This window comes from Giraffa tippelskirchi, chromosome 13 (assembly GCF_054371585.1).
Source record: "Giraffa tippelskirchi isolate mGirTip1 chromosome 13, T2T-mGirTip1v1.2.pri, whole genome shotgun sequence".
NCBI lineage: Eukaryota > Metazoa > Chordata > Mammalia > Artiodactyla > Giraffidae > Giraffa > Giraffa tippelskirchi.
Genome location: NC_137287.1, coordinates 96,487,426 through 96,625,894, shown reverse-complemented (window position 1 = coordinate 96,625,894; position 138,469 = coordinate 96,487,426). Strand labels below are relative to the sequence as shown.

Genomic DNA, 138,469 nt, shown 5'->3' with positions numbered 1-138,469 from the left:
GCATAACTATGTGCTTCTAATGAATAAAAAGTGGTGGGAGGGGTGACTGTGATTTCTAAGATGATGTTACCCATCATTGTTTGCCTCAGGGACTAGCTGCCCCGTGGCCACTGTGACTCAAGACAGCCTTTCACCTGCTCCATTGTCTCCCACCTGTGAGATGTGAGGATGGTTTTCCCAGGACAGCTGACACCTTGGGGTCCCCAGAGGGTCCAGTAGACATGCCCAGCTCATGACTGTGTCAGGGTCCACGTGACCCTCCCACAACTCTGCGACTTGGCTCCTAGTGATGCAGAGGCTGTGGGTCCATCTAGGCAGCTCTGTGCTGTTTCTGACGACCCACGGGCTGACCTGCAAAGAGGACAATGGTGCTGTGAGCACCCCAGGGGATGTGTGCACACAGTCAGCCAGGGGGCCTGGAACAGCCACCATGGGCCCTTCCCTGCCCTCCTGATCCTCTGGGAGAATAAAGCCATGGAGGAGCCCTGGACAGCCCACGAAGGAGAGGTAGTGCCGTGAGGGGTGGTGAGGTTCTTGTATCCTCCAGGGTGGGCTTGGTCATGGTTTCTGCAGCTGCCGTGGAAGTGCCCACAGACCTGGGCTGAACAGTAGAAACTTGCTCTTATGCAGTCTCGGGGCCAGAGGTCCTAAGTCAGGTTCGGGCAGGGCCACAGCCTCCGGAGACTCCAGGGAGCGTCACCCTTGCCTGGGCCCACTCTGGCGGGAGCTGTCCCTCTGTGGCTCTTGTCACCCAGCTCCCTCCACCTTCTCTCATGTGGACACACATAACAGCACTCAGAACCCACCCAGATGAGTCAGGCAGCTGCCTCTTCTCTGGATCCTTAATCATGCCTATTGGCGCGCCAACCAAAATTTCTGAAATGGAGACCTGATTGAAATGCTAGTGCTTACTTGGGGTTTATTAGGACTGCAGCCAGGGAGAAACAGATTCAAGAAGCACCTGAATTGTGTTCTGTCAGACCTCAGCATGGGAGGAGCTCATAAATGCAGAACCTGCAAGGTTACAGTCAGTTATGCAGAGAGGGGGAGACAACCAACCCAGACCTGTCACCATGCCCGTAAATGGGCAGTATCTGATGGAAGTACATGTGTGTGCATGCATGTACACACATGTGAGCGTGTGTGTAAATGTGAACTTGCATCTGGATACATGTATGCATGTGTGCAAATGTGAACATGTGTCTGGATACATGTGTGCATGCTTGTGTGTGAGCATGTGTGCACAAATCTGCACGTGTGTGTAGTGTCTTAGGCATTGCCCGGGTGGGGGCAGGCTTCTTTGTATTCCTCCTTCCCCAGCAGGGCAGGCTTTGCAGGAGGCAACCTGATCTGAACGGTGTGCCAGGAGCCCAGTACTGTAATTATGTAATTACCATCCTGTAATTCTTAATCACTTTGGAGCCAGGGCCCCGTAGTTTCATTTTGCACTGGGACTGCTATTCTGTAGTTCATCTGGCCCCCAGGAAACCCACCACAGTCTTAGGAGGCAGGGCTGCCAGAGGGTCTGCAGCCACGTGAGTGACCTGGTCAGTGGGTTTCGGGGAGGCTCAGGGCTAAGCATGCAGGGGCCATGGACAGTGGTCAGAACAGCAAATACCAACACAGGACACCTGCTGCAATCTGAATTCAGATCATCAGGAAACGTGTCTTCAGTATTAAGTACAAACCAAGTAGTTACTTCGGGCAGAGGTTTACTAAAATGATTTCGTGCTCTTTACCTGGGAAGCCAGCTGTGTGTCCAGCCGGGAGGATGTGGACCCCACCGGTCTCCAGGAGGCATCTGTCAGTGGGCACCTCCCAGCCCCAGCTCCTGGGCAGCTTTGCTTCTGTGTGGGGCGGGCAGGCGGGAGTGGCAACAGAGGCGTCTCGGGAGAGTGGTGGGGACAGTGCCACCCTGGAATCTTGGCTGCATTTAATATGTGTAATGGGGAGGAAGCGGGCCAAGGCCTGAGATTAGCACCCATCACAGAGCCAGGGCAGCGGCCGTCCATCTGGACGCACTCAGGTGGGACCAGTCTGCGGCTCAGCCCACAGGCCTCGCCCACCAATGTCTGCTGGTCTTCATCTAATGAGTGATTCCGGATTAAAATGGGGCCAGCAACAGGGCACTGATTTATATTAAATCTCCATAAAATGAAAATTGCAGAGACCTACTCAGGGTCATTCGTTATGCAAGGAAATTTAATCACAGTCCCATCTGAATGTCCCCGTGCCACCCGATTGATAATGGAGCTGCCATGCGGGGATTAGGAATGCCTCCTGTTTGCCAGGACAGCTTCCCCTGATGTCTGTGCCTTGGACCCCCACAACCACCCCCCAGGACAAGGCAGGGTGTGTTGAGGCAGTCAGGTCACCCCAGCAACAGTGATTCCCCCTGACCACAGCCCATGACACTCACTTTGCTCACTAGAATCTTCTCCATATCTCTATCAAAAAAGTACAACAGGAGGAAAAACTGAGAAAAAATTCGAGCAAAAAACCCCGGGCCACATTCCCACTTTGTGGAGACAGTGGTTGTGAGACATGGCCCCTCACCTCCCCCAACTGGTTCATCTCCCCACTGTCACATCATCACACCTCCCAGGCAGGGCCCTGCCCTCTATGCAAGCTTTTCCTGTTCCCTCAGGAGAGTCCGAGGCTTCTGGCAGCTCTTCTGTGGTCCCCAGGAAGGGGCCGGGCATCTCCAGGTTAACGCTAACTGACAAGCAGCTTAGCGGCAGCCCTGGGCACTGGACTCATGGAAAAATGATATCATGAGGCACCTGCCCGCCTGGTTCTCCTGGGGCCCCTCCCTGACCACTGCTGTCAGCCCCGTTTACTCAGACGCGCTGGTCCGGCCCCTCACAAGGACATGTGTGGACACCAGGCAGCTCAGGGGCCAGACGTGACCACTCTCCCTCGCCTTTCCTGGGCCTGGACCACCTCACTGCCCCCACCTTGTCAGGGAAGCCATGCCCAGGTGTCCCTGGAGAGGATGTGTCTTTGGAAGGAAGAGTAAATGCAGGAGACAGAGGACTCCAGAGGGTGATCGGCATGGATGGAGTGGTGGATGCTGGACCTCCTCTATGGGGCGCCCCAGATGGCTGGCAAACTCATCTTCAGAAAAAGCCCCATAAAGAGCAAAGTGGGGTGCTTGCGTCCCCCCAGAGCCTCTTCCACAACATGGTGGCTCACGCAGGGTGGTTTCTGCAACAATCAGGGTGGCCCCTGACTTTCAGAGACCAGCGCCCACGGTGGAGCAGTAGGAGACACCACTACCCAGCCCCCAAATCTCTAACACCATTGAGATCACCACCCACATAGCAGACGGTAACCTCTGCAAGCTTCAGACCCCGTGGGCCGAGTGACAGAGGCCAGGCCCCAAACCCCACACCCTACGAGTCCATTAAGGAGATATTCCTGAGAAAGTCACTGCAGAGCCACATAGCAGGCCCATGGTTTCAGGTCAGGCAAGCACAAGAGGGCTTTTGGGGTGATGGCTAGAGTCTGTATCTTGCTCTGCTGTGTCTCAGGCTGTATGCATTTACCCACATTCAAGGAACTGCATCTAAGGGGTGCATTTTACTGCGTGCAAATTGCACCTCAATAATCCTGACTTGTAATAGCAAATCCTGGTAATAGCAAACACCCTATTCCAACAACACAAGAGAAGACTCTACACGTGGACATCACCAGATGGTCAACACCGAAATCAGATTGATTATATTCTTTGCAGCCAAAGATGGAGAAGCTCTATACAGTAAGCAAAAACAAGACCGGGAGCAGACTGTGGCTTGGATCATGAACTGCTTATTGCCAAATTCAGACTTAAATTGAAGCAAGTAGGGAAAACCACTAGTCCATTCAGGTATGACCTAGATCAAATCCCTTATGAGTATACAGTGGAAGTGACAAATAGATTTAAGGGACTAGACCTGATAGACAGAGTGCCTGATGAACTATGGACAGAGGTTCATGACATTGTACAGGAGACAGGGATCAAGAAAATCCCCATGGAAAAGAAATGCAAAAAAGCAAAATGGCTGTCTGAGGAGGCCTTACAGATAGCTGGGAAGAGAAGAGAAGCGAAAAGCAAAGGAGAAAAGGAAAGATATTCCCATCTGAATGCAGAGCTCCAAAGAATAGCAAGGAGAGATAAGAAAGCCTTCCTCAGCGATCAGTGCAAAGAAATAGAGGAAAACAACAGATTGGGAAAGACTAGAGATCTCTTCAAGAAAATTAGAGATACCAAAGGAACATTTCATGCAAAGATAGGCTCGATAAAGGACAGAAATGGTATGGACCTAACAGAAGCAGAAGATATTAAGAAGAGGTGGCAAGAACACACAGAAGAACTGTACAAAAAAGATCTTCATGACCCAGATAATCACGATGGTGTGATCACTCACCTAGAGCCAGACATCCTGGAATGTGAAGTCAAGTGGGCCTTAGAAAGCATCACTACGAACAAAGCTAGTGGAGGTGATGGAATTCCAGTTGAGCTATTTCAAATCCTCAAAGGTGATGCTGTGAAAGTGCTGCACTCGATATGCCAGCAAATTTGGAAAACTCAGCAGTGGCCACAGGACTGGAAGAGGTCAGTCTTCGCTCCAATCCCAAAGAAAGGCAATGCCAAAGAATGCTCAAACTACGGCACAATTACATTCATCTCACATGCTTAGTAAAGTAATGCTCAAAATTCTCCAAGCCAGGCTTCAGCAATACGTGAACCGTGAACTTCCAAATGTTCAAGCTGGTTTTAGAAAAGGCAGAGGAACCAGAGATCAAATTGCCAATATCCGCTGGATCATCGAAAAAGCAAGAGAGTTCCAGAAAAACATCTATTTCTGCTTTATTGACTATGCCAAAGCTTTTGACTGTGTCACAATAAACTGTGGAAAATTCTGAAAGAGATGGGCATACCAGACCATCTGACCTGTCTCTTGAGAAACCTGTATGCAGATCAGGAAGCAACAGTTAGAACTGGACATGGAACAGCAGACTGGTTCCAAATAGGAAAAGGAGTCCGTCAAGGCTGTATATTGTCACCCTGCTTATTTAACTTATATGCAGAGTACATCATGAGAAACGCTGGGCTGGAAGAAACACAAGCTGGAATCAAGATTGCCGGGAGAAATATCAATAACCTCAGATATGCGGATGACACCACCCTTATGGCAGAAAGTGAAGAAGAACTAAAGAGCCTCTTGATGAAGGTGAAAGAGGAGAGTGAAAAAGTTGGCTTAAAGCTCAACGTTCAGAAAACTAAGATCATGGCATCTGGTCCCATCACTTCATGGGAAATAGATGGGGAAACAGTGGCAACAGTGTCAGACTTTACTTTTTTGGGCTCCAAAATCACTGCTGATGGTGATTGCAGCCATGAAATTAAAAGACGCTTACTCCTTGGAAGGAAGGTTATGGCCAACCTAGATAGCATATTTAAAAGCAGAGACATTACTTTGCCAACAAAAGTCCGTCTAGTCAAGGCTATGGTTTTTCCAGTGGTCATGTATGGATGTGAGAGTTGGACGGTGAAGAAAGCTGAGTGCCGCAGAATTGATGCTTTTGAGCTGTGGTGTTGGAAAAGACTCTTGAGAGTCCCTTGGACTGCAAGGAGATCCAATCAATCCATCCTAAAAGAGATCAATCCTGGGTGTTCATTGGAAAGACTGATGTTGAAGCTGAAACTCCAATACTTTGGCCACCTCATGCGAAGGGTTGACTCATTGGAAAAGACCCTAATGCTGGGTAGGATTGGGGGCAGGAGGAGAAGGGGACGACAGAGGATGAGATGGTTGGATGGATGGCATAACCGACTCGATGGACATGGGTTTGGGTGGACTCCGGGAGTTGGTGATGGACAGAGAGGCCTGGCGTGCTGCAATTCATGGGGTCGCAAGGAGTCGGACACGACTGAGCGACTGAACTGAACTGAATCCTGACTTGAAAAAATCGAATTGTAGGTGATAACAGAGCTCTCTGGAAATAGACTGGCGGGGAGGCCGTGGCTGCATGACCTTGTGAATGTTCTTGGTGCCAACAAATCATACACTCAAAAAGGGGTTAAACAGTGTTTTCTGTAAGTATGTTTTACCACAATAAAAAGATACAGCAAAGGACTTCACTGGTGGTCCAGAGGTTAAGAATCCGCCTGCCAGTGCAGGGGACGTGGGTTCCATCCCTGGTCCAGGAAGATTCCACACATCTTGGGGTGAAAAAGACTGCGCCCCCAACTACTGAGCCCAAAAACTCTGGAGCCCGTACTTCACGAGGAAAAGCAGTCCCCACTCCTGGCAGCTAGAGAAAGCCCTCGCACAGCAACAAAGACCCAGTGCAGCCAAAAAAAGATACAGGAAGCAGTAACCCCTTGAAGAATGAAGGGACCACCTCTCTGGAGCAGTGGTGCCCATTGCCCTTTCATCTTTTCCTGCAGGCTCTGCAGGGGGCCTAAGGGGGGCAGGGGTGGGATCTTCAGCAAAGGGTCACCGAGTCTGTGATCCCAGACACTGGCGGTGACCTCTCCTGGCCGGGAGCACAGTTGGTGCTGACGAAGCCTTGAGGAGGTAGGAGGAGGGGAAGCTGCTTCTCAGGACCCCCACTCGGTCCTCCTGCAGCTCAGAGCCCATCGTGGCATCACAGGGTCCCTGGACAGAGGGGAAAATGGGTGCTGGGCTCTGCATCCTGGCCTGGGCGCTGGGCGGATGCTCACTGGGTCTCAATCGTGTCTGTTCATTTGTGGTTATTTTGGAAACACCGTTCCTTCCCAGACGCGGTGGGTGGAGGAGCAGTTGAAAGCCAAGGGCCTTGTTTCAAAAACGTCTTTAGCAGGTCTGCGGCTGTAATGAGCCGGCTTAATGAAGTCAGTATCCTTGAAAGTTCATCCGCATCCCTCATCCGTCAGCATGGCCACTTCCCAACACGACATTAATTAGCCGCGGCGTTCCCTGCAGTGCAGAGAGAGGTGAGAACGACAGGTGTGGGGACCCATGGCCCCTCAAAAGCACTGTTTAACCAGCGTGTTAAACAGAAAACAAGAGCAAACCTGCCAACAACGTGCTGATCAGTAGGTGCTAACCCCTGCCCAACATTTCTGCAGCTCCGGCAGCGGCCAAGGCCTCTTTCTTCTCAGCCAGCTCCCCTCTGCCTCTGTTGAAATCGGGCTGGGCTACAGGTTAAGTGGGGAGGGTCAGGTGCTGGGGCCGGCCAGGCTGGGGGACCCAGGACATGACCGCAACTCAGGGAACACTGCCCTCACCCCCGTCTCTGCAGAGTCCCTTCAGACGGTGGTCACATTCAGCCATCCAGGCTCCCTCACAGTGAGGATGTCTCCTGAGGCCCAGGGGAAACCTCCCCTCTTGGGTCCTGCCCGCTGACCTACAGAGCTGTCTCACCCACCTTCCACAACAGCCCCCTCCCACCCCTGAAGGGCACCATGTGGCCTTGGCAGAGAGGAAACCGTCCACAGAGTGACTCGCCTGTACATGCACTCATAGATGCGAGCTTGTTCACAGGCACGTGAGTTCAGGTGACGCTCAGGCAGAGAGCATGGTTGCCCTAGGCTGTGTCCACCTGGCTTCAGGCTGGGCTGAAAGGGGATGGTCAGCTGTTCTCCTGGAACAGGTGTTCCCTTTCCAGACCAGCCAGGCCTTCCCAAAGCAGAGGCAACCAGCACTGCACTGGGGGCAGTGAGCAGGGTCACGAGACCCTAAACCTGCAATATTTGAAGGAGCGTGTGTGTTAGGGGAGGAGGGCTTGCCAAAGGGAAGGGAGGGTTATAGTCTCTTCTCCCCAGAAGTAGCTGCAGCAGAGAGAAGGACAGGGAGAGACAGAGAAAGAGAGAGAAAGAGAGAGAGAAAGGGAGGAGATGGGCCAGGCTGTGTGTGCAGGGGGACTGGGGGCAGCTTCTGTTCCCTGGAAGCAGCCCTGGGATATTTGAGGACGGCGCTTTCATCCCATCTGGCAGCCCCAGGTCCCTGAGTTTGGGTGGGGGGAGCTCATGGAAAGCTCTGGAACATCACTGCTGACGCTGAACTCATGAAGAGTAGTGTTTTCATGTCCAGGAAGCAGGTTACAGACTTCACATTAATTTTGGAAACCCAGACTCCTGCATGTAAAATAAATACCTTCCCATGAGTCTGTGATGCCTCAAAGGAAGCCCTGCCGTCTTAGACCCTCAGTGATTCGAGGGTGGCTGAGGGCTGGGCAGCTGTGTTGCTCAGGGAGGCACTGGAAGGACAAAGGGTCTTAATTCCCAGAGGCTTGAGACCCAGCTCCTCCCACCTACAATCTGGGCACCACGGGCCAGAGAGCAACTTACGGACAGTGGGGTTTCTGTGTCCCTGTTACCAAGCTCCATGGACGTGACCACTCCTGAGTGGTGAGCTGGCCCCTATCAAGCTTTTGATCAGCATCCAGGCTGCTCTACACAAACCATCCTGGGACCTGGAGTGACTTTGGCGGGGGGGACCTGGATTCTCGCCTGCTCAGTGATGACTCGGGGCCATGTCACGTGAGCCTGTCTCTAGACCCCCGGCAGGTGCAGGCTGGGCCCAACCCAGACCTGTCACCCCACATGCACGAGGCACTGAGACCGGCCGCTCATTCCCAGGGATCTTGTAACTTGGGTGCCGTCTGTGGTCAAAGGCAGGGATGCAGGCTGGTGCCCTGAGCCAGTGGCTACGGAGTGACAAAGGCGACAAAACGCATCCTGGCAGATGCCTCGAGGCCGTCCGAGAGCCCCGCAGGTCCCGATGGCATCTCGGGACTGGAGGCCAGGTTCCCAGGCTGGCCTTGGCCTCATTAGGGCAGCGAGAGCTGTCCACATAGAACTGGGGAGTCTGCGCTGCCGTCAGGCCGAATCAGGGCCCCCAGGAGAGCAACTGACTGTGGATTCATCACTTTAGACAAAATGGAGCTTGGAGGCGAAGCCAGGCCGCTCGGAAGGCTGGGCTGCTTCCAACATGCAGGCAAGCTTCTCCTGCAAGAACCTCCCTCACTCCCGCCCCCGGCGGCAGCACAGCACCATGTGGGGCTAGCACCCCAGGAGGCCTTGTGGGTCGTCAGGGACAAGGCCACATGGGTCTCTGTGATGCATTCAGGGGGCTGTGCCCCCAGGAACTGCGGACCCAAACGCGGGGGCCATAGAGCATCTTCCCTTTGTGTGCCTACCGGGCACAAGCCGGGAGTCCTGCAGAGCTGAGACAGCGAAACATCCTCATTTACAAACTCGACCCCCTCATGTTAACCTCCAGAACAACTCTGGCTGCCTTCCCACTCAGAGCCACACTGAAAAAACAGATTTTTTACCATGATATGAACGCATATGCTCGGGCACTTCGGGCTGGGAAGAAAATGGCACAAGTCACTTTTAAAAACGGGGTAAACACCAGATCAAAGGTTACTTTGCTAATTATTTCAGCTGTCTTGCATTTATGGTAACGTGGGTTTTGCTCCTTTGGGGTTAAATATGTATTAACTCTCTGATTTTATGGAACAGACTTGGGGAGTTGGAACATCGAGTTACAAGCCCAAAGAGGCAATTGAGGGAGGAATTATTTAATCCATCATAAATCCCTCTATCCCATCCCTTTAAATGGGATGCCCAAAGGGATTAAAGACTAAAAACATATCCCAGGCAAATTCACATGATAAAATTGCTGTAATCACTCTCTGCTGGATTAAGCAGGGCCCGGAGCCTCTGCGGAGCAGGGTCCGTGCAGGCGCCGAGGGAGAGGCAGGCTGGCTGGGCCACGCGGAGTGATGGTTGGCTCACTTCCCCATCAATTCAGGAAAACATGTATCTGTCCTTTGTGAGGCAGAACTTCTTTTAATGCTCCCAAACTGCAAAGAGACAGACAGGCGTATTTGGCAAAGCAAGCATCTGCAGTGGGACGCTCCTCAGCTTACTCGTAAGGGAAAACGAGGTCCCCGAGGTTTCCATGACCTCTGCAGATGTGAAAAGGAAACCTCATCTTTGGGATGAAATCAGCAAAACGAAACAATGGAAGCCATGCGTGTGGTACTTGGGGGTCCATCCCTGAGCTCGTGGGGGCTGGATGGCTTCTGTGTGTTCCATGCTCCTGGTCTCTGGGGGCAGAGCCAGGAGTAGGTAGAGTTCTGCCCATGGAGTCTGGGCACCCTTACCTGTTACTGGAAACTGGGACGCTGTTTTAGGTACATGAATTTCCTATCAAGGAAAGAACGATCTTTGGGCATAGAGTGTGCTGGGCACCATCAGAACTGAAAGTGCTAGGACCACACGTGTCATGTCAGTCAGTAAATGAAAATGAGGTGCAGGACTGTGACCAAGTAATTTGCCTCTTCTGACCCCTGCCAGAGTCCCCATGGAGCCACTGGCTTGAGAAGCCTGCTGCAAGCTGCCCGGATCCAGGCTTCTCGGGCTCATAACCTCAGTGAGAAGGAGTCTTGGTCCAAGAGTGACTCACGCAGCAGCCTGTGCGGTCAAGCCCTTCATCAGCGGGGTCAGCAGAGGAAGAGGCTCCACTGAATCAAGACAACCCCTTGGCCAGAGCGGGGAGGACCCCAGGGGCATTCCACAGGCTCCCCAGGAGTCAGTGTGGTTGGCCTGCGTGAGACTGATGTAGGGCAGAAACCAACACAACATTGTAAAGCAATTATTTTTCAATTAAAAATAAAAATTAAAAAAATGCACTTTGAATGCTTTGCACTTTTATCATCTCGAGCTGCTATCTCCACTGAGACGTGGCCACTTGAAATGGGCTGTTCCGAACTGACATGGGCTCTGAATGCAAGACACACTGGATTCTGAAGACTCAGTACAAAAAAGAAAAAATATAAAATATTTCCCTAGTAATTTATATTTTCCTAATAGTTAAAAAATACTGATTACATGTTGAAATGATAATAGTTGGGATATGTTGGAATAAATAAGTCATTAAAGCTAATTTCATCTACTTCTATTTTCTTTACGTACCCAACAGAAAACGTAAGATTCCACACATGGCCAGCACTATCTGTGTTGGACAGCCCCAGTTTTAAACGGCTTGCCTTAATATCTTGCTCCTCCAAGAATCAACCCTGAATATTCACTAGAAGAACTGATGCTGATGCTGAAGCTCCAATACTTTGGCCACTTGATGTGAAGAGTCGACTCACTGGAAAAGACTGATTTCCCATTGATGTTGGGAAAGATTGAGGGTAAGAAGAGAAGGGGGCGGCAAAGGAAGAGATGGCTTGATGGCATCATTGACTCGATTGACATGCGTTTGAGCAAATTCCAGGAGATAGTGAAGGACAGGGAAGCCTGGCATACTGCAGTCCATGGGGTTTCAAAGACTTGGACATGGCTGAGTGACTGAACAACAACCTTTGCAAATAAGCTGTGTCAAACCTGAGCTACAGGCAAAGCTCTTTCCCACTGAATTCCTCCCCCGCCTCCATCCCCACCTGTCCCCCTGTTAGAGAGGCGAGAGGCAAGCTCTGAGTTAGGCGCAGGGTGATGAGTTTTCTCAAGTTCATTCACGGCAACTGCAGGAAAATGAGTCTTCAGGGAAGACACCAGAACCCCCATCAGAAGCTCCCAGAGTTTCGGGCTCACAGACAGGCAGGCACCTCTGGCTGGTTATATTGGGGGCACACAGGCCATGGAGGGGTCAGACCTTTCCTGCTGGGAATGTTCTTCCAATGTCTAGGTTGTCTTATAATGAGGAGTTTTGTTGTGTAAACTTGGGAGAAGCCAAACAAACATTCATTTTGACATTTCAGATTGCGTGATTAGTGGCTGCTGTTGAGAAACCCACCTAATTTCACTTTAAAATACTCCTTCACTCAACCCAAGGGCATGGCTACCATTTTGGGAGGACATGGACAAACAGGTTTGCAGCTTTCAAAAATATTTAAATTTAACTTTTACTTAAACAAAGTTATTGGAAGAATTTACTTTAATGGTTCTTTTTAAAATTTGTTATTTTTCACCTAGAGGGGCAGAGAAATCTTTTTCTTCACCTTTTTCTTATTGTGTGTGTGTGTTAGTTACTCAGCTGTGTCTGACTCTTTGCGATCCCATGGACTGTGTAGCCTGCCAGTCTCCTCTGTCCATGGAATTCTCCAGGCAAGAACACTGGAATGGGTTGCCATTTCCTACTCCCGGGGATCCTCCCAACCCAGGAATTGAACCCGGGTGTTCTACATCGGCAGACGGATTCTTCACCATCTGAACCAGCAGGGAAGCTCTTTTTCTTATTATTTGGTGTATTTGCTGAGTGGCTGCTTACAGATCAGTTGTCTATGTCTCTAAGACTGTGTCTTAGACTGATTTAGAAGCATGTGGCCCAAACTGATATAAATCTCAGAACACTGAAATTATGAGTTCTGTCACAAATGAACACTATTTAATTTGACATTAAAATTTCATCATATTATTTTTTTAAATTAGTTGAAATCAAATACTTTATTCTGAATATAAATGATGTGCTAAACATGTCTGACTTTAGAATAAGAAGCTCTGTTTCAGATTATAAATAAGTAATTTATAAAGATTCAGAGTCACTTTGAAATGACCCTAGAAGTTAATGACACTCGGTACGCAGTTATCTAAAAGGCATTAGAAACACACTTTCCAACACTCAGCTTTTAGAATGTGCAAAACTGATAAACTAGTCTGTTATGGCAGGAAAGATAATAAGAAATAAATATGGAAATTAGCAAAAACCAGTATTAAACATATGTCTTTATGAATAAGACTTAATCACACACTTCATTTTGCAAATACAAAAGGGCCTTTTGAAATGTATTAATTAAAGTTAACCACTGTAGACAGGCCGCTTTGTAGGGCCGCGGTCCTCTCCCTATTAGCATAGCATTAAGGACAGCAGAGGAAATTGGGTTAATAAAGCCGGGTATTGTGGCAGAGCCGCTCCAGCGCAAACCAGCGAGCACAGCTCTGTCCCTCTGGGAGGCCCAGGCTGTGCGCGGCGCGTGGACACCGGCTGGTGGCAGAGTTCTGAGTTGAGAACTGCCTTTAAAAGAGATCCCATCACCGTGCGCATCGGCCAGGGCGTGTCCCCAGCAGCATATACTCACCGTGGCCGGTCACCTCTCCCAGAATTGTGCGGGGTCGGTGGAGAGGGGCCTTGGCCTGTCACCAGGGCTAAACTAGGCCCTCCTCTAATACCCCAAGAGCCCTCCTCCATGCAGCCGCCTTTAAGCAGAGGGCACATCTCGGTCTCCATACAGCTTCACCAGAGCCGCGCCAGGGCAGTGGTGGCTGGAGAGTCTAGGGGCTGCTTAGGGACAATGGGAAACAGCCGGCGTCAACGTCCGCTCACCCAGAGGTCAGCATCTCCAGGCAGGCTAGAAAAGAAACGTAACAGACGGGAAAGGCGAAAAGCTACCAACCAGGGTCTTCTTGCGTCGGCGGTCCAGCTCCCTTGCAACCACAGTTGCGGGGCCGGGTTGGGGCGCATCCTGCAGTTCCGCTCCTGCGGCGCGGAGGAGGGGGTCATGGAGCCTGCAGAGGCGGAACACGCCCACCCGGAGCGCGGCCTTGAGGTTGGCAAGACGGCCGAAGGAGGCCAAACACGCGCCCCGAGAGGGCCGGGACCCGGCAAGGTGGGCTACCCTCCGTCCCTGCGCGCTGCGAGCCCCCAGGTGACTCTGGGGAGGACCACCCGCACGGGGATCGCGCCAATCCCTGTTCCCTCTGCGACCCCGGGCTTCTTTTTGAGGCTGAGCGGTGGCGCCCAGACAAACACGGTTGGTCAGCCCCGTCCTGTCTCCAGGGTCGATGGCTGGCGGCGTCCGGAGAGTGCCCAGGGGAGCTGCGGGCTCTAGGACCTGGATTCCAGCACCCCGTTGTCCGGTTCAGTCCCATTCCCGGCTGGGCTTTGCTCTTCTGTTCCGCCGGCCCAGCTGCTCAGCGCACAAGGGCTGGAAGCGAGGTGCGGCCGTCTTCTCCCCGTGAGCTGAGTCCAGTGGGGGAGGGTGGCAGTCATGGGGGCAAGGTAAAATGAAGGACGCGTGCGGAAGGAGGGGCGGCCCAGAGCCCTTAGGGCTTCTCGTTACAGTGTTTGCAAAGCGCCGAGGGCGTCCCGGAGAAGGCGGCGCACTTGTCTGGACAGGGCAGCGCGGCGCTGGCAGAGAAGGGGTACACTGTAGCCTGGCCGAAGGGCGTCAAGGGCGCGGCGGCTACCGGCGCGGCCAAGCCCTGGCTGTGGTTGAGGTAGGCCACGAGGCGCCGCATCTCGTCCAGGGCCTGCGCCTGCATGAGGATGTAGTTCTTGGCGAGCAGCAGCGTGGCGATCTTGGAGAGCTTGCGCACCGACGGGCTGTGCGCGTAGGGGATCACCGCGCGCAGGCCGTCCAGAGCATCGTTCAGGTCGTGCATCCGCCGGCGCTCCCGGGCGTTGATGCTCAGCCGCAGCGACCGCTGCTCTCGGGGCCGCCGCCGCCCGGCCGCCGCGCCCCCCGGCCCGCGCCGCCGCCTCCGCCGCTCGAAGGCGTCGTCCTCGTCCCCGCTCTGCTCGCCGCTGCTCTCGGCCGCCGCGCCCGGGGCTCCGGGCGCGGACGCCGCGGGGAGGTCACCTCCCGTGCCCGGCATGCCGTAGCCGCGGGCCGCCTCGGGCCCCCGGGCCGCCCCGTAGGCGAGGCCCGCTGCCGCGTAGCCGTGGCTCAGCTCCAGGTACGCGTCCCCCGACAGCGACTTGAGCTCTGCCATGGCCGCGCCTCTCGGCCCGAGGGCCCGCCAGGCGGGCAGGTGCTCCTACAGCCCAGGCCGTGCCGCCCCAGGGTCCGCGCGCGCTCTGGCCGCCGGCGCCGCCTCGGTGCCGCTCCCGGCTCGCGCGTCCGTCCGGCAGTCGGTCAGTCCCCGAGCCTCCCAATGCCTCGGCCCCGCCTCCTGGTCGTCTCCCCCTCCCCCTCCTCTCCCGTCTCTTTCTCTCCTACCGCCCACCACCCGCACCCCCCACCTCTCGCCGCCGCGCTCAGGGCTGGGCTGGGGAGCGCTTTACCTCCCGCTCGCGCCGCCGCTCCCCCTTTAAGGTGCGGAGGCGCCCGCTGGGACTTCTCAGCCGTCCAATCAGAGGGGACCTGGTGACCGCCTGTTTCCGGAGCCCGGCCGCTTCGGCGGCGCAGACCGACGGCCAAGGGTCGGGGAGCCGCCGGGATGAGGGAGCCGGGGGTCTGGTTGGAGACAGTGGTGGACACGGTGGGGCCTAGGAGCGCTGTTTCCGCGTCTCCGCGTCTCAGCGCTGCCTCCTACCGCCCCGGGGGGTGCAGCCGCTGTACGCTCCTGTCTCTCATGGGCACCCGCCTCAGTCCGGCTCCTTCTCGTCTTCTGTGCCATTTACAGGAGCCACGTCCGGCGTCGCGCAGGCAGGGTTCAGAGTAGGGAGCACGCAGAACACCGCGGAGCCCGACCAGCCGAGTCCGGATCAGGTGCCGGGTGCACGCCTGGGGCACTCCTCCCCGGTGGGCGTCCTAGTAGTACCGCACAGCCAGGTAACCCCAGGGGCAAACGGGGCGCTCCCGGTGCCCCTTCCAGGGCCTGCTGACTCTCCAGGACTTCGGTGCTGGATCGGAGTGTTCGAGGAGACAGGCGCAAACACGTGGATCATCTGTCTTGGGAACGTCAGAGACTGGCGCTCTGGGCCCCCGGATGAGGGGAGCGGAACCTGGGGCTGATCCTTAGAACAGGTCTCACCTACCTTCGTGTCCGGCTGGGAACGGAGAACAGGAGGGTCTGGGGGAGGCCTTTTCCGAGGAGCCCCTGCACTGCCTCCTGGGCCGAGGTCTGGAGAACGAGCGGGGGAGGCCCAGCAGCTGGGGTGGGGAAGCACCCTGAGGGGCAGGGGGCATCCGGGCTGTTGGAAGGGGCATATTGGAAGGGCAGCAGAGGGCAGGGATGGGGGTAGGGGCAGAGACCTGCGTGGCTGGTCCTGGTGGGGAGTTTGGTCTTTGCTGGGAGGACAGAGGCCACCCAGAAGGAGCTCAGGGGAACGCTTTCTGCAGACCGAGGCACTGCAGCCCTCAGGGGATTTGGGGCGCTTCCTCCTGGGCGTTCTCCCAGCCAGGCAGAGCTGTTCAGGGTGAAAGGGGTTGTAAGCAGAGGTGGGTCAGCTCCACTGATGCCCCTGGGCCCATGTGAGTGGTGGGGTCTGATGGGAGCTGAGGGCCTCCTGACTCTGGGCCTCAGGGCTGGGGGTGGGGTTGAGGGAGAGGGTATGCTCAGTGGACAAACTGAGGGTAGGGGCGTTTGAACCAACCAAAGGGTGTCTGGCAGGCACTTGTGGGATCGTGGGAATGTCATCAGAATATGTAGTCATTGAAACCACAGGCACCCAGGAGATCGACTTTCAAAACAGGGGCTGGAGCAGAGCTCCTGCTGTGGCTGCAGGTCAGCATCGCTGGGAGGTTCAGTTAAATCCAACGTCAGCCCGCCCCCCACCCCCCACGGGATCTGACAGAGGCAGTAGAAGCAGTCTCCTTGGCTGAGAGTCCCGAATATGCCTGGATAGGCGTGGTTTTTGGGCAGACGCTGCCACCTGCTGGTCACCTGGGAAATTGCACTCCACCTGCGGGCCCTGCTGTTTAATGGGCGTTCTCAGGCCCTCCGGTCCCCATTAGCCTCACTTCTGGCACAGCCCGGCACAGTGAGGCACCCTTGACATTTTGGCAAGTCTCCCCTCTCTGATTTTGGAGGTGGCGGCTCCAGAGGCCAGTGCTTCACTAGAATTGGGTAAAACACAAGGCGCCCAGGCACACCTGCTACCCCAAACCTGGCCGCTGCCCCAGACCTGGCCGGCTTCTTCAGAAGCCATGCCAGCCTTGGGGAAGAAGCTGCCTTCCAGGGTGGACACAAGAATCCCGTCTGCTCCACCACCTGCTCAGAGGGTTTTCCTTGTTCCTTATGTCACTTCTGATGTCTCAGCAGTTTCTTTCCAAATGTCACTGATGGGCAGTTGCTTGTTTACACTAAGAGGCTCCGTGGCCAATCCTGGAACATGGCTGAAAGAGGCCCAAAGAACATTGATTTCAAACCTCTTCATGGTTTTATTGGTTTTGTGTTGCATGCCCACACTTGCTTTTGGGTTGTGATTTTTTTTTTTTTTCTGGGCTATTTCCTAAGTGCAGAAGGCTAAATGCGGTCACGGCTCTTTGCTGTTTGGTGTGGGTGGTTCCTCTAGGGTGAGGTCCCCATGGGCAGGCTGAGGGCAGCGGGTTGGGACAGCCAGGAAGTGTCAGGCCCTGCCAAGCACGGAAGAAGTTAGCAGCCGCTTTGGGGCAGCACTGGTCCTGCATTTGGGGCGAGACTCTGCCCCCATTGTTTCCAGGGCTCTCTGGTGATGGAGGGCCTGGGCCGAGGTTCACTTTAGGGGTGTGTGTTCCCTGTACCTCTCACCAAGTACCTCTGGATAATGCTTGGTAACTGCCCTTCAAGCCCCCTGAGTAGAGTGGCAGAGTCTCCAGGTGGCAGCTCTGGCCTCTGACCGTCCACCGTCTCCATGTCCCCACGGGAGGAAGGCAAAGAAAGATACTCCCAGTCCTCTTAGCAGAACCTGTTTGTTAAGGTTGTTAGAAGCCCCACAGAAGCACCACCTCCTCCATGCAGACAGGACTTGACAGCTTATAAAGCCCTCCCTCTCTCCCTCCACTCCACTAGTGTGCACCATGCCGGACGAGTCCAGAGTGATGAGAAGAATTTTTTGAAAAAAACCTTTATCGAGATATAATTCAAGTACTAACTACACAGTTTACCCATTCAAAGTGTATAAGTCAAGGTTTTTAGATTATTCACCGTGTCACGTGTCCATCACAACAATCTGTTCCAGGGAACGTTCGTCACCCCCAAAAGACCCACATATGTTAGACCTGCATCCCTCCCATTCCTCCTTTCGCAAAGCCCATGGCAACCGGCATCTGCCTTCTGTCTCCATGGATTTGCCTACTCTGGATGTTTCACGTAAATGGACTCACGCACTGTGTGGCTTTTTGTGACTGGCTTCTCTCACTGAGTGTGTTTCCAAGTTTATCCACGTTGCAGGAGAGGAGATGTTAATGCCGTATGAGCTGCTGGTTTGTGGCCTCTGGGTGAGGTATGTAGGAGACAGCCCCCTGGTTCTGACCATCTCCCGAATGTTGCTCACGACTGCCACATCACATCCCACCCACTGGACCTTTGGGTCCCCCACGGAGGTGGTCCCTGCTGTGTGTTTCGGTGGCATGCATGGAATGCATCAGCATCAATATGTCTCCCCAAATGACTCCTTGGTTGGTGGCAAAACTGTTGCCCCTGAGTAATAACGAGAGAACTCCTGAGTCCACAGGAAACTCGAGGCAGCGGGGCCTCCCAGGGTTCTGGCTCTGGTGGCTTCAGCTCTGATTTCCTTGCATCTTCTCTGCCTCTCCTTTTCCATCAGCACAGATTCCTGGCTGACCTCATCTCCTTCCAGTTAAGATTCCCGGTAGCTCCCGGTCACCTGTGGGATAGAGTCCCTGCTCCTTGGGGCGTTCCAGGTCTTTACACCTGCCTGGCCCCACTCCAGAGCCATGTCCCAGGTTGCCCTCAGCACCGGCCAGATTGGCTGCACTGCCACCAGTGATGTGCATGTTTCTGGTTTCTGTGCCTTGGCTTTGGCTCTCTGCCCACCTGGCACACCGTGCCCATCCCACTGGGTTGAATGCACCTCCTCCTCCAGGAAGCACTCCTGACATCCTCCCCCAGCCAGACAAGATGTCCACCCACTGTGGCTCATTAAGAGTGACAAGCTTGGCCAAAAGGCTTGTAACATTAGATCAAGACTTGTCATTTCCCTCTGAGATCACTGCCTGCTTCCCCAGGTTTAGGCCCAGAGCCTTTAAATTCCTCTGTAACAGTGTTAGAAGATTTCCTCATAGAAAAGCTAGTCTAAATAAATCTTGGGTGAAATACCCAGATTTATAAATACATTTGGGGTTTTCCTTTCTTGTTGATTTCTAATTCTATTACATTGTGGTCAATGAACATGGCTCATATATATGATGGGGGTTTTATTGGACATAGTTGAAATTTTATATATATATATATGTCTTCAATCAAGTGTGCTGTGTTGTTCAAATCCTTTATATTCTTATTTGAGTGTGTATTTGTCTGATAGATGCTGAAAGAGGTGTGATAACGTCTTTTACCATATTATTGAATATATCAGACAAAAATTGACAGATGGTGAGAAAAAGTCGACAACAGCCCATTAAGCTCTTATATTGGGTATGTTAAGATTCATCTAAAAATTTGTTCCCTAGGGACATGAATGTGGTTACTTATTTTCTTTGTTGAAACTTGGTTTAGACTCAGCATTATGGGCATTTAAAATTTTTATACACTTTTTTTAAAGAACAGTTTTAAAATTTACAGACAAATGGATGGGAAAGTACAGAGTTTCCACACACCCCGTTTCCCCACCCCACCCTTATTATTAACATCCTGCACTGGTGTGCTACTTTTGTTACAACCAATGCACCAATATTGACACATTATTTTTAAAAAATATTTACTTATTTGGCTGCACTGGATCTTTGTTGCCGCACATGGGCTTCCTCTAGTTGCACCAAGTGGGGGCTGTTCTCTAGTTACGGTGCCCAGGCTTCTCATTGTGGTGACTCTCTTGATGCGGAGCACAGACTCTAGGGCACAAAGGCTCAGTAGCTGCTGCACTTGGGCTCCAGAGCGTGGAATCAGTAGTTGCAGTGCAGAGGCTTAGTTTCTTCACGGCATATGGGATCAAACCCATGTCCCCTGAATTGGTAGATGGATTCTTAACTACTGGACCACTAGCGAAGCCCTTGATACATTATTATTATCTATAGTTTAGGTTCACACTTTGTGTTGTACATTCCATGGGTTTTTACAAAGGTAAAATGACATGTACCTTTGTAAAAACAAAAAAAGGTACATTTTTTTTTTTTACAAAGGTATAATGACATGTATTGGAGAAGGGAATGGCAATCCACTCCGGTGTTCTTGCCTGGAGAATCCCATGGACAGAGGAGCCTGGCAGGCCACAGTCCATAGGGTTGCAAAGAGTCGGACGTGACTGAGCAACTAACACACTAATGACATGTACACTGATGAAGGAAATGGCAACCTACTCCAGTAGGAGAATCCTGTGGGTTAGGGTTAGGAGAGAGGGGCCTGGCAGGCTATACTTCATGGGGTCACAAAGAGTCAGACACGACTTAGTGACTGAACAACAAAGAATGAGATGTGTCTGCCACACAGAGTAGTTTCACGGCCTTAAAAGTCCCCTGTGTGCCACCTATCTGTCCCTCCTTCCCTCTCCCCCAGCCTCTAGGACTATCTCATCTGCTCAACTTGTGTAAACCGTTTTGAGGGGAGATGTGGTGTTCTTTGTAAATTAATTTGATCAAATGTATTGATCATATTGTTTAAAATGTCCAAATACTTACAAATATCTGTCTGTTTCTTCTGTTAGTTGTTGGCAATTGTGAATAAAGTTGCTATAAACACCCATGTGCTTTATGACTGATACCACAGAAACACAAGAGTATCATGAGAGATGACCATGAACGAGACACCATAAGTTGGACAAACCTGAAGAAATGGGGAATTCCAAGGAACAGACAGCCTACTGAGACTGAATCATGAAAAACGGGAAATCTCAGCAGACAATCAGCAGTAAGGAGATTGAATCAATGACTAAAAACTTCCCAACGAAGAGGAGACCAGGACCACGGTCTCACGGGTGAATTCTACCAAACATTTCGAGAGGAATGAACAGCAGTTCTCAAAATCTCCCAGAAACTTAAAGAGGAGGGAACATTTCCAAATTTATTTTTCCGGGCCAGCGTTGCCCTGATACCAAAGCCAAGGACAGGAGAAAAGAGCCTTACAGACCAGCATCCATGATGAAAAATAAGAGGCCGAGTTTCCTGCTGGGATTGGTCCTCTGACCAGGGTCCAGAGGAGAGGGGCCACTTAGGGGCAGTTCTCCTTCTGGCCTCCAGGGGGCAGCAAGCCCCTGGGTTTGTGTGGCCAGTGGCCCATCCCAGGGGAGGTTTGAGGGCAGCAGGAGCCTGGTGTCCGAGTGTGGCCTTGGCTGCCCTTGGGCCAGACCCCTTGGACCCTCTGGAGTAACTGGGATGCAGCCAGGAGGGCAGTCAGTGTTGGACTCTACACAAGAGTCCAGAGGGGGATGGGTGCCTGCAGGGGATGGGTGACTCCAGGGGTGGTGGGTGGGGGCACGCTGTCCGCACCTCTGGTCCCGTTTCTGCCGCCTCCCCTAGTCCTGCTCTGGGCGCAGCAGCCCTGCCCTCCTGAAGCCTTGGGTCAGGGTGAGCTCCAGAGGGGGCTGCAGACACTGGCAGAGGTCTTTACCTGGGAGGTGGGAGTGTGGTGGCAGGGGGCAGGGGGGTGATTGTGCGATGACTGCCTGGGGCCAGAAGGGAGCAGGTCCGGCTGCAAGGAGGGGCCAAGGGAGCATCGGGACAGATGGACAGTGCTCAGGGTTCAGACACTGAGGCCAAGCTGCTGTTCCCTTTACAGCCCACCCTGGGCCCCCGATTGCCTTCTCATCTGTGAGACGGGTACGAGGCCCAGGCATGGCCGCTGTGTGCTCAGATGCGTCCGGTGACAGTCCTGTGTGAACCGCCCACCCCGTGTGCTCTGGCAGGTCAGGCCTTTCTGGATGACCGCAGCATGGATCTGCCATCCGGAATGGCCTTGCTCTTTCATGGGCCTCCTGAATAGGAGGCTGGCAACTTCCCTGTCTGCAAAATGGGGCGGCGAGGCCAAGATTTCTTGGAGAGACCGTGGGGTCAGTCTCCCACCCTGGGTTATGCCTCTCCTTGGCCCCTAAGCCTGGACACATCACCTGGGACTTCGGTCTGAGCCCTGACGCCATGACACGTGTCCAGGAGCAGAGACTGGACACAGGCTGGTGGTCGTGACGGTCCCGGGGCGTCTGCACCTTGGTTGCACATGCTCTTGGGTCCTGTCCTAGCATTGGAGGGACTGCCGCTGAGACCTCGGTCCTGGGAGATGTCGCCCCACTTTCTGCCTAATTAGAGGGAGGGGCAGCAGGAAGGAAATGAGAGTCATGTGCCCCCGAGGCAGCCGGAACCTTCCAACGTGTGTCAACAGCAGACCGCCGGCTATCATGGGTACCGACCAGGAGGAGATGCGGCCGGATGTGGCGTCCACGGGCTTGGCTCCAGGAGGCTCAGTGCGGTGGCGCCACCTGGTGGGGATGGGAGACAGTTGCAGCCGACCCAGCCCTACGTTCTGAAATTGGGCAAATGTGAGCGACTTAAAAACAGGTGGGAGCTCAGAATTATCTCACATTTTCCATATAAGGTCAGAATCTAGAACAATGTGACAATTAGACAGTGAAGCATAAAGATGCTAACTGGCGAAAAATGCCAGCACACTGCACACACAGAGCATCCCCCACAAGATGGAAATGGCTCTGGGTCCGTTGCTGTGGGATCGCTTGCTGGTCCTCGGAACCCACCCTGGGACCTGGGCTGTGGCACCTGGCTCTGCATTGAGCAGAGGTCGTGTGACCTTGCGCTCACCTCCTTCTCCTTTTAGCAGAGGGAGAGGGTTGGGTGGCTGGTTCACTGCGTGGAGATGGATGGAGTTAATTTGATGCCCTTGAATCTGGCTTACTGTCAGTAAAGGGCACTGGCCTGGCTGGGGTGGGGACGGGGAAACCACAGTCAGCTGGTGTCCAGCGACCGGCACAGGCGGCCACCCTCAGGGGCTCCACTGGCCAGGTTGTCCAACATGCTGGCGATTAAGGTGCGGTGTTACCAACTGCAGGACTCCCGTTTGTCTCCTCTCTCTTCTGTGCCGGGTCCTCTGATGGAGGGGTGGAGTGGGGTTGGGCACCTCGCCCTCCCTCTAGAACTGAGCGGCATCCGCCAGTTCCCACAGTGTGGGAATGGGTGGTGGAGTCCACTGGGTCCCTCCCTTGCTTTTTCCCAAAACAGGCCGTACTCCCCGCCCCGCCCTGAGCAGCTCCCGGGAGCCGGCATGCCCTCCTTTCAGAAATGACTTCTGCATTTTTAAGACTCTCAGGATAAACGGGGAACCTGGTCCATGGAAGCAACTGCCCTACTTATAGCAGGCGGCGCCACAGACAGGATTCTACCCTCCCTGGGGCGGGGGGATCCAGACGCTTCAGACTCCCCAGCACTTTTCTGTCTTCTCCTGAGGTTCAAGCTCACAGACGCTTGAATGCCCCACCCCTCTGGCTGGACAGCCAGGCCACAAGGTGCATCTGATGCTCCATGCCACTGGACATGGCGCCCCTGAGGGCAGAGTTGGCAGCTCCTTTTGCATGGCTCCCCCCTCCTTCCTGGCTCCTCTGGACAGGAACTGCCGGGGATGGGGGTTCGTGGCTCTCCGCAGACACCCCGCCTGGGTTCCACTGGATGGTTCCCTCTGTATGGTCCTCACCCTCCAGTGAGAGTGGACAGTTTTCTCTCTGTCCATGCAGGGAGCAGGTCTTAGGCTGTTTGAGCACACAGGCGCAAAAGGGAAAATAAATGTTTCATGTTCTGGACTAGAGAGGGGAGGAAATAAATAGCTATGTCCTCAGTTAAGTTGGAGAAAGAAATGGCAACCCACTCCAGTATTCTTGCCTGGAGAATCCCATGGACGGAGGAGCCTAGCAGGCTACAGTCCATGGGGTCGCAAAGAGTCGGACGCATCTGAGCGACTTCACTTTCTTTTCTTTCTTTTTCTCAGTTAAGTGCAGGCTCCCCACCAAAGGGGTGGCGGGTCTCACCTCCAGGTTTCTTGCTTTCCTCATCCTTTTAGGACAAAATTGCAAACTGCCAGCTACAGCTACAGCTGGGGACAGAGAACCAGGTCTCCTGAGCTCTGGGGGGGGGCAGTTTGTGGCAGGTGGAGGGGGTGCTGGGCTGGAGGCTGGGTCTGGGAGGACATCAAGTGCCACCCTGGGATCCCTGATGCCCTGTGCCTGCTGGGGTCTGGAAGCTGAGAAACTTTCACCAACGTTTAATGCTCGGTGGTGGGGTCACCCACCAGCAGTTCCCTGAGCAGGTGACACCAGCCTTTGGAGCATGCAGGGCATGTGGACTCCTCAGCCTGGCTGAGCCTCCAGCCTCAGGCCACACAACCGCTGGCTGACTGGTCATATGATCATATCTAAGAGGAAGAATCTTCTGGAAGGTTGAGGCAGAGCCACTGCTCCCTGTCAAGTTACTAAGGGCATGTGTTTGTCTGGCAGTCACCTGGCACCTGCCCTGTCCCGCGTCTCCAGGGTCACAGTGCCCAGAGGTCAGCAGGAATTCTACGGCCAGCGGCACGTTGGCAGCATGACCGGTGCTGGGAAGAAGGCCGGCAGCTGGGCAGGTGGGGCCTGACTGGTGAGGAGGCCATGGGCCCCACTGTTCATCAGGGGGCTCCGTGATGGGCAGCCGTGATGGGCGGGGTCTGGCCGACACTCCGTGTCAGGCAGGAGGAAAACGTCCTTTCAGGAACCTGGTTCTGCAGCCGGCCCAGCAGAGGCGGCACCTGGGGGCCTTCAGCCTTGGCCTCGAGTCACCTTCTCCTTGCACTGTCGCCTCCTATGGTATCTGTGGGCACAGCTTCACCCACATTTAGTGAATAATGATACTGCCCCCCGTCCCCCTCACTGATGACTCCAGAGGCGGAAGTGTCCTGGAAGGTCACAGCTCACTGAGCAGGCCCCCAGGATGCCGGCCTTGTCACCTGCAGTGGACCGGGCATGGGTGCGGCTCCTGGGGGCTCAGGGCCTCGTGGAGGTGGGCCCATCCCGGGAGGACCACGTTATGGTTTGCTCGGGATGTGTGTAACAGGTCAGGTTCAAGGAGCATGCCTTCAGCCCCCTTGGGTACTGTCCACACTCAGACCGGCTGCAGGCTCTCGCTCCCTGAAACGTGGGCTGACAGACGCACTATTGCAACAAGGGAGCCGGTGTAAAAACCACGGCTTCTCCTGGAGCCTGGGGCTTGGTCATGAATACTGTCTCAGGTCCATGGGCACTGCGCTGGCCTGGAGTCCAACCCCTGGAAACATGAGGGAATAGGAGAAGACTCAGAGCTGACATCTAACCCTGACGGGGATTCACCTGGAAAGAAATGAGGCCATAGACGTGTCAATACTCCATAAATACTGCTCTTTTGAACGTCTCAGAACTAAAGGTGCCACATTAACCTAGAAACTAAAGTCCCCTCAAATAGCTACACTTTCCGGAACACAACTGCCTCCCTGTCCGTAAAGGGGCACCTTCTCGGGGACGCTGGGAGGAAGGCAGGAATGGGGCTCAGGTCTGGGGACAGCAGAGTGGCCATGGATTCACCTCATCTCAAACCCAAACTGCTCTTTGATTATGCTCCCACCCCAAGCCTCCCCAGGGAAACAAGTGCTTGGTTTGCTGCATGGATGGCTCTGTAGGCCTGTGTCTAAACTAAACCCGAAGCCGTAGTGCCCTCCGGCAGCGATGCTTCCAGAAGAGAGGGGGACGCCTCAAGGCAGAGGTCACGCCAGGGTCTGCTCCTTCCATACCGAACACCCAGAGGCTACCAGGCCCTGGCCTGAGAGGCGCGCCCTGGTACCCGTCGGGAAGGCGGAGGCCGGCCTGGCATCAGGACCAACAACCGGTGCCGGCTCCGCCTCTATGCATGCTGCTCCCTGAGGCAGTTCCTGCCACGGTGAAACTGGGCGTCAGAGGGCCAGACGATTTGTTTGCTAGCTTGTCATCTTACAACTAATTATTTAATTACCCTAATTTAAAGTTTTACCAAATTTACTTCAAAACAAAAATCTGTGATTGCAACGTCAAAAAGTAATAATATAATTAGCTTATTTAGGGGTAACATATTAACTCCACTGATTGCAAGGCGTGATCCTGGAGGGAACCTGTGCTTGGGATGTGCGGGTGATGACAGGGGCCCCAGGACCCGGCAACAGGCAGGTGGCCCCCCCAACCCAGGAACAAGATGCAGGCTGGGGTTTCTCCCAACTGTGAGCTCTCAGAATGTCAGGGTTCGATTCCGATCTCATTTGCAACCTTAATTCCCTACCTGCCTCCGTTTTTTGTCTCCATCTGCCTGAGAAGGAGCTCCCTTCCCTTTTCCACACCACAGGCCCCTGAGGACTAGTCTGGCTTGGACAGAGGTCCAGGAGTAGGCCTCTCATCCAGGAGTGTCCTGGCTGGGCTGTGGGGGGCTCATCTGCCAGGGTCCTGCCCTCCTGATCGTGGGAAGCTATGGGAAGCTGCAGGAAGCCCTCTCACCCTCCAGAGCAGTGGCCTCGGTGGGCATGAGCCTCGTGGCCTCAGGAAGTTTGTGCCCAAGATCTGGAGTGCCCTGGCAGGTGATGAAACCCTCATTGAACTGGAGCCCCAGTTTCTCAGATGCTGGGGGGCTTTGCAGACAGCTCCCTCATCCAGGCTGGGGAAGGGGCTCATGAGGGCCGTCATCTGGGCAGCCTCAGCAGCCACTGTGTGTCTTTCCAGCAGCTGCTCTAGGCCTGGAGCATCTTCAAGGCTGCCAGGCCCCTGGGCGGGGAGTCACCATCACCACCACCACCCCTGTCCCATGTGCAGGACATGGGGCCTGGTCCTCGCAGATGTCCCGCTTCACCCTCTGCTGTGTCTCCAGTGTTTGAAGGCCCATGGATACACCACAGGGCCTGGGAGCACATTTTTGACACAGAGAGTTCACCAGCAAGTGACCGAACCAGCCGGACCCCACCAGAAGACAGGCCTGGGCCGGAACACTGGGGAGCCATGTGGAAAGGGGGCCGGGGGGGGCCATGGAAGTATGAGGCTGCCAATGCCCATGGATGCAGGGCAGAACCCTTGGGGGGCCGTGGGCTTCTGGGTCCCCAGGCCTCTGGAGAGGCACAGCCAACAGCAGACACAAAAGGAAGGGCGGAAGCAGACACCCACTTCCACTTCCTCCTCCGGTTGGGCCCTCTTGGCTAAACCTACCCAGAAGCCAGAGTGCAGGCACTGTAATGTCCATGGAGACTAGCCCCCATGCCCTCGAACCCTGGTACCTGACCCCCCGGGCCCCCGACCTCCCGGGTGCTGCTGTGGCCCCTATTCCAGGCTCATCGGGGCAGTGTGTCCCTCTGCACAGACTCTCCCTGTGCCCCGGACCCTGAGATGTGAGGGGGCCAGAAAACTCAGGGGAGTCTCTCTTGAGGGGTGGAACTGACCCCCCACACCCCCATGGACTCCAGGGGTGCCTGCCCGGGGAGGCTCTGCTTCTGCTGTCACATGCTGCCTTTTAACACTTTGGTGATGCTTGAGACTGGGCCTAATTAATTAGAGGTTCTGAAAATAGTCAGGGTTTCCTGCGGGTGTCCCCTTACACGGTCGTGGATGATGCGAAGGCCAGGTGGGCTGGGAGCCAAGGCCGTGAAGAGACAGTCGTGTCCCCCGAGAGCTGGGAAAATTAGGGCATTTGGTGCCAGACTGGCCGCCTAATTAGATTCCCACCAGCTCCAGCGAGGGGGGAGGGGACCCGCTGCTGCCATCCTGGGAGAGGCTCAGGTGCCCTCTGACCTCCAGGGCGCCCGTCTGCCTGTTGTCCACCTGCCCATGTCCCCTGTGCCCAGACACGGCTGTGCTGGTCGTGCTGGATGCAGGCCCAAGGGCCCCTCTCCTGTCTGGCGCTCTGCCGTGTTCATTACTGCCCACACAGCCTCAGCGGCCACAGACAAGCCTGGCGCTCAGCAGGCTTGAGGCAGGAAGACAGAAGTGGGGGCCAAGGGTTCCCTGAGGGTGTGTGCTATGCGCTAAGCGCCCCCCACCAGCCCCTCTGCCTGCACTCGGCCGGCTGGCTGTGCTCTGCAGCCCAAAACCAGGCTCCAGGCCATCTCCTGAGACCCTTCCCAGTGAAACAAAGGGAGATCTACTTTGTAAAAAACTGATTATCATAGATAAATGTATCTAATTAGTCTCATTTGCTGACACAGCCTTTAATTGTGAGCTGAATAATTAGACATATTTGCATATGCAAATAAGCAGTTATACCAGTGTCAGTCTTTAACATGATTCCTCCAGAGACAAATAATTCTATTTCTGGAGAGAATATGATGCATTAATTCACACAGACAGACAACTTTATTTAGAACCAGTGACTCTCCTATTTGTTTACATGAAGTAATAACTGGAGAACCAGGAGACATCCCATGGTGAAGAAACATCTGGGGGATGCTGATGCTGGGGGTGGTTCCTGAGCCTCCCCTTGGGCGGTGTCCCCAGTAAGGGCTCCCTTGGTGCCCCCCTCCCTCTGAGCACAGCTGCTCACCCCCTGCTAGGTGAGGAGTGTAGGATGGTTGGGGGTGCCCCAAGGTTGCAATCTGGCCCAGGGTATTCTGGAGGGGGTCCCTCCCCAGGGCTGTGAGCTGCATGCTAATGGGGCTGCTGGCAGTAGGCCCGAGGTCTCGACTTCAAACAGCCCTGCCATTTACCCCCATCTAAGCCACAGAAGCTTCCACCCTCCTTGAGGGGTTGGCTTGTGCACAGAGGCCTCAGTAGAGCTGGGGGTCCCCGCTCCATGTCAGGCCTCCCTGGCTTCTGCTTTTGGCTGAGCCCCCCAGCTCAGCAAGGGGGATCCAGGTGACTGTCCCAGGTGACCACCCTCAGGAGCCCTCCAGGTCCATCAGGAGTGGCGTGTCTCTGCAGACCCTTCAGGGCACTGGCCAGTGAGGAGGAAGGGATAGTCCCACTTACAGCATTCCAAGCAGAGCCAGGCCCATCCTCATGCCCTCTCCCCATCTCCAGTCCCTGGGCTGAGCGGTCACATGGGCTTCCTGGGAGAGGCTGAGCGCATGGAATTTGGCTCGAGCAAAGGAGGATGACTTCCTCACTTTCCAGAAGGTCCGCGCAGCAGCCCCTCCCCCACCCTCCTGTTGCCACGGCAACCAGCTCGTTGACGCTGACTGGAGCTGACACCGTCCCAATTTGCAGTGGTCCCCTCCCTCTCCCTCTCCAGGCGGGGATGCAGCGGGCCTGTGTGGCCAGCAGAGGGCAGTAGCAGGCCAGCCACTTGGTGGGGCAGGGGTGGGGGTCTAGGGTGGAGGAGTAGGCTGGGGGGAACCAGGCAGGACATAGACCCTGCTTTTTGCGGTCTTGTCTTCTCGAAAGTGAAGGCCTCGCACCACTAGCAGCAGGTCCACAGGACGTGTCCACGTGGCATGTCCATCTCTACCCCTTATGGCCCTCAACCCTGCTGGTGACTGGTCTTCGGTGGAGCTGGAAGAATGGATGTCAGGACCACTCCCAGCCCAACACCTGGGGTGCTGCACTGCCCAGAGCGCTGGGGGAACCCAGATGGTCATGGCCCTGCAAGGGGCAGAGGAGCTAGGGCCGCAGCGTGGTCTGGGAGGAAGGTCCTGCAAGGCTTTGCAAAGCTCTTGTAAACCCTGCTGAGGCGCTGGGCTAGGGGAGATGGGTTAACTGTCCTTCTTCCTATGGGGGCTGTGGCTCAGAGACCCCCCTCCAGCCCTTTCCTGGGGATCTGGTGGACCAGGGGGAGACCCATGTGTATATAGCTTCAGAAAGAGGAGTTCTGCCAGAGGAGAAAACAGTCTGCAACCCCAAGGAGGTGGCCGCTGCCCAACACCTGCTGTGTGCTCTGCTCGAGAGGTGTGCGTACGTGTGTGTGCAAGTTCTCCCATGTATGGATGCATACATGTGCACTTGTGAGTGTTCTGCATTGTGTATACACACACATGAGTGCCTGTGGTTTCTCTGTACAGGTGTGTGTATCTGTGAGTGTATACATGTGTTCACAAGTTATCACATTCTCCATGAGTGGTTGTACATGTGGGACTGCGCACACCTGTGGTCTGTGTATACCTGCATGTGCATGCTTGCAGATGTATGTGTGTGTGTGTGTGTGTGTGTATCTGTGAGTGTACACATGTTCATGTTATCACACTCTGCATGAGAGGTTGCACGTATGGGAGTGTGTACACCTGTGGTCATGAGTGCCTGCAGGTGCATGTGTGTATGGGTGTGACCTGGGGCCTGTCATCCCCCCACAGTGCTCCTGGTCACGTCCTTGGCATTGCCCTGAGTGTGGAGGTCGATGGGGTCCCTGGTTGTTTGATCGCAGATGCCTCCATGTTCCTCCTCCTTGGGGCCACCACACAGGTGACCCTCCTCCCGGGCAACGGGCCCTACAGGCTGGACCCTCCAGCGATGTCGGGCCCATCAGAGGTGGAGGCACGAGGCTGCCTCACCACCTGCCCCTGGTTCTGCTCCTCTTCCTGTTAAAGGGGACACGCATGAGCCTCTTCTGTGTTGCTGGGGTCAGGGGGACCCACTGGGCACCGCATTGTGGTCGTTGTGGCTGCACACTGGGCAGGAAGCTTCTGGAAGCAAAAGAGGGTGGGGCTGGCTTTGAGGGCAGCGCCTGCCTCACCTCAGGGGAGACCAGCACCTTCCAGGGAATGCTTGCTCTTGGCTGCTGTGTTGGCTTAAACCCACGCGGCTTCCCCAAGGACGGACAGGAATCCCCAGCAGCCTGAATATTCCTACTAAGAAAAATGCTCACGTTGTATCTTCCGTGTGGATCTCCTGCCACCGAGGGGCTGACAATACCACCTGTGTGTGCTTGTCTTGTCAAAACTTGCTCACCCTCAGCTCCTGTTTTGATTTTGCTAATGGCGATTATGAGAAACGGTTTTAAATACTCACATTCGCGCAGTTTCCCCGAATGTGGGGCTGCCTCGTGGTGAAGTCGGAGGCATTTCCCCACCAGGTTCCATCTGGTAAGAACTTCCGGGTCAGGTTTGGTTTAAAGACACGGACCCCACAGCCTCTCCTCTCTACTCCAGGGTCTGTGGCATCACCTAGTCAAGCTGGACCACAGGTCCAACAGTCAACAGGGGAGGAGCAAGTACCTTGAGCCTTAGGACATCCCTTCAGAAAGAACGTTTCGAGGGCGGGTGGTGCAGCTATTTCAGTGGAAAATTAACCTGCAAGAGAGACAGAGTCTGAATCAGCCCCCACAGGTGAAGGGCCTGTGGAAGGAGGAACGGCCCCTCGCTTGCTCCAGGCTCAATGAGGCCATGGGGCTGGCGAAGGAGGCAGCTTGGGAGCCTGAGCCAGGTTTCAGTTCATCTCTGACAGAGGAGGCCCCTTCCTGCAGTTTGGAGGTGTGTCCACCCACGGCCGCCTGTTTGCTGCTCGTCAGGGTGCTGCCCCGCCGCCCACGCGTGCATGCTGCTCAGCCCAGGGAGCTGACCCTGCTCCGGCCCAGCTCCAGCCCCCAAGAGCCGTGGGTGTCTCCAGGGAGCCATCTGATTGTCTCCTTGGTCCAGGATCGGCTGAGGCTGGCATCGGTTCGAAGCGAAGACAGGAAAATGAGAATCTTTGTATCTTCTGCCAAGGCGTTAATTCTTCCCCAAACTGTCAGAGCAGAAATAATTTTAGAAGCTATTGTTCATCACAAGCTTCTGTTTTTCACGGTTAAAAACAAGCTCTAAACAGTCGTCAGAGGATGCAAAATTAACAGCCAACCAGGAGGACAGCCGGGGAATGGACAGAAATAGAGACCTCGGGAGGAAGCAAGTGCAGGGTACCAACGGCGGCCCCTACCACCCTCTCCTCCCCGTGCCCCCGACCCCAGCAGCTGTTCCAATCACAACCATGCAGCCTTGGTGTTCAGTCTGGGGCCTGGTGGACAGGGACTCCTGCAAAGCACTGGGCTGCTGGGCTGCGGGCTGGGCTGCCCTTGTCCTGAGCACCCGCAAAGTTGGACACAGGGTCCCGCTTGACTGCTGGCCAGGCCTGGCTGCTTCCTACTCCTGTCCTCCACATCCGAGGGCTTCTCTTTCTGATTGGGTGTTGTCCAGGCTGCAGGCGTGCCATGCGACTCTGGGATTAAGGTAGGGTGGTGCCCCCAGACTTCAGGCTCCATCACAGGCCGTGACAGGGGTCGAGGTTATCACCATCTGCCTTGTCAGGGAAGCCACCTGCAGGTGGACACACGGCGCCAGCAGCCTTCTCCTCATCCTTGCGATGGATGCCAGAGGTGGGTCGCTTTCCTCAAAAAGTCCCTCGCTTACCTTCCTGACTGGGTAATACATTTTGGGGGAATCTCAAGAGATTACAGTGGCTTTGCTACCACATGCTGGGCTGGGGAGAAGTCTCCCTGGGAGGCAAAGCGCTGTAACTGGCACGAGGATCGGCCAACCCACAGGGCTGCCCCTAGGAACTTGGCCACGAGCGGCTCCTGAACGTGGCCTGCCTTGGACCTCAGACCTCAGGGTGCTGATGGGCAGGTCTACACTGGGCAGGATGACCACCATCTCGCTGGCTTTCTGCTGCTGGTGGGTGTTTGGTTCTCCAGAGAAGGGGCTCCAGTCCGGACCCTCTTGAGGCCCGAGACCCCCCTCGCCGGGGCTGTAAGACTCTCCCAGCCTTTAGGGGGCCATGTTGGGAACAGGCCTCCTGGGGACCATGTGTGGTGAGGCACACAGGCCACGGAACACTGGGGGACACATGGGGGCAGCTGCCTCCCTGGGTCTGCTCTGTCATCTCAGGTAGAAACTTGCCGGCTCAGCATTCAGGCCGTTTTCAGTTAAATTTTTTCTCAGGTTGGATAACGTGAAACGCTGTATTTTAAGTGTCGGATCAGGGGTGGAATCATAACACCTGTCATGCTCTGAACCCCTCTCCTGGGTTATGTGCTGTTTCTCCTGCTCGCTCATCTGGCAGAGCCTGAGCTGGGCCTCCCTCTCTCTGGTTCTGGAGCACAAGGACCCTGTACACTCTTTAGGGGACTGACAGCTTTGACCTGGTGGTGCTGAGACTTTGTGGGCAAAGTGTGGTCACAAAGTTTAGAATGTAAGGTTTCCAGGGTTTGTTTAAGACATAAGTAAATAGTAGTTTGGTTTTGCTGCCCGGAAGGCCCTGTAAAAGGGAGTCGAGGAGTCCTATGTTCTGAGGCTCATCCCTGGGGGCGGGGCCATCGAGAGGTTATGGAAACTGACCTTGAATAAGCAGGCCTGTTCTCCACCGGCCCTGACCCCCACCCGCCTGTCAGACATGCTGTGAACAAGTGGCCGCTTCCAGGAGCACGGGCCCAGTCAGAGCCCAAGGCCATCTCTCTGCTCAGGTCTCATCAAACCAGGACTCCCATCTGAAGGAGTCACCATGAGGGACAGGGTCTCCCTCCTTTCAGAACTTGGAAATTCTCACCAGCTCTCCCTCCTCTGCAGCACCCTGCCCCCACCTCCCTCCGATGCTAAGGAGGAGCAGGGGCGGGGGAACCCACAGCAGCCAGGACAGATGCAGACTCAGCTCCCAGGATCTGGGCCCCAGGCCTCGCCGGCTGAAACCATCTGTTTTCCTGGAGCCCAGAGACAGCTAGGCCTCCTAGGCGGGCAGCACAGGAAGGAAGGCATTCTTCCTTCCATGAATACGTACACGGAATAGCTGGCCAGGGCATGGCAGAAGCACTGTATCCTTAACCCTATCCACCCCAAAAGGGTCAGCACACCCTCTCTCTCCTGGGGAACTTAAGGGACTTTTCCAGGGAAAGGGGAGTTTTTAGAGGTGAGGAAGCGGGGGCCACCATCCTGGGGTAGGGAGAGGTGGGACCCTGAAGAGCCGGTGCTCATGCTGCTGAGAGTAGACCAAGGGAGGGAAGGAGAGCCAAGCGCGTGTCAGAGCCCCATGGAGGACAGCCAGCTCAAGGGAGGACAAGGTTGTTGGCAGAGCGATGGCAGTTGCCCTGCCTTACTTCTGTTGGAGAGGCCTGGGCCCTGTGCCCACCAGTCCCTGGGGCACCGGCGTGTCTGGCCTGCTGTCCGCAGTGCTGGGACCTGACCAAGTCTGTGTGCTGGGCCTGGTGTCACTCTCCAAGGTGCTGAAGACACGCATTCCAGCCTCCAAGAGCTTCAAGTGGCTCTGACAAACACAGCCCACTGGGCCTCACTTTCACACATCGTGAGTTATGGTTCTGCCTGTGCATCTTGGGAGCAGAAGTATTTTTGTTAAACTTGGTCAGACATTGATCCTTCATGCCACAGTCCTGATCCAATCCCTCCTTCCCTTCCTCTCCCCCTCCTCTTTTCCTCCCTCCCCACAGCAATTCCCCCAAAGGAAAGAGAGGGACACCCTTCCTCTGCTTGGTTCCCTGGGAAGATGACTTGGAAATGTCCAGGTTTCTCTCAACCTTGAGAGTTCTGTTTAGGCAGGTGGGCAGAGAAGATGTGCCCCAGCACCACTCGGTATAAAGCAGGCCTGTTTGTTGGGCCTGACCCTGAATTTATGCCAAGATTTGGGGGTCCAGGAGGCAGAGCCACCCCTTCATCCCCTACCGTCTTAGTGTCACAGAATGTTCAGATGAATAACCAGGTATACATTCTCCAAAACCTACTCAAGGCCATCTGCATTGCCTGGAACCTCTCCCCCCAGGAAGCAAAAACCCTAGCCCATGTTAGTTAGAGTGGTTTTGTGATCCGGCATTCAGGGCTCCATCTGACGAGCATGTGCTCAATACCTTCACAGCCTTCCTCCCTGTCCTCATCACTGAGAGGGGGAAGACGCCAGGTGGGAAGGTGGGCTACAGGCTGCCTGGTCTGAGCATGGGCTGGGGGATGAAACCAACCCAAAGTGTCATACAGCTGGATGCAGGGGCTGACAGCCAGAGGAGGAGACAGGAAGGAGGGGCCAGCCCAGAGTGGCCAGCACGGGTGTGGGCCTGGACTTTTCCCATCTGAGGGGGTGCTGGCTCTGCCACTGAGGGTGCGACCCTGGAGGATTGGGAAGACGGCATGGCTTGTTTCTGCACAAGCCATGTCATTCATTTCATACCATTCATTTCTCAGTTTCCCCATCTGTAAAATGGCCATGTTGTCAGGGACCTGTTGCTGCAAGCTGGCCCCCGGGCCAGAGCTCCTGGCCCACCTCACTGGGCAGTATGATCAGGGGCCCAGCGATGCCTGGGGCTGGAAAGAGGCCCTGAGTCCCCGACTGCCACCCCTGCCTCCTCCAGCAGCGACTAGTGACACAGCCCTCCCTTTTCTGCAGTCCAGCCCTCGATTCCCACCACAGGAATCTCAGCCAGTGTCATCTCCAGGTCTCCCTTAACCCCTCCCCTTGAACAGCTCAAGTGTGTGGGAGGGGAGCTGGAGCTCCCTTCTTGGAGGAGGGGCAACATTCCATCAGAAAAGCAGAGGTGCTGACTGATTCCCCATGCCTCTGTGTGTGTGTGTTGGAGGCAGGGGTTGGGGGCTCACACGGTGGCTGGAGGGACCTGTGGTGGGGTGGGGAGCTAATGAGGCCCGCAGTAAATATGAGGTTGGTTTAGGGAAACAGTGTGTTTCCTGGTCACCCCGACTGCTCAGTGCTGGGGGGTGCAAAGGCTGGTTTTGTCCTGTCCCCTCTCCCTGTCAGTGGAGAGGGGCATGGGCACCTCCACACCCACAGAGAGAGGTGGTGGAGGGGGCCCTGCCCAGGAGGGCTGTGATGGGGCGGAGACCCCCACCCTGGGCTGGGCCTGAGGGTCACAGAGAAAGGGCAACCTGGCCCACCGAGATGCCTGACCCTTCCCACCAGCTGATAAACCAGAGGAATTAATTCCGGTGCCGCGATTCCTCTGAAAAACGTCAAAACATGTAAATATCAAGCTCTTTTCCTTCAGCCACTAAAACAAATGGAAAAAAACATTTATTAGCATAGAGATGAGTTTAATCAAATCAGCCGGAGAACAAATTAGCCACAGGAAACGTAATGAACTGGGAATTAATTAGCAGCATAATGATGACAACGCTGCCTGCTGATCACCTCACGGCCACAGGCACTTCCCCAGCCCCATGAGGCTCCTGGCAGCTGATCTTGTCCTTTGCAAGAGGCTCCGAGCAGGGACCACCAGACAGTCCCTCAGCCCCCTAGGAGGCGGGAGGAGAGGCTATGCCTCGGGTGGGGGCAGGGGCAGGCCTACAGGGTCTAGGGGGCGGGGGCTACTCTCCCCAGCTGCTCAGGGAAGACCTAGGGGCCCAGGGATGGGGCCAGGGAGCCTCGGACAGCAGTGACAAGGGTACTCAGGAAGGCCTCCCAGGGTTAGCTCCAAGACAGCCCTCCTAGAGTGTACTGGGAAGGTCTGGCCCTGGAGGGACCTCAGTGGAGAGGCCCCGGCAGCTCCGAGTCCCCGCTAAGTGTGGTCTTGGTGGTATGCAGCCCCCACCTGAACTGCTCCCCTCTGCATCCCATTGCCCCGAAATTCTAAGAGACTGTGGACAGTGAAAACCCTGCCAGGGATGCACGGTCCAGCTGGAACCAGATTGGTTTGTCGAAGATGACCCCCGCCTTCTACTGTCCAATTTCCCACAAAAATCTACTCAGATCAGCTTGAAGCTGTTCTCCCTTCTCTTTGCAAAAGCACATGTGATGAATCCCTTTCATCCGGTCAGGGCTGGGGCACCTCTTCCATTCCCGCCTCCCCCGCCCGCCAGGCACCTTCCTGGGGGCCCCTGAGCTTCCTGGTCTTGGGAGCAGCACAGGGAGGGGGGCCCGAGGTGGCTGCTGGAGGGGCCAGCCAGTTGGCGGTGGGAGGTCAGACTGGCTCTCTTGTTGGTGAGTCCAGGGCCTCTGTGGGCACAAAGAATCTGGGGTCTGTGGTCAGGCCACGCAGGTCTCCTCCCCGCCCCACCCTCTCCCTCTCTATCCCCAGGCAGAACTTCCCCTGCTGCCCCTGCTCTCAGCTGGCAAAGACCCTGTAGCTGGTCAGCAAAGGGAGCCAGGCCGGTGCCCAGGTTCCCACAGACCCCCGCCCGAGAGGGGAGGAGCGCCCACCCGGTCCTGCCAGGGCTCTGCAGGCCCCTGGGGTTCACTTCCGCATTGCGACAGAGCCAGAGCAGAGCTGGCGGATCCTCCAGCGAGAGACGCCCGTTTCTCCCGAGCCAGGAATTTTACACTCCGAGGATGAGAAGCCCTCTCCGAGCCTAGCCTGCAACACTCTCTTCTGATTTTATGTGAGCTTCTCTAATAAATCGTTTAAAATATACACTAATTGTGTTTACTGTGTTCTTTTGTTATCACTGTGTCATTACGGGCATGGCTCTCCCTGGGGTCTCAGGGCCTTTCCCAGCCTCATGCTGTGTTCTGTCTGTCTCTTTGGCTTTGTGTGTCTGTGTGTCCCTGTGAATGTGTGTGTCTGTCTGTGCATGTGTGTGCGTGTATCTGCATGTACCCGGTTTTGTGTCTGCATGTGTTTGTATATGTTTGCTGCAACTGCACAGAACAGCACCTGCCTTTGCAAAATAAGAAGAGACACCACAGCAGCCTGTGTGTCCACTCGGGCACTCGTGGGGACAGGACCGCCGTGGTCACTGAGCTTGGTCCCCCTAGAAACAAAGGGGGGTGACCTGGCGATGGTTCAGCCTGTGGTTTATCTTGAGTTGGCTGTACACAGGTCGGTGCTTCTCCTGCTGGGTTTCAGACCTTTTGGAGCCCAGTCTGCTCAGCTGGGGGTGCTCCAAGGGAATGAGCATCCATCATCGCCTTTCGCTTGAAAGGAGTGGGGGTGGGGTGTGTTGTGAGGAGACCAAACCTCCAGGTGAGCCGAGGAGGAGGACCCTGAGAGCTGCCTGCCCCATCAGGATGCTTGCTGGTGGGAGCAGCCAGGCCTTGTGTCCCCTCCCCGCCAGGGCACAGACTTCCTCTGCTCACAACTGTGGACTCCTCACAGGGGATTTTATTCCAGCCCTTCTTCTCGTTTAGACCAGACCTGGGCTGCTGCATCCACCTCACGGGAGGAGCCCTGGGGGTCAGGCCGCCCCTCCAAGGAGACAGGGAAACAGTCAGTCCCAGCCCTGGATCTTGGGTCACATTCCCCAGCTTAGAGCAGCTCCCCCAGAGAGCACTGTTTCTTTTCATTTATGGGTGAGGGGTCCAGGGGGCGGAGGCGGGTGAGTGCAATGCAGACAGAGGGGAAGAGTCAAAGCTTGTGGATTTCAGTGACGAACAGGAGAACTGGGGGTGGAGGGGTGTCCAGGGTGGCTACACCCCCACAGTCCTCATCAGAGAGTGGCTGCACTGGCCTTCCAGTCAACTCAAACTGGGGCCAGGGCCTGGGCGTGTTGGGGTGAGTGGCCATCGGCTCATTATCAGGGCTGCGTCTACAGGAGACGTGGGGGTGTACGCAGGTGTGTGCATCTCACAGAGCCTGTCCTAAGGCTCACGCACGGCAAGGGGTAGGCACTTTCTAGCGAGACCCTGTGGGAAAGGGCTGCCTTCAATCAGACCTTCTCTTCCTCGTGTGGGGGCGGGCAGCGGCCGCTTTTCCCTGTTTGCACTGGTTGCTTATGGAGAAGGGGACCCGAGGCTGGGGAGGCATTTATTTCCGGGGCCGTGTCATCGCCCAGGTGAGCTGTGCGCCCCACACCCCAGGTAGACGGGCCTGTCTGCTGCATCCACAGTTGCCCAGGGATGGGCATGCGGTGCTGATTCTTAAAAAAGGAAAATGCCTCAAGTTGCAAAGTCCGAGCCCTTGGGGCCTCAACTCTGGAGTCAGATACACTTTGCAAAGAAGCACTGGTGGGTCAGTGGTTGAGAATCCACTTGCCAATGCCGGGGACACGGGTTTTACCCCTGATTTGGGAAGATCCCACATGCCTTGGGGCAACTAAGCCCATGTGCCACAACTACTGAGCCCAAGACCTGCAACTACTGAAGCCCATGCATGTGGAGCCGGTGTTCCGCAACAAGAGAAGCTACCATAGTGAGAAGCCGGCCCACCGCAACTAGAGAATAGCCCCCCTCACTGCCGTTGGAGAAAGCCTGTGCAAAGCAACGAAGACCCAGCACAGCCAAGATAAATTAAAAAATAAAACAAGATGCACCTGGGCCCTCCAGGGTGGACCCTGTTGGAGCCTCCTGTCCTGGGGATCAGCAGCTGTGGCACGACCTTGGCAGTTGGGTCAGCTTCCAGCTGAGCACACCTGCAGCCCCAACACAGGTGGGGAGCGCTCACTCCTCCCAGGCAGGGCTGACACAGTGAAGCTCAGGACCCCCAGAGCATGCCCCATCTGGGCCTCAGGTTCCGCACCTCATGATGGGGTGGTCCCAGCCCCTCACTCACAGCTGGAGAAGCTCCAAGCAGGGTACTGTGGTCCCCATTCCTGCAGTGAAGTGCGTTTCCTGGGTCCTGGAAAGCCCTAGGTCCTGGGCTCCAGATGTGAGTCTAACAGGTAGGGAGACAGGAGGCTGGTGCCTGGAGAGGCCAGGGGTGGCTGTCAGTTGGGCATCCCAAGAGTGGTCCTCAAGGATGGGCCACAGGCCTCAGCCGGTCTGTAAACAGCAGCAAATTCCGTACAAGTCATTGATTAGCGAGTATCGTGTAATTGCAGGGTAATCACATGGTTATTTTCGCTTTGCAAATTAAAGTGTTACTATGAGATGGGACAGTTATGCAGGGTAATTATACACCGATTCACACGCTAATGAGGGGAACAATGATCAGGTAATCCATAGGCTGCATGGCTACTGTACACACGTGGAGTTGTTGTCACCATGTAATTGTGCACTGACCGGAGGAGCGGCCGAGCACACAGGTGTTCTCACATCACACCCGGTCCCTGCCTCCCTGCGCACAGCTGACCCCACGAGTGACACCGGTGACTCGGGGAGGTGCTCCAGACATCTCCACTGTGTACTTGGCTGGGCAGGGCCAGTTTTGCAGGAAAATCATTCTCTCCTGAACCCCCTGGGGCTAGGGCAGCACTGGCTGCCCTCCAGAGGAGACAGGCAGGAACTGGGCAAGAAGCCACACCCCCGACTCACGTGGTGCACTCCAGGCTGCTCCTCTCCAAGGGGTCACCTAATGGTGACCCAGCAGATGACCTGTCTGGGTGTAGTTTGCCCCATCCTGGAGAGGCGGGGGCCCCAGCATGCCACTGTTCACTGTCCAGTGTCGGTCCTTCTGCCCTGACATCCCCTCCCCCATGTGCAGTGGTCAGATGGAGGCTGCTACCCCTGAGAGAGAGCACCCTGAGTTCCCATGTTGAAGCCCTAAGGTGATGTGTGGGGAGGGGCCTTTGGGAGGCCATGAGGTCTTGAGGGTGCAGCCCCCATGAAGGGATAAGTGCCCCTATAGGAAGAGGCTCAGGGCCCCAATCTCTCTCTGCTGGGTGAAGGCTCAGCGAGATCTGCCATCGTGAACCTGAATTCAGTCATACTGGCATTCTGACCTCTGACCTCTGGCCCCCCCAGAGCAGGGAGACCTCCCCTCTACCCTCATCTGCCGCATTTTTGTTACTGCAGGCCGAGCTGGCTGAGATAGACTTGAGGAGCTGACCCCAGGGGTCCCGGGGCCATGTTCTGCTTAGGAGGGGAGCTGGGGTCTCCCAGACAAATGTGTGGCCTTCCTTGTTCTCTCTGGTCTGACGACCCCACACAGTAGGTGCTCCATGGGGCCTATTACTGACCGACAGCCCCAAAGCAGCTGAGAGCGTTCTTACCCTAGGGCCTGGGTTCGTGAGGCCTATTTCAGTCCCCAGGACCCAGCACCCAGCCCCTTGGTGGAATCCTCTCCCTCCAGCCCCTCTGCCAAGATGGTCCTCCCAGGGCCCGGGCACCACTGGGGAAACATTCCATCATCCCCAGGGAGGTCCATGCCGGCCCCCAGGGATCTCCCCTCCCTCAGCATCCAGTGTTTTTGTCCCTGTGCTGTTTGTGGCCTGTTCTCATCCCTCCTCACTGACGTGGGATCCGAAGACCATCTGGCTGGGCTCATGTCACCCCTCAGGGGGCTCTTGGTTCTGCCCCTGAAACCTGGGCCTGCTCATGACTTTGATGCAAGGACACCAAAGCCGTGGCTGTGGAGTCACTTGGGGAAGTGGTTCCTCATGAATCCTTGTGGGAGGGCTCAGCGGTCCCTCTTCCCCCATACTCCCATCAGGAGCCCAGTGCAGGGCACCCTCTCAGCTGCCCCGGGGGCCCTGCCTCCCCCTGCAGCCCCCTCACCTGCGGGCCCTTCTCCCTCTGCACCTTGGCCCCACCTGGAGAGCCAGGCAGGTGCAGAGATGACCCCGACGCCACCCGCATCACCCTCCCTCCTGGGCCATCAGCAAGGAGACCGTTGGTTGATTAAACTCCAAGCAGGGAGAGGGGGCGGACCCAGGTCACTTGGCGCCGCAGCCACTCAAAGACCCGAGTCAGAGCTGCACCCGGTAATTTAGTCATAGTGAAAAGGGCAAGAAGAAAAGGTCAATATTGTTCTAAATTAGACCAATCTCTTCCTTTCTGTCGGGGACACTGGCTAGCGGCAATTTAGCAGTGAGAAGAAAAGGTTAGGTGTGCGGGCCCTGGGGTGACAGGGGCGGATGACAGGAGCGGGAGGGTCTGGGGACACACTCGTGCAGGCTGTCCACTGCGGCCTCTGGTACAGGCTGGCCCACTGGAGGTGTTGCAAACCTCACACTGGCAGGAGGGCTGGGGCGCATCTCCAGGGCTGGTGCTGGGCTGGGAGGACTGGGAGCTGGGAGCTGGGGGTGGTGGTCAGGCTCTAGGGTCACACACAAGGCCACTGGTCCTGGTTCCTAGCACCACAGGCTGCCTCCTCTCTGTCTGCGCATCCTCACCTCCAGCCGCTCCTCACTCTGTACCTTCTTTATTCCTCAGTTTTCCCCTCTTCTCTGTCTCTTCATTTTATGTTGAAATGCCCACCCTGAGAACAGGTTTCTTCCAGGGAGGGGAAGCCGGCAGTCCCCAAGTGGGGTAAGTCCTGGCGGGGAAGGCAGCTCCCTTAGGCCCCAGGGACACTTGCCCTCCTGCCAAGGGGGTTCAGCAGGGGTCAGGGTCTCCTTGGAAGCACAGGTGGCTCCCAGGCACCAGCTGTGTCCTTTCCAGGGGAATCCTGTCTGGTGCTTCCTCTTCACAGTTTTTGCACTGTTTAGCGTGAATTCTAGGTCATTGTAGTGTTTGTCAAAATCCCCTCAGTTGTTCCTATAGTGGGAACATAGCCCCTCAAAAGTACGTCCTCCTGGAAATGGTGAGAGGGATGCTGTTTGGTAAAAAGGGTCTTGAGATGAGATCACCCTGGATGAACCCAAGGACAGTGTCCTGAATAGAAATGGGCAGAGCGATGGCCAAGTGAAGATGGGGACAGAGAGAGAGAGGCAGAGAGAGAGAGACAAAGAGGAGGAGAGAGGGAGAGACAGAGACAGACAGAGAACAGACAAGCAGAGAGAGACTCAGGACAGATGAGCCCAGAGGGTGTTCTCGCAGTCATATCCTTGCAGGCTCCCTCCCTGGACCTGGTTGGTCACAGCTTCAACTGTGGTCAGAGGACCAGACCACTGGTCAACATGCAGAGATGGCTTCCAGAACATTCGAGACCGACCTAGCTCCTGGGCTCCTGCAGGACACCGTGATCCAAAGGTCCTGGTTCTTGCCTTTCTGACCCACAGATGGAGCCAGAACCGAGGTACCCTCATCTCCACCCTCCTTCATCCCGGAGGAGCAGCAGGCTCCTCTGCAGAGAGGGGTGGGAGTGTAAATGCAGGAAGCAAACCAGATTTTCCCTTCTATCTGCTGACAGGCCAGGCAGTGAGCAGAGCTGGGGGCAGGAGCGTGATCCCACCTTTGCAAACATTCAACCCAATGGCCTCAACCTCAGCACAGACCCCACCTTCTCCCTAACAACGGGGACACTTCAAAGGATGAAAAAACAAAAAGGAAACTCAACATGAATTTTAAAGAACATGAAAAAACAAAACAGGGCCCTCTCATTGTCCATCATGTTGTTATTCAATCAGGCATGCAGTTTAAAAATAGCTTTGTCTTTTACCAAAAAAGAATTAAAGGTAATTTAAACCTGGCACAGGAGAGAGAATTTAGGAAGACACAGTTCCTGAGAAAGGCTCCTGACATGTTACATCCTGGAGCCACGCGGCCGAGCAGGTTCTCAAGACCGTTTGCGAACAGAGGTGTTGGATGCACCAAGGGGAATGGATGCTTCCTTGGAAAACCTGTGGGAAAGTGGGTGGCAATCCCAATGGTCCGCTTGTGGTTGTCAGGATGCCCTTCCGGTGTGGACACACAGAGCCCTGCAGGCACTCTGTGGGATGTTCCAGAGCACCCATGTCCTCGCTGCCAGGCCCGGTGGTTCTCCGTCTTCAGATGGTTCTCGGTCCAGGAGGAGCCCTGGGAACAGAAGCACCTGATGACAGCCGTCTCCTCACAGTCACACTGAGGTTTCTTTCCAGAAACAAATCCTTGCTCAGTGCAGTAACAGCAGACTGTGTCCTCAGTTTTCTACTCTACTTTGAAGCGAGCAGGTCGTTATCTGATCGTCTGGTTCCCACCAAGTAGTAACAGGGTGGGAGGCCACGGGGAGCTCACAGGAGTGACAAAGACACCCTTGTAAATCAGGCCCAGGGTCCAGGATGAGCTGAGGGGCCTGGTGACCACAGGCTGCAGGTGGGATGTAGAAACTACCCCTGTGGTACAGAGCACCATCTGGGGTCCAACCTTGGAGGCGTTAAATCGATGCAGACGCTGGAGGCAGCGACCTGCAAGGAAGGATGAGTGGGGGCCTGGATTGTCCTGCAGTCATGCTTCAAAGCTCGTCCCTGCCCCCTCCCTCCAGTGCTGACCTGCCTGGGGGTCCCCCTTTACCACTTGCGGGTCAGGGGCAAAGCAGATTCAGAGCCAGGCATCTGGGGGAACGATCCCCCCATCATACACATGAGTGTCTGAGCAGAGGGATGGCAGGACCTGGTGCATCTGCTTTTCAGAACCCAGGCTGTCGTTATGCCTCACAGGCACTGTCCACACCGTGCTGGCCCCGAGGGAAGCTGGAGTTTACACCACTTCCCACTTCTCCAGCAGTCACAGCCCCGGGATCTACCCAGGAGAAGCAACAACATGTCCACAGAGAAACTGGTACGTGTGTATTCATAGCAGCCTACTCACCAAAACGGAGATGGACACAACACAGATGTCCACCAGTGGATGAAGGATAAGCAAAATGTGGTCCTTCCACGAAGTGGAACATGATTCAACCTGTGAAAGGATGAATCTCTGACATAGCCTTCCAAACCCGAGGCTGATTTAAGGAAGCTAGATGCACACTATAGGACCTCATTGATGGGCAACATCCAGGTTTGAGAGAGACAGAGCAGGGTGGAGGCATCCTGAGTGGACGAGGACGTTGGGACTGGATCCTGAGAGCGTTTGAGCTGAACAGGTGAGGCCTGGACCAGCCAGCTGGGCCAGCTTCTTACTTCCTCAAAAATTCAGGGAAGCATGTACAGCCCAGGAGTCCCAGTGACACATCAGCCTCTCAGGTGGGCGTGTGTTTATTCCTCTCCACACCCCCATGCACGTTTTCCTATTGCTTTTCTTCCTCCTTGGCAAACATCAGGAATTTTTCAAGTCACCAAAGATCTGGAGAAACTGTTTGAGCTCAGGGGGCTAATTAAAGAGTGAGGGGACATCTCTGGGTCTCCACGGGCCAGGCCCAGGGGTCTCCTCAGTCTTCTCTGTTCAGACACCCGAGGTCAGACCCCTGCCTCACCTGGCTGTGGTGGAAACAGTCCACAGGACCCCCACAATGGTAGGTTATGACACAAGTGGGCGGGGTCCTGTGGTTGGAGGCAGATCTTAGGATGGAGACCCTCTCTGGCTCAGCTTAGGTGAGATATCTCTTCCTGGCCAATCACTTACGGCCATAGCAGATGTGGCCATGGGGTTGACCTTAAAGGGGGAGATGAACGCGGGGTTGATCTTGAAGGCAGAGGTACCATCTGCACATGGAGCATCCAGACACAGTCTCGTCTGCCTCTCAGCTGGATGTGAGTATGAGTGAGGCCTGGGGACATTGGGGAAGGCTTCATGGACGGCGCCTTATCAAGGGCTTGCTGGCAGGCTGGCCTGAGGACAGGACCACGGGCCCCACCCTGAGACCAGGTTGAGACTCCCAGGGAGAGCTCAAGGCTGTGGGTCTGAGAGACAGAGTAGACAATTTCTCTCACACAGTCACAGCAACACATGCCCCAGTGTGTGTGTGTGTGAGTGTGCGTGTGTGTCAAAGTCTGCACGTGTCAGTGTTATGTGGGCACACACACACGTGTCGCGGTGACAGTGGCCGACGTCCTCTCGGTTTGGGGTTGCAGGCTGGGGGAGGGGCTCCGACAGCACATCTTTGTGGGAGCCCAGCTCACACACAGCCGTCCTCCAGACGCGCCTGCGCCAGCCAGGCTCCGTCCCGCCCTCTCTCTTCTGTAGTGTCTCCCCTGCAACCGACAATTAATGTTCCAAAGAACACGAAATGGAGGAGAAATTACAGCATTTCATCAGCTGAAATTATAGGTGTAGACACATGTCAGCAGTGGAAACCGTTTCTATCAAAATTAAAGTATTTAGAGATTTTCCTTAAATTTCAGATTATGCAAATCCCGTTTCCCACTCTGCTGCTGGATCACCCAGAAGCGCCACACGTACAGTTGTGACTGTGGTCTCTCCCACCCTGTGGCTGCTCCCCGGCTGCCCAGCTCACAACGGGCCCAGAGTCCAGGCTGGGGAACTGGGCGAGGCCATCCATGAGGGACCCTGGGGGCTCAGAGGCCAGCAGAAGCGCACAAACAGGCCAGGCAGACACAGACATTCACTTTAGCCGCCATCCCTGCTACGTGCTTATCAACCACTCAGCGGCCATCAGCCGGGGAGATGGTCACTGGGGCACGCAGCTAGCCACCTCCCTGCACTTGGGCTGGGTCAGGCCCAGGGCAGCTATGAGCAGAGCCCAGATGGGCCCAGGTTCTTGATAACAGCCAGGGAGTCCTAAAGCTGGGCTTCTCCAACCCAATGCGCCCGGGAGCCTCCTGGACCCCGTGTTAGGGTGTAAATTCTGACACTGAAAGTCCAATTCCACATCTCTAAGCAGTTCCCAGCTGATGTGGCGGAGCTCTGAGGAGTGGCCCTGCCTGGGGGCCCTGAGACTGAACTAGCCCTGGAGACCACATGAACCAGGCCTGGGACCTCAGCTGGCTGCCCCCTTGGAGGGGGAGGCCAGGCGACCTCAGGTCTGAGTCCCGCGGTCAGGTCTCGCCTGCCTGGGAGCCAGGCTGTGTGGTCGGCTGCTGGTCATTAGCTCCAGGAGGCTCACGTGGTCCCAGAGCTGTGTCCCCACTGTCACTTAATTTCAATGTAATTGATGTCGCATTGGGTCCCCAGGTCCCCTGTGAAATGCCTAATGAATTCACGGTGATTAATGGTATTCCGACCTCAGGATGGTGGCCAATCAGAGTGGCCGCTCCTGACAAGGTTAAGCGGGCTAGGGACACCGTAGACCCAGATGGGAGCGAGGGCCCCTCTGCACCCCCTACCCACAGACTGTGTAATTAAGCTGCTCTGCAGGGTGGGGAGTGGGGGAGTGGGTGTCTAGTAAGTCAAGTTAGTGGGAGGAGGGGAGGAAGATGGGGGTGTCTGCAGCGCTGGGGGCTTTGCAGGCAGGGCTGGGGGCCTGGCAGGGAGGAGGGGAGAGCTGCCTGCCCCCTCCTGCTCCTGAGTCAGGGCTCTGAGCACCTTGCTGCTGTTGATGCCCCAAACCCCCTAAAGGAGAGACTCCCGGCTCTGGGGCCAAGGGCAGTGGCCTTTCATTTATGATTTCAAAGACCACCCCCAGGGGTCAGACACCAGTGTGGCCACTGAACCCATATCCATCGCACTCTGCTGAGGCGATGGGAGACGCCTCTTGGGGTTCCATCCTCCTCTTTGTTAGACCCTACTTCTCCGTGGATGGGGAGAGTGGGCAGAGGGTCAGCAGTCACAATCTGATGCCTGATGGAAACTTCTCCCTCTGGGGGGGGAGGGTGCCTAGAAGGGAGGGGACCAAGGGGGCCTCCAGCAAAACCGTTTCCCAAAAGACCACCCCCTCGTCCCCCCATGGGGATGTGGAAACCGAGCCACCCTGCCAGGTGACCCGGCACTGCCCACGACTTTCTGAGTAGCCGGGGAGGCTCCCCCTAGAACCTGCGGGTGTCCTGCTCAGACGGAGCTCAAACTCCTGCACCATGGGGACGGAAGGGCCCAGGGCCATGGCCAGTTCTGCTGGCCAGAGTCACCCTCACTCACTGTGGGACCAAAACTCGGGAGATGGATGGTGTCCACCTCGTGCTTAACCCTGAATGTGGGGCCTCTGGCCCAGACACCCCCGGGTCTGCGTAACTCATGGTTCAATATCATGATGTTTCTCTCCTATTTTTAGTATCTCTCTCCCACTCCCTTTTTTGCTATCTGATAAGTTTTGGAGGAACCAGTTCTGGGATGGACTGGTGTCTGCTGCTTCTTGCTCAGCAAAGTCTGTCCTTATTCCGTGCCTTCTCAAGTTGAACATTCAACTCATTTGCATACAGTCCTTTATGTCTTCTCATAAATGAACTTAGGTCTCAAAATTTACCTGATCGATGGCCAATTTGGCTGCACCTATGAACAAAGTCATAGGAACTTTATGGTTTTAATGTTCTAATTCTCCTCTAGGATTTCCTCCTAAACACAGGTGATTCAGAACAACCAACATGAAGATTTAGATTTTAGAACAACGCTTGCTAGTTCCAAATCTATATAATACACAGAATCAGGCTAACGAAACCCTAGCACAGTGGATTAGGCTGTGGGCACGTAAGAGGAGCTTCTCAAGTGCCTGGAAGCAGGTTCTCTCAGTGGTTGAAGGGAACCTTTCTTGTCTGGTTTACCTCTGAGAGAGGGCACATGGGCTACCTTCCCTCTGTGGCCACCAAGTCACCACAAACTTGGTAAGAGCTAGGTTAATGAAATTTCACAACAGAGAGATGACCTCAGGGACCCAAGGGGCTGGCGTGAGCTCTGTAAATACATCTCCATGGAATGTTGCACCCACTCATCTCCCAGAGATGCACTCAACCAAGAAGCAACCATGGAACCAGCATTTTTGAAGGTTTGGGGCCTTCCTGCAGGCACATGGGTGGGTTGGGGGGAGGGCAGACTTTTGCATTCCAGAGGCTATAGGCAAGTGAGCCATCACCGACTAAAGTCCTCCAAAGATGTCCCTGTAGCCCCAGGCCCAGAGTCGGGGAGGTCACGCCCCCTCCAGCTGGTGCCTCCTGGACTCAAGTCTTTGCCACAACCTGTGGCCTAATCAGGAGCCTCCCTTGGGCAGTGATTGTCCACTTTGGTGGGTCATGGTCTCAGGCCACACACCCTCCCCAGGACAGGTCTTTGGGGACCCTCCCAGCCCTTTCCCCATATAACATGAGACTCATAATTCTACCCCTAGCCCCATGGCTGAAGAAAGACCCACAGAAGCCTCGGATATAAACATGTTTTATAAACTTCAGAACAATGATCTCAGGAGAGATATCGTGGCCCAAGTTTTCAATCCCACGGAGCCCGAGATTCTAGAAAGAACTGCTTTGGGCTCAGACACACCTGGGGAGCCAGGTGGATATCAGCATTCCTGAGGCCTATTCCATCTCTGACCTCAAGTCCTGATCCTGGGCCTCCGCTGTCATGCCCTGGAGCCCAGCCCCACTCACCTGAGCTGGGCCTGCACATGGCAATGGTCAAGGAGGTGCCTGGGTGCTTGGCCTCCCCTGCAGTGGCTCCTCTCCTGGCCCCTCAGGGCACAGGCAGTCCCTCCTCTCCCGGGAGATTGGTCCTGCCCTGGTGTCCCGGCAGCAACAGCCGTGCAGGTCCAGGCCAGTTGGGGGTGGGGAGAGGACAAGGGGTGGGGGCGGCACAAGGGCTGTGGGGTCAGCAGACTGGACCCAGGGCAGCCCAAGGCCATGGGGAGCTCTGTGCGGGAGAGGACAGGCCGGTTGGGGGTTCCCAGTGCAATGAAGATACAGAGCTGGAGGCAGAGGGGTGGGGCCAGAGGGGAGAAGCCGGAGGGCAGGGCTGTGGGCTTTTGTGGCACAGGTAACAATTGTTCAGCCCCTAGAGTTTACTAGCACCCCAGGCACTAACACCAGGCACTGGTCCTCAGCCCCCTGGAGGTGGCTGGGTGTCCCATTCCCCAGACAGGGGACTGAGGCTGGAGGTCGGGTAAGGTGTCCAGTGCCAGCCTGCTGCAACCCTGGCCCCTACTCCAGCTCCTGTCCGGCTCTGCCCTTCCCTTGGGGTCTTGCTGGTGAGAAGGAGACCTGGCCTCTCTGAAGTGGCCCTTCCCAGGTAAGCCAGGCTCAAAATGGGGCTGAGAGTCCCCAGGCCAGGTGCTCTCCGAGGCCAGGTGAGTCCAGCAAGGCCAGAATCAGTCATAGCATCAGTGGCCTTTGACACACCTGCCTACACCACCCTGAGCAGATCCGACTGGCCAGGAATTTACAAGTTTCCATCATATGGGGGCAGGGTGGTGGTGCTGGAGGTGTCACAAACTGTCAGAATAACTGTCCCAGGTCTCTGGCCCCCTCTGCACAAAAACAGGCTGTACTACTCTTTGTATTGTTTGACCCAAGATATCCTTGACCTCAGCAAGCCTGTCACCCATCTATCAAAAATCCTTTAAAAAAGTAATTAGCTGTGACCCTTTTATTGTTCAGTTGCTCAGTCGTATCTGACTCTTTGCGACCCCATGGACTGCAGCACACCAGGCTTCCCTGTCCTTCACCAACTCCCGGAGCTTGCTCAAACTCACGTCCATTGAGTCAGTGATGCCATCCAACCATATCATCCTCTATTGTCCCCTTCTCCTCCTGCCTTCAATCTTTCCCAGCATCAGGATCTTTTCTAATGGGTCAGCTCTTCACATCAGGTAGTCAAAGTATTGGAGCTTCAGCTTCAGCATCAGTCCTTCCAATGAATATTCAGGGTTGATTTCCTTTAGGATTGACTGGTTTGATCTTGCTGTCCAAAGGACTCTCAAGAGTCTTCTCCAGCACCACAGTTCAAAAGTATCAGTTCTTCAGCTCAGCCTTCTTCATGGTCTAGATCTCACATCTGTACATGACCATTGGAAAAACCATAGCTTTGACTAGTTGGACCTTTGTTGGCAAAGTAATGTCTCTGCTTTTTAATACACTGTCAAGGTTTGTCATAGCTTTCCTTCCAAGGAGCAAGCATCTTTTAATTTCATGGCCTGCAGTCACCATCTGCAGTGATTTTGGAGCCCAAGAATATAAAGTCTCTCACTTTCTCTTGTTTCTCCATCTGTTTGCCATGAAATGATGGCACCAGTAACCCTAAAACTGCTCTAAAAAATAGCCTTTAAAATAAGTGATGGAGAGAGATGTAGATTTAAGAATTTTCAGGTAATTAGTGAACTGGCAATTTCTAGGTAAATTTCCACATCTCTTTCCAATGGAATTTTTTTTTCTCTTTCTCTCTTCTTAGCAGTTAAAGCAAGATGTCATGATCACCCTTGAGATATTTTTGTTTAGGGTGGCCAGGACTCTCATACTGGACAAATGAGACTTTGGAACATAAAATTGCTCCTGAACAAAAGTCAAACAAATAAGGCATTAGCACTCAGAAGGCATCAAGTATGTCTTTATGAAGCAGAATGGGAAGAAAATGCAGCAGGTAGCACTAAGCCCACAAGTCCATTTGCTGCCAGAAACTCTGTCATCACAAGAGCATCAGTGGGAGTTGAAACAGAGCTGGGGTCTTGGGCCCTTGTATTCTGCTCCTGGCAGGAAGCCAGACATGTCACTGCCCAGAATTGATGCCTGGGACCTGCCTCTCTTGTTTGGGGCCCCCAGAGACAGATGTATACACACAAGTGCACAGACATATGCACACACATAAGGGAGGGCACTCTTAGGGAATCTTGCCGGGGTAGGGCAGTGGAGAGGGATGCAGTGGTGTTCTGGATGCAAGTGTACCCAGAGGTGGGTGTACCCGGAGGCTGGGGGCCCCAGCGTGCACACTCTGACTCCCCCTGTCATTGCGAGGAGGCTGCTCCCTGCCTCCTCACTACCTCGGTGGCTCAGGAGAAAGGCCGGTGGCTCAGAAGAAAGGCTGGGGTAGAGAGAAAGAGAGAAGGCAGGTGGGAATAAACTGGAGCGTGTGAGGGGGCAGCCCAGGAGAGGGGCGGAGCCGACTGCATCTGCTCCACTGAGATTCAAACCAGCTGTGACATTTCCCTATATTTGCAGTTTGGGGAGCATGCTTATGTATACTGAAGTAGACACTAAGAGAATAAACGGGACCTGTTTCTCCTTCAGTAAGTGTGAGCTGAGCTCCCAAGGGCATTAACTCAGTGGCCAGAGGCAGACCCAGGTTCATGCCTGTGGGGCACTCTGATGTGTGACCTTTATCCTATCACATCGGGGTGTCATCAAGGGGGCCTGAGGCACTGGCTCTGACTGTCCCCCAGGGGCAGTGCTGACAGCCTGGGTGAGAAGCAAACAATCACAGATTGACCAAGCAAGACTCTCCAGCAGATGTCTAAGAGTTAAGGGTGAAGCTTTCAGCCACAACACAGGTAGGAGGTCTCACTCAGCATCTTGGCAGAGTCAGGTGGACAGAGCCCCTCCCCTCACATGCATGCACATTCATGTGTGCTCACACGGAAGACACACACCACATGCCCATGTGCGTGCACACATACAGGCACATGTACATATACACTCCAGAGACACACAGGAAACTGATCTGGTCCCAACTCTGTCCAAAGGCATTGGGCCCTCCCAGGACTCAGCTTCCTCATCTGTGAAATGGGGGTAATGGTTCCCACCCAGCTGCATCTCAAAATGCAGAGAAAATCGAAGGAGATGACAAACAGGAAGATTGGTTTGAGGGCGAGAGCTCCTTCTGGGTAGAAGGACATGTCACCAGGAGAAGGTTGCTAATATTTTCCCCTGGCCTGTGAGCTGAGGACAGCTGAGTGTGACCCAGACCTTGACGGACTCTAGGCAGGTGCAGGAAGGGGTGGGCAGGAGTGAACTGACCCTTGGTTTGGGAACATAGGAGCAGAAGGCAGGCACCCGAAGTGCCCTCCTCAGGACAAGGTAGTTGAGGAGGCACCAGAGGTGATGGCTTAGATGCAGAGCTCACAGGCAGCTACCCAGTGACTGGCCATGCTGAAAATTACAGAAGGGTGGGAGGACATGGGATACCCTTCACCCCACTCTTTCTCTCCCTAATGTCTCTAATCGGTACCTGAAGAGGTAGCTCGCTGAAGCTGTGGGCCCTCTCCCAGGGAGGTCTACTCTGCCATCGCCTGTGCATGGGAGCCCTCCAGCTTGCATTCCAGGCCAGGTGCCCCATCCCACTAGGCTGTGGGTTCCATGAGCATGCGTCAAGCCTGAATTTCTTCTCACCTGAACCCTCATGTGGCCCAGAGCCAGGAACAAACACGACAGCACCTGACCTTTGGCCTTGTAGCCACTCGCCTCTTGTTTCATTAAATACAGTGAACTACCAGTGCACACATATTCCAGTTGTGCTCACGCTCAGTTGCTCAGCTGTGTCCAGCTCTTTTTGACCCCATGGGCTGCAGCCCTGCAGGATCCTCTATCAGATTATCTAGGCAAGAATGCTGGAGTGGGTTACCATTTCCTCCACCAGGGTATCTCCCCGACCCAGGGATCAAACCTGCGACTCCTGCATCTCCTTCTTTACCACTGTGCCACCTGTGAAGCCCCATATATTCCAATGGGATACAGTAATTCACAAATTCCTTGGGGTTTGTTGCAATTAAATCTGCCCTCCAGGTGAACACACCTGTGAGGAGCCACATGTCTATGCAGGTAGCAGCCACAGAGCTGAGTACTTGCAGGGTTCCATCCTAGAGATACCATGGTCGGGGACAGACGGACAGCCAAGGGTCTGGAGGGTGGAGGGCAGGGTCAAGAGGCACCATCCAGAACCTTGGACAGCGCCTGCCTCTCAGCCCCCGTACCAGAGTACTGTTCCCCTGAGACCCCAGGATCACAAGGGCTGATGCACAAAGCCATGCTGGATGAAGCTTTTCCAGGACAAGAGGGCCCGCTTTACCTCTCTCAGCATCCCTGACTCAGAACAGGAGGCCGGTCCCAGTTCGCTCACCCCCATCTCCCTAGTTGTGTGATTTGGGGTGTCGGGGGTGGACCTCACAACACCTTGGGGCCTCTGTCCCACCAATGGGATGACGTTTCCTCTTCCTGGAAGGGGGGGCATTAGTCCAAACTGAGGCATCATCGAGGGACTTTGGGTGTCACCTGCTCTGGGTTCCTGGTTCACCTTCCAGCATCTTCTCTACTCCTGCTCCCCCTCTGCCCCGAGTCCACCCTTCTGTCTCTCTAAAAACACTCTCAGTGAACCAAGACCCCACACAGGCCTGCAAAGCCGCTCCACGATGGAGTCTGTAATTGCTGAGAATTAATTCACTAATTGCCACAAACCTGCATCCCTTTTGTTTCATATCAGTTAGCAGAGTAATTTAAAAAGCAGGCTCCTCAGTGCTCCTCCCTGCAGACTCTGTTGTGGAACTGACGAGGTGAAGCCACCCTTCCGGCCCCCTCATGGCCCTGCCCTCAGGGTGCCTTCTGCAAATCATGTCCTCCGGCAGGAGGCCCCTGAGGTCAGGAGGCTCTGAGGGCAGTGCCAGCCCTAGGGGGTCCCATCAGAGCCTTGGCAGGCACGCCCCCCACCAGCTCCTGGACTTTGGTGGGTTGGCCAGCCTGGCTGAGTGGCCATTCAAGAGCCCTTGGGGGCTCTCCTCTGCCCACCCCACCATTTTCTTCCACTAGATGGGCAGCTTTGTGTGTTTTTCAGAAGCTTCAGTAGCAAAAACTGTGCACATACATGTTCACATGCCTGCATGCATGTGCACATGCTCTCTCCGGGCATTCCACATACTTGCACACAGGTGGAGGCCCACGCACATGCAAGCACATGCCTGTGTTCACACAAAGCCCCAGAGAGGCTGCTGAGCTGGGAAACGGGGTGGTGGTAGGGGTGTCTATTGTTTGGGACGAGGTGGCTGAGACATGTCTGAGGCGGGTGATCCTGAAGTGGCAACAGTGCTAGGGTTCTTCTGCAGGAAAGGATGCAGGTGATCAGTGTGTGTTTGTTACGTGAGACGAGACTTGGGGGCAGCTGGGATAGGATGTTCTGGCTCCTCTGTTTGGCCCTCATGGGAACCGCACTCATCAACACCCTGCCTGGAGGGAGAGCCCCCTGTGGGTGCCCCCCATGCTGGCTGCCAACAATCTGCGGCCTGAACAGCGCTCCCCCACCCAGACCCCGGGGCAGAACCAAATCCTTCAGCAGATGCCTTCCACCCACATCTTCTGTGGAGAATCAAGCATGTGGGGATGTCACCCAGAGCTGGGTGTTCCCATGGTGATGTTTGTTAGAGTTTACCTGGACCACAACCCTCGATCTGACACTAGTTATGGGGCTGCTCTGTGCACCTGTGGAAACCAGGAGGGGCATTTATACAGGGCACGGGGTGTGCATACCTGTGTGTGTGTATATGAAAGAGTGTGCATCTGTGCTCACAGGCATTTACACACAGGAGCATGTGTGTGTATCTGTGCTCACAGGCATGTGTATCTGTGCTCACAGGTGTGTACACACAGGCACATGTGTGTGTATCCATGTTCAGGTGTGTGTCTGCTCACAGGCATGTACACACAGGTGCACATGTGTGTGCGTCATAGACATGTTTGAAGGTTTTGGGACAGGGAGACCTTGCTCCGTCAAGGCCCAGATCTATAGTCCAGATGATTCTGTTCCTAGTCGGCTCACTTACTGTTGCAACTCTAAAGAGACACCATCCCAGGTGATGCACTCACAGATCTGGGGTCCAGAATCCAAAATCAGGGTGTGGCAGGGCCATGCTCCCTCTGGGTGCTCCATGAAAAGGTCCCTCCTGCCTCTTCTAGTTCCCAGGGGCTCCAGGCATCTGGGCTTGTGGCTGCCTCCCTCTCGTCTCTAACTTTGTCCTCACATGGACTTCTGTGGTTCCCTCTGCCCTCCTCTCCTTATAACAGGTGGATTTATGACCCAGCCCAACGCAGGATGGTCTCATCTCAAAATCCTGAATTAATTACTTATACAAACACCTTGTCTCCCAGCGAGGTCACTGTCCGAGGCTCTGGATGGACGTGAACTTGTGGGAACACTGGTCACTGGATGCTGAGGTCCTTGGCTGGCCTCACCCCCAGGCTGAGAGGAGACCCCACCTCCAACCAGGGGCCTCCTCCCTTCCAGACAGGCTGCCCTGTTCTAGTTCAACTGAAATTTTAGAAAAACAAGAGATACCTCCAAGCAGAACTTACCCCAATACTGCAGGAACGTCCTCACACAACCATCCTGCTGTTTCTCTGAAATTCCTATCTGACCAGAGGCTCTAGACTCGGCTGCAACCTCATTCACAGCAGATGCAGCATCTTCGCCCAGAAACATGAGATGAAATCAGCTCTCTGTTCTGGCAGCTCCCACTCCCTGCCTCCTCCACCCCCACTGCCCCACCTCCCGGGCATTTTTGGGCCCCTAATTCCACATTTATTGTCACAGCACGAACACTGGGATTTGGACATGCACAGCTCGGCTGTGAGCTCTGTGTGGGATGAATCACGGTTCCCTGGTCGGGCAGAAGACCAACCTCTCCTGGGGGACCTACATCCCTCTCAGCCTTAAGGGAGGTGTAGACTCACAGGCTCAGCAATGACTGCTGGAACCCACAAGCCTGGCACAGGATCGGGGTGAGATTTGTCAGATGGACTCAGCCAGGACACCCCATGTGTGGACAGACAGCTGGACAGACCTCAGACACTCTTTGAGGCCCCCTGGCCATATGCCCCCTGCCTGGGTGGGTTGAGGATTCTGTCTGCAACCCCAGCCACCCACTCTTGGCTGCTGGGCCTCATCTTCAGGGATAGGAAGGACAGGAACTCAACTGCAGGCGGGCCCACCCCAGCATCAGGGTCCTCTCCAGCACCCCTCTGTCCCTGTCCTACAGCTCTGTCCTTGCCTGCCATATCCCCTGGGTTTAGGGTGCTCCCAGCAGTCTGAGGGTGTACTTATCATCCCCATCCCCTCCTGACATGTGGCAGGTGGCCCAGATCAGAAGCTTTGTGTGCCCAGCTCCTGGCCCCCACATCAACATGGCCATTTACTAAGTAAAGAAGCATGCCTGCTCTAGGCATGCAAACCTCCTCTCCCAGCTCAAGACTCTGCCCAGCAACTCCCACTGCTGGCCGCATGCCCCTGCTCCAGCACCATCCACTCTCCATGGCACCACTGTCCCCTTGTAGGCCTTGAGAACAGGACAGTCTCGGGAGGAAGGACGGCCACCAGGGCCCTGGCCCCACACTGCACAGTCCTCCTGCCAGACATACAGGGCAGAGTCCCCAGCTCCCCCACCTCCTGGACTGAGGCCAGGAGCCCCAGAAGGAAGAACCTTGAGGCGAGGGCATCTTGCTCTTGGGGGTCAGTGTGTGCCAACTGCTAAGAGAAGAGGGGGATGTGGGGGTCATTGCCTGGAAGGACTGTGGACAGCAGGTGGCACTGCCCCCTACCTCCACCCCCCCCACACCCCAGGCAGGGCCAGCCTCATTCCCAAGAGGTGAAAAATGGCCTTTCTTCCCCCAGAGTGGGGCCTGGATGAATGACCCCATGCACCAGTGACCTGGGGTGGTGGGTGCCGACACACAGGCCTCATCTCCACAGTATTCACAAATCCTCAAGTCCATATTACCATAGCATCACCTGCATATTCGTGTGTCCTCATCTCCATATTCACAACCCCTCTTCTCCATGGTCATGTCTCCTCATCTCCGTATTCACGATCTCATCTCCATACTCACAAGCCCTCATCTCTATACTCATGTCTCACCTCCATAATCGTACATAATTACCATATTCATTACCGCATTTCCATTTTCGAGAGTCTTATTTCCATATTCGCGACTCTGTTTCCATGTCCATGGATGCCCATCTGCATATTCACAAGTCCTCAGCTCCATACTTGTGAATCCCCATTTTTTCACAACACTCATCTCCATATTCTCATGTCCTCATCTCTCAGCTCAGAGCCAGATCAGCCCCATCCCTGCCTGCAGAGTCGCTGTGGGGTCCAGGCTACTCGCTGGGGGTCTGGGTCACACAACCAAAGGCAGAGGCTGGGCTGGGGTGGGGAGAGGAGGCAAGACCCTGCTTGGGTCTGGGTTGGGAGATCCAGGAGGCCCTCCTGGAAGGGGAGGCCCACACAGCACCGAGGGGTGAGGCTGGGGAGGGTGCTCAGACAGTCCAGAAATGCCTGACTGCATCTGTTTCATTGCTCCTGAAATTACACAATGCAAACCGAGAGAAAAGAGAGCTGCTGGCTGGAGGCTGAGGGGCCTCGGCAGAGCTGCAGGGGCCTCACGGGGAGGCAACTCAGGGCGAGCCCCTGGACCACTAGGCTTAGGTGACAGAGGACAGGGCACCTCTGAGCTGTGCTTTACAAAGGGCCCTGAGACCTGGACAGCAGCGGCCGGGGGGTTCTTGCAGGAAGAGCAGGCGAGCTGAGCCCCACAGGGACCCCGTCCTTCCTGGGTGGAGCCTGGGCTTTTTGTTCAAAAGCTGAGCTGAGGAAGGGAAGGGGGTGTTGGAGGCCATGGGGTTAACAGGCCAGTGGTTCCCTCGTGCCTCCACATCTACAGACAGGATGCCGGACCCCGGGAAGCAGCTCCCTCACTCCACAAAGTCACGGAAATGGAGTCTCTCTCAGTACTCTGTCTGCATTTACAGACATTGCCCCAGGATAAGAGATGCAATTCTCTGAAATGAAGAAATTCAATCATTACCCTCTTCACCCAGGCCTCTCTGTGGTGGAAAGTTAGTTTTGTCTTTAATGAAGATGAGCTCGTGTCTCTAATGAGAATGCTGTGAGGGTGTAATTGAAAAGAGGAAGAAGGAGCCCATCATGGGAGTCTGGGGGAGGAGTTGATGTTTGCCTTTTAAATGTGCATAAAAAAGAGGCGGGGCACCAACACTACTGGGACAGGACTGACTTCCCAGGGCCCCAGGAGCCCGAATGCCCACTCCTGCCGGTCTCCCCCAGGAGGTACGGATCTCTGGGCCTGTGGTCAACCCTTGGGTGGGATTAGATGACCCTTCTGGAAAGAAGACACTTTGTGGATCCTTGGTGCCACCCCAGGCGGGAGCATCAGCAGACACTTCTCCCTAATCCCGGACAGGTGAGGTAGGACTTCATCCCAGACAGGTGAGGTAGACTCTTCACCCAACCAGGGACCCTCAGCCAGTGGCCATGGGGCCGGAGGACCTCAGACAGCAGAGAGAAAAAGGCAAAGAGTTTCTGCCTAAACATACAAACAAAACAGGGTGGGGTGGGGGGAGGCCACCAAGAGGGAACCTGCCCTCGGGCTTCCATCCCAGGGGCTGTGGTCCTCACAGGAGTGAGCAGACCTTGGGTGTGGCTGGCCAGATTCATGCTGACCAACTGGTCACCCAGCCTCATTTTGCTGGCAAAGAAAGGCACAGGAACAAGGGAGTATTATGCAGGTCTGAGAAGAAAGGAACTATCGAGCCAAGAAAAGACATGGAGGAAATGACATGCATATTACTAGTGAAGGATGCTAACCTAACAAGGCTATAGACTGTGATTCCAACCACATGACATCTTGTAAGACAGAAAACTATGGCCGAGGACCCCTGCCTCGACCCCACACCGCCCGGCTCCTGACGGCCCCACAAAGTGCGTGGGGTGTCTGCTGTCCTTGGTCAGTTGGAGAAGGATCCTTTCTCTTTCAGGTTTGCTGCGAGGCTTTTTAAATATCGTAAGAGCACGTTTTATTTCATCAAATCTCTCTGGCGTCTGTGGAAGGAAGGAGACGGCCCTGATGCTGTGCCGTGATGAGTCTCTAGGGCAGGTTTCATTCAAAGTCTTCACCAATGACCTGCTGTCCTGACTGCACCTCAGGCCCCAGGAGGTGGACGCCATGCCCAGGGGACTGGCCTTGTCTGTCGGGGCTGCCACACCTGAGGCCTGACACTGTGTCCCGAATCCCAGGAGATGGGTGGACAGAGGAGATTACACTCTTAAACCAGAGCCGAGGTCAAGCCCAGACACCATCACAGCCACTCAAGGCCATTTTCCTCCCTGAGTGACCATGTGGTCAGCAGGGCAGGGCCCACGGAGGAGGGAAGCCCCAGCCTGGTACCCAGTCTGGGTGAGATGCCCTCTCCCCCGTCCCTGGGTTCCCCTCCTCCGCCGGGCCCACCGCAGCCTCTTTCATTGTCTGAGTTAGACTCTCAGGTGGGGGTGGTGATTAGTGTCCCACCCATGACATCATAATAGGCTGCTGTCCTTGGAAACAAAGGCTTTCGAGCTGGCGGGAGACACGTCGTATTTATGTCGTCACACCGAGACAGCCGCGGAGGGGGGAGGGGAACAAACATCTGTACGTTGGGGAATAATAGAGGCCCCAATACTGTGCTAGGCTGAAATTACCCTCCTCCTGCACAGAAAGGGTTTTTTTGTGTGCATGCAGGTGGGTTCATAAAAACCCATTGAAATGCAAAGTGAAGAACCCCTCCCGCTCCTGCCCGGAGAGAGGGGGCTCCTCTTCCAGTACTCTGAGGAGGCTGCGTTTCCCTTGATGCTCTTGGATAAAATAGGGTGGGTGTCAACCCCCAGAGATGCGGCCATCCACGTCACAAAAACACCAGGTGTGCAGGAACCACAGTCTACCCAGAGGCTCAGGGTCACTTCCGCCTGGTACAGAGCTGAGTGGGACAGCAGCGTCGCAGCCCAACCAGCCCACAGTCCCTGGTCCCTGAGATGAGGGGACTCTGGGGATGTGGCTTCCAGGGGCTGCAGCATCATAGCTGACCCCAGGCTCACTAGCTCCCTCATGTCCCCCTGGAGGACATTCCTCACACACTGGACAGCACAGAGGCTGGAGCTGAAGCTTTGAAGTCAGAGGAGCCTAGTCAGGATCCTGGTGATCTGTCTAGCCAGGCGCCTGGACACCTGTAATCCCCTCTGAGCTGGTCCTCTTCCTCCGTGGAGGGGGTAGGACACCTGTGAGCCCCTCTGAGCAGAGCCCTCTCCTCCCTGGAGGGGGACAGCAACCCTGGTTGGCCAAGGGGCATTAAGGTGATGTTAGGAAAGCTCACAGTCCTGAGAAAGCGTAGACGTGCGCTCACCAGACTCTGACCCTGAAGCTCATGGGACCAGTGCCCGGCAAGGCTGTAGCTTGGCTGCCTCTCACAGTGGCCAACGGGGGAGGCAGCTTGGATCTGGAGCCCAAATGAGCTCTCCCAGCTCATGACCCTACCATGCAAAAGTCACAGGGCTCCCCATAGTGCCAGTCTCTTCATGGTCCAGTGAGGCTGGGTCGGTAGCACCATCTCCATCCTGAATATGAGGAAGCTGGACTGACCTTGGGAGTCTGAAAACTCACTGAAAGGACACACTTCCTCCCAGGAAGGGCAGCCACAATACAGCTTTTGGATCTGAGGATTCATGGACACCGGGGGGGTGACCTAGGACTCTGTATGTGCATTTGACCTCAGGCTAAGTCTGGGGTAGGGGGAGATGAGGTTCAGAGGGATCTCCCGGGGTCCCCATGAGACTCCCCAGACAGAAGCCTCGCCGGGCCTGGTGTGCACTTGGACTCACAGAGGACTTGGCCATGCTGACCGCATGCTCCCTCTGCTGGGCCAGTGAGAAGGTGAGGACCGGGCAGGGGCTTTGGGGTAAGAAACTCCTGAAAATGCAACCCTCAGCTCACACCAGGGTCCTGGGAAGCAGCCCCCAGCCTACAGGCAGGAGGGGCCTCAGGGAGAAGCTGGAGGGTCCCCCCCACTTCCTCCCCCCAGGCCTGAGGTCATCACCACCTCAAGCTGGAGGCCAAGGACCCACTAGGCTGATGGAAAACCTAACCGGGACTTGAAAACATGAATCCAAGAGGCACAACTCAATCAGGTTAACAGACAGTGAATTAAAATGCCGCTGAATAGATCTCTCAGAAAAATCATTTTCTGAGTTCAAGATCAGCGGCTCTGAACCAGCCTGACTGATGTTGAACTTGCTGATTTGGGATTTGAGGGGAAGTTTAGTTCCTTCCTGACTGCCTGTGTCGCGTCCAGAGCAACTTCCCCGAGGTGGGGGCCCTAGAGTCCTGAGGTCCTTCTCGAGTCCTAGTCATCTGCCCCACCCAGACTAGAGCATGAGCTGAAGGTGAAGTGGGGCTCTGTGGGCCGGGCTGGGGAGGGGTAGGGAGGCATCAAAGGCACCCACCAGCAGAACTACACTGGGAACACCAACAACACCAAGTGCTGAAGAGGCTGGGACCCTGGCCCACTGCTGAGGTGAGGGTGGAAAATGAGCAGCCGCCCTGGGGAACCTCGCAGTCATCGTACACTTACAGCCCAGCCATCGGCCTCCTCGGCTTATCCCAGAGGGATGGAGACCTGCCCACGCTTACCTGGACACACCTTGATCGCAACAGCCAAACCAAGAAAAGCCAAAATCTATTGCAACAGGTGAAAGGCTAAACAGACATACAAACCAAACACAGCCAGACCAGGACTAGGCTCGGGTGCAGGAAGGACCACCAACGAGGCGGTGCGTGGATGGTCGCCCAGCCCACCTCGAGGGAAGGAAGCAGGGCCCAGGTCACACACAATACGTTTCCGTTTGTTGGACATTCTTAAAATGACAAACTACAGAGAACAGGCTCTCGGCTGCAGGGTGAGTGATGCTGTGAGTGGCTGACAGTAAAGGACCACAGGAGGGAGACATGATGGCACAGACTTACGTCTGGGTGTCCTGGGATCCACATGTATGCTGGACACCAGGGACTGGCCACATGCTTTGGGAGAGCCAGTGCCGGCCGTGATGTCAAACTGTATTGTGTGACGTGTACACGTTACCAATGAGGATTCTCAAGGAAGGACGCCTCTGCACCATCTGTGCAACTTCCTGTGAATCTATAATTATTTCAAAATACAAAGGGATTGTTTAATGACCACAGGCATTGCTTTCTTCCAGGCGAGCTGGATTCCGGGTTTGTTCCAGTGTCGTGAAAGGCACGTGCTACCAGTCACTGGAGTTCGAAGAGGTCTGGCCGCGGCTAGTCCATGACCCTTGCATCTCATAAAAGGCCTGATTGTTGTAACAGCGATTTTTAAATGTTTGCCCAGCAGGACAGCAACCAACTGCAATAGTCTTGGGGAGACAGGCAGGTGGGGGGATGACGTGGTGCCAGCAGCTGGGGTTTCTACGTGTCCTCTTCACAAAACCACACAACTGAACCCAAATATACTAACATGGGCGGGCGCTTGGTGAGTGAAGCTGGGATCTCATGCTGAGCTCCCATCGGAAGATGAGCTGGTGAGTGCTGGCAGAGATGTGGCTCAAGTGTTGAGTTAACTCATGGCCACGCTGGAGCCGTTATCTCTGCTGTCAGGGTGCCTCTGTGTGCGAGGACACAAGTCCTGGGAACTGTATAGCATCCTGTAAAATCTCTGTGTTAGTCCCTTGGCTGCAGCATTGCCGTCTTGCCAGAGCAGCTGCTGGGATACTGGCGAGCCGTCACGCTGACACGTGGATGGAAGCAGGGCCCCACGTTCCTGCAAACTCGCGGGTTTCACTGCAAAGACTCCTCGGTGTGTCTCCACGAGGCTGTAGTTCACTTACCTGGCACGTGCACAGCACAGGGCCATCCAGGACCAGGGCTTTGGCCATGGGCTAGAAGCAGAGTCCCCTCAAGGCTTGTCAGGTGTGCATCTGTCCAGGTGCCCCACCCTCAGCTGTGCAGCCCCCTCTGGCAAAACTTCCCCAAAACCCACCAGTCCCCATCACTCAGATCCCCCACAGCTCCTTCCCTCAATCGTTCACTTCAGTACTTTCCCAGCACCTGCCATGCACTTGGCAGATCCCCCCTGCTGCTCCCACTGAGCCCTGGTGTCCCCCAACCCTGCACCAGGAAGCCTGAGCCTGGCAAAGCAGCGTGACCCAGCCAGGCTCACCTGGAAAAGTCACCTGAGCTGGGGCAGGTGAGGCTGGAGTCTGATACATGAGCGGGTTCTATTGTCTGTCTTCTGTTTCACTTATTTCTATTCTTATTATTATTTTCTTCCTTCTACTTTTCAATCTGAAATTATATTCAGGTTTAATTTGTGATTTTCCTCTACTTTTAAGTGAAAACTTAAAATAACTAATTTCAGACATTTAGACCTTTCTGCTTTTCTCCTGGAGCCCACAAGTTCTGAAAGCAGCATTATTACATCATTCCCTGTCCCCATGGGAGATTGAGAAATTTAATGCTTAATTTCCAAATGTTGAAGGTTTTTCTGAATATCATGTGAAGTGAAAGTCACTCAGGTGTGTCTGACTCTTTGCAACCACATGGACTATACAGTCCATGAAATTCTCCAGGCCAGAATACTGGAGTGGGTAGTCTTTCCCTTCTCCAGGGTTTATTCCCAAACCAGGGATTGAACCCAGGTCTTCCACATTGCAGGCGGATTCTTTACCAGCTGAGCCACAAGGGAAGCCCAAGAATACTGGAGTGGGTAGCCTATCCCTTCTCCAGGGGATCTTCCCGACCCAGGGATTGAACTCATGTCTCCTGCGTCTCCTGCATGGCAGGCAGATTCTTTACCACTGAGCCATTGGGGAAGCCCTGAATATCATGTAGCTCTCTAATTTAATCCTACTGTTATAATAGATACACTGTTAAAGATTTCGATCCTTTAAAATGTAGTGGGAATGACTTGAAGGTCCAGAGGAGGGTCTGTCCAGGTGAATGCTCCAAGTACTTGAAAAACAAGTGAATACTGGGGCAGTTTGGCACTGCGTCCTAGTCCTGCCAACTAGGGCAGGTGGGCCGGTAGAATTGTTCAAATCTCACCCACCATTACCAGATTTTTGTCTAGTTGTCCTAAGACTCAGAGAAGGGTATTAAAATCTCCAGTGATGACCGTGGGTTTGTCCATTTCTCCTGTCAGTTATGCTGATTTTGTGTCACATATTTGAAGTTGTTGTCGGGTCCCACATGTGTGTGATTTGTGTCCTCCTGGTAGAAGCAGTGTCCTGAGACCACTATGAGAAACCAGGGACCCACTGAGACAGTCAAGGAGACGCTATGCCTGCACGGCCTCGTCTAAGCCTCTCAGATGAGGCTGTGCAGTAGCTGTTGGACTAGCAGGGTGGCAGGTTGGGTCACGGCTTCAGGGTCACATGGCTGGTGAGATGTGAGAGGCAAGGTGCCCCTGGCCACCAGACCTCAGAGCCCACCCTCCTGAGCCACTGTGGGAGTGGCCAGCCCCTCCTGCCTCCCTTTGGCCGCTGCTTCAGTTTCAAGTTCCAACCTGCGGCCACATCCCAGGGCGTTTCCAGAACCCACAGCCCAGCACCGAGGCCTCAGCATCAGCCTCACCTTCCCTGGCCTCCGTGTGCAGGGATTTGCTGTAATCGCACAAATATTCTGTTTGGCAGAAAGCAGGTCTGCACGATCCCCAGCAGCTGATGAGAATATTGAATTCATGTGTGTTCCTGGGAGCTCTCCGGGGACTTGCGAATTGCTGGGAATGACTCACTTTCTATCTCAGCCCCTCGACGTCGTGTGAAGCCAGCAAGGACTGAGGGGAGATAGCATCACAGATCCACCCACAGAGTTTTGGTTCTGGGCAGACTCTCAGTCAGGTCCTGGCCAGGCTCAGGCACTGTGGTCAGCTCTGTGTGGTCAACTCAGATGTGTCCATCTAGGTGGCCCAGCGTCCACCAGGAAGCCTCAAGACCCCCCTCGGCCAGAACATCCTTCCAGACAGGTGTGAAACAAATAACCTCAAGTGGAAACGTGGACCCAGAGAACCTACTATTTCAGAGCCAGGTGTTTCTGTAATAAGAAGATGAGCTGTGAGAGGCTCCCCAAGGGAGGCGGAGGGGGGCACAAGTGGGTACAGATGCCCGGGTGGGGAGGCAGGGCTCCCCTTGTCATGGGCTGAATCACATCCCCGTAGGTTCTGCTCACATCCTGGATTCCAGTCCCTGCGAGCGAGATCTTGTATGGAACTAGGGACTTCGCAGGTGTAAAAAGATGAGGCCACAGTGGAGGCAGTGGCCCTAAATCCAGTGACTACTGTTCTCATGGGGAGGGGGTTCCAGAGACACACACAGGGAAACTCCACAGAGGCAGAGATGGGAGGGAGGCAGCCTCAAGCCCAGCAATGTCTGGGCCCCAGAAGCTGGAAAAGGCAAGAAGGACCCTCTCCCAGAGCCTCCGGGGGAGCCTGGCTACGTGGGGCCAGTGTGGTCGGTGGGGCCTGGCCTTGGCTTACAGGGGCCTGGGGACTTTCAGAGTCTTTCCGGCTGGTTGGGGTCTGCCTCTGTGGTGAGCACCGCAAGACCCACCCCCCTCCCCATGGGCCCAGGCCACAGACCAGCCCTCATGTGGACGCAGCTCTGGGGCCCCCTCCACCCCGGGAAGGGTGTTGACCATCACTGGGGTCCCCACAAAGACTGTGCCCTGACTCTCGACGTGCTGTGCAGGACCAAGAGTTAACAAGGCCACACGCAGAGAAGTAGCTCAGGGGCACCGCTGCCTGGAGAAGGCCCCCGCGCTCCCAGCAGGAGGAACACGCAGAAGCCCAGTAGCTGGGCCTCCAGGCCCCGGAGAACGCAGCTCCTCGGAGGGTCTTGGGCAAGCCCGGTTTTCATCCATGTGGGGGAGGCACGCTGGCACCTCGAACACACTCGCCTGCAGTCGGGACACACAGCGCATCAGCCCGGGCAGCTCAACCTGAGGACGCTTTAAGAGGAGCATTTATTTTTAGAGTGTGCTTTTAACTTGATCACAGCAACGCAGGTAAATTGCAATAAAAATAGTGCAATCCCAACAGCAAAGAGCCACTCGGGGAAGCATCCTTTTGTTTAAAATAAAGTGCAAAATGATTTTTGCAATAACGTTAGCTTCAAAGGTCAGTGAGCCCAGCTGCGGGGTACCCCCAGTGTGAGATGATGATGCCAACCCCAGCTCCTTGGCCCACGAGCTGCCAGGGCTTTGCCTTGGGGCCCCCTGTCCAGGCAGGTACCCGGGGCAGAGGCCAGGGCTCTCCAGGCCTCCTCCCAGGAGATCCAGATGGTGCCCATCCGGAGCCTCCCCCAGTCCCTCTGGTCCATGCTGGGACTGTCGGTGTCATCACAGTTAATAGGGATTAACAAGCAAGGCTGTCTGTGTGACCTGGATGTGCTTGGGGATAGGACTGCAGCCAGACCAGAGCGTGCCGCACAGAGGGGACAAAGGCACAGAGAGGCTAAGGAACTTGCCTGTGGTCACACAGCAAACATGCGGGGAGAGGACCTGGCTCCAGGGTGGGTGGCTGCCCCCTCACTGTCAACATGAGGGAAGGCACAAGGGTCCTCCCCCCATTGTCCTCTCTGTGGGGCCTGAGCCACCTGGAGCTCAGGCCCTGGGGCAGCTTGTCTGGGTTGCCCTTCATGGGGCTGAAGGGAGCATACCCCGCGGCACGGGGCTCCTGTGTGCCCATGTCTCCTCCATCACCTGGCAGAAGATGTGCTGTGGGTGGGGCTGGCACACAGCCAGGCCAGCGAATCTACCCCCACCTCCCCCAAGGCTGACGTCACCCATACCTGGGGCCTCATCCCACTCCCAAACCCTTCGCTTGTGTGGCCCCCTCAGCTGCCAGCCCCCAGGACACAGCCCCTCCTTGGGAAGCCTTTGTTTTACCGTCGCATCCAGGGCTTCTCTGGGAGGCCCTGACCCAGGGAAGTGGGGTTTGGAGCAACTCTTTCCTCCTCGGAGCAGGGGAGGGGGCTAAGGTGGACCCCAGTTCCCTGAGCTGCCCTATCTGGGAGCTGACCGAGGCTCGTCTTTGGGGAGGAGACTCCTGTTTTCTGGTGGACGAGAGTGAGGGGCAGGCACACTGGCTGTGTGACCATGGGCAAGCTCCTCATCCTCTCTGTGCCTTGGTCTCCTCCTGGAGCTTGAAGACAAGCACGTGTGGCTTCAAGAACAAGATCATGGGTGCTGCTGGCCTGGCTGGAGTCAGGTCTGCCCCACAGACGCCCAGCCCCTCGAGGCCTTGCTGAGCTGGTGCTCGCTGCAGGCGCTGCTTCCCGGATTGAATGCAGTCGAGACAGTGATCCCATTTGCTAGTGGATGGAACTCTGTCTCGTTTTTATTAACAAAGGGCAGCAGTGTGTTTATTATCCATTCGTCCTCTGTCCTGCTGGGACGTGCATCACAAACTGACTGTGGTAAACCATGAGCCAAGATGCCACACGTGCTGGGGTCTCCCGCCTTGACGCCCCTGGCAGAGGCAAGGCCACTGCGAGGTCAAGAGCCAGTGACGACTAAACTCCAAACACTTTGCCTTTCATTACAGTAAACTAACAAAGATCCCTGAGATGCTCTCATTTTAATAGAATGCAGTGTTATAATTGGTGTCCTACTTCAAGCAATGTAATTTCCCGTGACCTGTTTTCCAAATTAACAGAGTAATAAAGGTGTGCGCTGTGGGGGCAGGGTTGGCGTGTGGACTCTGCAAAGGTGCTGGGCCTGAGGCCCCATTTAAAGGGGCGTCTCTTCTTCATGTGTTTGCACACAGAGGTGATGAATTAGGTAAATTTCTCTCCTGTCCCTTCCAAGGAGCCCTGGATTTTAAATCCAAGTCTAATAAAAGAAAATGAACAAGGAATCGTGAAGCTCCATAAAATTACCACCAAAAGCCACAACTCTGGACAAAGCTGTCTGAAATCCTTCTCCTGGCTGGACGGTGCGGCTGGCTACAGGCCAGGAGCTGGTCACCCTCCTAGGACTCTCTGGTACCTGAGGGGAGTGCTGCTCTTCCAGAGAGACCCTCCCTCCACGGGACATGTCCCCTTGGTGCCCTGGACCACCAAGGATGGGGGAAGGAAGGCGGGGGAGGACAAGGAGAGCAGGAGGAAGTGGCGGGGGGGATGGGCGGAGGGGGGTGGCTAGAGCACCACCTGTCCTCCTGTCTGCCCCTTGGTTGGTTGGCCTGAACCTGTCTGTGCTGTGGGCTGCCCACGAGGGAACAACCTGGCTGGACAGGAGCCTTTAGGGGTGCTGGTGGGGGCAGGAAGCATCAGGACTCAGTTTCCCCTTCTATAAAGTAGAGGGTTGGGGGTGAGCAGGACTACTGCCTGAAGGCTGTAGGGAGGATCCAGGGAAACAGCAAAAAAGTGCCCCTTCTCCCCCTCCCTCTTCACCCCCTCTCCCATCTCTCTCCTTCTATTTTCTGGAGACCACCATCCCTAAGCCTCTACCTCTCCCCCCAGAACTTCTGGGCCAAACCCTGCCCCCTCATCAATACCTCCCTCCCCACCCCCAGCTCTCAGCCCCCCGCCCAGTTCCCTGTGGTGACCAGCAGCTCTACTTAGAGGAAAATCAGGGCTCAGCAGCTCCCAGCTGGCTGTTCCCAGCCCCCCGTCTCCCCGACCTTGTGTTCCACTATCTAAAGGGATGTCCTGGTTAATCCCACCCTGAGCTGGATTAATTTCCAAAGATAAGCCTCAGATTCAGTTCTCTCACTGCACTGCTGGCGGTGGCAGTCAGGCTGGTGCGGCCCTGGGGGAGCAGGAGGTATTAAGTGAAGACCAGCTCCCCGGGGATGGCCAGGGCTGCTGGCCGTCCACCCCCTCACCTGCTGGCCACCAGCTGCTGGCAGGAGCGTCCTGGCACCAGACTGCTCATGGTGGGCGGCACGGGCCCCCTTGGAACCCAGAGCGATGAGATCCAGCCTCCGGGCAGCTTTTCCCTGGTCCTCTCTGGGGCATTCAGAGCTCCTGGCCCCTTGGGGGCTCTGGAAGGACCCTTGACCACTCTCAGTATGAGAGTCACTCATGGTACTGCTCAGGGGGTCTGGGCTCTGACCGCTGGTTAGAAACTAGACAGCTGAGGCCACATGCTGGCCGCTGGACAACTTTCCCCTAGGCTGAGCACAGGCCTGGAGACACCCTGGCTATGACCTTGTGGTACAAGGGCTGGGGTGAGCAGACATCCACCCTACCCTGCTGACTTCTGCCCTCACCAGTGACATTCCAGGTGGCGGGGGGCAGCTTACCAAGACGTTAATTTCTTCAGGGATACTGCTCCCCCAAATGGGCAAGAGCAGTGCTGGGCGGAGGAGCTGCTGGACTTGTCCCTAGGGCTGGTGGGCAGATTCCGGGCCCCCGCCAGGGGGCCAGATGCCAGAGGGTGCAGGGCGTGGCTGCGGGAGGCCACCCCCTCCCAGAGCCATGAGGAGATGCTCTCCTGGCAGAGCTTTGGCTACAAGTGTGGAACCACCTCCTCTCTGCATGGGGCGGGGTGGGGCGACTGGAGGAGGAGGTGCCTCTCCCTGAAGAAGCAGAAGGAAGGAAGAGATCAGTGTCCTGGTGTCCTGTGTCCCTCCCAGGGGCATGTGGGACCACTGCTCCCAAAGGGGGCACCTCTCAGCCTGCACGCAGACCCATCATACCCGCCAGGGGAGAACACAGCGTTAGCTACGAACAGCCAGCTGTGGGGCCACTGGCAGCTCTGGCTCCCCTAGCCCAGCATGCCCCCATTCCCACACTTGTGGGAGGACACACCTGTCACTGACCAGCGCCCCCCATCAGGGTGTCCTGCCCACAAGCTCCTCTGCACTGCAGCTTCCCAACACACCTTATTTCCATGGTGACGCTCCTCGGTCTGTGCCGCCTCTCTCCCTCTGTTTGTGTATCCCAGGGTGCAGCCTGGAGGCCCGGCAGGAAGAGTGTGTGAAGTGACCGCCAGCTGCACACCGGCCGCGCAGGGACACCTGACTACCAGGCAGAGGTTCCCCCCTGGGCACCGCAAGCCACGTGGTCCCGGGGTCCCCGCTTCCTCCTTTGGAGAACCAGACAGGCCAGTGCCACGGCTGGTGCTCTGAAGTCCGTCTGACCCCACTGAAGTGTGACCAGCCACTGGCCACCCTCCGCACTCCCGAGGGGCCCTGCAGCTACAGAGTGAGGAAGGGTGTGTCAGACCCTCTCAGGCCCCTCACTCTCTCCTTAACCTCCAAACACCACAGAGGGTCTCCCCTGTGGGGCACACAATTCTCTATACACCGCTTCTGGGGCAAGGGGTCCTCGTGCAGACTCCAGCCATCCCAGGCCCTTCCTCCCTGCCTTTCTCACACTCCTTCTCTGGGATGCTCTGCCCCTCACCTCTCCAAGTCTCCTGGACTGTCCGGGACACACACCCACCCTCACACTCAGGTGCACCCAGGACCGTGGGCCCCTGTGCTGCTCCGACTACCCACCCAGGCCCTCCCAGAGACCCAACCCCAAGCCCTGGAGAAGGTCCTGAGGGCTGCCTTTCAAGGGCTTTTCAGTAGAGCCCACCTCCCTTCTCTCCAGCCCTCCTTACTCCCTGGGGCGAACCCCTCCCTCAACACCAGGAACCTGGGCTGACAGCGCCCCAGCTGATGGAAAACCATGCACCCTGCTCCTTCCAGGACCTGCTGAAATACCCTCATCTGCCACCATCAAGATGAGACCACAGCCCCTGCCAGCAGGATGGGGTTCTCAGGACAGCCAGGGAGGAGCAGAGGGAGGGTTCCCAGGGTCTGGGCACGCAGCAGGAACTGACCCGGGGCTTCTCCATGGCGATCACACCGCTACCTGGTTCTCAGTCGGCGGTGCAAATGAGTCTGCCTCGTGGCTCACAAAGTGTGTCTGTATCAGCTAGGACCATGACCTCTGGGTGCACCTCACTCGCACACACGAGCATGCACACTCACACACACACACTGTTCAGAGGAGGTGAGGTGTCAGAAATGTTCTCCCTTTGCACACGCAGGAAGTTTGCCGCTTGGTGATGCTGAGTAGATGTCAGTGGTTGACTTTGGGTCCAAAGCCTCTGGTTTCTTGATCCCGATGAGCCGCTGACATCAAAGAATTAAGTTCTCTGATGTCCCCAAATAAAGGAAACTTAACAAATCTCCAGAATGTTGGTTTCAATTTCTCACCCACCTCCTCCCACGAGTAAAATGGTGGCCTTACCCCAAGTCGTTTTGGAAATTAGAACCAGACTCCCACCCACACCCTCTGTGGACAGTGGGCCCGTCGAGTTCCCGTGGGCTGCCTGCTCTGGGGGGTGGTGACCGTTGCTTCCACTCCCTGCTTCTTGCACACTCGCTCACAGATACTTGCACACCTATGTGCGCACACCCAGCACAGACATTCGCACCATTAGCCTAGGGTTTATCGGCAGGGGCTTGATGGGAAAAGAAAAGAAGGGGGGACCCGCCAGATAACCAGCCAGGGGTTGCCATGGCATCTCCTAGACTGCCGCCGGGCCAATCGGGGCCAAGCGCGGGCTGGCGTTTGGCAGGCAGCGGAAGAGGCGTGTGTGACCTGCACCGCACACACGCACTCACGCACGCGCACACGCAGGCGCACAGGCTGAACGCAGAGCTCCGGCTCAAGAAGAGAGCGCACCTCATGAATATTCATCAGGCTGATGGAGGCAAAGCCAATCAACCACTTGGCAGCTCGATTTTTCCTGGACCCACTCTTCTCTTTGATCGCTGGCCGTCTGGGGGCAGGCTCCGAGGCTCTCCACACAGCCTGGAGGCGGGGGTCCACAGGATTAGACCCCTTTGCTCTTGCCAGACCTAGCCCTGGCAGAGGGCGTCCCCGCGGTCCTTCAGTCGGCCATCTGGTCCCCTCGCAGGATGCCAGTTCCCACCCAGGGCCCAAGCACAGTGCAGTGGACTTTTTGAAGGAGGCGTCCAACTGTCCACTCCCTCTCTTACTCCAATATCCCTGACTGGGGCAGAGACACAGCAGTGATCCCAGCCTTGGCCAGCCTCTCCAGTGTCACCCCAGCCACTTCCCAGAGCCCCAGCTTCTGTCTCAGCCAAGATCCCCGCAAAGCAGAGCCTGAGGCAAGGGTTATATACCCTAAGGGCAAGGACCACAATCGCTACAAAGGAGCTCTGTGGGGTGGGGCCTGGGGGTGGGGGGTGACTGCGGACCTCTGAGTGTGTGCCCAGGCATCCCAGCTGGATGTCCAGAGGGTGAGACTCCTCTGGAAAGTCTTGAGCAGCCTTCAGAGGAGGGTGGGTTGTGTGCCTGCTTCCCTCCCATTCCTCCCACTGTGGTCCAGGTCCACCCCTCAAGAGCCCACCCCCTGCCTCCCTGTACACTCTTTGGGGCCACTGGGGAAGTCAGGCCCTCCCGCTCTGAGTCTGGGCAAGCAGTCTCTTGATCTCATCAAGTGCATGGTGCTCTGAGTCCTGCCCACTGCCCCATGGGCTCTGAGCACTGGGTTGACCCACCACCAGCCTGCACACTCTGCTTCTCCCCATCCTGTCCAACCCCCAACCCAGGCCAGGGCGGAGGTGGGTTCCCGGCATGAAGGTGAGCAGGAACCCATCCACACTGGCTAAAGGGCAGCTCAAGGAAGCAGGTGGCATCCAGAGGAGCCAGGTGGAGGGGAGGCCACATCCTAGCCTGCCTGCCACCGAGATGGAGGAAAAGGTCTCTGGGCACTCAGGACCAACCACACCCGGGAGAGGATGCCTGGGCATATGGGTCTGTATTCTGACCTCCCTGACCAGCCATAGGCCCCGGGGATCACTTCAGTTCTCTCAGCAAGAGAAACTCACAGACCCTGCCAGTGTGGTCAGATGAGCCTTCCTGTGCCCGGTTCAGAGAAGAGAAAACAGGCATGGCCTCCATGAATGCTCTACCTGAGCCCTACCTGGGCTCTAACTGAGCCCCTACCTGAGCCCTCCCTGGGCCCCAACCTGAGCCCTACCTGAGCTGGGTACTCTGTTTGTCCCTCCCCCATTTGCTGTCCTGTTGCAGCCAGGAGGCTGACCACTTTTCTGTTCCTTGGCTATCAAGCTTCCAGCTGGATCCAGGTAGGAAGAGAGGCAAGAGCTGTGGTGGCCCCCACCCCTCCCTGCCTGTCTGCTTCCTCCACCTTGGCCCCTCCCCTGGCAGCTGCCCACTCTCTGCTCTCCTCTGACCCTCAGGCCAGGGCCGGTTGCAGCTTGTGCATCTCTGAGTCCCCCGGAGATCGACCTCTTGCATCTGGTGCCATAGGGCCCAATGCCAGCCCCCAAGTGAGGAGGTTCACATGGTCTGTCTTCGAGGAGTAAACTGAGGGGACGAGGAAGGTGCTAGCAGGTAAACATAACACAAACCCACCTCCTACATTTGAGGTCAAGGGGGCTACTCAGAGTGGGCACCAGTCCTGCAGTTCTGGGGGGCAACTGGGCACTTGGGTCTCACCCTGGAGGGGAGCACTGGATGTAAACTGCTAAGCTGGTGAGAGCTGAGAGGATGGGGTCCTAGTTGAGGGTGGCAGGGGGTGGGGGATTACACTACAGAGGAGAGTGGACAGGCTCGGTGACAGACTAGGGCAGGGTGAGAGGGCTGGGTGTGTGGAGACCTGTTCTGGCCAGCACTGCGGGGCAGACGCCCCAGGCTGGGGTGGGGGTGGGGGACAGGAGTCCTGAGGCTCAGCCGGGCTGTGGGGTGAGGGTGCCAGACAGCCATGAAGAGAGTCCTGGAGGGCCCCATATCCCCCTCCTCGTCTTGTAGACGAGTCCAGCAGGGACCTCCCCAAGGCCCAGGGGAAGGTAGCAGCCCAGAACTCTCCTGAAGCCTGCAGGTACAGTCACTGTTGGACTGAGGTGGTGCACAGGTTACAGTCCAAGGAGTTTTCCAGGTGTTTGGAAAGCTGCCCCTCACCAACAGTCCCCTGAGTTCCTGCCACCCAGAGTATCAGGGGTGATGCCAGAGGTTTAGATGAGCTGGAAAGCTGCCTCTCAAAAGCCCAGGGCAGGATCTGGAGGTCTCCACACTTCATGGTTGGCTGTGAGTATGCTTCTGCCCCTTTCAAACAAAGGGTGGGCCGATGACCAGAGGATCATTTCAAAAGAGACTGGACGCCGTCCATGGGTAGAGACACTCTGGTCGTCTGGGCAGCACCCTGGACAGCTCCCTGCCCACTGCCCAGCCACAGGCACTTTCTGGGGGTCCTGTCCCCTCCTGCCCTGAGGTCCATCAGGATCTCCATGGCAGAACCAGGTCAAGTTGGCATCCTTGGGGAGGGCTTGACAAGGAGAGAAAGCCACCACCCCCTTCACCCCTGAGGCCATGCATGGGGGTGCCGAGGGTGGCAAACCCCTTACCTCCAGAGGCTCCTGTCCTGAGGCTGCCAGACCTCTGATGGGCCGCATTCTGGGACTCCCTGTAGGCCCAATTTTGGTCACCTGCTTTCTCCTTGTTCCTCACCCAGTCCTGGTGGAAACTAGGTGCTCTTAGAACACCTGGGGCCTTCAGAACGGGAGGAAACAGGGTTCTGAACAAGCTCCCCAGGACCATCTTATTTCAGATGTGTGTGCTGTCATTAACACGTTATTTTTACACAAATAAAACGGCTGCCATGTCCTTGTCCTCCAGTTTAGAACTCCACCATTAGTGGGAAACCACTACCCCTTGTCTCAAATAAACATTCACCCTGAAATGCACACAAACAGACCCCTGGACTCCACACCAGCCCATGGGTGGCTGAAGGCTCTGAGTAACATGATGACAGATGACTAGCCTCCCCTCCCCCACCTGCACCCCAGGATACTCCCACCAAATCAAGCCCAGGCCCCTAGTATGGGCCCCCAGCCCTCAAGTCTGAGCAGCCCCTGTCCACCTGGCCCTGCATTCCCACCACCATGCTCCTGCCCCTCTCCTGGGGCACATAGCATTGGCCCAGCATCTGTCCCCTGCCGCTGACCACTGTAACACACCCATCTACATCCCCTGGACTCTTGTATCCTCCCCCCCAACCCCAGGGATAAACGCTGGCTGGACAGGAGGGTCTTTTTTCCTGGGGACCATAACTTGTCCTCCCCTCCCCCTTCATCCCTCTGCCACCCTCTCCCCTCCCAAGGCCTGGTGGGAAGTTCCACCTGTTTCCCCCAGCAGGGGACACTCCCTGTGACACATCCTGGGGGGTGGGGTCAGACCTGAAGAGGGCAGCAGGAAAGTGCTCCTGTCCCTGAGAAGAGGCAAGTCTGAGAGGCTGGAAAGAGGTGTGGGTCAGGGAGGAAAAGGAGCCAGATGCTCAGAGGTGGAGGGAGGTGGGGGAAGAGAGGCAGGGGTGGGAGGCAGGACAGAGGAAGCAGAGAAGGAGGGAGAAACGGGAGGGGGGCAGTGCAGAGAGAGATGGAGACACACAGATCTAAGAGACCCAGAAACCAAAGGGAAAGAGTTCGCCTGGAGGCAGAAGAACTGGGACTAGAGACACAGCCGAAGGGATGGGGGAGGCAGAGACCTGGGGCTGAGGAAGGAGTGCCCAGCAGGAGACCACTCTGGTCCCTCCTCCCCCTGCCATGTCGAAGGCTGCCAGAGGCCCAGATCTGAGCCAAGCCATCACAGTCTTTTGGAATCTAGGCCTGGGCCAGCTCCAGCTGGGATGCTGCTGGGGTGGACTCCTTGCTGGGACCTCTGGGAGCTGAGGGAGAAGGGGGCACACTGGGGGCCCCTGGGGCAGAACTGCCTCCTCACCTCTGAGACGGGAAGGGGACCTTGGTGGGGGCAGGCCTGCCCCTCTCCCAGGCTGTGGATGGAGGCGGTGGGGACAGGCAGAGCCCGCACCAGTGTAGACTTGAGACAACCTGGGCCCTGGGCTGGGCTGGGCTCACCCCACAGTCACCCTGCCTGGCTGAGGAGACAAACAGCCAAGTGGGGCAGGGGTCTGATGGAGGGAGACCTCAGGGCCAAGGAAATCAGTCCCTGCTCCCAGCTCTCCAAGGAGGCCCAGGTTCTAAATGGGCATCCTAGTCCAGGGGGTCTGCACCCATGGGGCCCTGCATGGGGTCTGCACCCATCTTGCACTCATGGGGTCCTGCATGCCCCGGTAGGCTGGGCCCCTGCAGCCAGGCAGAAGGGGCTCAGGGCTGGTGAAGGGGCTCTGCAGGCCCTGGAGGAACCCCAGGGAGACTAGTCCCCAGGCTGCTCCTGCCCCAACTTCATCTGTACTTCCCAGAGGGCAGCAGAGGCAGCAAGCCCTCACCCTCACCTTCCCAGGGGCACTTTGCTGACACTAGACCCCTAGGTGGGGTGAGTGGGGGACAGCCTGGGACCCCTCCCCACAACACGCCTTCTGGGACCTGGGCTGGGCCTGGGGACAATGGGGGCTGCTCCACTTCCAGGATGCAGCTAGCTGGAGGGGGGCGGCCAACCCAGGGCAAGGGAGGGTGGCTGGGTGACCAAGGAGGCACCTACAACCTCAGGGAGGTCAGGCAGGGGTGCCAGGGGAACAAAAGGCCCCTTCCTCCCACTGGCCAGGCTTCGGCCAGCACTCCTCACACCACGCCCTGGCTGGGACCCTGCACTGGCCTCTGCCGTGCCTGACTGTCTAGGTGCGCCACTCACCTGGCCTCCTGGCCACCACCCTCGGCGTGCACAGCCTGATGACCCAGCAGGAGAGGTGCACCTCTGGGCCTGCTGGGTGCTCCTCCACCGGTCCCTCCTTGCGGAGCTGGACCAGCTGGAGCCGGGAGGAGGGAGAAGGGGCGGGAGCCCAGGAGAGGGGCTGCAGTCTCATTTCCATGCTGGCCCCCGAGCCCAGCCCACTGTGCGCTTGCCGGCTAACAATCGCAGTCTTTGTGGTGGCCTTGCTCCCGCCCTAGCCCTCCGCCCTCCGCACTCAGGCGTGGCGGGCGACCGGCCCCCCACCCACTTCAAAGGGCGAAGGGAGGAACCCCTCCCATCGGGCCCCATCCAGACCTAAGCCTAGGGACGGGAATAGAGACCTAGCCTCTACGCTGTGGGGGGCTCGCGCTGCACCTGCTCTCGGCACACCCCGCAGTCATACAGGGAGAAGCCACTGGTCGGTGCCCTGGGAGCATGTAGGGGGCGGAAGAGGCCCCAGAAGTGTCCTGACTGGGGGATGGGGTCCCTCTCGGGGGTGGGACCCCTCCCTTCCCCCAGGGCATCAGGCACCTGCTCCGCGTGGAGGGAAGGGAGGAATGAGCAGGAACCAGGAGCTTCCCTGGGGATGTTGGGGGGGACCCGGGCCTCGCTGCAGGGGTAGGTCTGTATGGGGGCCTCTGAGGTCTCTGGACCACCCAAGCCAGAGCTTGGAAGCAGTGGACCATGTCCAAGACATGGTCCAGAGCAGGGCTGGACCATGAGCAGGGCTTGGCCTTGGCGCCCTGGAGCCCTGGGCCTGCAAACTGTCGCCCTTCTTCAGGCTGAGGCTCTCAGCCTCCCCCTCCCAGGCTACATCTGCCCTGCAGGCCCCTGCCGCTGGCCTCCAGCCTCTCCCCACTCCCTTCAGGTCTCCAGGCCCCGTTCCCCTTCCTCTCCCACCTTGGAGCTAGGGCAGGGTCAAGGGTCGAGGGGCCAAGAGCCAGCGGTTCTCATCGGTGCCTCGGCCCCTCCCCTTTCTAGAGGAATGACAGGCTTCGCACCCAGGAGGGGCGGGCGGTGTGACGAGGAAGCCGGAGCGGAAAGGGCGGGGGTTCCTCCCTGGTTTCTGTGAATTTGTTTAATCCCACGCTATTCGCAGCCTTTCACGGTGGCGGAGGGGAGGGGACGGGAGGAGGAAGGGGGTCTCGGCTGCATCCCTCCCTCCCTCCTCCCTGCCCCCGCCCTGCGAAGCCACCTGACCCACCTCCGAGTTGCCGGCCCAGGCTCTCAGGGCCTTTGTGCGCAAGGAGGCAGTAGCCCGGAATCCGCAGCACTGAGCAATCGGCCAGGCACCTCCTCGCGCCCTCCGCTGGGAGCCAGGCGCCCCTGCCCGATCCGTGGAGCTGGCAAATAAACGAATCCACAAACACAAATTCTCTGTGTGCTGGGCGGAAGCGGCGGCGTGGGCAGCGGTGCAGAGATGGTTCGGGTATGGCTGGGCTGGGGCGCGGTGAGGCCGGGTGGCACCTGAGGAGCCGAAAGGAGCACACACCCCAGCGGGGGTCTAGCAGCCGTGAGTTGACTTCTACAGAACCTTCGGAGGCTTCAGGGCCACCAAGAAGGTCCCCACCAGGCTGGCGCAGTAGGACGGGCAGGGCAGGAAGTCTTTTCTCATCCAGCACCCACCCGGTGCCCAAGGCGACCCTTCCTCCTGTGGGCCCTGGCTGGGGGCCACGGGTCCCTGGGAATGGAAGAAGGGGTGAGCCTCAGGCTCTGTGGGTGGGTGCTTGGGATCCCAAGAGCAAATGCTGTAGGCTGTTTTGGGGTTGCACAGAAAGCTGGTCTGATCCCAGACATGGGGCACACACCTTACCTGCCTGGGGAGAGATCTGAGGGGAGTCAGAGTGGAGGTGCTCAGCCAGAGAAGAGAGCAGGCCTGAGAGGGCTGGTGATCCTCCCCTGGCTCTGGGTGGAGCCAGTCTGGTACAAAGGGGGATCTGAAGGAAGATTCAGAATCTGTAAACCTGAGGAGCCCTCCCCCATAGAATGCAGACAAGCTGCAGGGAGTTGAAAGCCAGAACCGACAAGGACCCATCCAGGAAGTCAAAGGAGGAGGGCAGGAGTACACCCCGACCCTTCTAGGGAGAAGACGGGAGTGGGGTGAAAAAAGTCCAGAGGCGAGGCCAGGCAAGATGAGACTGGGGTTCGGGGTTCTGTTTCAACACCATGGACAGCGGTCCCCGCTGCCTGTGGGGATCCGCCTCAGATGCGTTAGAGGCTGCAGTCGACGCAGTCTCTGCTGGCTGCCCTGTGTCCCCCACTCTCCACCCCCGCCAGCAAGCATCAGGCCTGGGCTGGCTGTGGCTGAGAACCCAGCAGGCTTGGGATTTTACTGGATGTTGGGCTGAGGGAGGCAGTTTGCCCCCCATGCAAGGGAGAAGGGCAACTCCCAACCCTAGCAAAGGGCAAGGAACTGCAGCTAGGAAGGGCCCTAGGGGAGAGCCATTCTGGTGGATTGAGGACCCGCATGCGGGGGTGGAGCACACAGCCACCCTGAGTGCCAGCCCTGGTCGCTTTTGCTGCCCTGGGGCTCCTGCAGTGCTGGAGAGGGCCAACAGGGAGGGACAGGACCTCATGTCCAAGGTGGGAGAGTCAGCAGGCTCTGCTCTGAGGCAGATGGCATAGGGGTTATGTGGGCCTGAAGGGAAAGAGAGGGGACAGAGGCCTGCTGGCCAGGCCTGGGCCTGAGGTTCCCTCACCGTCTGCACTGGAACAAAGGCCAGTGGGGGAGGCCTGAGGAGGTCTGGCTTCGGGGAGCCACTGGTTCTTGGCCTGAGAGGTTCGAATGAGGCTCAGCCCTCAGAACTCCAAGGACAGGGTGAGAGTGAGGCCTTGGGGTGTCACCCGTGATTCGGCGGCCCGTGGGCCCCGAATAAGAACACCCCACCCCAGTCAGGACACACCGAGGAGAGTGGTCTTTGATGGGGTGTCTGTCTCCCTCCTCCAGATAACTACCCAGTGGGCCGCTCCAAGCGCTGGGCTCCCGAGCCTTCCCTTCCTCTGGGGGCTGCAGGCTCTGCGGGTAGTGACGATGCTGAGCAGGACGGTGTGCGCCTTATGGGGGGAGAAACTGGAAGCGCGAACCTGCGGCGCAGGCTGTGCGGTGGTGCGTCTGTGTGTGAGACCAGGCTGTGTGCGGCCGAGGCGTGGTTTGTGGGTGTCAACGTGCACTCAGACGGGCTGCGGCCGCGGGGCTGCAGGAGGAGCGTTCGCGTGGGTGCGGGAGGGGCACGGGAGGGTCCGGGTGTGTGTGGATGAGAGAGACGCGTTCCCGTGGGCAGACGTGCGGCCGCCGGGCGCCGGGGACGATCGAGGGCGTTCGAGGGCCGCGTCCGTGTGAACGGAAGAGCGCGCAGAGCGCGACGCGGCGAGTGTGCGCGGGAGGCACAGGGCGCGCAGTGCGTGTATGCGCGTGTGCGCGGCGCGCGTGCCCCGCAGTTCTCAAGGACACCTCGGGGAGGCGGCGACGGAGCCGGTGTCCGGGTGACGTCACCGCGCGCCCCAGTGATAATCGCCCGGTGCCCGAGCCGAGCGCGGATACGCGCGGGGGCAGCTGCTGCGGCGGCGGGCGGGGGACAGTCGCTCCTGGGCCGGCCCGGGTGAGCAGGAGCTGGGCGCTCGCTGCTCTGAGCCCGTTGACGGTCGGCTCCCAGCGGGCCCGCGGAGCTCGGGGACTTCCTCGGCTCCTTTTGCTGCCTCCCCGCGCTCTCCGAACCGGGCAGCGGCGTCCGGGGCCCGCGAGGCTCGCGGGGCCCGAGGAGGAGGCGGAGGCGGCGGCGGCCGAGGAGCGACAGGAGGCGGCTGCAGCTCCCGCCTCGGACGGGTAACTGCGCTCGGGGCCGGGCCGGGACAAGTCCCTCGAGCTGCTTCTCCGCGTCTTCCCGGCTTTCTCTCCACCAACGGCTCGAGCGTCTCGCGGGTACCGGCGCGTGGGGAGGGTGAGCTCGCTGGGCTGTAAAAAGAGACTGGCTTTCCTTTCTGAGCATCGAGATTCTTTCTTTTAGCCGCTTTCGTAGCGCGCTCGCTGGTCGTGACGGGGAGGGGGCTCTGCGGGGGAGGTCGCTGCGGAGAAGCTCGCGCCGCTTTGCCGGGCGGGCACCGCACCCCTCGGCGGCCCGCGCCAGGCGGCCAGGCGCGCACTCGCTAGCTCAACCCGTCGCCTCCAGCGCCTCCTTGCCGCGATTCCGCGGGGTGCCAGGTTCCGGGGACGCCCGAAGGGCTTGCTTGGGCCCCCTCCCTGCTGCGGAAGGGGAAGAAGAGTGGGCTCTTCGGAGTTGGGGGCGGATCCAGACTGGAGTCCGAGGAGGCACAGTCGGCGTAGCGCAGCGCCCCCGCCCCGCGAGCCCCGCCGCGAAGACGCCGGAGCGTTCGCGCCCTTCGGGCGAGGACCGGTCGCGAACTGGAGCCGCTGCCCCGACCCGGGCCGGGCCGCGCCGCTCGCCGCCCGCTGCAGCCCTGAGGGCCCCTCTGCGTGTTCACAGCGGACCTTGATTTAATGTCTATACAATTAAGGCACGCGGTGAATGCCAAGAGAGGCGCCTCCGCCGCTCCTTTCTCATGGAAATGGCCCGCGAGCCGGGCCGGCGCGGTGCCCCTCCCGCGGGAGGAAGGCGAGCCCGGCCCCCGGCGGCCCCTCGCGCCGCGGACAAATCCAGCGAACAATGCGCCCTCCCAGAGGGCGGCCCAGCTGCCGGGCCGGGGACCTAGCCGCGGGACACAAAGGGACCCGCACGCCGCGGGCTTTGCGGGGAGGGTGGGGGCGGTCGAGGGGGAAGCCTGCGGCCCGGACGAGGCTGCGGCCACGTGTACCCACAGAACAGAGCGTCCAGAGGGCAGCGAGGGCCGGGAAACAAAGGGAGGGTCCACGGGGGGCGGCAGAGTCGGGGGTGGGCGCTGGCGGTGGCGGCGGTGGGGGACTGAGAACGGTGGGGAGTCGGTGGCCGCGCGGGCTGGGTTTGGGGAGGTCAGGGCCACCCCGCGGGCAAGTCGGAGCGCTGTCCGCGGTGCTGGCGGCGGGTGGCCCCGCGGGACAGGAGCGCCACGGGCGCGGGGCCAATAGTGTCCCGAGGGCCACTCGCCCCAACCGCGGCGCGCTGGGCAGTTGCCATGGTTACGATGGAAGGGGTGGGATAGGGCCTGAGGTCACTGCAAAGTCTGTCCTGCCTCAGTCCACTGGGCCACAGGGTGGGGGTGGCCCTCTCTGAGCTCCTGGAACGGCCTCCGCGCCTCAAGGACATGGGTCAAAATGAGAAGGGAGGGCGGTTTACACCCAGGGCCAGCCAGGGTCGAAAGGAGGGAGGTGGATGTGCCTGACCGCATGGCGCCCCAAACCTCTGGACTGTGCGGGATTGAGGCACATGAGGCTCCGCAGCCCCGGGGAGAACCAGACCCCTCCCCCACCATCTGCAGCCGCAGTGACACCCACTCAGGTTTGCTGCAGGCATTTTTTTTCTGTCTTCGGAGCCAGCGCCACCTGCTGGCACCCTGGCCTGCGCGTGTCCTGGGCTCTTTCTGTGCTCCTCTCAACGCCAGGCGCCCCCATCCTGACAGCATCTTGGGTCACCCCTGGGGCAGATCGTCCTCTCCGGCCAGGCCTGTGTGCCCTGTTTCCCCTCCCGCAAGCCCCCAACCCTGGCTCTATGGCTGCATTCTTTCCTCTTAACCGGGTCAGGATGCCCCCCTCCAGCCAGGCTCTAAGCCTGCTCAGGAGCCTTGGTCTCCCTCATTTCTCCCAGCCCCCAGACCCCAGGCCGGGAGCAGAAAATCGGCACACAAGGAACAATTTGGGTTTCCAGCTGTGGGCCCTCCATGATGAAACCGCCCCCCCTGCCTCCCTGCAACTGCAGGACAAGGGTATATACCTCCCCTCCCCTGCAGCTCAGTCCTCCAGCCCAGCCCTGAGACATGGGAGCATGAGCCAGGGGCCTCCGTCTGCCCCACAGCACCACATCAGGGTCACTACAGAGCCCCAGGACAGGGTCCTCTGATCTCCTGCCCCCTGGAGGACAGGAAAGGCCAAGAGAGCCGCAGCCCGACAGTGGCGCAGCACGCCTGATCCCTTCTTCCTTCCTCTGTGAGGGGTGCAGACAGCACCCCCAGGGGCACCTCTGGTCGAGGGGGAAGGAGGAGCCCATCAGGGGCCTCAGGGTCACTCTGGGCAGCCCTAGGTCTCGGTGTCCCCGCTAGGTGTGGGAGGAGGTGGGGGCCTTGTCCTGTCTGAGCTTTCTCTGGTGGCTGTATCAGGAGACAGCTTGCACCTTCTTCCTGAGGGAGTGGCCCCCACGTCCCTGGCTGACTGGAGCAAGAATCCGCTGCGCTTTGTGCTTGTTTACCTCCCTTCCTGGGGCCATGGCTCCTGACCAGAATGGACCTTCCAAGTGGTTTGCCAGGTGTGGGGGACACCTCAGCATGTTCCCCAGGCTGGCCAGGATCCAGTGGGAGGCCTCAGGAAGAAGCTTGGGGCTCTGCCCCTCAGAACCCTCCCCCAAAGGAGGCCTGAGGTCACAGTCCACCTAAGCTCCAGTCCCACCCAGCAGGTCCATGGTGCTGGGGGTTCTCAGGACCTCCGCTGGGCTGGTGGTGCCGGGCTGGGCTACTGCTGCGTGACAGCCGCAGTGCAGGGAGGGCCACATGCTGCAGGACAGAGCTGGGCCTGCGCCCTGCACCCCACAGAGCCCTGCGGGTCTGTGTTCAGCCTCCCTGCTCACACACCCGCACATGGACCCCTGATCCCACTCCTGGGGAAGAACTGGACCCCCGAGCTCCTGGCCAGAGCCTGGCCCACAGGACACTCCCTGCAGAGGTCCAAGGAGTCACCCTGGGGACCACAAGCTTGTGTGAGTGCTCAAAACATGCCTGCACTGGGGCTGGTACCAGACTGGGTCCAGGCCAGGACACTCCAGCAGATGGCCAGGGACCCCCCCCACCCCACGATGGGCCTGCCCAAGGGTCCAGCCCTGTGGAAAGTACTTTTCTGCTTTGAATGAAACCTAATAAATGCCAAGGCTGATGCCGCCTGCCCACAGCAGCTTCCAGACACCCCTGGAGCCCCCCGCCCCCTGGCACTCCAGCACAGCCCAGTCTGATGCGAGGCCAGACAGCAGTCAGCCCAGGCCAGACAGTCACCTCCTACATGCTCCCGTTCTCTCTGCCCTGTTCTTATCCCCCCTCCAGGGCAGGGTGCCCTCAGGTCCAGGTACCCAGCAATCCTCTGACCGGGGCAGAGATCAGGAACCCAGCTCTCCAATCGGTCTTCCTGGTCACCTCCTGGCCTGGCAGGGACCCTGAGACTACACCTTGTTGGCAGCCCAGCCTTCACCTCTGGGCTTCCAGTAGCCGGGTGGGGTGCAGAGCAAAGAGTGACAGTCGAGAAGCAGGAGTGGTGCAGGGCTGTTCCCTGGGCTTGCCAGCAGGGAGAGGGGAGGGGGTGGGGCCTGCCGCTATGTGGGGCCCCCATTCCAGAGGGACTGAGACGTGGTGGGGTCTTCTCGTGCACACACACTGCCACTGCGTCCCCTCCACACCCCCATGGGGCTGCAAAGCAAAGATCACGGAATCGGGACCCCCACACTCAGGCAGGCCCTGCACTCGGCACGTCCCTCCTCAGCTTCACATCCCTGTTCTCCTTGGCACAAAGAGAACAAGACCAGTGCATCTCCTGGGATGGACGAGAGAGGGGGCCCTGGGGAAACCAAGGCTCGGCTGACCCCCTGGCTGAGCTGGGGACATGTTATTTTTGGGGGAGCATGGCCATACATTCCCTGTCCCACCGACATTCCTGCAGCTGTCCCCACCTCCACAGAGGGACTCGCCTGGCTCCCTGGTGGACATCAGCAGCCTAGACAAGAATGGACACAGAGAACAGCACATATCTGCCCTCCCCAGGTCCACTCCCCGCCCCAGCTGGCGGGCTGGTGTCTCAACACTCACCACCAGGGAGCTTGAGCCAGAAGTGACTGGGGCAAGGCCCACTGTGCTGGAGGACAGGGGCCAGAAGTGACCGGGGCAAGGCCCCCTGAGAAGCCGCTCTGAAGACACTCTTGTGGGGATGACGACAGCTGAGCCCCAGAGCCAGGAGGAGATGAAAACACACAGCCTCCCTGAACGATAACAGGGTTCCAGGCCCCGCCTTGGGTCCTCACCCTTGTCCAGCAGGTCCTTTCAGGCTGCCCCCAATTGCCCATGGGCTGCCTGACTCCCCACCCCAGGGTTATCACCTGGTGTGGGACACCACTCTGGCCTTGGAGCCCAGCCTCGCCAGGAACCCCAGGTACTCAGGGAGGGCACTTGGGCTGTCCTGGGGTTGGACCACCCTGGACCCTCCTGCTGAGCGCCGCAAGCTGGGACCAAGACCTGTGTGAGATCTGCCCCGAGGAGGACCAGCTCTGTGAGCAGTGTGCACCCCACAGGAATGCTGACCAACAAGACCAGGCTTGGGACACTCCCAGCCCCAGGCTGTGCCCTGTCACAGCTCAGAAAGCACAGAGGGCCAGCTCTCCTCAGTGACTATTTTCTCTGCAGGTCAGGACAGGCCGCTCCACAAAACACACACACACTGGGTCTGCGCCTTGCAGATGCTGGGACTTACCACATGAGGGCGCCTTTGGGATGCTGCAGGATTCTGCTGCAGCGTGTGAGAGCGGAAGGGCGCACCTAGATGCTTTCCTTTCTTCATTCAACAAACATTTCCGAGTCCGTTGTGGGGGACCAGGCCACAAGTGCCGCCAAGGTCTGGGATGGGACCCTGGTGGGTAGAGAGGGAACCCAACAGGAGCTGAGTCTGGAACAGAAAGCAGGAGCCTCTTGATAACAGCAGGCAGGAAGGCGGCCCCTCAGTCATCAGCCACGACCAGTCTCAGGCCTCACCGAATTCTTTCACGTCTCTGCGCCTTGATTTCCTCATCTGTGGCTGGAGGGTGAGCTCAGACACGTCCACTCAGTAAATCATCACCATCACCATAATGATCACCACCACCGTCATCTCCACCATCATCACCATCAATATCAGCAATGGCAGCACCATCATCACCATCAGGGCCCTCACAGGGATGAGGTCATTCAAACACCCTCTGGCTTGTCCTGTTTCCCATCCTTTGAAGCAGCAGGGGTGGATGAGTGGAATGAAGATGCAGACCCATGGGAAATGTGGCCACCCAGAGGTCACCCATGGCCACTCATAGCACTTGAAAGACCCACGTGCTTCTAGGAGACATGCTGAGGACACAGGAGAGGCGGTGACAGGGTGAGTCGAAGAGCTAAGAGTTGAGTGGTGCTGTGTGGGGCTCTCAGAGACAGGTCGCTGGGTGTGACAGTCGGGTCCCTGACCCCACACGGGACAGCTCTCACCAGGCCATGGAGGCTGCCGCCATCACTGCCCAGGTAGCCCCAGGCTCAGATGACCCTTGGACAGTCTCCAGTGTCCTTTCCCCACCATCCTTCAAAATGTCAGGAAAAACCCCGGTCCTGACACCCAGATTGCATCTTCCCAACCACGTCACACCCAGAGAAGTACAGACCCCACTGTGGGCACAAGGCCTGCCTCCTGGTTTAGAACGCACAGGGGCTATCCCTCTCAGAGCTTGCCTGTCCAAAGGTCACAGATGATGTCCCAGAGCCCACAGAAGGCCCATTCCCAGGTAAGCCCCACTTCCCCTCACGCAGACCACCTGCCCAGATGGAGGGTCAGGCAGGATTCCTGACAAGGCACCCTTGCCCATTTTGAACCACTGTCACCTTTACAACTAGCCATCGGTGTGGCTAGGGCCTATGTGCTTGTGCAGGGGTGTGGATTTGTATATGTTCACATCTGTGTGTGTGTGTTTGTAATGGGTTATACGTGTGCCCACAATCGGGCACATGTGTTTGCTCATGCACATAGCCATGTCTGTATGCATGTGCACATGTATGCACACAGGTGTGTGTATGTACAGAAAAAGGAAGGCAGCTTGAGGGTCGGAAAGAAGCAGGGCCTTGTGGACTCCCAGGTGCTCTAAACAGAAAACCCTTCCACCCTCCCCACCCCCTAGATGGCCCTCAGGTCTCAGCTCTGTCCCGGCCACCCCAGGGGCAGGTGTTCCAGGGCACAGGTGCTGTTTGCAGTCATTTTCTTACTCCCTCCAGCTCCTGAAGCTAAGCTGGCCGACCCTAGGGTCCCTCACTGGCAGCCAGAGAGGCCAGATCAGGACCTGTCCAGGGCTGCCGGGGTCTGTCTACCTTCCTCTCCAGCCAGGCTCTGCCCTCCAGGCCATGCCCTTCCACAGTCTGGCAGAAAAGCTGTGGCTGGAGGTGAGAGCAAAGCCAGCTCTAGGCCACCCCTTCCTGGGACCCCCAGCCTTGGGCAGGGGGAGGGGTTGGATCGGCCCAGCCCTGAGCTTTGCTGCCCCCAGCTTCCCAACCAACTTCCCAACTTCCTGGGCGGGGACTGTCCCAGGAAGACCGGCTGGAGCCGTGTGTTTCCTGGCAGCACCTGCATTTACACCCCACCCCCCACCAGCACGCCCCCAACCCCACCTCTGTTCAGCTGGGACCTGGAACACTAGGAAGTCCCCCTGTGGCTGGCTCCCTGGCTCTCCCTGTCCACCCTACCTGCATTCTGCCATCTGCTTGCCGTCCAGATGTGCTCTGTGACCCCTGGGGGCCACAGGGGCAGGGACTGTGTCAACAAGCCCTGTCCTTTTGAAGGAGGCCAGTGACCAGAGCTCCAGAGGCTGGCTGAATTCCAGGTTCCAGTGACTGCAGGGCTTGGGGGACAGTGGGAGGCCCTGGGGACCTGCATGAAGGGACATGTCCACTCCACAGGGTGACACCATTCAGGTGTATGCACCAGGCATCCACTTGGACAGGAAGGAGCCCGGACGTCACTGGGGGAGGTGACCAGGGCAAAGGGTGCCATTCAGCAAAAATGGGCGAGCCACAGGCCCCGGCCCCTCCCTGGAAACTGTCTTCTGGTGGGACTGAGCCAGGGCTCAGGCATGAAGCACGGGGCCTCATTTACCAGGGCCACGTCGGAACCTTCGTTGCAGCTGTCTTCACAGTGGGTGTGGGCGGGGAGAGGCTGCCCAGCCTGCTAACCATGGTGGGGCACTGAGGGCAGTCATCACTCAGGACCCCTTGGATGATAGGCCTCCTGCAGAGCTGGCAGCCAGTCTCACATGAACAAGGGGACACTGTAGTTCATCCTCCAGTGGGATGGGCCCTGCTGAGCACCTGCTGGCCCACCCTGGACCCTTGTCCCTCCCTCTGCCAGTGGGGGGCCCTCCCTCCGCAGGACCCTGGGACAGCAATTCCCAGAGGAGGCCACTGTGGGGCCAGCCACCTGGGGAAGTCTGTAAGATGAGCTGGAGGGGTAGGAGTGGGGGTGGTGGGGTGGGAGGTCATCATCCACAGCAATGGGGGGGAGGGGAGACCTGGCCAGGAAGCACCCTCACCTCCCCCAAGATGCTGCCAAGGACACTGTTGACAACCAAACTGGGCCCAGCTCTATCCACTCACTGACGCCTGATGTGCTGCAGCCCAACACACGAGGGCATCTGCTGAGAGCTCCACACAGACCTCCCATGGGGGGAGCACACAGACACAAACTGTGCACACATGCAACACACATATACAGCAATACCTACCTGTACATACACATGCATGCGTCTACTGCACATATCTACACACAGATACATGCATCACACACCTACACACATATACAACACAGTCTACCTGTACACACACAGCCCACACATACAACACATACCTACAAACACACATATACACCATAAACACACACACAACCCTACATGTGCGTGTATACATGCTGAGTCTCTTCAACTCTTTGCAACCCCATGGACTGTAGTCCTCCAGGCTCCTCTGTCCATGGGGATTCTCCAGGCAAGAATACTGGAGAGGATTGCCATGCCCTCCTCCACGGGATATTCTCCAACCCAGGGATCGAACCCCCATCTCCTGCATTGCAGGTGAGTTTTTATGCCTGAGCCACCGGGCAAGCCCAACCCTACATGTACATATGACATATACACACAACACATACCCACACACACACATATACAATACATACCTATGTACATACACACAACCTTCCACACATATATACAGCACACATGCACACACACAACACACACATACAAGACAGGCACACCTGTCTACAACACACGTGTATGACACATCCGTGCAAACGCAGCAAGCAAATGACCAAGGAAGTGGGGCAAAACAGTACCGACAAGCAAATCTGGGTAAAAGACGTCCTCTGTTCTCTTCTCTCAGATTCTCTGTAAACTTGACATTATTTCCAAACTAAAAGTTGGAGATTATTTCCAAATTAAAAGTTTGAGAGCAAAGAATGTGGCTTCCTCTCCAGCCTTGCACTGGTCCCAGCCCCGCACTGGTCCCAGGTGCCTTTCGAAGCAGCCTTCTCAACCGGAAACCAGGGCTCCTCTCACAGCACCTGCTACCTCCCCATCTCCAGGTGCCTAAGCCCTGTCCCGAGGGCTGGCAGTTTCCCTGAAATAGCAAAGGGGAGTGAGGCCCTCCCCTGCCCCGTGGAGCAGCTCTGCCCATGGACCCAGATGTCTGGGAGCTCATCAAGCCCATTCTCCTGACTGCTCTACCTCTACTGAGAAATAGCACTTACTCCCCTTCAGTCTCTCCCACCAAGCCAGGGGTGGGGCTGGCCACATCTGCCCTGGCGATGGCCTAGGCCACCACTAACCCAACCCAGGCAAACCGTCCCAAGACAGAGGAACAGCCGAGGGTGTCCTCCTCCCTGGTGGAGGTGGCAGCAGAGCTGACATGTGGGGAGGGGCATTGCCTGGGCTGGACACCGCCTCTGGCCACTTGCCCACAGCACTGTACCTTGGGTCCGCAGCCTGGCAGGCCCCTGTCTGGGAGGGCCCCCCTTCTCCCCTCCACGTACAGTTCAGTTCAGTCGCTCAGTCATGTCTGACTCTGCAACCCCATGAATCGCAGCACGCCAGGCCTCCCTGTCCATCACCAACTCCTGGAGTTTACCTCCACCTACACAAGTCCCTAATTTCCGAGCCAGTTAAGCAGGGCTGAGGTGACATGGCCCAGTGCTCACAGCAGGGGCCACCCACCAGCCCCTCATCTCCCTTCCCCTCCCAGACCCCCAAGGGCACGCAGCCTGGTCACATGAGAAACCATCACCCAGACTGCCAGCCTGCAAGAGCCCTGAGTGGTCAATGCTGGAGGCCCAGCCGTCCTGCTCCTGCACCCTCCCAGCTCCAAACCCGCTGGGATCCTTACCCACATCACCACAGGGATAGCTGGTCGGGCTCCTGGTTGCTCCGAGTTGCCCTCAGGAAGACTCCCACCAGAGGTGGGTCTGAGGCTGACACTGCGTCCAGGTAGCACTAACCCTGCATCTGCTGCCTGGTGAAGAGGGATCCCCTCCACCTTCCTTCCCCACTCCCTCCTCTAGGGGCCTTTCCAAAAATAAGAACACTGTCCACCAGTGATGGCTCAGCTGGAAAATGTTCCCCACGGGATCCATCCAGTCGCTGGAGTGAAGACGAGTGGGACAGCTGCTCCAATTCCTTTACAACATGGTGGTTTCGGGAAAAAAAGTTGATCGTGCAAATCTCAAGTGACTCCAGGATACGGGAGGAACCAGCATGTGTGTGTGTGTGTGTGTGTGTGTGTGTGTGTGTGTAGGGGGAGGAACCAGCGTGTGTATGTGTGGGAGGACTCCAGGATACAGGAGGAACCAGCGTGTGTGTGTGTGTAGGGGGAGGAACCAGTGTATGTATGTGTGGGAGGACTCAAGGATATGGGAGGAACCAGCATATGTGTGTGTGTGTGTGTGTGTGTGTGTGTGTAGGGGGAGGAACCAGCGTGTGTATGTGTGGGAGGACTCCAGGATACGGGAGGAACCAGCGTGTGTGTGTGTGTGTGTGTGTGTGTGTGTGTAGGGGGAGGAACCAGCGTGTGTATGTGTGGGAGGGCAATTTGCACACAGGGCCCAGGAGCCCAAGGGGCTCTGCTGGCTGCTGGCGTGACACGAGGACCCACGCATGGCCCTTGGCTCTGGATCTCATCTCAGTTGAGCTCTTGCTTCAGCTGAACTCTCGCCTCCCCGTCCTGGAGATCTTGGACGGCAAGGGGCCAGAGGGGCAGGACCCTGCAGAGGGAGAAGCCATCGGCAGGCTGAGCGCTCTGTGGACCAGCCTGAGGACAGGGTCTGCAGTCAGACCCTCCAAGGAAACCTCTGGAGCCGGAGGGACTGCATGGAGCACACCGGGCAGATGAAACCCGTCATGGAACTCCCGCATGGTGGGCTTCTGGGTGGACAGAGGGAGGACAAGGCAGGCTGACGAGCTGGGTGTGAGGGGACAGCTGACAAGCAGCAACCCTTTGAAAGCAGCATGGGACATGGTGACCATGCGCATCCCTGCAACCCCTCCCACACCTGCATGTATTGCCCTCCTCAGCACATTCAGTCCCAAGTGTCTGCAAAGCCAGCAGGGTTGGGGGGGACACCCTCAGAGCCAGTCAGCAGCCGATCCTGCCCTGGCCTCTGCCACTGACTGGTAGGAGCAGGTGGACCACCCTGGCACAGTGTGGCCATTGGCACATCGCTCACCGACCATGTGCTGAGCCAGGAACTGCATGCTCTCTGAGGCTGCCTGACGACCAAGCACAGTGAGAAATGGCAGCAGATGTGGGGGACACAAGGGCCCCTGGAAAGTTGAGTTAACCGGCTCTGCAGTTGAAACGTTAATTGGTAGAGGAGGGGTGAAGAATAAAGTGACAGAAGACTTGCTAAACTGGTATTGTTTATTAAGGCTTGTATTCTTCTAGAGAAAGTTATCCGATGTCGTCCGAGACTCCGCACAAGCGGTAACGGTTCAAAGAAAGTGACACGTTCTAAATACAAGTCTAAATAAAACAGTTTGCACTGTGGCTCAGAGGGCCTGTCGAGCACACAGTTTTCAGAAGCACCTGCGCTCTGCATGGGAGGCCCTCTGCTCGAATCGTGTGCGGTGAGTGTGAGGCAGGCGCGCACACCACGTTCATGCTCTAACTCCCATGGCAAGTTCTTCAGTGGCCCCTCATTCCATAAAACATGACAGCAAATTAAATTTCTAAAAGATTTTTTGTTTTACCCATTCAACAGCATAAAAGAAACTATAGACCCCACACACTGAACTTTACAACCAGCAGCATCATCCATCACACCCCTCTGGACTACCAGATCTCACGTTTAAAGCTCAGTATTATTGGTATAAAACGTGGAACGGCTTGAGGACTCTCCAGTGAAGAAAAGGGGGACGTAAAATGGTCTGCACACAGGAGAAACCCCTCTGTGCCCGGCCTCCACCTCCGACCAGGAATGCAGCAGACCCCAGGTGCACACGGAGGCAGGAGGCAGGTGCTCCAAGGAGAGAGCAGGTTCACCAAACTTTTTGAAAAACTGAAATTTATCCTTCTGCCTAGTAGATGTCAAATGGGCAGATGAGCATCTCAGACAGATAACAAAAGAAATGGCAAAGCAGCCGAACAAGTCGGTCATCAGCCTGTGGACTTCAGCATCCTGAAGGGAAGCAAATTTAAAACACAACACGCAAAACGGCAGATAACTCATGGTGTCTTATGTTCAGTATTAAAGCAAAAGGGGTGAGAGACAAAAGGTCTCACATAAAGATGTTAAATGACTGTGAATATAAGAATAGGAACATAATGTTCCCCCAAAATAATAAATCTTTGGGATGAATTAGGTTTTTGTTTTCAAGGATACTTACATTTCGCGTTAGCTCAGTGTGACTGATAAGCTGACAAAAACATAGTCCTTTATTAGTGAGTTCTACAATACTATATGATACATAGAAAAAATACAAATGAATGCAGAGTCATCTGAGCGAAAATAAACTACAAAGGACATAAAGACGTGAGCAAGCGAGCCCTGCATGAGGCCAGCAGAGCCGCCGCCGGGAGACAGCACCAGGCACACGCCCTCCAGCTGCGCAGCCCCTCGTCAGATGGCATGAGAGCCTGCTGTACCCTCACTGCTTGCTTCGACTCTGCCGTTCCTGTAAGGAAAGGAAAGAGTGTAACACACGGGCCACCGTGCACACAGACAACCTGCCTCCACATCCAGGTGCTGTGGCCAGATCTGGACCCTGCTCCCCACTTGGCCACCACCCACGGCAGCTCCAAGCTTCGGGGTCCTGGCCACATGGGCCGGGCACCTGATAACCGCCAACATGTGGTAACACCTGGGCAGGGAAGGCTCCTCTAGCCAGTTTGCTTCCTACTGCCCACAGGACAACCTTTCCCAGGGTGGGTGTGTGAGCAGCCTGTGAACACAGTTCCAGCCCGCCACGTCCCCACGTCTGCCCGCCTGCTGAAAGCCATCTCAGCCTCTCCTTATGATATGCCACTTGACTCGACTGCAGACGTGGCAACACTCCCCCCAAGCCTCACTGCCCCTCTCTATAGGATGAAGCTGGGAAAGGACCCTGCTGGGCAGAGGCTAGTCGATGACACAACGCCCAAACAATCAAGAGTCACTACACATGTACAGTATAATGCAGTAAAAATGCTCTCTTTTACTAAAACCGACCGCACGTGCCTTCAGGTTAGCAAGACCCCGATTTCCTCACCCTCCATTTCGTCACCCAGGGCTGGTCAACCTCAGGAGCACGTGCCGTACTTTTCATACTGTCCCCTTGTCCCCAAAAAGCCCCAAAGTACGTGGGTGAGCAGGCAAGCTGGTAGACAGCTACGACTCCAGAAATTAACTGTGCCTCCCCACCCTGAACTCTGACCTGGAAACGCTGGAGTTGTGTGTCCTGCACCCTCCGAGAAAGAGCCCAGCTCCTGCCCCTCCTAGACAGCAAAGCCAGACTCTCTTCCGAGTTCAAAGTGGCTGTGGGTGAAGTGATGCTGACAAGGGCGGGCTCCTCCCACAACCCCGACTCCCTCTAACCATGACAACAACCACCACCTTGAGATTGGAACAGCCCCTTCTCAGACCAAGCCCAACAGAGGCTGATCACCTGCCTCCTCAGCAGAGGCTCAATCCTGACCCTCCGTCTCTGCCCAGTTTTCCAGGGAGTCGCTATGTCTGCAGAGCTGACCACGGGCCGCAGCCAGTCTGGTCGTATGAGGAACTCTCCAGCTTGATTCTGTCACTTAAAACCTGCACTATTTTAAGCGCCCTAGGGAGTGGCCATCTCTAGATTTAAAGCCCAGAGGCTTGCAGGCCTGGGTCTGACCCAACTGCCACAAGACCAGGTGCTTCCCAACAGAGCCAGCCCAATTTCAGATGGACAGGTGAGGTGCAGGACAGCGGCATGCCTGCAAAACGGCAAGTGCATCTTACCTTTCAACAAGACACGTCTCTAAGCATCACAATCATTTCAAACACCAGCTGATAAACAAAGACTACCGGAGAATCTCCAGGGTGGGCTTCCTGGTGGTGATGGCCCCACCAGCAAGCTCAGAGATTACAAGGGAGTGCTTCCACCCTCATCTCAGTCATGTCTTTTTTAAGGACACACCCAATTCCTGCCAGGAAATCAGCGCCAGCTGCCAACTCCAGAAGGAACCACAGGGACAAGTGTCCTGGTAGATGTTTGTGGGGACGAGACAAGACCCACCCACACTCTTCCACAGCCCACCAAGCCCGAGAGAGGCCTGAGATCTCTCCAGGACAGCAACAGGTTGGGGTTCCAAGACATGAATTAACCTAGCACTGACCCCTGTGGACACAGGCGGCTGGCTCATGGCACCTGCTTCTGCAGTACCCCAGCCTCAGGGGGAGGGACAGCCCAGGAAGCCTCCCAGCAAAGCCAGAGGGCAGCCCTGCTAAGGAGGCTCCCAGAGGAACATGGCTATGGGTCCTGCGGGTCTGGGCTCGGTGGCTCCTCCGTCTACCTCTTCCCAACATACAAGCGCATCACCACGAGGCAAGTTCCAGGACAGGGGTACGTCACACACCCACCAGGGCAGGGCAGAAGTCTACCCCTCAGCTCATCACAACCATCAGAACCAAGGACCACAGTGCGTGAGACACACACACAGAGCCAGCATCTGGTCACCAGGGGCCTCAAGTCTCGTGAGCAAGACCTACATCCTATCCAGACAAATTCAGCATCTTCGCATTTCATTTCATACCCATTTCACACTAACTGAAAATAAACAAGATGTCTCTTTTCCGCCCCAAAGAGACAGGGGGACCAACCTGTTTCCAAAGCTTTGTGGGTGGTCAGTCTGTGTAACTTCCAAACTGCTAACAGCAATGTGCTCTCTCTATGTCCCGTTTACAAGCCTTTCTGTCAGAAAACACTCAGGACACTGAATTCCCAGATGGGCAAAGCTTTTTTTTTTAAAAAAAACACAGGAGACTAAAAAGGGTTGAAAATCCACCTATTATCAACTGATATTTCATGAAAAAAAAAGACATTTTAATACCAAAGAAGCAGGAAGAATCTCAGGCTCAACACTTAACAAAATGGCTCTATCAAGTGTGTCACAGTGTCCCTTTCCTCCCCATTTCTGGGCCAGTCTCCTACCAAGCAGACTCACCCCATGCACTGTCACAGGAGGTGGGGACCCACTCAGAGACCAGTTCACGGGTCTTTTGTTGTGTTTCCAGAGACACACACTCCTGTTACGAACTGTCTGCATCCCAATCTCCCCTGCCCGCTGCTTACCAGATGGAGTAGATTCAAGTTTTCAGAAACTGCAGCATAGTGGGTTTTCAAGACAGAAGAAATAAGCAGCCACTTCTAGACTGAAGTGTCCCTACTGCTGAGGGCCATGCCCAGGTGGGCCTTGGTGGGGGCATCTGGCCCAGCAGCCTTGCCCGTCCACCCTGGGGCCACAGAACACTAATTCTAAGTGTTCCGGGCTGGACAGAAACTGGGAAGCCCTGTTCTAATGAGTCACCCAAGTCCTCTACAACTGAGTCTGCAACCCACTGTTTCTGAACAATTGGCAAGGACCCAGGTGCTGTGGCGACAGCTGCTCAACGTCCATGTTGGGCCAGGGACCCCGCCTGGCCAGGCTCACCTTGCGCACCACCTCCTCCTCCTCCTGGCGCCTCTCATAGTGTGAGAAGTCGTCAAAGATGGAGGTGCTGTGCCTGTAGGAGGCGATGATCCGCAGCACCTGCCGCGCCTTCTCCAGGGGTACCTCCTGGGTGTCGCGCGAGTTGGTGACCGGCTTGTTGTCGTTGTTTTCCAGCCGGATGTGCCGCAGCTGGCTGTTGGGCACGTCCTTCACGAAGATCCACTTCACGTCGAACTTGCCCTTCCACTTGTCCTGGGACCAGACCCCGGCGCTGGTGCCGTAATCCACAGGCGACTTCATCTCGGCCACCCCGCAGAAATGGCCGCTGCCATTGACGCTAAAGAGCAGGTAGACAGGCCCCTTACTGCCCAGGGCACGGAAGGCACTGTCCAGGCGCCGGTTGCCATGCTCTGTGCTACACCAGAGCGAGTACTTGATAGAGCGGTGCACGTCATCCTCCGAGTAGCTCTTGATTATGAACACGCGCCCGCTCTTCAGGTTCCAGTCAAATTCCTTGGGGTTGTAGCTGTGGGCAGCTTTCAGTTTTTCTAGGACGGGGTGGGACTCTGCGCTTGGGGCCGTGCTGGGCTGGGCACTCCCGGGGGAGTTACTGTCGCTGCTGGTGCCCCCAGTCTGCCCGAATGCTGCATTTCTGCTGCGAGGGGCAACCCAGCGGGTCTGAGGCAGCTGCTGGGGGCCCGTGTGCTGTGGTGGGGCCGGAAGGGGAGGTTGGGCAGGAAGAGGCTGCATGGCCGGCTGGGGGGTCGCCGAGGAGGCTGGCACCTGCTGGGGGGCCGGGGCTTTGGGCACAGGCCCCTTGTTGTCCCAAGTACCAATGTCCATGTTATGCTTTATAGGTGGCGGGGGCAGCGCCCCGCCGATGGCAGGCCCGCTCTTGACCTTCATTTTCGGCTGTGGTTTGGCAGGTTTGCTGGCAATGGCAGCCCATGAGGTTGGCTTCGACACCGGCAGGGGCACATTCGTCCCGCCGTTGCCAGAAAGGATGCCCGTCATGGCCACACTGCTGACGACCGACCCTACCGTCTTGACCGCAGAGGTGGTAACGTCCCCAATCTTCAGGCCCACCATGCCCTGCTCCAGGCTGTTCATTCCTGGTGCCTTGTTGAGGGTATCACCATGAAAGCCTGTCTGTCCGTCCACAATCGTGCCACCCAAGGAGCTCGGCGGGTAGGTGTAGCTGTTCCCGTAGGCTGAACTCTGAGCCTGCTGACCCTGAGACCCACTTGTCCCCCAGGCCGAAAAGGCAGGGTTTTCGGGGAAGAAATTAAACCTGTGCTGGTAGATGTTGCTCCCCAGTCCCCCAGGCTGCCCGAAAACAGCATCATGCACAAAGTGATGGTCTCCGTTACTGAGCTGTCCGTAGGTGGTGAGGTAGGGGATTGGAGGGTCCCCTCCCGTAGACCACGGTGCCTCGTTGAGGGAATAGGGGAATCCGATGGATGGTGGGTAATAGCTGGACAGGTAGGGGTCGGCCATGGAGGGGTAACTGTTGCTCTGCGGAAACAAGCATGGGAAGAGTTAGGCCGTGACATGGCAGAGACGCTGCCGCACCGAGCACGTCTGCTTCAGTGCAGGTGTGAGCAGCAGTGACTCTGCACAATGGGAGCCCACCCAAGACACAGAGGGTAAACACCCAGACGACCCACGTGGCCACCCAAACACTTAGCACCACTTGTCATGATCATGACTCAAGTCAGGAGACATCCCCCGCCCCACCACTCTATTTCAAGAGTGACCACTCACAGGAAGCAGCCTGAGAAGCAGGTCTCTGTCCTACAGTAGTGAGGCTCGAGCAGGACACGGGCAGCACAGGCGCAGAGTGACAAAGCGCTCAAGAAGCAGCAGGCGCTTCTAACAGCAGCCAGGATGCTCGCTAATGACTCACCTGGATGGATACCTTTCTCACTCTCAACGCTCAGGACTCCTGCCCCTGTCAAGAGCTGCCCCAGAGACCCTTCCACAGGCCTTTCTTGACATCTGCCTGGACCCCCAACCCTGGGCCCAAAGAGGTCTGGCCCCCTCAGTCTCCACTGTTTCCTGGGCAGGCTCTCAGAGGGGACCTAGCTATGCGGGATGGGCAAGTCTGCACGGCATCTCCATACGCCAGGTTCCCCTCCACTTGGAGAGCTGGGCTCCAAACCAGCCCTGCCCGAGCCCTCCTGACACTGTCCCCACAGGACCACGAGGCACAAGCAGGCTGTGCGCACTGACCTCCGGCACTGGGAACCGCATCCATTTTCACTCCCATCTCACTGGCAGCCCAGTCCCACATCAGCCAGATCTCCCTCCAAACTCCAAGAGCAAAGCAGCAGAGTAACAGGTGAAGCTGCTGGGATCAGCAGGGAACCTGCGGCGCTCTCCTCGCTGCGGTCTGCATCCCTTCTCCACAAAGATGGGGCTCGAGGCCTTCCGTCCATGGTGCTTAGGCCAACTGTCCAGACTCCAGGTCACAGGGCAACTGAGCTCTGCTCACTCCGTGAGCTGGGCTGTGGGGCCATCCAGGGTTCAGGCTGCTCGTGATCACCCCAGCCCCTTGGAAGCTGGCTTGGCCGCGGCCGGCCTTGGGCTCTACAGACACGCTCCCTAGCTGGGCTCCTGAGACAGCAAACATGCTGTCTGCTTAGTCAGTCATGCAACCCAGGTTAGGAGGCTCAAGCTTACACGGGTACAGAGACCAAAGGGATAAAACAAACTGCCCACTTCCTCTGAGCACACTAACACCTCTGTGCAGCTATATCACGGGTCTAGTCAAAGGAGCAGTACAGAACAAACTCTTAAGGAGGACTCAGGTAAAACCACCCTGACGACTGCTTTCACACGTGAGACATCTAATTATAGCCTCTGTATAATTTAGGGCCTCAAAAAAGGAAGGCTGACAGGTCTTCAAGGCAGAATTAGTCCAGTGATGGTACAAAAAACACCCCCATGTGTTGGACTCTTGAGGCACCTCCTTGTGACCAAATCTAAAGTGATAAACAAAACGGACACTCCAAACAATATAAACTCAGTCGTTGACAGTCAGCCCCAGGCAACCTTCTTTCAAAACCCAAACAGTAAAACACAATAAACCCATAAATTAATTCTACAATTAAGAGTTATTTTATACTTAAAACTTAACCACGTTAGGAAAAAAGCCTCTCATTCTCAACGACCAGAATCACTTTTTTAAAGGTTGAAATGTTTGATCCCTATATCCATTTTGCTGAGAAGAAAGAAATTCTGAAATTACTCAAATGCTTTAAGTTTCACAAACAATACAGTGATTCAGCCATTACAGTGACGAAAAGAAGGGACTGGAGGGGAAACAGAATGGAGCCTCCAGAAGCCCAAGACACAGAGAACACCTATGGAGCCTGTTGAGGAGCATTCACATGGGGACAAGCCAGCGCGAAACCTCGCAGGACGCGCGTGAGAAACAGAGGACAAGAGGTCTCAAGGCCATGCCAGGCTCATCCCACAGGTGCAGGAACACCCCTCAGCACCCGAGGGGCTCTGCCCACATCTCACCAGAGGACAAGGCCAATGGCACAGCTTTCACAAAGGTTCCCAAATGGGTTTAAACTGACTACCAATGAATCAGCACTAGAACTTGAAACGAGTAAATTTACACAACATTCTTAAGAGGTTCTCATTACATCCAGAACAACTGAATTATTCAAGAGGAAAAGCGAAAAAGGTGACTTTCCCCTTTTCTGTCAGCATCAACACAAGCGGGGACACTGCTGAGTCTGCCAACAACCAGATGCTCGAGTGCAGACGCTGAGCCCCGGGGCCCCCTCCGTCCACACACTCAGCCCTCAGTCAGCTGGTAGCACTTCTACCAAACTCAGAGGCACTGTCTCCAAAACTCTGAGCAGGAATTTTCTGGGCGTTTTCAATCTTTCCTTACCTTTCAGAGATAAAAACAGAACCGGAAAGCAGGAAGGCCAAGTCAGGACAATCTGGTGGCCGCAGAAAGTGAAAGTGAAAGTCGCTCAATCATGTCCAACTCTTTGTGATCCCATGGACTATACAGTCCATGGCATTCTCCAGGACAGAATACTGGAGTGGGTAGCTGTTCCCTTCTCCAGGGGATCTGCCTAACCCAGGCACTGAACCCAGGTCTCCAGCATTGCAGGTAGATTCTTTACCAGCTTAGCCACCAGGGAAGCTCAAGTATACTGGAGTGAATAGTCTATCCCTTCTCCAGCGAATCTTCCTGACCCAGGAACTGAACCGGGGTCTCCTACATTGCAGGCAGACTCTCTACCAGCTGAGCTACCAGGGAATCCCCAAGGCCCCACCCAAAGCCTCTCATCCTTGCCCCTGGGCCCCTTACCCCAGCCCTGCTGCCTTCCCCCATGCTTTCTCTACCCTCATCATTTCCAAAATACTGACTGATGAGTATTTCAAGTCACAGAAGGGGATCCAGAGCTGCTACACAAGGATGCTCCTTGAGGCCACTAGGAAGAAAAACACACCAGAAGCAGGGATCCCAGGCCTTTCCGAGGAAGGCAGACCTACCAGAGCATGGTACAAGTCATCTAACTTAACTGACAGACGTGCTTTTCAATGTTTTCCAAATCATCTGAAGCCTTAAGGCTTCACACACCAGAAAACCAGTGTCTCCAACTGGCTACTGCACACCATGCCTGGGTGAAAAAAAGGTAAGAAAGCACCACAAGGCTGATGGATATGCCCACAACCTCCGCCTTAGCAACAGCTCCACAGGTGCACATGCGTACCAGGGAAAGGTCACATAGAAAACTGTCTTCTATAAACACGTGCAGCTCATCTCATGCCAACAACACTTCAGTAAAGACTGAGCGCACAGAGGGAAATGGGCACTCACTGCTCCTGGCCACACTGATCACCACTCAGGCCTCCTCACTAGCAGCCTGGAGGGATATAGCAGCAGAGCCCACATCTAGAGGAGGGACTTTTGATGGTATCACAGCCCTGGTGAAAAGAGGAGTGGCACATACAGGACCCATGGACCCTGCTGCACACTTGGAGAGAGGTCCTGCCCCTCAGTCCACAGCCTGGCTCCGCCACTGGGTATAGCAGAGCCTCTCTGGCCCTCACAGTCTGTGTCCCTAACATGAAAAGGCCAGGAAAACTAGGATCTAAGAGCCCTCCCGAGTGGCATGCTTCCTACACAGCTGGGCATTTCTGGACAGTCTACTTTCAATCAAGAGTTTTCTCAACAGAGTCCCTTTTAAGTGATGTGCTGACTAGTCATCTTGCTGAGAACTGCACATCTTAACACGCAGAACGAAAGGGCTATTTTTTAAGTGTCCTCTGACAGCACCAACCTACCCAGTCTTTCCAAATGGCCCCCCTAGAGTAAGACAGCTGGGAGTACTCCACTGACATCAGAAAGTCATCTACTGAAACATCCCTGGTGGTCCAGTGATTAAGAATCCTCCTGCCAATGCAGGGAACATAGGTTCAATCCCTGCTCTGGGAAGATCCCACATGCCACAGAGCAACGAAGCCCATGCACAACGATTGAGCCTGTGCTCTAAAGCCCATGAGCTACAACTACTGACCCCATGTGCCACAACTACTCAAGTCCACGCGCCCTAGAGCCCGGTGCTCCATAATAAGAGAAACCACTGCAATAAGAAGCCCACACACCGCAACAAAGAGTAGCCCCTGCTTGCTGCAACTAGAGAAAAGCCCACATGCAGCAATGAAGACGACCCAGAGCAGTCAAAAATAAACTTAAAAAAAAAGAAAGTCATCTACTCCTTTTTAAAACATCCTACCTTATGAAAATTTGTTTTAAGTGAAGCAACCTCCTCTCCCAATATTTTTGGTTAAAATTTAATACATAACACTGCTGGAGCAAATCATGCAAGAGAAATAAGTTTAAGTCCACTCAACTTCCTGCCACACCTCTGGCTGAAAGGCCATCACCGAGCAGTCCCTTGTCCTGCCCAGAGGAGGGGTGGGTTCTTGGGGATGAGGTGGGGTGGGGCGGGGTGTGTATGGCCCTCAGCCTCTGTCCTGCCAAGTGGAGCAGGAAAGAGGAGAATGGAGAAGAGCCCTAAGACACTCCAGAGAAGAGCAAACAAACAAGGAAACAGGCAGCCCAGCTTCATTCCACAGGAAAACGGCACAGCCTCATTTTATTCTAAAGCAAGCATACACTGCACTTTAAAAGTGGCAGATGTTTTGTTTAAACTTGAACTCAAACTGACCTAGTGGTTTTAGACAGGACAACGCAGCCCCCCAGAAGACACCTATGACATTTCTGATTGTCACACGGGATGGCATGCAGATACTAATGACATTTCATGGATGAAGGCCCAGGAGGCTCCTAAACATCCTACAATGTGCAAGATGGCCCCCCAAACAGAGAGCACTTCAATCCACAATCCCCTTACTGCCAAGGCTGAGAAAATCTGCAACACCTAAGAGAACGGGTGGCTACAACCCATTAGGTACTGCCTTGAGCTCTAAGGGCACCCTGTAGTCTCACCCTGCCCATAGCTGTCAGGAGTCACCTCTTCAACTGTCTAGAGAAAAGGAAGCGAGCACAGAGAGAGCAAGCCATCAAGAAAGTGTCACAGTCAGCAGTGGTGTGAAGAACCCAAAGATGGAGCCTCACTCCAGAGTCCTGCTCTAGCTGATCCTAGACCAAAATTCCAATCGCTGAAAGTAAAAAAAAAAATTCACTGGAAAGCTTCAGAGAACTAAATGCCGCTCCACTTTGTCAAATGCAATGCCATCGTTGACCCAGCAATGCTGAGACGAACCAACTAGAACGCTGTGTGCCTGCCAACCCAGGTGGGATGTCATCTCCTCCAGAGAGAAAACCAGCTTCACTGCGCTCATACCCCACCTTCAATGTGATGCTGCTCTTCAAAACAAGCCTTTGTCAGCTTCTTACTTTACCTCTAGTACTTTACGGTCTGCGTCTCTGTTGTTCAGGATGATAAAGTCAGAAATACAGTAGTAAAGGTGTATTTACTTTTTCAAAGCTCAGTTGAACCAATGCAAACATATTATAAAAAGATAAACTCACCTGGTTTGACTGTCCAGAAAGGTAGGGCTCAAAGTCATTGTCATGAACGGTATCCTTCTGATGCAAAGAACCATTTTGTACTGCAAGAGAAGTTGCAACATATTACCTTTGATTCTTAAAACATTGCTTTTAATCATGGAAATTGGAAAAAAATCAAGTTTATATCCATCAACTTCTAGAAATTGCTGTAAAAATGGACACATTTAGAATTGATACACAGCTAATCAGAAAAGTGATACAAAACTTTCAATAACTTAGCTTACGCTTTTTATGAAAGTTAATTGGAATTTCGTAGACACTAACAAAACAGAGGTGCAGAGAAGATAATGCCAGGAGCTCATAACCCAGTGGAACTCATAACCCGGTTTTGGTAAAGGTGATGCATTCAAATGTCTTTGTATGCCCAGCGAGGAGTGGGGAGTGAGGCTGGGAAGCTGTAACTGGACTTCTCTGAACTATTATCTGGCTGCATTCTTACTTTCCACTGTCACCACGCTCAGCCAGGAAAGGAGGGGAAGGTAAAGAAGTGCTTGGCCTTCTCCAATCTCCAAACGTGATAACCCTATTTGGTTACACCCGAGGCACACACACACTGGTTCAAAATAGTCTATGGAGTAAACATGAAGCGTCACCAGTTTTCCCAGGAGTGAGTTCTGGGGGTGGACCCCAAGCCAGACTATCCCAAGAGATTACAAGACACTCAAAAGACAGGGGCTTGAACTACTGGGGTAAGGCGCCAAGAGTACAGGGCCAAGGGCCAGCCCCACACCTAGGGTCACGGACAGGAGGGTCGCTCAGCCCCCGGCCTCCTCCCTCCCCCCCCCACCAGCGTGCGGAAAGAGGGAACAACGGAATTACTCTCCCCATCGATTTACTTACTTCTTGAAAAGTCCCTGTTTTCGACCTGTTTCGTCTCCCCCAATATCAAAATCCGAAGTTTTCTCTCCAGGAAGCTGAGAGAGGAAAACTCCGCGGTCCTGGCTGCCGCTTCGGAGACCTCTCTCTTCCCCATACACGTGTACCGGGTCTCGGCGAGCGCCGCCCCCTCCGCTCCCGGGCCCCTCCGCCCCGGTCCCTGGCTGCCGTCCCGACTTCGCTCACCTTTATTATCTTGTCCTTTTGTTCTCTGATTCGCCGCAGGCCGGACGTGCGAACGGACAGCACCCGGGGAGAAGAAACACAACTTATCCACAAGAACCCCTCCCGGAGGGCGGCGCGCTCCGGCCCGAACCGGTCCGTGGCCCCAGACGACGGCGCTCCGGCCCCACGACCCCAGCCCGACCCCGCGGCCCCGACCCCGGCTCCCGGCCCCGCGAGCGGCCCCCGCTACCCCGCCGCCCGGCCCCACGACCCCGGTCCCGCCGCTACCTGGGGGTCCACGCTGGTGGCCGACATGCTTCATGAACAGCCGGCGCGGCGCGGGGCCAGGGCGCCCGCCGGCTCGGGCCTCCCCGCGAGGCCGGGCCTGTCACCCGAGCTCTCGCGGCCCCGGGCCAGCCGCCTCCTCCCCGGGCGCCGGCCGGCCGGGCGGCGGCGGCGGCGGCGGCTGCCGGGCGCGCGGGCCACTCGTGAGAGGGCACGAGGCGGCTAGCGGGACGGGACGCACTGACTAGGCGCCGACTCCAATGGCGGCGGCAGCAGGGGCAGCAGCGGCGGCGGCGGCGACGGTGACGGCGACGGCGGCGGCAGCGGCAGCGGCAGCGGCGGGGACCAGGCAGCGCGACGTCAGCTAGCGCGGGGCAGGCCGGGAGGTCGACGGGCAGCCACGCGCCGCGCCTGCGCGCTGGCCCCCGGCGGGACGGATCTCACGCCCTGGTCCCAGTCTTGCGCGGCGGGATGGGGCAAGCCCCGGCAGTCACGTGGGCATGTCCGGGCGCCCCGCGGGCCCCGCCCCGCAGGTGCGCACCTGTCTGGCCTCGCTCCTGCAGTCACAACGGTGGCAATGATGCTGCGGCTGCATAGCGCGTGCCGGCACAGGTTGGCGCAGATTGTGAGCCCGGTGGCACACCCGGCGCTTGTCCCTCAGGTGTGAAGAAGAGCAACCCTCGAGTCCGAGCATCCACCGGAAGCCACTTTCAGCGGGCTGCAGTCCGCTTTACTGCACAGCTCGCCCCAAACACCCCGCCAACAACCCTCGGAGGGGAGCCCAGGCTCTGAGGTTAGCGGTCATCGGGGTGGCTGCTCCTGGACTTCTGCAAGCTCTGTCCCCGTGGCGCCCTGTGCTCAGGCCTCCTGAGATTGCCGCCTAGCGAGCTCTCTCTTGGGTCTCCAAGGGGCTCCCCAGCTTATAACCATTTTGCATGTAGATTCTTGACTTCGAATTTCACCCCAGGGAGGAAAACAGTTCAGCGCTTCACTTTGCCCTAGTCCAGGACCTGCTCAGGGCCTTAGAGTTTCTATTCAGGAATGGAGAGACCCTTCCTGCCCTCCTTCCTGAAGGGACATCACTTCCCACTCATCACTCACTCCCACCCTATCCCACACCAGGCCCCCATCCTGGACGCCTAGCGGGCCTCCCAATCCCTGTGGCCCTGCTCCAACACGGCTTCCAAGTGGGTCTCTTCTTTTCAAGCTCTGGCATTTGTAACATCTTCCCAAGGCCTAGATCTACTGAAGCCTGGAATGCTGGCTTTCCCACCTTCTGGTGGCCCCAAGTGTCCCTGGCTCTCTGCCTGTGTCTCACACAAGCTTATCCCTGTGTTGTGTCTCTGAAACTTCCTCTTCCTATGAGGACACTGTCATTGGATTTAGGGCCACCCTAATCCATCACACTGGATGTGTGACCTCATCTTAGCTTCATTGTATTTGCACAGACCCTATTTTCAAATAAGGCCATGCTCACAGGTACCCAGTGGACAGGAGTCTGGGGGTTCACTGTTCAGCCAGGACAGGGATCCCAAATGATGTCAACTGAAACATTTGAGGTGCTCAACAGGGGCTAAGCTGTGGAAGGATTGGCCCCTGAAACTACAGACCTCAGGTGGTGCAGCCACACCAGCCTGCTGGCCGGGGAAGGGGTGGGCAGGATCTGAGAGCCACCACTGGACCTACCCCAGACTGCCACCCAGCCAGCTGGGAAATCCGGCAGTGGTCCTCACTGATGTTGAAGGGTGGGGTAGCGTGAGGATCACCCAGAGCAGGAAGCAGAGGGTCCTCAGAGACCCGATGTAGAGATTCTGTGGGCCCAGCATAGGGGCTGAGGCCCCCTAGACCAGCCCTGAGGGGAAGCCTTTTCCTCCGGCAAACCAGCAGACACAGGAAGGATGGAGTCAGAGAGTCTGGAGCTGGGCTTCCTGTTCCTAGTCAGGCCGTGAACAGAGTAGGAGAAACTGTCCCAGCTCCTGGCACAGGGAGGGGATGTGGGGACCTCAAGTGGTGGTGACCAGCTCAGGCTTTGGAGCAGACCAGGACCCCTGGGGAGAGGGTGGCCTGACCCCAGGATTTGTGTTGGGACCAGTCAGCTCTCCCCACTGCCCAGAACACTCTGCTCCTGCCCTCCCCCACCTGACCCCTGGTCACGCTTCAGCTTCGGGGAGGAGCCACATCCATGCAGGCACATGACTCAGGGGTTTCCTGCCAGGAGGTCCAGCAGAGAGAGCCCACCGTCTACTGGGCCCCCCCCAGGCACCCCCTCCCTGCCGTACCCAGCTGGGATGGGATTGTCTAAATGTTTCTACAAATGATTTAAAAAGGTTTGATTTTCTATTTATTTCAAAGGCACATAAGCCCATGGTTAAAAACCTCACCTAGAACTTCCTCAGCAGTCCAGCAGTTAGGACTTAGTTCTTTCACTGCTGTAGCCCTGGGTTTCGATTCCTAATGGGGGGAACTAAGATCCCACAAGACCCATGACACTGCCAAAAACAAACACACCTTATCTGTGTACTCAAAGGAACAAGGTGGGAGGCAGGCCTTTCTAGCCTCGCTAACCCTGACGCACACCTGTGCAGGGACACCTAGAAGGAGGTTCCTGCAGGCAGGATCACCAGGTCAAAGGGCACGCATATTGGCCACCTGCATGCTGTTAGATCTGGCAGGTCACCCCCAGAAGAGGCCTGTGGATTCACCGGCAGATAGACCTTCCCCCACCTGGGGGTGGGGCCTAAAGGGTATAGGCCCTGAGTTCAGGTGACCCCCTGGCTGCAGCAAACAGCCCCACTGGGGTTGGACAGAACTCACCCAACAGCTGGCCTCCCAGGACCTGCAAACAAAGACATCTGTTCACCCAAGAGGTGATGGAGGTGCCTGTGCTGGCTTCGGCCACTCCCCGGTCCCCTTCTCACCTAAACTTGGGGCTCATGGCCTCCTTCCAGAAACTTCCTCCTCTGTACTTTCTCCGAGGCTGCTGAATACCTCCTAAACCTGCTCTTCCTGCTCCCGGCTCCAGAGGAACCTTGACGGGCCTCCTGTGATTTACAGAACATCTTTGAAACCCCCTCTCTTCAAATATCTCATTGGGTCACTAATTCCCTAAGTGTTAACTGAGCGGGACCAGGTGCCCTGCATATGTGGGGCTCTGGGGATAGAAGCAGTCTTTCCTGCTTGCCGCCCCACCCCCTCGTGGGGGATGCCTCACAGCCTGCAAAGTGCTGATTGGTTGACTATTCATTGAGGGGAAGGCTCAAGAACAGAGATGCTGCCCTATGACCCAGAGGGGAGAGAGATGGGGGTGAACAGGGCACTTCGGACCAGAGCTGAGATGGAGCCAGGAGGGGTGACTGCCTGGGATATGTCCCTGAATGGATTTAGGACAGGCAGACACTCACCAGGCAGGACTGGGAGCCAGGCCACAGAGCTGGCTGCCCACGCACTGGAAGAGGAGCTCCCCACAGTTTGGGTCATGCCCCTGTCCACTGCTGAGTGCTGGGAAGACAGCTCGGCGTAGGAGAGACACACAATCTAACAGGTAGAGAGCAAATGAGTGAGATAGAAGCAGTTCTGGCTTCCTGGAGCCGCTAAGCCTCCCAGAAGCTAAAGCTTGCTCAGGCCATGCGGCTAATCTGTGGCCGGCTGGAGGCAACCATGGGCCCTTCCCCTGAGTGGTGTCTGAGCTCCACGTGGTCAAGGGCCTCAGCAGCAAACCGTCATCTGTGTGTGGTGGTGAGGGGCCCAGCCGTCTCTCAGGTGTGAGAACAGGATGCACCCTATGGGGTGGTTGATATAACAGCAGGGAATATGTTGCTCTGCAGCGTCGTCCCAACTCAGGAGGCATCAACCCTGGCAGTGAGGTGATGCAGGCAAGCTCCCAGTCCTGTGGGGCCTCCATAGTGCTGGGCAAAACCTGGGTCCTTGTTTCAAAAGCCAGAAGAGCCTTGCCTTCCTTCTGCCATCTCTCTGTGACCCACAGTGGTGTTTATTATTTATTATCTGCTGTTTAATGTCGGGGGGGGGCTCACAGAGGGGACACAGACCCTGGTAGATACCTGAGGCCCATCCCTGTATCAGTGTCCCTCTGTGTTCACCCCATCAGACCCCCCCAGGGGCAAGGGGAAGTGATGGTCACTGGTGGGGGGACAGGGGAGTGGGCAGCCAAGAATTGGTCCTAGAGGAAGGGCTGTTGGGAGACCCCAAGTCCCTGCCATGTGCCCCTGTGTTCCAGTGGATGGCACTTTGTTGTTGTTGTTCAGTTGCTAAGTTGTGTCTGACTCTTCAGGACCCCATGGACTGCAGCATGCCAGGCTTCCCCATCCTTCACCATCTTCTAGACTTTGCCCAAGTTGATGTCCATTGAATCAGTGATGCCATCCAACCATCTCATCCTCTGTTGCCCTCTTCCCCTTCTGCCTTTAATCTTTCCTAGCATTAGGGTCTTCTCCAGTGAACCAGCTCTTCGCATCAGGTGGCCAAAGGGTTGGAGTTTCAGCTTCAGCATTAGTCCTTCCAAAGAGTATTCAGGGTTGATTTCATTTGACTAGTTTGATCTCCTTGCCTTCCACAGGACTCTCAAGAGTTCTCTCCAGCACCACAGTTCGAAAGCATCAATCAGATGGTAACTTACAAAGCATACATTCAAAGACAGAAGTATTAAGACTGTCAAGATGGTGACCACAGAGCTTTAACCCCCAAGCGCCAGCTCATCTTAGTGTGGGTCAAATGCTTGAGGCCCCAGGACACAATGAGGACTCTCTACTAGAGGTCCACGGAGATCAGGGACCACGGGAGTAGTGTGGCCACAAAACGAGGGGAGGGGCAGCACCAGGAGAAGCCCAGGGCCGGTGTGACAAGACCTAGCAAGACACATCAAGGGCTGCGGGTGGGCTGGGCGCCTGGGGAGGGCAGGCAGCTGGGGCAGGAGTGAGGGGCCAGCGCGAGGGAAGGGACTGGCACCGGGAGGGGTCCTAGCGGCAGGGGAGGAGAATTGCGCTGGACAGACAGCCCTCCTGTGTGAGAAAGGATGCCCACAGCCTGCAGCAATTGTCCTGGGACAGAGAAGGCCCTCTGCACAGCTCGCCAGACGTCTCCTCACCCCCTTCTGTCTAGTGGCACATCCTGCTAAAATTCTGGGATGTCATCCCCCGCCCTCCCTGTGTTTGAGGGTGGGCACCTCACCTGGTCCCGTTGCCAGCCCTGGATAGCGGCTGGGCCCCCTGACATGAGATGCCTCTCTGGCGACTGAGCTGTGAGCGCAGGAGCTGTCGGCGGTCACTCACTGGACGTTCCGGGCTCCGCCTTCCCGCCTTTCCCTCCCCTGGGCGGTGCCTCAGTCCACGCCCTCCCCGCCCCCACCCCGCGCCGGGCCTCCCAGCTCAGGTTCAGGGGCACCCGGGCTTGGGGAAGGGGCAGGAACGAGTCAGGCTCAGCTGTGCTGGGTCCTCTTCAGAGACAAGTCGGTCGTCCTGCCCAGGCCTGGGGCCCAGGAAACCGTCTGATTCCACAAGCCCAGGCGATACGGACTGGGGCGCCTAGGCAGCCTTGAAGCTATGGTCTAGACAGCTGCTCGCGGGCGGGGCCCGCCTCAGCCAGCCGGGAGATGGGCGAGACGAGGCTGGCGGCCCTGGCGCTCGCTTTCCCCGAGCGCCCCCTGCTGGCGGCTTGCGGCTCTGCCCGCGACTCTCGCCGCAGGCCTGGAGTCACGGAGTCTGGCCCCGCTGCTGCTGCTGCGGGTGCACAAGCTCCAAGGCCCCCCGAGCAGGGGTGCCCGGGCCAAGACACAGCATAAGCACACCCAGCATCTGCGCCTTGCCCACCCTCTCTGGCTGCTTTCTGCATTGACCCCCAAATAAAGCTCTTCCACCCCAGTCTTGGTTCAGGGTCTGCTCTGGGGGGCTCCACCCCAGCCTTGAGTGTTAGGTGGGTTAGTGCACAGCACCCTTTCCTAAAGGTGAGTTTAAAAAGCCATCCTCCACCCTCTCCCTCCCCTTCCCTCCTCCCTCCCCTCTCCCCCTACCCTGTCCTCCACAAGGAGTCGGGTCCCAGGTGGGGCATGCCAGGCCATGTGGGGTCTGTCTACAGAGGCTCTGAGGCCGAGTGTAGGTGGGGAAGGTAGGAGTCCAAGCTCCATGCCTGCTCTGCTGTGCTTGCCTGGTGCCCTGCGGTCACCTGGAGTTCTGGCTCTGTGGCCACAGGTCAGGTGGTGCCTGGGCCAGCCAGGTTCCCAGATCCTCGAGTCAGGAACTCATGGAGCTCTTTTCGCAGCCAGGAGAGAAGTGGGGTGGGGGTGCAGAGATGGGCCCCCACTCCCTTTTCCCAAAGGAGTCTGTGGTGCCCCTAGCTGGGTCAGCAGGCCCAGCATCCCAGCACTGTCTCCTGGAAACTCAGGAGCCTGAAGGGAGGCCCAAGGCCTGGACCTGACAGAGCTTGACGAGCACCCTCCCCTTCTTGGTGCTGACTCAGGTCCAGGCCTCGGAAGCCTCATTCCATGGGAATAAGTCCAGTAGGTCTACCCACCACCCACGTGGCCCTGGCCCCTGCTGTCCCAAAGGAAAGCCAGAGTATGTTCGAATAGCTGCATGGACTTTTTCCGTGTAAGTTTTCTCAGGTGGGCGTGCGGCTCTCGGGGAGACAGGTGCTGTGATGATGCTGGTCTGGTTGCCACAATTCTTGTCTGGCCTTCCCAGGCTAGGCCCCATCAAGGTGGGGGGAGCCCTAAACTGGAGATATTCCTCTCCAACCCCAGCTGATTCTGAATCTTTTGAGGAAAGTAGGGGTGTGGTCTGACTCTGGGAGCAAATTGTATGGGGTCTTGAATCATCTCTGGGCTCCTGTCTCTAAACAGGTTGGGATGACCTACTTGCCCTTTCCGTTCTAGCATCATCCTGTTTGGGAAGATTACACTGTAAAGAATCGAAGTGCCCCCAAGACAGTCAGGGGAGCCATTCAAGGCATCAGCCAGTACTCGTTCATGTTTAAAAACTGGCATACAAAAAGAAAAAAGCCAAAACCAAAACCACCCCAGTGAAAGTGAGAGTGTTAGTCGTTCAGTCATGTCCAACTCTTTATGACCCCATGGACTGTTGCCTACCAGGCTTATCTGTCCATGAGATTCTCTAGGCAAGAATACTGGAGTAGGTAGCCATTTCCTTCTCCAGGGATTTTTCCCAACCCAGGGATCGAACCTGGTTCTTCTCCATTGCAGGCAGATTCTTTACCATTTGATCCACCAGGGAAGCTGCCCCATCAAAAAAAAAACTCAGTATGTGTCCACTAAAAAAAAAAAGCTGGCATACAACATAAAGTGAGGAAAAGGGGCAAATAGCAAACACACAGAGCACATCTGAAAGAAAACAGCAAAACAGTAACAGCAGAATCCTCCCAGTGGAGGGGAGACTGATACCTTTTTTCCATTGCTTCTTTTGAAATAATTGTATATTCCCAGAGAGTTGCGAAGAAACAGCGGAGCTCCAGGGAATTTTGGCCCAAGCAGCTGTCGGACAAAGTTGGTTCTGGAAACCAGCCCTGGTGGTGCCAGAACTGGTTCAGATGGTGACTTCTATTTTCTTCATGCTTTCAGTATTCTTGAAATTTCCGGAACAAGGGTATGATTGTTATTTTTAGCTCCTGATTTCTATTTAATTGAATAAATAAGACATGAATAACTCCTTGTATTGAGAATTTCAACCATGGATGCAAACAAGCAAAGAGGCCAAGGCTGGTCCTCCTCTGAGATGCCCACGGCTCTGCTGGTGACCTTCCCAGCCACTCCTCTGTGCAGCCCCACACTTGCATGTACTTGCAGAAATAGCTGCTTCCTGGTGCGTGTACAGCATGGGGTGGGGGTGGGGTCCCTCAGCTCAGGCACCCCGGCCCCCTTTCCTGGGATGGCACCTGGAGAACGCATGTTTGGAATTTCCTGAAGTGTGGGAGCTTGTTTCTCCTCTCCCAGCCCCCAAACTTCAGGATCCAAGGGAACAGACTGTAGACATGCCTCTGGGGGGGGTCACTGCCCCTGCTGCCAGTCCATCTCAGAGGGTTCTCAGACCAGCCAGTCCCCGGCTCCAGAGGGTTCAGAGCAAATCTGGGGGCTGTGATTTCCCTGCTGAGATAGAAGTGGTTGGAGAGTCAGCACCTGGGAACCCTGGGCCTCCTCCCCATCCACCAAAGGGTGGGGGTGGGCAGGGCAGAGGGCTGCCCCAACGAGGGCACTCCTGAGTTTTGCTGGAGTGACTAGAGGTAGCGATGTTTTCACACAGGCTGGGGAACTGGAGTAGAGAGGGCAAGGGCCAGGATCCCGAAGCATTTCGCTGGGAGGTCCCAGCTGGGGCCCATGTGTGCTGGGAGACTCAGCCCACCTTTCCCAGTTGCCCACTCACCCCTCATCTCATGGTCCACCAACCAGGATGGGCAGCTCAGGCCCAGGAGCCTGGGAGGGGTACAGGCACCCGGCCACATGCTTCACTAGGGTTTCTGCAGGTAAACCTGGAGCCCAGAGCCAAGCCACTGGGCAGCTGCAGGGAGCCAGGTGACTCAGGCTACTGCTAGGAGAGGATTCCCAGGACTCCACGGGACCCTGGCCACATGGGGCTGAACGGCTGGTGCAGCCAGGATGTCTATGGGGTCCCCTTGAGGGTGAGTCTGCAGCTCCCCCTCCCAAGAATAGGATGCAGGCCCGGGCTCTGAGCTCCCTGGTCTGTGCTGGGTTCATGCAGCTCCATGCCCAGTGGGGTGGTAGTGGTTTGAGGGTCGCTTGGGGGACAAGAGGGGCTGCAGGCCTGGGTGAGAACACCCTTCCATCCACCCTCTTTGTGACCCTCACTGTGCCTGGCCCACCCTGCTGGCCTGGCATTGGGGCCGGTGAGCCTCTCTTCCTCAACCCTTAGCAGGGTCCCACAGAGCCTATTCCCCTTTGCCCTGTTCTAGGGAGCAGGGAGGACGTTTGTGCTCCCGAGAGGGGGCTGTGGGGGGGGCAGGGCCAGCACCCTATCTGATCTTCCTCTTTGTCCCTTCCACCCCAGAGCCTTTCTGTCCTTGGGACCCTACTCTGCCCACCGGGGTTACAGTCCTCCCCATTTTCCCTCACTGTTGGGTTTGGGGACACTGGGGACCTTGAGCCTGGGCTCTGACCAGGATTGAGGGCAGCCCATTCAGAGAAGGGGGACCTCTGTGTGGCCAAATGGCTTTTACTTGAGCCTGGAGCCACCCGGGGGCCCCCAGACCAGGAGCCAGGGCTCCCTGGGCTAGCTGGGCACACACCTAGCAGGGAGGGGACAGACAGGGGGGCCAGGCTCAGCGAGGGGTGGTTTAGTCACCCCTGATGACCGGAGGTACAGGGAACTGGACTTGTGGACCCTGGCGGCTGGGCCACAGTGCCTCGGGGATGCAGTTCAAATGGGAAGACCAACCTTACTGTGTGTGGCTCCCCCTCCAGATCCCTCGGAGGCTGAGGCTGAGGGAGGAGACAGAACCTTCAAGGCCCAAGGGCAGGAGCTGCTGCAGGGCCTGTGAGGGCCTCCTGCCCAGCTAGACTAGGCACAGGGATGGCTCAAGCCCCTTTGGGCTCCAGGGTTCTGAGAACATCCAAGTAAACTGCTCCAGAACCCAGGCCCAGCCCTTTACTAGGAGCCCCTGGGTCACGGCTGCCCTACGTCCCTGTAGTGGGCGCTGCCCTCCCCTCCCCAGGGAGCACTGACTGTCACCTGGAACCTTCTGCTTTCAGAGGTGCCCCTGGCACCCAGCCCAGGAACCAGGAGCTGAGGACCCGGGCATAACAGGGAGAGTAACCCACCTCTGCCCCTCCCCCACTAAGGTCCCAGAGCCAGTACCAGCCCTCTGCTGCCTTGGGAGGGGTCCCTCTGCTCCAGCCCCTCCCCTTGTGCCAAGAGACCCCACCCTGCCCTGCAGAGCAGAGTGAAAACCACTGCCCCCACCATGGTGGCCCTGTTGCTGAGGCCCCCGCCAGGGGCCCCATGACACAGTCCCACTGCAGCCAGCATGTGACACGGGCTGCCACACTGGCCTCTTCCAGAAAGTGGCGGGCCCCAGCGGCCCCTGGCTGCTCTCCCACCCGGGGCATCTGGTGGGGGCAGGACTGTGACTGCGCTACTGTTGGAGTAAAGGCCACTGCTGTCCCCCAGCAAGATACAGGAGTCAGGAGGCTGGGACGGGCTGGCTGGGCACATTCCAGAACTGGCCGCCCAGGGCCATCACTTGTCAGAACTCATCGGGGTTGCTGTCTTCGCTATGGGGCCTGAGGACAAGACCAAGTGCTGGTGCTATGGCCCAGAGCCAAGCCACTGGGCAGCTGGTGGCTGCCCTACTTGGGGGCAACACGGACCCCACTCTCTGTGCAACACCCCCCAGGGCCAGGGCACCAACAGCACCCTGTTCTGGAGAGGCCGGGACCACACGGATGGGCAGATCCTGGGCCAGCTGCGCCCCCTGGCAGAGGATGAGGAGGAAGATGGCGCTGCCCTGGCCCCAAGGCCCGCCTTCCCCGGGATGGGCTCAGAGGAGCTGCGGCTGGCCTCCTTCTACGACTGGCCGCTGAGTGCTGTGGTGCCACCAGAGCTGCTGGCCGCTGCCGGCTTCTTCCACACCGGTGAGTCCCAGGCATCCCCACAGCCCTTCTACGCCTGCTCCCTGCCCTGCAGTCTCTCTTGTGCTTCAGACCTGGGGAGACGCCAGAACAGCATGGAGCAGTTAGACCTGTGCTGGGGGGACAGTGTTGGTGTCAGAGGTGCCAGGAGGAGGAATGGGAGGTGTAGGGGTATCCACCGGCCCCAGGGTCCAGGGAGAGCTCTCAGAGGGCTGGTGGTGTGGGATGCCTGTAGCAGCCCCCGATCTGTGGTCTCTGCTCCAAATCTGTTGATTGTAGGGGGTGAGGCAGGGGTGACAGCCACGGGGGTAGAGAGGTGAGGTCCCCATTCCCATTTAGGGAGTTGTGAGCCTCTAAAACCAAGCCTGGAAGCACACAGTCCCCCTTCTTTCCATCACTGGGAATCCTTCCTAAGAGGGGGCACCTGGTGCAGAGGTACAGGGTTGGGGGACCAGGGCTCCCTCACTTTCTCCCCACATCCCCTCCCCCAACACGGACCTGGATCCTGGCAAGTGCCCCAAGCATAGTACCCCCCCATCCCACCTTTGAGAAACGGGGTGCATGTGAATTCCAAGGAGAATGCCAGGCAAAGCGATGGCCAAGGCCAGTGGGATCCCCCAAGTCTCACGAATAACCCCAGAGAGCCCTGCCCTAGAAGGAAAGGCCACCTGGAAGCCCTGACCCCAGCCCAGGGGGGAAGCCCCTGGCCATACAAGGGACCCAGTGTGGTCAGGACCAGTGTCTCTGCCCTACCCCAGGCCAGCAGGACAAGGTGAGGTGCTTCTTCTGCTACGGGGGTCTGCAGAGCTGGGAGCGAGGTGACGACCCCTGGACTGAGCATGCCAGGTGGTTCCCCAGGTACCACCTCCCCTCCCCAGTCCCAGGGTGTCTCGGGGACTGGGGTGGGGGGACTCTCTGGGGACAGTGCTTCTATTTCTCCCTTGATGTTCAAGACTCTGTCTCCAAAACAGCTTCCCAGAAAGCCCACCACCCAGGGGGAAGCAGGGGTCCCCGGGCTCGACCTGGACAGTGAGGGTTCCTCTGACAGCCCAAGCCTACTTACTGCCCATGGGACCTCTGAACCCGCTTTCCTCAGGTGTGAATTTCTGCTCCGGACAAAAGGAAGGGACTTTGTCTGCAGGGTCCAGGAGTCCTGTTGCTGCCCACCGGGCTCCTGGGTGAGTCCTTCCTGCCCTTAGGGCTTCAGGGGGTAGTGGTGAGGGGCCCGCCCCACCCCTGCTCCTCCGCCTGCTTGGGGCACAGGGGTTCTCTGACTCCTTCCAGGACCGGTCGGAGGAACCAGAAGATACAGGTCCTGCCACCCCCTCAGGTGAGCCGGGATGCGTGGCCTGTGCTGGCTCCCTTGGGCATCTCTGTCCCACACTATGGCCAGCACCACTGGGTGTGCCCCCTGCAGGACAGCAGGGAGAGTGAAGGTTGCTTGACCGGGCCTGAGGGTGTACTGCTTGGTCTTGCTTCACTGGGGGGCTTCACACAGGCACTGCCTGTGTGTCCAGGGCTCCAGGGAAGCCAAAGCTGTCCCCTGCTACCCCTGAACTGGCTGCCGTGGGCATGGCCAGTCCCAAGACTGGCACAGGGGCATAGTAGGAAAGGCTGCCATCAGCGAACCGTGCCTGAGAGCTGACCGGTCGCTGCCCCCAGCACATGGAGAGGCCAGCCCTCTGCCCTCTGTCGGTGCCCAGGGTCTGAGGGGTTCCAGGCTTGGGTCCATACTGTGTTGCCTGAGCCTCAGTGCCCTGAGCTGTGAAGTGGAGCTGGTGGCAATCTCACTTGGGATCAAACAGGAGTCTGTATGCCACCCTGGGAGCAGTACCCGGCTCTTAGTCAGCTTTGGTGATCAGGTTTACGTCTTCCCTGTGCTATGGCACCTCTGACAAAGGCCCTGGGAACACAGCTCTGGACGCAGAGGTAGCGGCTGTGATGGCGCCAGGGCCCCTTGTGATGACGACGTGGCCCTGGTGACACGCCACAGTGGCAGGCTGCTGCCTCTGCTGGGACCCTGAGGCCACAGCCCCTGCCTGCCCTTGGCCCAGCACCCCTCGCCCTGCCTTGCAGATGTGGGGGGTGGCCAGGAGAGGCCAGCATGGAGCCAGTGCCCAGCAATACAGGCCGTGCTTCGCATGGGCTTCAGGCCGGGCCAAGTGCAAGGGCTGCTGCAACGCAAATACCACCAGGTGGTGCCGACCGGCATGTCTACGTCACAGCTGGTAGCCGACTTGCTCCAGGAAGAGGACGGGGGCCGGGTGGTGGGGGCCAGAGGTATGTTCCTGTCTCTGAGCACGGCCCACCTCTCCTTCCTCATTCCCTCTGGGCACAGATGCCCCTGCTGCCCCCGTGGTGCCTGGCATACAGTGTCCATCACCACTGCACAAGGGGCTGAACAGGCAGAGTCCTGGTGGAAAGTGGCCTCTGGGACACTGGTGCGGTGTGGGTTGGGGAGCTGGGGCTAGACTCTGCCTGTGGCCTGTTGGTTGGGGGCCGGGCCTTAGGTCCCCTGGGAACCTCACATCTGTTCTAACTGCCCACAGCTCCTGTCCACCCAGGGCCTGAGCTGCTCACACCCAGAAGAGAGGCTCAGGTGGAGAGTGCCCTGGAGTCAGGTGAGGGTGAGAGCCATCTGGGGTCGGGAGGGGCTGGCCCTCCTGCATTCCACAGTGAGGGTGGGCACTCCTCGTTTGGCCTGCCTTGCCCCTCAGCCAGTACAGATGGCAGAGGTCAAGGTGTGGGGACGGTGTCACAGGCCTCCCCGGGGGAGAACCAGGAGGAGCACGGGATGCAGAGGAGCAGTTGCGGCGCCTTCGGGAGGAGCGGACATGCAGGGTGTGTCTGGACGGCACAGTGGGCGTTGTCTTCGTGCCCTGCGGCCACCTGGCCTGTGCTGAGTGTGCGCCCAGCCTGCAGCAATGCCCCATCTGCAGGGCCCCCATCCGCAGCTGCGTGCGCACCTTCCTGTCCTAGGCCAGGTGAGTGTGCAACTCCTGTGGTCCTGACTTGGAGTCACCTGCGGGGATGGGGGCAGCAGGAGGCAGCACCTCCTTACCCCCTCCCTGGCCCCAGCAGACATCGCAAGTCAACCCCATGCCTTCCCCTGATGCTCAGAGACTTGCTCTGAGTCCTTCTCAACACACCACCCTGGGTGGCCGTGACCACTCTGCTTGGGTGCCTCTCTGCCTCAGTTTTCCTAGTGGTCGAGGGGATAAAGCCTCCTGTCCAGCTGGGCATACAGGGTGGCAGCCAGGCCAAGGGGAGGACTGCCTTGAAGGCACGTGGAGAAAAGCAGGATGCCCTTGTCAGGAGGAAGGGCTGGGGTCTTCCTGAGCACAAGACCCCGATGCGGATCTCAAGCTGGGAGCCGAGGCCCGATGGAAATGCACAGCGGGTGGGGGAGGGGTCCATGACCCTCCGATGTTCATGGGGGGCAGGAGCTGTGACCCTCCAGGTTTCCCAAAGGCCACTGAGCCCCAAGATCTCTCCAAGAATCTTCCGGTGGGGGAGATCCGGCAGGGAAGAGAACTCCCTGGGGGCTGAGAGACCCCAGCTGCATGAAGCACCTGGAGCTGTGGACTCGGCCCTTCTCCCCCCACCAGGAGCTGTGAGCTGAGGCACCCTGAGCTGGCGTCCACCACTCACCAGTCCTGTGTGGAAGATGGAGCTGCGGGCGGCTTGGTGTGGGGAGGTAGGGGCTGTTTTACCCAAGCATGGATGCTTCAGAAGAGTCAAAATAAAGCATGAGTTTTCCCTGGACAGTGCCCAGCAGCCTCTGTTCCAGAACCACCAGTGCCCTCCCCTCCACCCTGCCCCCTCTTGCCTCGACTCACCAGCAGGGCAGCACAGCTGGTCAGATCCATTCCAGGCCATTTCCCCCTCCTCTTACCCTCCCCTTACCCTCCCCATTTCTCGTGCTATCTTTTCAATGTTTTAGGACTTTTAGAATGGACTGGCCTGGGCTGCTTCTGAAACTGAAATTGTGATTGTCCACCAAGTCCGGCAGGGCCGGTGATCTGGAGGCAGGTTCCTCTCTCCTCCACTGGTGGGCACCTTGGGACGCACTAGGACGATTGCACCCTGGGAGCTTGGACAGTGTCCTCCACTTGTCACCAGGCAGCCCCTGCCCTGTGGGCTCCTGGGCAAGCCCAGCCCCCCCTTGGGGGTCCCACCAGCCGCAGCACCTGTGGCCCTAACCCTGACTCCCACAGAGCTCGGTGGGGGTCACCATGTGCTCACACTGACCCTCATGCTGGGGTCACACTTGCCCCGTCTTGCAGTCCCCTTGGCCAGCCCCTCCCCCAGCATGGATGTGTGCAGCCTTTGGGGTCTGGCTGCCCTGGGGAGGGGACCTGAGGGAAGGGGCTCCTTGAACAACCACGCCAGGCGTGCCGTGGATGGAGTGCGACTCAGTGCTACCGAGGCCAGCAATGAGGTTTTCTCTCGTGTCTTTTTTTTTCTTTAGAAAAAGGAAGCAACAAACTCTTCAGAGGTTGCAGCCATCCCCAGCCTGGCACTGGCCTTGCCACCCTGGTTCACGTACAGTTACTAGACCCTGGGGCACCTGCAGGGCCGTGGGGGTGGGAGGGTCCGCTACCGGTAGTCTCCTGTCATCCACGATGGGTGACGGGCTGGGGGTCACAGGGGCGCGATGGCTGCTCTTCACTTCTGCGGGCCTGTGGGAGTGAGGTGAGGGGTGGGCAGGGTCAGAGATGAGGGAGAAAGGTGCTGCCATGTGGACAAAACCCAAGAAGGGGAGGGCGTCCTGGCCTTGAGCGAGGTGGGGGATGGGCTGGACTTCAGCCAGGCCCACCCTGGACTGGACAGGGCTCCCCGTGCAGGCAGCTGGGGGCCTTGTCCCTGCAGAGCTGACTTTGGCTGCAGACACCTAGTTCAGGTTTGAGCCAGGGGGCTGAGAGTGAGGTGAGAGGCTCACCCTGGGTTCTCCTGGCCACCCCAGCTCCATGGCTAGAGGGAAACCCCAGAAGCCTGTCCAGCCCAGGCAGCTCTCCCAGACTGTGTGCCCTGGGTCATTGACTCCCACACACCCTGCCCTGGCCTGGGGGCCTGAGCTACGTCTCTACCCCATTATGGGAGCTGAACGCCTGCTACCTCTGATGGCCCTTGGCTGACATGGGGCCTCACTTACAGGGTAGAAGGGCTAGTGGCTGCCAAGAGGGTCAGGGTCCCCAGGAGATGGTTGCACATGTGGCCCTGAAGGGGAAGCTTGTCTCCATGGGCCTGGAGGGGGGGAATGGAGGAAGCACAGCTTTACCAGTAGGACATTCAGCCACCTCTTCTGACCCCACTTTCAGGATTCCATGTGGGACAGGGCTCATTGCAAAGGCCATTTCAGAGGAGGGAGGCCAACGGTGCAGGCACCCCCATTAGAGGCCTGGGGGCTGCAGGGCTGTGGACATCGCTTTACAAGAGGGAAGAAGTCTGATCCTCAGAAGGGAGCAAACCAGCACTACATATTTCCTGCCCCAGGAGACTTCCTTGGTGGTCCAGTGGTTAAGAATCCACCTTGCAACACAAGGGACACGGGTTCAATCCTTGGTGGGAGAACTAAGATCCCATGTGCTGTGGAGCAATTAAGCCGTGCGCCACAACTGCTAAGCCCGCGTACAGAAGATCCTGCATGAGGAAGTGAAGACCCCTCATGCCGCAACTCAGACCCGATGCAGCCAAATACATAAATTTCCTGCCACAGGGAGACCCAGGAAAATCAGCAGGTCATTCTCCTAGGCGGAGGCCTCTCAGTGTTCCCTCAGCCTCTGTACCCCACACTCAGCCCAGAGTCAACCCGGAGCAGATATCAGGAAAGTAAGGGATGGACAAACAGATGGATGATGGATAGACAGACAGACAGATGGCTGGTGAGGTCTCCCCCAGGAGAGGAGCCTGGTGGCTGTGCGCTCTGGGGTGGCCAGGCCAGCGGGCAGGTTCTGTAGCCATACTTACAGGATGCCTGCTCGCGCTAGAGGTTGGAAGGCTTTTCATTGATCTGGTAGAGAGGAAATGGGTCAAACCCACCAATGAAATCAACTGAAAGAAACCAAGACCCAAATAAAACAACCCAAATGATGGACAGGATGGCAGAGCAGAGAAGTTCCCGAGTGCGAACACTCAGGTGATGACACAGCAGCAGGAGCGGCCCAGACTGGAGGGTAGAGGATGGGGTTCCCACTTGGTGAAGGGTATCACAGGACACTGGCCTCTCAGCAGTGGGCTGCCCCTTGCCCTGCTGGGCTCCCCAAGTCCTGGCACCTCAAAGCTGTGACTGCACTGCGTGTGGGAGGCCAGGGCCTGCAGGGCAAAGCTGAACCCCAGGGCTGGCTCCAAACCTAAAATATTTTAATGTAACCAATACAGGAAGCCCCTTCTCTTTCCTGCCAGTTGGCTGTGGGCTGAGCGATGGTTTGGGGTCACTTGACACCAGGGGGACAGGGTACCTGGAGGCTGGTCCCCGAGCGAATCTGGTTTCTGAGGACACTCGGCCTGCCCATTCCATGGCCACCTGACCTCTAGGGACAGAGGTTCTGAATTGTGCTTCAGATCCAGAGAAGTTTCTGCCCACAGGAGCCCTGGGCCCCCTGGGTGCACCCAGCCCCTCTCATCCTGGTGAGACCCCGTCAGAGCCTGGGGTGATCAGGTCGGCAAGAACACCTGAGTGTTCATGCTGCAAATCAGAGGAACGTTGAGAGCATTCTCAGATGGGGGATGTGCCTGTGCTCCTAAAATGTGTCCCCCCAGCACTGGGGCCTGAAGTGGGGCCAGCTGCCCACTGCAAGGGGAGCAAGAGAGCTTTTCCTCTGCCAGTCAGGGCTCAGCTTTCTGCCTGCAACAGCTGTAGGGATTACAGGGCCAGTCCTGCAGCACAGAAACCCTCAGACCAGGGGAGCTTGGGGTGTGCTGACCCCTGGTGCCCACAGCCCTGGACCTCCCCATCTCTGCATAGGCCAGAACCTCCAGGGCTCAGGGACCCCTTTAAGAGGCCAATTCTCAGGCCTCTGTGGCCAGCCTGCAGCCTTTCTTCTCCTCCTCCACTGCCTGGCGGGGCTGGCAGGTCAGTAATGGGATTCTGCAGGAGGCTGGCGGTCACACATTTACAGCTGTCCTCCTCCTTGGTGATCACACTGACCACATGGCAGGCACAGATGAAGCCCATGAGCTGAAAGACATGGAGAGGTTCCTCAGACTGAATCCCTGGGAGATGCATTCACATCTTCATGGGACATGGACCTCAGCATGTCCTAACCATGTGGCCACTGCCTGCTGGCCTCCTCATCTGTAACTCGGAACAAGCAGGGTGATCTGCCGGCCTCCTCAGCTCTGGAGTTCCAGATGGTGCCCGCTCCCCAGTGGAGCTGGCATATGCATCCCTGTGGGCAAGGGCTGAGAGGGGCGAGGGTGGTCAGTGGATGAGTGAGTCAGGAAGGCGATCAAGCCCCTGCTTGAATGAGGGGTAAGATGCAGAGACATGCCCTGGGAGGCACATGGCAACAGCCAGGATGTCCCCTGGGCTGACACCCCGTTACAGCCAGTCCATCCTCCCTGGGGCCTCTCATTGTAAGCAGACAACCACTAGATTTCTTCTCCCTGGGAAGCCACAGTAGAGAAGCTTCAAGTCAGCCAAATTCACAGTTTGCACAACAACACAGGGGAGACAGACCAAGGACCTGGGCAACAGGCAATTCTGGGCAGGGTGGGTGGGGTGGGCTGCTGCCCTGCAGGTGGTGAGGGCTTGGCGGGATACAAGTTCATCAGCTGGGCTCCTCAAAGGATGCTCAGACATCAGGGCAAAGAGGGCAGACCTGCATTCAACCCCCACAGACCCCCGGGCACCAGGGCCACTGCAGGAGACAGGGCTCCAGCTAAGATGGGACAAGGCCACCACCACCCAAGTCTGGGCAATGGTAAGCATGGGGTGGGGAGGAGAGGAGTTCCCCCACGCCTGGTGTTTACTGCATCCTTTCTGATGAGAATGAGGGGGCCCAGCTCTGATCCTCAGCCAGGGCTGACAGATGATGCACAGGGCAGCCTGGCATGTGTGCATGCTAAGTCAGTCGTGTCCAACTCTTTGTGACCCCATGGACTGTAGCCCTCCAGGTTGCTCTGTCCAAGGGATTCTCCAGGCAAGAATACTGGAGTGGGTTGCCATGCCCTCCTCCAGGGGATCTTCCTAACCCAGGGATTGAACCCACATCTCCTATGTCTCCCACACCGGCAGGAAGCTTCTTTACCACTAGCCACCACATGAGGAGCAGGCAGCAAAATGCATCTTGAGGCTACAGGGTCCCGTGGAAGGCCTACAGCCTCATGTGCTCACAGGATCCCAGGAGAGAGAAGCTTCTTCCACAGAAGCTAGGAATCTTAGAGGTGGCCCAGGCCGCTCCCTGCCCTGGAGGTCAGTCCTGCGTCTTCCGGGGCATCCCCATTGTCTTCGGTTACCCCCACAGCAAGCAGTGGTCTTGACCCAGAGGACACAGCACAGAGTGAGGTTTTGAGGCACCCCAATCACCCCACAGAGGCTCCCTCCACGTTCCCCATCCCACATGCTATGGACAATGTCCACCCCCACCCTCCAGCTTGGGGTGGCCCCTGGGGGGTCCAGCAAGAAACTGGAGGGAGCTGGAGGGGGGAAGCATGGCTCGTGTCCCCCAGCCCCTTCTCTGTCTGTACAACTCCTTTGCATCCCTTCAGGCCAGGACTGCGGCAGGTCAGCCACAAGCCCCAGGGGAGGAGGCTATCCCATGGGGTCCCTGACATGACACCTGCTCTGGGAACAGCCCCTTCACCAGCCCCCAGAAATTAACCTCAGCTGAGTGTATCATCTCTGTCTTGCTGGGACCTTGACTGATCAGAGGAACAAGCAGAAAGGAGGTTTCAGAGAGGGTGGTGGGGTCTATCTGTGGGGCAATCACAGCGGGGGTAGGGGGAAGGACATGAAGGCAGCTGGCAGTACAGCTTCAGGAGCAAAGGCCACAGGAAGGAGAGGCTGCCTTCCATCATCAGTGGTGAGACCTCAGCCTTAACCTTTGTGTCTTATCTCTTCATGCAGTACAGCCCACAGCTTCCTTTGATGGCCCATGTGCCTCAAAGGAGGAGCTGGAGCTCGAAGGGCTCAGAAGCCCTTCCTCCCAAATGGCAGGCCAGGGGCTTCTGCTGTGTCTATCCCAACAGCCTCACCCGAGAGCTGGCCAAGGTGCTGAAAACCTCATCACTGCAGCCTTGCTCCTCCTCGGGGGGCAGGCGGGGCGCTGGGGGAGGCCACCCTGTCTGCCACACCTCTGCCCTCCCAATGTCCTTCCTGTCCCACCTCGGGATCCTGCCCAGCTCCTCCATGGGGCTCTTGGACCTGCCATCCTCGCCCCCCAGCACCGGCCGACTGTGCCAGTCAAGGGTCTGCGTCTCCTGGATCCTCAAGAGCAAACAGCAGAGCACTGACTTGTATTTAGAGACTGGCATTTCACTGAAGACCTTCTGTGTAGCACAGGGAACTCTACTCAACATTGTATAATAACCTACTCAGGAAAAGAATCTGAAAAAGAAAGGACATACCTATGTGTATAACTGAACCATTTTGCTGTACACCGTATACCAATGCAACATAGTACATCAACTACGTGTATGTGTGCTAACTCACTTCAGCCATGTCTGACCCTTTGAGACACTATGGACTGTAACCCACCAGCCTCCTCTGTCTATGGGATGCTCCAGGCTATACTTCAATATAAAATTAAATTTTAAAAAGGAGGCTTCCCTGGTGACTCAGCAGTAAAGAATTCGCCTGCCAGTGCAGGAGATATGAGCTTGATCCCTGGTCTGGGAAGATTCCACATGGTACGGAGCAAGTAAGCCCATTCACCAAAACTACTGAGCCTGTGCTCTAGAACCGGGGAACCACAACTACTGAAGCCTGTGCACCCTAGAGCCTGTGCTCTGCAACAAAGAAGCCACAGTAATGAGAAGCCTGTGCACTGCAACTACACAGTAGCCCATGCACAGCAACGAAGACCCAGCACAGCCGAAAATAAAATAAATAAAATTATTTTTTAAAGAATATGAAAAAGGAAACCCCATCCCTAGGAATGAAGGATAAAAGTGAGGAGGCTCCGTCTACGTTGTCATGTGCAGTCAGAAACGCCCAGGAGAATCTTCCTTCCTTCTCTTCCAGCTTCCCTCCTCCTTCCTGTTCACAGCTTATGTACGTGACTTCAGAAGCTCTGAAAACTATATCCTTACCCAAGTGTATCCTTGTCAAGTGGTTCTTTCCCTTTTTGAGGGGTACACCCGGGTTCCCATGGTTTTGGGCCACCAGGGCTGTCTTTTTTGCCTCATTGAGGGATGGTGGAGGTGGGGAGAGGGTCCCAGCCCCTGAGGGAGGGGCAGCTCTGTGTCCTTGAGGCAGCACCCAGGTGTCCCAAAGGTTGATTCCCTGCAGGTCCTGTGAGAGCAGGAGGAGAGGGAGCCCTGGATGCTCATGAGGCACCCAAACTGTCCTGTTTTCTCTGCCAGGGAAGGTCTAGACTTGGAATTCAGTTTCCAATGTCAGCTGCTGGTGCAGAGCATCCATGTCGTAAACCCAGCATCCACCCAGACTCTCTGCTCTTGACCCACTGTGTGCAGCAGGGAGTCAGGAGCCTTCAAGTCTGACTAGCGACCTCTGGTGGCCAGAACTGTCCTGCCTCGAGCTCTGGAGTCAGCCCAGGTTGCCTGGCACTGGCCCAGCCTGCTCCCGGCCCTTCCCATCAAATCGCTTCTCTGGGGCTGCAGACAAAATACCCCATGCTCAATTACCTTTGATTTTCAGATACACAGTAAAACTGTTTTTATTATAAGTATGTCCCAAACATAGCATGGAACACGCTTACACTAAAACTTGCTGTTTATCTAAAATTCAACTTTAACTGGGCATTATGCATTTTTATTTGGAGAATTCACACTGCTACTCTCAACACCGCAGGAGGAGAAAGAAGCCAGTGTGCAGGCCAGGTTGGGGTTCCCCTGCTACTCCTGGCTCCAGGACCCACCATCGGGCATGGAAACAGAGTCTCTGACTTGGAGAAGGCCATTGGGAAGCTCTCAGGGCTCCTCGCCTGTCACGCTGCCTACAGGGCAGGGAGAGGGCTGCAGAAGCCTTCATCTCAATGCCCCTCATGGAGGGTTCCACACGCCCGCCTGGCCCCGTAGCATCCTCAGAAGCTTCAGGTTCTGTTTCCTCAGCTCATCCTCATGCCAACCCTGGGGTCAGAGTTGGTTCTGAGCCCACTTCACAGAGCGGGTGGCCCAGGCCACAGAGGAGGGGGTGGTGGTGTGGTTCCTTAACCTCTCAGCAGGGATGGGGTGAGGAGGGGCTTCCTGCCCTGGCAGAGGCCACAGTGCACCACTCCCCACCTTCCCTCCCCCATGCTCACTTCCAGCAGGGTCTGCAGGGCGCTGTGCAGGGCCTCCATGTGGCCGTGCTCCAGGATGGCTGTCTGTCCAGAGGACCCAGGCCAGCCGCTGGTTCCTCGTGCACACAGCTCAGGCCATGCTCACATCACCGGGACTGCTGCCAGGAGAGGTTGAGGCCAGGAGGTCACTGACCTCCTGAGGCGAGGAGGTGGGACCGACCGGGTGAGTGCCAGGGATACTACCAGCCTGCCCCCCCACAGCAGTCCAGATGGGCTCCCGGAGCAGGGCAAGGGGTTCGCTGTTGACAGCAGGGGCACCAAGGCCCTCCCAGCCTTTCCCTGCAGGGAAGGCCTTACTGTGTTTGCCATGGACCCCAGCTCACATCCTCTCCTACAGGAAGACCTCGCTGCCCAGGACACACTCTTGCTGTGCCCTGGGCCCCTCCTTCGCATCTCTGGCCAATGCTGCTGTTTCAGGTATGTTGGAACTAACATCTGTCCCCTCACTGCTGTCCAGGTGTGGTCCCACAAAGCAGGGGCCATCTGCCCCACTGCCTACCATGCTGCCTACCCCATTCCTAGCTCTTAGACTCCCCTCTGAGCTTCGGGCAAGGATGAAACACAGCACTTCATGTGACATGCTCCAATGGGCTGCATAGGCAGGATTCACTCACATGAATACTTCCAGCAGAACGCAGCTTAGATGAGTTGCCCCCCAACCCATAGAGGGATCAGGGGCTTTATCAGCACTTGAAGGAGTAGTCCAGAGGGTGGGCAAGAGGACGGCATCCTGTCTGTCTGACCACCCGGGTGGTGTTCCCACCTGCATCCCTCTGCAAAGGTTAGTCTCTCTGCTCCTGGTCCCCAGTCTTGACTCTCCTTCCAGGTGCTGCCCAGGCTCCCAGGCCCCCTCCTCCAGAAAGCCTTCCCTCGTGCACCTCCTCCTAGCTGGAGACCAACTGTCCACCAATACCCACACCCTCTCATCCATCCATCAGATCACTGGTCTTTCTCCAAACCTTTACTGAGTTGCTGCTGTGGGCCAGGACTGCTCAGGGTGCAGGGGACATAACCACAAACCGACCCAGCCGCTGCCTCCACGGGGAGACGGGCAATAAACAAGCAAACAGGCCCAGTGCCCCTGGGGCCAGCCAAGACTCCTCCATTTGCACGAGTTTCCTACAACTTCACTCACCTTTGAGAGGTCCCCACGTCCAAGTAGATGCAGATAATCAAGACATTCCAGGCCATCCAGGTGGCTGCCCACACTGCCTACTACTGAGACAGGAGGACAGGGGTGGGGTGAACTCAGCTCTTCAGGGCGGGAGCTTGATTTTGCACTATGCTCTTGGAGAACGAAGCCTCTGCAGGGTGGGAGGCTCTGCTCCCCAAGTCTGAATACCAGCATGCTCCATTTGGAGGAGGGCCTCCTCCGACCCACCAGGGGCAGGTCCCACACTGTGCTGATGGGGTGACAGGGTTCCTGCTCCCCTGGGGGTAGGGGGTGCACCCAGGAGATGGGAATAGCTGGTTGTGGGAGCCAGCACAGAGCAGTTTCTGAGCTCGGTGTCCTGGCCCAGGGGTGCCTGTTGCCCATCCCACATAGACCAATAATCAGCGAGAGCATGTGTGGCCTGAACTCTAGAGCATCCCCAAAATCCACCCCAAAGATCACCACCAAGAGCTGCCTACAGGGGGAGGGCTGCCAGTTGGCACCCAGTTTTACTGAGACCCACCCTGGCCCACTGTGCTGTACCGCTCAGGCTGGTCTGTGTAACAGCACCGAGCTGAGTACCTGCCACAAGGACTGTGGTCACAAAGCCTGGGAGCCCATACCTGGGCCTTTACAGCAGTGTTTGCTGCACATCCTGGCCCAGACCAACAATTCTGATCTACACTAAAGGAAAATGCTACTCTGCTTGCAGAAAAACCTCCTGCACATCCTTTGAGCTTCTTCCACAACAGGGAGGCGGGGGGAGGTGGGTATGGGAAGGTGGCAGGGCAGGAGAAGCGGTGCTGGAACATTCCGGGTTTCAATCCCACCCTGGTGCGCTGCAGCTCAGTTTCCCAGAAGCTTTCCTGAAGCCACAATTTCCATGTCAGAACTCAGAAGTCCAGGCTTCTGGAAGGTTTGTGCCTGTGGGTCTGTGCAGCTGAAATCCTGGCCTTTCCAGGTTTTCTAGTGGCTTCTAGGACAATACTGTCACTGAAGTCCCCCATGCTGGTCATCCCAGCCCACCTGGCTGGAGGAGTAGGGCTGGAGCAGAGCCGACTCACCACCACAATGTAGCAAGGCCAGCACTGGATGGTGCCAAAGAGCCCCAGGATAACCACGACAATGTGGGCGAAGGTGGCCAAGATGGGTGCCCACTGGTAGCCCAGGAAGTCGAAACCTGCAGCTCCAGGGCAGTGACCTAGGAGCAGGGTGGGGCCATAAGGGGCAGCAAACCCCTGGGGGTCCCAGACCCCCCTCCTGCCTGATCACCACCATCCAGCACCCACTGTGGTCTCGGCTCTTCAACAAAAATCTCCTGATGAGTCAAATGCACCCAGAAGCATCACCACTGGGGTGTTCCTCCTTGAGCAAGTCCCCAGCCTCAGTTTCCTCACCTGCATAATCAGAACACGAGGGATGCTCTAACTCAGGAGGCTGTCAGGCCAAACAGTGGACACGGGGCAGAAAGGTCAAGTTCAAGTGGAACATTCCACTTGGGCCCCCAGATCAGCACCCTCCCTGTTTGCAGGGTTCTCTCACAGCTTGGGGGTGCCCTCCCCTTCCAGGGTGTTCCCACACCCCAGCATTGTGAACGCCAGCCTTGCAGGCTCGGCCAATGGAGGACCAACGCCAGAGAATCAGAGACGCCTGAGAAACCTGCCCTTTTATATGCAGGGGAAACGGACCAGCTCCAAGTCTGGAAATGACTTCAGAAAGCATTCCCTCATTCATTCATTAATTCATTCACTCACTCAGTCTGTAGGCTGAGTTCATTGTCAGGAGAAAGTACGACTGAATCCACTGCACCCCACAATTTCCCCATGTGCCCACTGTGCACCCAGCACTCATTGCCACCAGGAGGGCTGCGGAGGCAAGCGTACCATCCCCACCCAGAGCAAGTGGGGCGGGGGCTGCTGGCTGGAGCCCTGGTATGGGGCGGACTCTGAAGGGTGGAGGAGGGAGGGGAGCCCTTCCCAGCAGGCAGCCTCAGGTGTTAGAGGGAGAAGCCAGTCCTCTCACAGCCGGGATGGACTGGACCTGGATGGGTTGAGGCAAGAGCAGCAGAGCTGGGACAGAGGAGAGTGAGGCGGACAGGGTGGTGAGGGGCGATCTCCCTCACACATGGCCCCAACAGTAATGGATGGAGCCCAGCCAGGTAGGCCTGTGTGGATTGGCTCTGTGGTCACCAGGCCTGCTAGCCACAGAAGCCCCTACTGCAGCCAGGATGCTCGGCCCTCCCCCAACACCCCCACTCCTCTCCGCTGCTCTCAGCCTGTGTCCTGGAGCCCTCATGGAACTCCAGCCAGCCCCCAGGACACAGCTGCTATGGGTGCATCCTGGGCACTGGCCGGAGCAGTGACAGCTATTTCCAAGGGGTCTCAGAGAGGGGATATTCCAAGTGCATCCTGCGGGAGGCTGGGTTCTGCCCTAGGACACAGCTGGAGTGGGGAGCAGGGAAGTGGGAGCAGGCCACAAGCAGGGAATCACATCAGGCAGTTTCCAGGGGGATGGCATCTCCCAGCAGAGTGGCTGGGCAGGACCCTCAGGGAGAAGCTCCAGAATGTTCTTCCCTGGCAGGAGGAAGCAGGCAATAGGGCCATGAACCATGGCACAGAGTGGAGACCTTGGCAGCGAACTGGGCCAGTTTCAGGGTATATTTCAGGGTCTGATTGAGCAGATGTTAAGCCTTCTCTTCAGTCTGCTGGGTGCTGTCCAGGGAAGCCTGTTCCCTGCAGGGTGGGTACAGCAGCCCCCAGGCCTTTGGGGCTCCCAGCTGCAAGAACATCCATGCCCTTAAGACAAAGTCTGAGCCCCTCATGTAGGTGGGGCAGTCTGGCCCTGCCATCCAGCCCCACCTCATTTCAATGCTACATCCTGAGACCCTGCATCTCTCAACTCTTAGAGCCATGGTCCTGTCTCACCACCCAGTTCTCTCAGCATATGCACAGAGCTGACCTGGGCAGCAAGAGGGTCTGTCTGTCCATCTGTCTGCAATTGCTGCCTGGAGCTAGCCCACTGCCAGGCCCTGAATGAGCCTCACTGGCACCATCAGGGCTCAGCTGCCCCTGCTATGGCACCAAGTACCCAGAGGAGGCCCGCACATAGAAGCTCCTCAGTTACACAGATTTGGGGAAAAGAGAGATGAGCATCTAAGGGCAGAAGTCCTGCCTCCCTGACCCAGCCTGACTGGGCAGCTGTGAGTGGGTAGACTTGAACCCCAAGCTGACAGCCTCCAAGGAGGATGACCACATGGACTCTGCCACAGATGAGGGCAGGGAGGGGTGAGTGGAAAGACTACCATAAGGGGGCAAATATTAGAGGTGGTGAAAAAGGAGCAGGGAGAGGGGGAGCCCAAGCAAGAACGGCCTACACTGGTGGGAAATTCCTTGGGGCAGGAAAAAGAAACACACACCCACATGCACACAAGAGCACACATGAGCACACACGTGCACACACACGAGCACATACAAGCACACATGAACACGAACACTGCCCTCAGGGCAGAGGTGGCCAACAGCAACTGTTCTAGACACAGAATGAGCCCCAGTCTGAGCACAGGCCTCCCGTTAGTGTCCAGAAGCCCTGACAAATGGGCAGAACACCCGCCCTGCTTGAGTTCCCCCAGGTACCATGCACGGAGAGGGGAGGCAAAGTGAGGATGCCCCAAATCCCCTCTCCATCCCACTCCCGACCCAGGCTCAAGGCTGGATTGGCTGTGTAGCCCTTCTGAGGGCTCTCTAAGACTGAGGGGTGGTCCCCAGGGTCTGCTCACCAAAGAGAGACCCCACAGCTGGCAGGGTGGCCAGCACAGGTAGGGCTGGTGGGGGTTTTTTGTTTCCAAATCAAGGTACTGGAAGGCTGTACACTCCGCAGTGCCCCAGCAGCCCGCTCGCCCGTCTCAAACCCCTCCCTGGGCCCTGGCTCCCACAAAGCCTGGGGCATAGCCTGGGAAAAGGACCCAGGGTGCTCTGCGGGCTCAGAGCCGGCAAAGGTTACGCTCTTCTCCAGGGAGAAGGTTCTGAGATGCTCAGGCCTTTGTCCTGAAGTTGGGTAATGAGAAAACTCTCACGCTTGTCAAAAAGAGAAGAGAAAAGAAAAAAAGAGACAAAAGAGAGCCAAGGATTTAGTACATGACTTCCCCCTCTGCTCCCCCTCCCCCCACACACAGTGACGGGGCGGTGAGCCAAGTCAAATCTCTTCCTACTCCATTGCCCCCTCCACCCAGCAGAGCAGGGACAGGTGCACGGCCAGGACAAAAGGCCTTCTGCAGCTGTCCACTGCCCTTAGCTGTGGCCACTGGCTGAGTGGGGACGCAGCTGTGTCCTGGAGCTAGGACTCACCTGGCTGAGACTAAAGAATCTGCAAGAAGCCTTGTCCAGGGAAACCCAGTTGCCCTCAAGCTGACAGCCTTCCCCCACCCCCCACCCAGCTGCATCCACATCTCCAGAGGCCTGCGGGGTGCTCATCTGTGCACCATCCCCCGAAAGATAATGAGTGCTGCGGTTGCTCCAAGGCCTGAGGTGGCTCCCTGCTGCTGGTGGAACAGTCCCTGGGCCTCACGCCTTCTGCAAGCCTGAGTTCTCTCCTGGCCTTACGTGTCCAGAAAAAGCTCCGCAGATCGCCCACCTACTTCCTCGCCCCAACTGCCCCAGCCCTGCGATTCCACAGCACTGAGCCTGCCCCGGAGGAAGCTCCAGGAATTCCTTCCTGCCCCTTCCTGTGTGTCTCGACCTCCTGCCAGCCCTGCCCCCAGGCAAAGGACCGGTCCCCCATCTCTGCACTGTGATGAGTCTTCCCATCTCTGCAAGGTGGGGAGGACTTCCTACTCACAGCCTCTTTGAAGCAAGCCCCTTCCTTCTCCGCAGCCCTCCAGCGCCAGAGAAAGCACCCTTCGAGCTGAGCTAGGAGCGCACCCAGGAACCTCAACAAAGCAGCGTTTCCCTTTTAAGACCAGAGACCCAGGGGCCCACCTTCATCTTCTCCCCAGCCCAGTGGCCTCCACCTTCCTTTAGGCGCCTCCTCCTGGGCAGCAAGAGCTCCTGGAAGCTCCAAAGGCAGAACTGAAGGAGGAGAAACTTGAAAGGAGGACTGCCCAAGTCCTCTGACAAAGCTTGGAATTCAAAGGGCAGCTAATCCCAGACAAAAAAGACAGTGAAGTGCAGCCCTGCAAGGGGGCTCCAATCCTCTTCTCCACTCCCCGACTTTCAGGTCAGGACAAAGGGCAGGGGTGACCTCTTCCAAGTTGGGGGCGCCAAGAGCGGGCAGAGCGGGGCTCACACACACCATCCACAGACAGGCCGACATACAGATAGATACACATTCCCAAACTCACCTGAACCCTGGCCCCCAGGGGCTGTCAGATCTCAGAACAGGGACTCCGCAGCTCACTCATTGCCTAATGCTGGCTTCACACACACACACACACACACACACACACACACACACACACACCGTTGCATATGTTCCTTGTGCGCACACTCGGGCCACACACATCTTCGGACACCCGTGGACACCGCGCGCACCAGCGCGCCTTCCCAGCTCAGGACTCAGAGATCTCGGGCCGGGTGCTCCCCCCTGGAGGCTTTTGTTCCTCTCCAGCCACTTTCAGTAGCTCCTCAGCACCTGTGCAGCCGCTTAGAACCCCTCTCCGCACCCCACGGCCGCCCCGCACCGCGCCCCCAGCCCGGCCTCGGAGCGCACACACTGCGAGCCGGGTCGCACAGAGGGGCCTTCGGGGTCGCGCATGGGGCGCTGGCTTCCCACTCCCCGCCCCCAGGCGGCGGGGAACTAAGGCAGCAGAAGCGCGTGGGTCTGAGCTGTGCCCAGTCGGGAGCCCGCAGAGACTGCTGCGGACCCAACGGGCAGGGCTGAGATCCGGGGGCGTCGTCCGGATCCCCTGTGCGCTGTGACTGCCGGCCCGAGGACGGGTCACCACTCACCAGCTGGAAAGTACAGAGGAAGATGAGAGCGCAGCGGCCGGAGCAGTGGCCCATAGTGCCGGCCCTGCCGGCAGGCGCTGCCTCAGAAAGTCTGCACCAGGGACCACCCGGCGCGCTGGACTTCCGACCCTCTGTCCGCCGCCCCCGCCCTGCAGCTCCCCACATTCCCACCTCAGCCCCGCCCATGGACCCTCTCCCGGCCCGCCCCTCCCTCCAATCCCCGACCCCTCCCCGCAGACTCGAGACCTTCGCAGGCAGGGTCCCACTCCGAAGCCCTCACTAGTCCTCTGTTCAGCTCCGCCAGGCAGCCCAGGTCCCCCAGCCCAGCTCCGTCTCTCCGAATAACAGCTGTGCCAAGTCTCTCTCCCTCTCTAACTCGGACTCTGGGGGTTTCTCGCCAGCTAGGGACAGGGACGAGGGTGGGGGTGGGGGACATCCCCTTCTTAAAGGGGCAATGGCGCGGCTTCACAGGTGGCCTGGAGTTGGAGGGGCCCTGCGGTGGCTCCAGATCTGATACTGCTGCCAACCCACCCCATAGTGCCCAGGATATCCCGCCCCCACCCCACACCTCCTGTGCTTGCCCTCAGGCCCTCGTGTGACCCAACCAACCAGCCTCCTTCCTAATGGGGCCCCAGGCACACTCAATCACTGAGGCTTCCTGGACCAGGTCAAGTGCTCAGAGGTCCCCCTCCTGGGGGTGAGGGCTCAGGAGGAAGAGAAGGGGGTGGCCAGCCTGCCGGAGTTCACCTTCCCAGGCATGATGGGGGGACTGCAGGCCAGGCCAGGATCAGGCTGGAGGAGGAGGGAGACTCTGGGTTGCAGGCAGGTTCCTGTCTAACTGGAGGGAGGACTAGACGAGGACCCCCAGGTCACAGGTATGGAGGTGGGACTGAGCAAGGGGGAGGGCAGATGGTGGGAGGGAGGCAGTTAAGGTGGGCCAGAGGTGTGGGCACAGCTGGGTTGGGCCTTCTCCCCGGTCATAGGGAGCCTCTGGGTTCTCAGTGTGAGCCATGGTCAAGTGTGCCTCGTGCTGGGAGTGGGCATGAGGCCCTGGTCAGACCCCAGGGAGGAGCAGGACCCGAACAGAGTGGTCGTATGGGTAGGAGAGGGAAGGGCCACACTAGGTGAGGGGCAGCTCAGCACGTGGCACTTCAGTCCACCTGAAACCCTTCTTCCCTCCCACCTTCAGGCTGAGTTCCTGCCTCTCCAGACAGACAAGTTGCCCTTAAACCTACACTGGTTTCTTCCTTCCTTCCAGCAGCAGTTCCCCACCGCATCCCTCCTACCCAGCCCCAAAGAGAGGAGGAGACCGACAGGGCCCCACCCAGGCATCTCCAGTGGACAGAGCCCCACCCAGGCATCTCCAGTGTTCGTGCCAAGCTGGCTGGGCTCAGGCTGGGCCCCGGGGACACAGAAAGGAGCCATGAAATCCCCACCTCAACTTTGCCCACAGGGAGGGCTCACCTGACCCCCAGGGAGCATAGTGGACTGTGAGGCAGGTGTTGACTGCTTGCTCCCCCACCCCTCAGACTTCGGTTGAGCCCTTGCAGTCCTGGGAACCTGCCTCCCTCTGGGGCTCCAGGGCTGAAGCTTGGGTCTTAGATGCTGCAGGTCAGCACATTCCATCCCTTTGGCCTGTTGTTGGTTCAGAAGTGGACATGTGACCCAAGGGACTGAATCTCGGGCTTTTGGCTGGGATGTGACCCACAGAGCTTACAGCATTAAGAGCTGCATATTGGGGACCTTCAGATGAAAATGGAACAGCAGAGCAAACATACAGAGAGATACCCGGTTCTTAGTGATGCTGTTGAGCTGCTGGATCAAACCTCATCCAAAAGCCAGATTACCACTGGGCTTTTCACCGCATGAGCCAATAGCATCCTTTTGTTGTTTAAGCCATGTGGGGTTGGGTTTTCTGTATCTAACTAGAATTTGGACAGATTGTTGACTAAGATAGGCATGGGAGGGGTTAAGGCAGGGGGTATGTGGGTCTTCCTGTTAGCCCTGGGATCTGGGCCCTCAGGTCTACAATCTGAGAAGCTGGCCCTGTCTCAACACATTCTTGGCTATGACTCCTTAGCCTGAGTAACCAAGTGTCCTCTGGCACGACTGCAAGTTCCTGGGTGTTTTAGGATGAAGACAACTCAGGTTCAGAAGCAGCTGTGCTCTGCAGTGATGCATGGTCTCAAGAATCATCAGGGCCACATTCTGACTTCCTTCCACCTCCTTTATCCCAGGGCACAGTTCTTCTCTGTGGCATCTTTCAGAGCCAGCGGCAGGGGTCAGATAGGCCAGGTCGACCAGGCCTTTCTTCATGTGGAGCCAAGTCCATCCATGCAGCAGGCCAGAGGCCAGGAGTGTGACAGCCCCAGTCTGAGCCAGCCCCATGCCTGTCTCTCAGATGAAGGATGGAGCCACTTTAGGGAGGCACTGGCCATGGAAGGTGGTCAGTGGAGGATAGAAACAGGCAGAGCACAGAAACCAGGCCAGTGTTCACTGGCCAGTGAGCATGCATCCAGCTCCACCACTGTTATGAAAATGGAAATCAAACCAGCAGTGACAACACATGTTCACAGTGTGGCAAAGATGAGCTGCCGATGACACTCAGCCAGGAGGCATCATACATAAGAAACGGGTGCTCTGGCATCAGGGCATTTGGTACAACGGCTCTGTGAACAACCTGGTCGAATCCATTAGAGCTGACCCAGCACTCACACAGTGAGAGTCGACACCACGTGGGCATTGCAAAGTGCATCCACAGGCCCACACCCGAGGGGGCCTACGGTGACTTCGCAGGGAGCTGTGTGGCTTGGGCTAGCCCTTGCCTCGTGAAGCCATTTACTCTGAGGTTTTCATTTTGCTGCTCTTGTGTTCCTTCAATTTATTCACATGGAGAACTTCAGGAGCCCTGGGGAGGAAACCACTAAGATGATCATGTTACTCTGACTGGAAGTTAATGGACTGCTGGTGGTTCTGAGTGAAAAATAAATTACCTACGTGTTTTAGATGGGGCAATAAAACACCTTCAATTTGCAGTTCCATGTTCTGCACCATTCACCATGTCATACCCAGGTTTATTCTGTCACTTGGTCACTGTGCCAGCCTTGAGATGGCAGAGAGAGAGGCAGGGGTGCCATGGCTGCTGCGAGGCGGCAGGCTTCCCTGTCCTTGGAGGGCCCTCCCTCTGCTTTTGGCTCTAGGGAAGACCGTGGCCCTCAGGCCCCCCAGTGGTGGAGTAGGGGTTGACTTTTAGCTTTATGGTCAGAAAACCGAACATCCAGCCTCTGCTTGGTGTTAACTCTTTGTTGTTGTTGTTGTTGTTCAGTTCCTCAGTCGTGTCCAACTCTTGCGACCCCATGGACTGCAGCATGCCAGGCTTCCCTGTCCTTCACTATCTCCTAGAGTTTGCTCAAACTCATGACCATTGAGCCAGTGATGCCATCCAACCATCTCATCCTGTGTTGCCCACTTATCCACCTGTCCTCAATCTTTCCCAGCATCAGGATCTTTTCCACTCAGTCGGCTCTTCACGTCAGGTGGCCAAAGGATTGGAGCTTCAGCATCAGTCCTTCCAATGAACATTCAGGGCTGATTCCTTAGAATTGACCAGTTTGATCTCCTGGCTGCACAAGGGACTCTTGAGAGTCTTCTCCAACACCCAATTCGAAAGCATCAATTCTTCTGCTGTGCCCTTTCTAGGACCACTTTCCCTTTTCCTCTCCTACCTTTCAACATCCTTCACACCTCCTCCTCCAGGAAGCTCATGAAAGGAATCCAGCACAGGGTTCTTGCTCTCTGAAACCCGAGGTCTTGTGCTGAACTCTACACTGCCTCACATTGCCCCTATGTAGACTCTATGATTGCCCTGTCCACATCACCTCAGCCCTCCTGTTTCTGTGCATGTCAGTGGCTTCTCTCTGTGAGACCTGCTGGCTCCTTCCTGAGGGCTTCCCCTGCCTGCAGGACGTGCTCATGCTAAGCTGGGCACAGGGCAGGCTGGACTGGCCAGGAAGCCAAGGTAAACCTCCAGGGAAACTTTCAACCATCAGTGGAGGTAATTACAAATGAGATATAATTCAGAGTACCTGCAGACACTGGAGCCCTCACACTGCTGCTGGGGCATGAGATGGTTCCCCCATTTTGGAAGGTTGATTCACAATTTCTTATGAAATTCAATACACACCTCCCCCATCACTCAATAACTTTACATCTAGGTAATTGTGCAAACGAAATGTTAAGACACATCCACCAAAAGGCTTGTGTGTGAATTTCAGGGCAGCTTTATCCACAATAGTCAAGACTCAGAAATGACTCCATTGTCCAATATGTAAATGGATAAACGAGATATGTTCATTGAATGGAATAGTATTCAGCAATAAAAGGAATGAAGAGCTGAAATATTAAGTGAAAGAAACCATTTGAAAGAGTACTTATTGAATGATTCTGTTTATGTAAAGTTTTAGGGCAGGCAAACTAAGAAACGGGGATAAAAATAAGAACAGTAGTTGCATATAATGGAAATGTTCTATGGTGGAGGTTACACTGGGGTATGCATTTCTCAAAACCTATTGAGTGTAAATCATTGAATGTAAATCATACCTCAGTAAAATGTTCATACTGTGCTTAGTCGCTCGGTCGTGTCAGACTCTGTGAGTCTGTAGCCCACCAGCCTTCTCTGTCTATGTGGATTCTCCAGGCAAGAATACTGGAGTGGGTTGCCATGCTCATTCCAGGGGATCTTCCCAACCCAGGGATGGAACCCAGGTCTCTTGCATTGCAGGCAGTTTCTTTACCATCTGAGCCACCAGGGAAGCTGAAGAATACTGGAGTGGGTAGCCTGTCCCTTCTCCAGGGGATCTTCCTGACCCAGGAATCCAAATGGGGTCTCCTGCATTGCAGGTGAATTCTTTACCAGCTGAGCTACCAGGCAACTAGATCGCTCCAAAAGTTACACAGATCAATGCAGAGTGTGTGGATACACAGAAAAGCACAAAGTAAAAACAAAACCAAAAATCACTTGCAGTTACACTCCCCAGAGAGAGATCACCAGGCTGGACAGTTCTCTTCCTACAGTCATAGTTCCCATACTTGGGACCCTACTATTCACACTGCTTTGCAGCCTCCTTGTAACATCTCCAGCTGCTCTCCACGTTCACCCCCACCCTTCTCTACCTCAGATTACACCTTTGGGCTTGGCCAGTGGGAGGTAAAATCGGGAGACCAGAGGGCAAGAGACCAGAGAAGCCGGTGTTCACTCCTGTATCATTTTCTACTGGATCACCTTGGGCTGGCCATGCCCACAACCAGAGATGACAGCGCCTCTGGGGCCGCGGCGCCGAGGACACTGTCCTTCCAGAGTCGGAACCGCTCCCATCCCCTTGCAGCGTGTTGACGTCACAGCTCTGCTGCTCCAGCACTGGGTTCCCGCAGAATTCCTGCGGTTCCCTAAACCTGCTCACACCCTCCTAATCAGCCCCCTTGTAAGTAAATGCCCATGAATCATCCTAATTTGAGCAGGCCAATTTTATC

The 138,469-nt window shown here is 56.8% G+C and overlaps 5 protein-coding genes and 2 long non-coding RNA genes across 12 annotated transcripts; 1 reads left to right on the top strand and 6 right to left on the bottom strand.

The window, feature by feature from the left end:
• Positions 1–9,542: 9,542 nt before the first annotated feature.
• Positions 9,543–14,701, bottom strand: BHLHE23 (basic helix-loop-helix family member e23). The gene is made up of 2 exons (XM_081557684.1): positions 13,381–14,701; positions 9,543–9,843 (listed from the first exon to the last, which is right to left on the bottom strand). The coding sequence occupies exon 1, from the start codon at positions 14,696–14,698 to the stop codon at positions 14,030–14,032; it is 669 nt and encodes a 222-aa protein (XP_081413810.1). The 5' UTR covers positions 14,699–14,701; the 3' UTR covers positions 9,543–9,843; positions 13,381–14,029.
• Positions 14,702–37,672: 22,971 nt separating this feature from the next.
• On the bottom strand, positions 37,673–44,512 carry LOC145532485 (uncharacterized). Its single transcript, XR_014073289.1, has 3 exons — positions 43,917–44,512; positions 39,082–39,290; positions 37,673–38,449 (listed from the first exon to the last, which is right to left on the bottom strand). It is a non-coding gene; the product is annotated as an uncharacterized LOC145532485 (long non-coding RNA).
• Positions 44,513–67,285: 22,773 nt separating this feature from the next.
• LOC145530975 (uncharacterized) lies at positions 67,286–81,449 on the bottom strand. Its single transcript, XM_081552297.1, has 10 exons — positions 81,321–81,449; positions 80,566–81,234; positions 79,574–80,293; positions 79,297–79,470; positions 78,155–78,278; positions 77,546–77,808; positions 71,353–71,481; positions 69,554–69,757; positions 68,973–69,248; positions 67,286–67,558 (listed from the first exon to the last, which is right to left on the bottom strand). Exons 1-9 carry the CDS (start codon positions 81,447–81,449, stop codon positions 69,054–69,056), a joined length of 2,607 nt encoding a protein of 868 aa, XP_081408423.1. The 3' UTR covers positions 67,286–67,558; positions 68,973–69,053.
• A 9,674-nt stretch (positions 81,450–91,123) lies between these two features.
• Positions 91,124–104,136, bottom strand: YTHDF1 (YTH N6-methyladenosine RNA binding protein F1). 6 transcript variants are annotated; one of them, XM_081557682.1, is made up of 6 exons: positions 103,778–104,136; positions 103,511–103,535; positions 103,289–103,362; positions 102,410–102,489; positions 95,377–96,891; positions 91,124–92,390 (listed from the first exon to the last, which is right to left on the bottom strand). In XM_081557682.1, exons 5-6 carry the CDS (start codon positions 96,871–96,873, stop codon positions 92,364–92,366), a joined length of 1,524 nt encoding a protein of 507 aa, XP_081413808.1. In that variant the 5' UTR covers positions 96,874–96,891; positions 102,410–102,489; positions 103,289–103,362; positions 103,511–103,535; positions 103,778–104,136; the 3' UTR covers positions 91,124–92,363. The 6 variants fall into 6 exon arrangements, with proteins under 6 accessions (XP_081413808.1, XP_081413807.1, XP_081413805.1 ...); XM_081557681.1 differs by lacking the exon at positions 103,289–103,362 and adding an exon at positions 103,103–103,108; XM_081557679.1 differs by lacking the exon at positions 103,289–103,362.
• A 7,016-nt stretch (positions 104,137–111,152) lies between these two features.
• BIRC7 (baculoviral IAP repeat containing 7) lies at positions 111,153–118,145 on the top strand. The gene is made up of 7 exons (XM_081557676.1): positions 111,153–114,383; positions 115,139–115,238; positions 115,477–115,558; positions 115,665–115,710; positions 116,930–117,001; positions 117,166–117,364; positions 117,989–118,145. Exons 1-6 carry the CDS (start codon positions 114,026–114,028, stop codon positions 117,357–117,359), a joined length of 852 nt encoding a protein of 283 aa, XP_081413802.1. The 5' UTR covers positions 111,153–114,025; the 3' UTR covers positions 117,360–117,364; positions 117,989–118,145.
• On the bottom strand, positions 111,437–116,293 carry LOC145532483 (uncharacterized). Its single transcript, XR_014073288.1, has 2 exons — positions 113,188–116,293; positions 111,437–111,884 (listed from the first exon to the last, which is right to left on the bottom strand). It is a non-coding gene; the product is annotated as an uncharacterized LOC145532483 (long non-coding RNA).
• Positions 118,146–118,817: 672 nt separating the features above from the next.
• NKAIN4 (sodium/potassium transporting ATPase interacting 4) lies at positions 118,818–125,895 on the bottom strand. Its single transcript, XM_081557675.1, has 4 exons — positions 125,807–125,895; positions 121,356–121,560; positions 119,536–119,627; positions 118,818–119,062 (listed from the first exon to the last, which is right to left on the bottom strand). Exons 1-3 carry the CDS (start codon positions 125,843–125,845, stop codon positions 119,548–119,550), a joined length of 324 nt encoding a protein of 107 aa, XP_081413801.1. The 5' UTR covers positions 125,846–125,895; the 3' UTR covers positions 118,818–119,062; positions 119,536–119,547.
• Positions 125,896–138,469: the final 12,574 nt, after the last annotated feature.

Bases quoted from the DNA above. Each gene is read 5' to 3' on its own strand.
- BHLHE23 (XM_081557684.1), bottom strand. From the start codon at position 14,698: ATGGCAGAGCTCAAGTCGCTGTCGGGGGACGCGTACCTGGAGCTGAGC.
- LOC145530975 (XM_081552297.1), bottom strand. From the start codon at position 81,449: ATGGCAACTGCCCAGCGCGCCGCGGTTGGGGCGAGTGGCCCTCGGGAC. The intron at 80,294-80,565 runs GCAAGCCCTTCG...CTCTTTTTACAG, and splicing joins GCAGCAGGGAGGGGGCCCAA to CCCAGCGAGCTCACCCTCCC. The intron at 77,809-78,154 runs GTAAGGTGTGTG...TCGGCTCCTCAG, and splicing joins TCAGATCTCTCCCCAGGCAG to GTGCCACCCGGCCTCACCGC.
- YTHDF1 (XM_081557678.1), bottom strand. From the start codon at position 103,421: ATGGGGAAGAGAGAGGTCTCCGAAGCGGCAGCCAGGACCGCGGAGTTT. The intron at 96,892-102,409 runs GTGAGTTTATCT...TTGTTTCCGCAG, and splicing joins TTTCTGGACAGTCAAACCAG to AGCAACAGTTACCCCTCCAT. The intron at 92,391-95,376 runs GTGAGCCTGGCC...CTTTCCTTACAG, and splicing joins AGGAGGAGGTGGTGCGCAAG to GAACGGCAGAGTCGAAGCAA.
- BIRC7 (XM_081557676.1), top strand. From the start codon at position 114,026: ATGGGGCCTGAGGACAAGACCAAGTGCTGGTGCTATGGCCCAGAGCCA. The intron at 114,384-115,138 runs GTGAGTCCCAGG...GCCCTACCCCAG, and splicing joins TGCCGGCTTCTTCCACACCG to GCCAGCAGGACAAGGTGAGG. The intron at 115,239-115,476 runs GTACCACCTCCC...CGCTTTCCTCAG, and splicing joins CATGCCAGGTGGTTCCCCAG to GTGTGAATTTCTGCTCCGGA.
- NKAIN4 (XM_081557675.1), bottom strand. From the start codon at position 125,845: ATGGAGGCCCTGCACAGCGCCCTGCAGACCCTGCTGGAA. The intron at 121,561-125,806 runs GTGAGCATGGGG...CATGTCTTTCAG, and splicing joins CCCTGCAGACCCTGCTGGAA to CTCATGGGCTTCATCTGTGC. The intron at 119,628-121,355 runs GTTCTGGCCTAT...CCCCCCCTCCAG, and splicing joins GGGGTCCCTGAGCCCTGGAG to GCCCATGGAGACAAGCTTCC.